Source organism: Protomyctophum parallelum (genome assembly GCF_964188405.1).
Source record: "Protomyctophum parallelum genome assembly, chromosome: 21".
In the NCBI taxonomy this organism is placed as follows: Eukaryota; Metazoa; Chordata; class Actinopteri; order Myctophiformes; family Myctophidae; genus Protomyctophum; species Protomyctophum parallelum.
The window spans coordinates 18,807,009-18,951,187 of record NC_139713.1 but is presented as its reverse complement, the minus strand read 5'-3'; the positions used below and the strand labels follow the sequence as shown (position 1 = coordinate 18,951,187).

At 42.0% G+C, this 144,179-nt stretch overlaps 1 protein-coding gene across 1 annotated transcript; it reads right to left on the bottom strand.

The window, feature by feature from the left end:
• Positions 1 to 25,656: 25,656 nt before the first annotated feature.
• Positions 25,657 to 95,395, bottom strand: grin3a (glutamate receptor, ionotropic, N-methyl-D-aspartate 3A; the record flags this gene model as incomplete). Its single annotated transcript, XM_083793275.1, has 11 exons — positions 25,657 to 27,756; positions 35,561 to 35,631; positions 35,887 to 36,048; positions 41,057 to 41,208; positions 42,651 to 42,766; positions 53,712 to 53,857; positions 57,000 to 57,383; positions 59,637 to 59,939; positions 60,577 to 60,940; positions 78,510 to 79,240; positions 94,568 to 95,395. The coding sequence occupies 11 exons, from the start codon at positions 95,393 to 95,395 to the stop codon at positions 27,159 to 27,161; spliced, it is 3,855 nt and encodes a 1,284-aa protein (XP_083649401.1). The 3' UTR covers positions 25,657 to 27,158.
• Positions 95,396 to 144,179: the final 48,784 nt, after the last annotated feature.

Here is a 144,179-nt window from a genome sequence, read left to right as displayed (position 1 = left end):
AAAAATGTTAACCTTGTTTTTCATCATTTTCGACCATGGGCTATAGCCCCTACCGTACGGCATACTATAGCACGCCGTTTTTCATCATTTTTGAGGATTTGAAAAAAATGAAAAAAAAACAAAACATGGGTTATAGTCCATCGTTTTTTTAAATTTTGAAAAAAAATGTTAACCTCGTTTTTCATCATTTTCGACCATGGGCTATAGCCCCTACCGTACGGCATACTATAGCACGCCGTTTTTCATCATTTTTGAGGATTTGAAAAAAATGAAAAAAAAAAAAAAACATGGGTTATAGTCCATCGTTTTTTGAAATTTTGAAAAAAAAGTGTTAACCTCGTTTTTCATCATTTTCGACCATGGGCTATAGCCCCTACCGTACGGCATACTATAGCACGCTGTTTTTCATCATTTTTGAGGATTTGAAAAAAATGGGAAAAAAAAAACATGGGTTATAGTCCATCGTTTTTTTAAATTTTGAAAAAAAATGTTAACCTCGTTTTTCATCATTTTCGACCATGGGCTATAGCCCCTACCGTACGGCATACTATAGCACGCCGTTTTTCATCATTTTTGAGGATTTGAAAAAAAAAAAAAAAAAAAAAACATGGGTTATAGTCCATCGTTTTTTGAAAAATTGAAAAAAAATGTTAACCTCGTTTTTCATCATTTTCGACCATGGGCTATAGCCCCTACCGTACGGCATACTATAGCACGCCGTTTTTCATCATCTTTGAGGATTTGAAAAAAAAAAAAAAAAAAAAAACATGGGTTATAGTCCATCGTTTTTTGAAATTTTGAAAAAAAATGTTAACCTTGTTTTTCATCATTTTCGACAATGGGCTATAGCCCCTACCGTACGGCATACTATAGCACGCCGTTTTTCATTATTTTTGAGGATTTAAAAAAAATGAAAAAAAAAAAAAACATGGGTTATAGTCCATCGTTTTTTGAAATTTTGAAAAAAAATGTTAACCTCGTTTTTCATCATTTTCGACCATGGGCTATAGCCCCTACCGTACGGCATACTATAGCACGCCGTTTTTCATTATTTTTGAGGATTTGAAAAAAATGAAAAAAACAAAAAAAACATGGGTTATAGTCCATCGTTTTTTGAAATTTTGAAAAAAAATGTTAACCTCGTTTTTCATCATTTTCGACCATGGGCTATAGCCCCTACCGTACGGCATACTATAGCACGCCGTTTTTCATTATTTTTGAGGATTTGAAAAAAATGAAAAAAAAAAAAAACATGGGTTATAGTCCATCGTTTTTTGAAATTTTGAAAAAAAATGTTAACCTCGTTTTTCATCATTTTCGACCATGGGCTATAGCCCCTACCGTACGGCATACTATAGCACGCCGTTTTTCATCATTTTTGAGGATTTGAAAAAAATGAAAAAAAAACAAAACATGGGTTATAGTCCATCGTTTTTTGAAATTTTGAAAAAAAATGTTAACCTCGTTTTTCATCATTTTCGACCATGGGCTATAGCCCCTACCGTACGGCATACTATAGCACGCCGTTTTTCATCATTTTTGAGGATTTGAAAAAAATGAAAAAAAAACAAAAAACATGGGTTATAGTCCATCGTTTTTTGAAATTTTGAAAAAAAATGTTAACCTCGTTTTTCATCATTTTCGACCATGGGCTATAGCCCCTACCGTACGGCATACTATAGCACGCCGTTTTTCATTATTTTTGAGGATTTGAAAAAAATGAAAAAAAGAAAAAACATGGGTTATAGTCCATCGTTTTTTGAAATTTTGAAAAAAAATGTTAACCTCGTTTTTCATCATTTTTGACCATGGGCTATAGCCCCTACCGTACGGCATACTATAGCACGCCGTTTTTCATCATTTTTGAGGATTTGAAAAAAATGAAAAAAAAAAAAAACATGGGTTATAGTCCATCGTTTTTTGAAAAATTGAAAAAAAATGTTAACCTCGTTTTTCATCATTTTCGACCATGGGCTATAGCCCCTACCGTACGGCATACTATAGCACGCCGTTTTTCATTATTTTTGAGGATTTAAAAAAAATGAAAAAAAAAAAAAACATGGGTTATAGTCCATCGTTTTTTGAAATTTTGAAAAAAAATGTTAACCTCGTTTTTCATCATTTTCGACCATGGGCTATAGCCCCTACCGTACGGCATACTATAGCACGCCGTTTTTCATTATTTTTGAGGATTTGAAAAAAATGAAAAAAAAAAAAAAAACATGGGTTATAGTCCATCGTTTTTTGAAATTTTGAAAAAAAATGTTAACCTCGTTTTTCATCATTTTCGACCATGGGCTATAGCCCCTACCGTACGGCATACAATAGCACGCCGTTTTTCATTATTTTTGAGGATTTGAAAAAAATGAAAAAAAAACAAAAACATGGGTTATAGTCCATCGTTTTTTGAAATTTTGAAAAAAAATGTTAACCTTGTTTTTCATCATTTTCGACCATGGGCTATAGCCCCTACCGTACGGCATACTATAGCACGCCGTTTTTCATCATTTTTGAGGATTTGAAAAAAATGAAAAAAAAACAAAACATGGGTTATAGTCCATCGTTTTTTTAAATTTTGAAAAAAAATGTTAACCTCGTTTTTCATCATTTTCGACCATGGGCTATAGCCCCTACCGTACGGCATACTATAGCACGCCGTTTTTCATTATTTTTGAGGATTTGAAAAAAATGAAAAAAAGAAAAAACATGGGTTATAGTCCATCGTTTTTTGAAATTTTGAAAAAAAATGTTAACCTCGTTTTTCATCATTTTCGACCATGGGCTATAGCCCCTACCGTACGGCATACTATAGCACGCCGTTTTTCATCATTTTTGAGGATTTGAAAAAAATGAAAAAAAAAAAAAACATGGGTTATAATCCATCGTTTTTTGAAAAATTGAAAAAAAGTGTTAACCTCGTTTTTCATCATTTTCGACCATGGGCTATAGCCCCTACCGTACGGCACACTATAGCACGCCGTTTTTCATCATTTTTGAGGATTTGAAAAAAAAGAAAAAAAAAAAAAACATGGGTTATAGTCCATCGTTTTTTGAAATTTTGAAAAAAAATGTTAACCTCGTTTTTCATCATTTTCGACCATGGGCTATAGCCCCTACCGTACGGCATACTATAGCACGCCGTTTTTCATTATTTTTGAGGATTTGAAAAAAATGAAAAAAAAAAAAAACATGGGTTATAGTCCATCGTTTTTTGAAATTTTGAAAAAAAATGTTAACCTCGTTTTTCATCATTTTCGACCATGGGCTATAGCCCCTACCGTACGGCATACTATAGCACGCCGTTTTTCATCATTTTTGAGGATTTGAAAAAAATGAAAAAAAAACAAAACATGGGTTATAGTCCATCGTTTTTTGAAATTTTGAAAAAAAATGTTAACCTCGTTTTTCATCATTTTCGACCATGGGCTATAGCCCCTACCGTACGGCATACTATAGCACGCCGTTTTTCATCATTTTTGAGGATTTGAAAAAAATGAAAAAAAAACAAAAAACATGGGTTATAGTCCATCGTTTTTTGAAATTTTGAAAAAAAATGTTAACCTCGTTTTTCATCATTTTCGACCATGGGCTATAGCCCCTACCGTACGGCATACTATAGCACGCCGTTTTTCATTATTTTTGAGGATTTGAAAAAAATGAAAAAAAGAAAAAACATGGGTTATAGTCCATCGTTTTTTGAAATTTTGAAAAAAAATGTTAACCTCGTTTTTCATCATTTTCGACCATGGGCTATAGCCCCTACCGTACGGCATACTATAGCACGCCGTATTTCATCATTTTTGAGGATTTGAAAAAAATGAAAAAAAAAAAAAACATGGGTTATAGTCCATCGTTTTTTGAAATTTTGAAAAAAAATGTTAACCTCGTTTTTCATCATTTTCGACCATGGGCTATAGCCCCTACCGTACGGCATACTATAGCACGCCGTTTTTCATTATTTTTGAGGATTTGAAAAAAATGAAAAAAACGAAAAAAACATGGGTTATAGTCCATCGTTTTTTGAAATTTTGAAAAAAAATGTTAACCTCGTTTTTCATCATTTTCGACCATGGGCTATAGCCCCTACCGTACGGCATACTATAGCACGCCGTTTTTCATTATTTTTGAGGATTTGAAAAAAATGAAAAAAAAAAAAAACATGGGTTATAGTCCATCGTTTTTTGAAATTTTGAAAAAAAATGTTAACCTCGTTTTTCATCATTTTCGACCATGGGCTATAGCCCCTACCGTACGGCATACTATAGCACGCCGTTTTTCATCATTTTTGAGGATTTGAAAAAAATGAAAAAAAAACAAAACATGGGTTATAGTCCATCGTTTTTTGAAATTTTGAAAAAAAATGTTAACCTCGTTTTTCATCATTTTCGACCATGGGCTATAGCCCCTACCGTACGGCATACTATAGCACGCCGTTTTTCATCATTTTTGAGGATTTGAAAAAAATGAAAAAAAAACAAAAAACATGGGTTATAGTCCATCGTTTTTTGAAATTTTGAAAAAAAATGTTAACCTCGTTTTTCATCATTTTCGACCATGGGCTATAGCCCCTACCGTACGGCATACTATAGCACGCCGTTTTTCATTATTTTTGAGGATTTGAAAAAAATGAAAAAAAGAAAAAACATGGGTTATAGTCCATCGTTTTTTGAAATTTTGAAAAAAAATGTTAACCTCGTTTTTCATCATTTTTGACCATGGGCTATAGCCCCTACCGTACGGCATACTATAGCACGCCGTTTTTCATCATTTTTGAGGATTTGAAAAAAATGAAAAAAAAAAAAAACATGGGTTATAGTCCATCGTTTTTTGAAAAATTGAAAAAAAATGTTAACCTCGTTTTTCATCATTTTCGACCATGGGCTATAGCCCCTACCGTACGGCATACTATAGCACGCCGTTTTTCATTATTTTTGAGGATTTAAAAAAAATGAAAAAAAAAAAAAACATGGGTTATAGTCCATCGTTTTTTGAAATTTTGAAAAAAAATGTTAACCTCGTTTTTCATCATTTTCGACCATGGGCTATAGCCCCTACCGTACGGCATACTATAGCACGCCGTTTTTCATTATTTTTGAGGATTTGAAAAAAATGAAAAAAAAAAAAAAAACATGGGTTATAGTCCATCGTTTTTTGAAATTTTGAAAAAAAATGTTAACCTCGTTTTTCATCATTTTCCACCATGGGCTATAGCCCCTACCGTACGGCATACAATAGCACGCCGTTTTTCATTATTTTTGAGGATTTGAAAAAAATGAAAAAAAAACAAAAACATGGGTTATAGTCCATCGTTTTTTGAAATTTTGAAAAAAAATGTTAACCTTGTTTTTCATCATTTTCGACCATGGGCTATAGCCCCTACCGTACGGCATACTATAGCACGCCGTTTTTCATCATTTTTGAGGATTTGAAAAAAATGAAAAAAAAACAAAACATGGGTTATAGTCCATCGTTTTTTTAAATTTTGAAAAAAAATGTTAACCTCGTTTTTCATCATTTTCGACCATGGGCTATAGCCCCTACCGTACGGCATACTATAGCACGCCGTTTTTCATTATTTTTGAGGATTTGAAAAAAATGAAAAAAAGAAAAAACATGGGTTATAGTCCATCGTTTTTTGAAATTTTGAAAAAAAATGTTAACCTCGTTTTTCATCATTTTCGACCATGGGCTATAGCCCCTACCGTACGGCATACTATAGCACGCCGTTTTTCATCATTTTTGAGGATTTGAAAAAAATGAAAAAAAAAAAAAACATGGGTTATAATCCATCGTTTTTTGAAAAATTGAAAAAAAGTGTTAACCTCGTTTTTCATCATTTTCGACCATGGGCTATAGCCCCTACCGTACGGCACACTATAGCACGCCGTTTTTCATCATTTTTGAGGATTTGAAAAAAAAGAAAAAAAAAAAAAACATGGGTTATAGTCCATCGTTTTTTGAAATTTTGAAAAAAAATGTTAACCTCGTTTTTCATCATTTTCGACCATGGGCTATAGCCCCTACCGTACGGCATACTATAGCACGCCGTTTTTCATTATTTTTGAGGATTTGAAAAAAATGAAAAAAAAAAAAAACATGGGTTATAGTCCATCGTTTTTTGAAATTTTGAAAAAAAATGTTAACCTCGTTTTTCATCATTTTCGACCATGGGCTATAGCCCCTACCGTACGGCATACTATAGCACGCCGTTTTTCATCATTTTTGAGGATTTGAAAAAAATGAAAAAAAAACAAAACATGGGTTATAGTCCATCGTTTTTTGAAATTTTGAAAAAAAATGTTAACCTCGTTTTTCATCATTTTCGACCATGGGCTATAGCCCCTACCGTACGGCATACTATAGCACGCCGTTTTTCATCATTTTTGAGGATTTGAAAAAAATGAAAAAAAAACAAAAAACATGGGTTATAGTCCATCGTTTTTTGAAATTTTGAAAAAAAATGTTAACCTCGTTTTTCATCATTTTCGACCATGGGCTATAGCCCCTACCGTACGGCATACTATAGCACGCCGTTTTTCATTATTTTTGAGGATTTGAAAAAAATGAAAAAAAGAAAAAACATGGGTTATAGTCCATCGTTTTTTGAAATTTTGAAAAAAAATGTTAACCTCGTTTTTCATCATTTTCGACCATGGGCTATAGCCCCTACCGTACGGCATACTATAGCACGCCGTATTTCATCATTTTTGAGGATTTGAAAAAAATGAAAAAAAAAAAAAACATGGGTTATAGTCCATCGTTTTTTGAAAAATTGAAAAAAAATGTTAACCTCGTTTTTCATCATTTTCGACCATGGGCTATAGCCCCTACCGTACGGCATACTATAGCACGCCGTTTTTCATTATTTTTGAGGATTTAAAAAAAATGAAAAAAAAAAAAAACATGGGTTATAGTCCATCGTTTTTTGAAATTTTGAAAAAAAATGTTAACCTCGTTTTTCATCATTTTCGACCATGGGCTATAGCCCCTACCGTACGGCATACTATAGCACGCCGTTTTTCATTATTTTTGAGGATTTGAAAAAAATGAAAAAAAAAAAAAAACATGGGTTATAGTCCATCGTTTTTTGAAATTTTGAAAAAAAATGTTAACCTTGTTTTTCATCATTTTCGACCATGGGCTATAGCCCCTACCGTACGGCATACTATAGCACGCCGTTTTTCATCATTTTTGAGGATTTGAAAAAAATGAAAAAAAAACAAAACATGGGTTATAGTCCATCGTTTTTTGAAATTTTGAAAAAAAATGTTAACCTCGTTTTTCATCATTTTCGACCATGGGCTATAGCCCCTACCGTACGGCATACAATAGCACGCCGTTTTTCATTATTTTTGAGGATTTGAAAAAAATGAAAAAAAAACAAAAACATGGGTTATAGTCCATCGTTTTTTGAAATTTTGAAAAAAAATGTTAACCTTGTTTTTCATCATTTTCGACCATGGGCTATAGCCCCTACCGTACGGCATACTATAGCACGCCGTTTTTCATCATTTTTGAGGATTTGAAAAAAATGAAAAAAAAACAAAACATGGGTTATAGTCCATCGTTTTTTTAAATTTTGAAAAAAAATGTTAACCTCGTTTTTCATCATTTTCGACCATGGGCTATAGCCCCTACCGTACGGCATACTATAGCACGCCGTTTTTCATCATTTTTGAGGATTTGAAAAAAATGAAAAAAAAAAAAAAACATGGGTTATAGTCCATCGTTTTTTGAAATTTTGAAAAAAAATGTTAACCTCGTTTTTCATCATTTTCGACCATGGGCTATAGCCCCTACCGTACGGCATACTATAGCACGCCGTTTTTCATTATTTTTGAGGATTTGAAAAAAATGAAAAAAAGAAAAAACATGGGTTATAGTCCATCGTTTTTTGAAATTTTGAAAAAAAATGTTAACCTCGTTTTTCATCATTTTCGACCATGGGCTATAGCCCCTACCGTACGGCATACTATAGCACGCCGTTTTTCATCATTTTTGAGGATTTAAAAAAAAAAAAAAAAAAAAAACATGGGTTATAGTCCATCGTTTTTTGAAATTTTGAAAAAAAATGTTAACCTCGTTTTTCATCATTTTCTACCATGGGCTATAGCCCCTACCGTACGGCATACTATAGCACGCCGTTTTTCATCATTTTTGAGGATTAAAAAAAAAAAAACAAAAAAAAAACATGGGTTATAGTCCATCGTTTTTTGAAATTTTGAAAAAAAATGTTAACCTCGTTTTTCATCATTTTCGACAATGGGCTATAGCCCCTACCGTACGGCATACTATAGCACGCCGTTTTTCATTATTTTTGAGGATTTGAAAAAAATGAAAAAAAAAAAAAAACATGGGTTATAGTCCATCGTTTTTTGAAATTTTGAAAAAAAATGTTAACCTCGTTTTTCATCATTTTCGACCATGGGCTATAGCCCCTACCGTACGGCATACTATAGCACGCTGTTTTTCATCATTTTTGAGGATTTGAAAAAAATGAAAAAAAAAAAAAACATGGGTTATAGTCCATCGTTTTTTGAAAAATTGAAAAAAAATGTTAACCTCGTTTTTCATCATTTTCGACCATGGGCTATAGCCCCTACCGTACGGCACACTATAGCACGCCGTTTTTCATCATTTTTGAGGATTTGAAAAAAAAAAGAAAAAAAAAAAACATGGGTTATAGTCCATCGTTTTTTGAAATTTTGGGAAAAAAAAAAAGAACTCGTTTTTCATCATTTTTGAACATGGGCTATAGCCCATACCATACGGCATACTATAGCACGCCGTTTTTCATAGTTTTTGAGGATTTGAAAAAAAAAACAAAAAAAAACATGGGTTATAGCCCATCGTTTTTTGAAATTTTGAAAAAAAAAATAACCTCGTTTTTCATCATTTTTGAACATGGGCTATAGCCCATACCGTACGGCATACTATAGCACGCCGTTTTTCATCATTTTTGAGGATTTGAAAAAAATGAAAAAAAAAAAAACATGGGTTATAGCCCATCGTTTTTTTAAAATTTGAAAAAAATTCCTCCGCAACACTCCGCAATTCCTCCGCATCCTACGCAACACTCCGCAATTCCTCCGCAACACTGCTTTGAATGCCAGCATCAGAGTTTTGTATTCTGTGACTACCGGCCGTTAGCAAATTGCGGAGTGTTGCGGAGGAATTGCAATTAACCTCGTTTTTCATCATTTTTGAACATGGGCTATATAGCCCATACCGTATGGCATACTATAGCACGCCGTTTTTCATCCTTTTTGAGGATTTGAAAAAAATGAAGAAAAAAAAACAAAACATGGGTTATAGCCCATCGTTTTTTTATTTTTTTTATTGTATAGCAGTGGCTCACAGCCTCAGCCTGATGACCTCAAAAGTCTCATATCTCCCCTGAGCCATAGGCAGTTGCTTTGGCTTAGTGGTTAAGATGTTGTCCTTCAGTGCAGGTGACCTGTGTTCGATTCCTGGGTGTTACACTCTGATGAACGTGATTCTATGTTCAACTCTTGATTCTTTCAACTTTACTATCTGAAGGCTAACATACAAAAGATCGCTTCAACAGTACAAAGAGGCAGATGTTACTGAGTGATGGTGTAGTAGGGGTTATTCCGCACAGAGAGTTCATTTTCAAATCCCACTCTTCCTAAAGTTTAATGCTAGTTATTGAGCTTCATTTACTGCTATTCTAGCAGTGGCTCACAGCCTCAGCCTGATTACCTCAAAACTCTAATTGTCGTATTGGTTAAGATGTTGGCTTTCCACGTGGGAGACCAGGGTTCGATTCCCGGCTGTTACACTATCATATAAAAGAAGACCTCAACAGCGCTAAGAAACATCTGATTAATATGATTCTGTGTTATTTAAACTTTACTAACTGAAGGCTAACGAACAAAAGATCACTTCAAAATGACCAGGAGACTTTGCCTGAGAGTGTCTGACTGATGGTGCAATGGTCTAATCATCAGGCTTTCAGTACAGACATTCCATGTTCAAGTCCTGTTCCTCCTACAGCTCAATGCTGCAGTAATTTGAACTTTTCAAGGCTTGAATGAAAAATAAAAAACTCAAAAGCACCAGGAGACATCTGCTGAATGCCCAAAGGTGCCTTGGCGTAATGGTGTGGAGCGCTTGACCCGTTGCCTCTGCTACAGGCAGTTGGCAGGTTCAAGTCCCATGTCATGACATCAAGGTGCTGGAGGACCATCGGGAGAGGGTGCTCTCTCCCCCTGTTTCCTGAGATGTAACGGTTGGGGCTTATGTCTGAAAGAACCCTGTCCAGCTAAGCTTTTACCATGAAAATGTCCAATTTAACATACTCTTACCACCTCTCAGTTTGCCCTTTTCCAACTGGCCTGGAAGCCAGACATAAAAGAGGGACTTTCCAACCAAGTTTTGGCCCAGTATGCAAATACACAGACTATTCTTTCTGTCAGATGATGGGCCAAATTGCTATTTTATTTTTAAACGGTTTGACCTAATTCTTATCTGTAAAATTTTAGGTGGACAGGGTTCTTTCAAACTTTGATTTGAAAAAAAAAAAAAAAAACAAAAAAAACATGGGTTATAGCCCATCGTTTTTTGAAAAATTTGGGGAAAAAAAATTAACCTTGTTTTCTTCATTTTTGAACATGGGCTATAGCCCATACCGTATGGCATACTATAGCACGCCATTTTTCATCATTTTTGAGGATTTGAAAAAAATGAAAAAAAAAAAAACATGGGTTATAGCCCATCGTTTTTTGAAATTTTGAAAAAAAAAATTAACCTTGTTTTTCTTCATTTTTGAACATGGGCTATAGCCCATACCGTATGGCATACTATAGCACGCCATTTTTCATCATTTTTGAGGATTTGAAAAAAATGAAAAAAAAAAAAAACATGGGTTATAGCCCATCGTTTTTTGAAATTTTGAAAAAAAAATTAACCTTGTTTTTCTTCATTTTTGAACATGGGCTATAGCCCATACCGTATGGCATACTATAGCACGCCGTTTTTCATCATTTTTGAGGATTTAAAAAAAATGAAAAAAAAAAAAAAAACATGGGTTATAGCCCATCGTTTTTTGAAATTTTGAAGAAAAAAAAAGAACTCGTTTTTCATCATTTTTGAACATGGGCTATAGCCCATACCATACGGCATACTATAGCACGCCGTTTTTCATCGTTTTTGAGGATTTGAAAAAAAAAAAAAAAAAAAAACATGGGTTATAGCCCATCGTTTTTTTAAATTTTGAAAAAAAAAATAACCTCGTTTTTCATCATTTTTGAACATGGGCTATATAGCCCATACCGTATGGCATACTATAGCACGCCGTTTTTCATCCTTTTTGAGGATTTGAAAAAAATGAAGAAAAAAAAACAAAACATGGGTTATAGCCCATCGTTTTTTGATTTTTTTAATTGTATAGCAGTGGCTCACAGCCTCAGCCTGATGACCTCAAAAGTCTCATATCTCCCCTGAGCCATAGGCAGTTGCTTTGGCTTAGTGGTTAAGATGTTGTCCTTCAGTACAGGTGACCTGTGTTCGATTCCTGGGTGTTACACTCTGATGAACGTGATTCTATGTTCAACTCTTGATTCTTTCAACTTTACTATCTGAAGGCTAACATACAAAAGATCGCTTCAACAGTACAAAGAGGCAGATGTTACTGAGTGATGGTGTAGTAGGGGTTATAAAAAAAACATGGGTTATAGCCCATCGTTTTTTGAAATTTTGAAAAAAAAGATTAACCTTGTTTTTCTTCATTTTTGAACATGGGCTATAGCCCATACCGTATGGCATACTATAGCACGCCGTTTTTCATCATTTTACTCTCCTCCTACCTGACCCCCCACGTACCTGACCCCTACTATCCTCCTACCTGAACTTGACTGTCTTCCTACTGGACCCCTACTCTCCTCCTACCTGAACCCGACTCTGCTCATACCTGACACCTACTCTCCACCTACCTGACCCCCCACCTACCTGACCCCTACTCTCCTCCTACCTGACCCCACTAATCTCCTCCTACCTGCCCACCCTACTCTCCTCCTACCTGAACCCCGCACCTTGTACTAGGTATTCTATGGATATCATCTGATTTATCCACTGGGCCACTCCTACTCTAGGTGTCAGTGATTTGAACCATCACCGCCTACTAGAAGTATGTCGGGTTTGAACCGGCACAATTCTACTAGGTATACTACGGATATCATTTGACTTATCCGCTGGGCCACTGAGGCACACAATCATGGTGAATTTCTGGGCTGCTTTAAAGTTGTCCTTCTGGAAATCAGTGTGCAAAGCAAAGTGTCACAGTTATGACTAATGTGGGATTTGAACCATGGACCTGTGGCTCCCAAGGACAGCCTCTCATCAGACTGAGCTAACTGCTGGATACTACTACACAGCTTTTTTGTTTGTTTTCTTCTTCTGAAATCGGTCTTGATAGTAAAGGCTTGAGTCGAACCCCGCACCTTGTAATTGGTATTCTATAGAAATTAAAAATAAAAAAAACGATGGGTTATAGCCCATCGTTTTTTGATTTTTTGAAAAAAAAGCTATCCTAGTTTTTCATCATTTTGGACCAGGGGCTATAGCCCATATCGTACGGCATACTATAGCACGCCGTTTTTCATAATTTTTGAGGATTTAATTTTTTTTTTTTTTTTTTTTAAACATGGGTTATAGCCCATCGTTTTATTATTATTATTATTTTTTTTTTAACCTCGTTTTTCATCATTTTGGACCATGGGCTATAGCCCATATCGTACGGCATACTATAGCACGCCGTTTTTCATCATTTTTGAGGATTTGAAAAAAAACAAAAAAACATGGGTTATAGCCCATCGTTTTTTTAATTTTATTTTTTTTTACCTCGTTTTTCATCATTTTGGACCATGGGCTATAGCCCATATCGTACGGCATACTATAGCATGCCATTTTTCATCATTTTTGAGGATTTGAAAAAAATGAAAAAATGAAAAAAACGATGTGTTATAGCCCATCGTTTTTTTGAATTTTTTATTTTTATTTTTATCCTGGTTTTTCATATTTTTTACCATGGGCTATAGCCCATATCGTACGGCATACTATAGCACGCCGTTTTTCATCATTTTTGAGGATTTGAAAAAAATGAAAAAATGAAAAATCGATGGGTTATAGCCCATCGTTTTTTTAATTAAAAAAAATGTATCCTTGTTTTTCATCATTTTGTATGTAGGAGTAGCATGCCAAAGTTTGTACTATTGCCATAGAGAATGCATTGGGCGTTTAAGTTAAATAACTCAGAAACTAGGAGCAAACTTACGAATAATGCATCAACATCAAACACAGGATAGCTGTGGTGTCCCCCAGCACCTCTCCAGTGAGAAAAGCAAATGTTTGTGTGGCACCCCAGGTGTGCCAAATTAGTATTAGCTCCACCCACCACCAAACAAGGCAAACAAGGCAATCTGCTCTCTCAGACTCACACCACCACTCTCAGCTAAAGAGTGGTGGGGTTCTCTACAGCCGTCCCATCAAATATCTACTGTATTTGCTAACAAGACACAGAAAAGAAACCAAAAACAAATTGCCACTGTCCCAGGTCGATATACCTAGGGATGGCAATGTCTATCCTTAGCCGCTAAGCCGCCCCATGAGAGCTCACAACCCTGGTCTGGTGGCAGAGCCACCTCGGATGAAGGTCTGGGGGCCGACCAGGGGGTTGGATCCAGTCAGGGAACCGGTGTTGGAGGGGAGTTAAGGACCACGGCTGCTGCAGAGGAGTTGCTGAGTGTAGCTGGATGTGCAGCAGCCATGGGTGCGTCTGGACGTGCAGCAGCGATGGAGATGGTGCCGGGTGCACTCTGTCTGGGGAGGTCTCTGGAGGCACCACTAAGAGGGGAGGCGTGGTGGGAGCCTGGAAAGGAGCTGGTGCTGGACAGGGCTTGGGTTGAGCAGGCACTACTTGGAGGGGATCAGGCATAGGGGGCATGTGGAGTGGAGCCATGGGAATGCCTGGAGACTAACCGCTGGGTAGAGAGGTGATGGAGGATGCACTGGGTACGGCTTGGCTTTAAGTCGGGCTGGGGGCTGGGTCGGGTAGCGCTGAACTGGAGGCCGGCTGCTGGGGCGAGGTGTAGGAGGAGGAGGCCGGCGGCTGCTGGGAGAAGGAGGAGGAGGAGACCGGCGGGTTAGGGTTAGGGTTAGGGTTGCTGGGAGGTGTAGGAGGAGGAGGCTGGCGGCTGCTGGGAGGTGTAGGAGGAGGAGGAAGAGACCGGCGGCTGCTGGGAGGTGTAGGAGGAGGAGGAGGAGACCGGCGGCTGCTGGGAAGCGTAGGAGGAGGAGGCCGGCGGGTTAGGGTTAGGGTTAGGGTTAGGGTGCTGCTGGGAGGTGTAGGAGGAGGAGGAGGAGACCGGCGGCTGCTGGGAAGCGTAGGAGGAGGAGGCCGGCGGGTTAGGGTTAGGGTTAGGGTTAGGGTTAGGGTGCTGCTGGGAGGTGTAGGAGGAGGAGGAGACCGGCGGCTGCTGGAAGGCGTAGGAGGAGGAGGCCGGCGGGTTAGCGTTAGGGTTAGGGTTAGGGTGCTGCTGGGAGGTGTAGGAGGAGGAGGAGGCCGGCGGGTTAGGGTTAGGGTTAGGGTGCTGCTGGGAGGTGTAGGAGGAGGAGGAGACCGGCAGCTGCTGGAAGGTGTAGGAGGAGGAGGCCGGCGGGTTAGGGTTAGGGTTAGGGTTAGGGTTAGGGTGCTGCTGGGAGGTGTAGGAGGAGGAGGAGGAGACCGGCGGCTGCTGAAGCAAAGCGTAGGAGGCCGGCTGCTGGGGTGAGGCATAGGAGGAGGAGACTGGCTGGGGTGATGTATACTGCTGGGGGGCCGGAGGCTTATAAGCAAAACGAAGGTACAGACTAATTTAGGCATAACAATTCAAACTATAAACAAACTTAAACATGAACAAATCTAATACTAAAAAGGACATTCTGGTAAACAAGGAGCAAACTTAAGAATAATGCATTCATTTTCATTAATCTATCATGTATAAAGTACACTTGTGACTTTGTGAGATGCATAAAAACACTGGCCTGTTGCGTTTTAGACGAATGATTCCCAACCCTGGTGCAGTTGGTAATGGTAGCATTGTCGCCTCACAGCTGGACGGTCCCAGGTTCGATTCCCGCCGGGGATGCTGGGGGCACACACACAGGTATGAGGGGTACTGGGGGCACCGTCCCTTAGACCATTATTGATAATGATGTGATATTTTCTTTACCCTAACCCGAGCCATCCCAAACAAGCAAAATATCATATCGACAAGGTTGTCAATCGGCTATTTTCAGCAGAAAAGGCTTTCTGCACAACAGAAAACGAGAAATACACTAGAATAAAGTACTGAGAGGGTTTGCGAAGAAGCACCTGCATGTGTCAGTGATCCGTTCCAGTTAAACTTGGTATATTTTAACATGCATTTTGTAAATGCAGGCAACTTATTTGACACCAACTATTCGGGGCCCCATATTGATGGAAATCATCAGGTACAGGCGGAAAGACATGATTTTGATTTCCACTTTCAACCTGATGTTCTTTGTGCACTACAAGCTATTGACACCAAAGAAGCTCTGAGAAGGAAGAGAAGTGGTCACGTGACTGGGCTGTGCCATGACACTTTCATGGACACTTTCATGGGAGCCAAACTCACACCGGAAGTGCAATTAATACATGGCAGTGAATGGAGCCGGCTGGACCAGCTCATAACAAACATTTATGAACAATTGAGACCTTTTGTAAAGTAATCACTTCTGGAAAATAACAGAAGACATATCACAGGTTGTTTTCTAATCACTTACTTTTTGATGTGCACAGAATTCACAGTAGGCCTATATAATTTTATCTGAGGATCTAAACAGCAGCAGGTATCGTTTCTGGCTCCGAAGTATCGCGAGATTTGGCGATACTTGGTGCGTTCAGAAAGGTACTTTGTGTTCTTTAGATGCCATACCTCTATAAGAAATTACAGTGTACACATCGAATAGCAACACAGCAGACAATAATGTGTTACTTGTCTTCTGTTATTTTCCAGAAGTGTCATTAGCACAAAGAGGGTAGTTGAGGCAGTGTTCCTGTCCGTCTTGGATTATGGAGACATAATCTATAGACATGTAGTAGCATCCACTCTTAAATCCCTAGACTCTGTTTACCACTCATCGATTTGATTTATTATGGGTGATAGCTATGGTATACTCACCATTGTGTCTTATATAAGGTCAAGGTCAAGGTAAACTTTGTCCACAAGGGAAATTTGTCTTGGGCTTTCACCCCAGCTACAGCCACACATAAAGCATCAATGACAACAAAAAATACATTACAGAGGAAGACACAACATTACACAAATTGCACACATGTGGATCATCTAGCCTCACACAGTTACTGCTGTTTCAGAAGTACAAACTCGCCATTTAAAACATGGGTAACAAGGTTGGATGGTCCTTCCTGACAGAGACGAGAACTACATTGGAACTTGTTCTTGTATAAAGCCATGCTTGGAGATTGTCCTAAATACATCTCATCTTTCCTGAAAAGGGACTCTGAACTGAACCCTACCACACCCGGTCAAGTAATTTCCCCAAATTCAAGGTACCAAAAGTTAACTCTGAACTTGGTAGATCTGCTTTTAGCTTCTTTGGCCCTAATAAATGGAATGACCTGCAAACGACATTAAAATTGACCACATTGGTACCCTTGAGTCGTTTTGAAACCTTGGTGAGCATACAAACCCCCAAAATATGCAACGGTTTTAGATGTAATACACATGTATGCCTTTTGTTTTTTCTACACGATATTGTATTTCTCGACAACACTTAAAATGAGTTTACTTACTCCCAAAATATTTATTCATTCATTCAAGTTTTATTTATTCTCGAAATTTCACTGATTGGTTACCTGAATGATTATGTGATTAATGCTTGTTTTTTGTGTGATTTTGATATGTAGAATATAGTGTTAACATATTTTAGAAAAGTCTCCTGTGGACAGGTGCTTACACTGTAAGCAAAACATCTACAAATTGTGCAATGTGAGTGTGATATCTGGGGTGCATACATTTGTTAGACATACTATCAGTCCGACAAGCATTAGTCCGACAACACCGTCGCTCCCGACATGCATATACAGTATGGAGGCGTGGGTGACTAACTAACGGACGGACGGACGGACGGACGGACGGACGGACGCGAGATGCAGGTTTTCATAGTAAATGCGACCTATGGTCGCAACAATATCTCACCCTTATATAGCGCCTTTCTGAGTACCCAAAGATGCTTTACATGAGGCAAGAGGAAGCAACAAAAATAAAAACAACTTTATTATCCCATGCCACCAAAACCTCAAATGTCCTTTTGAACATAGTCCAATCCCCTCACACAATAGTCCACATTTCACATATAAAAACCTGTATTCCAATACCTCAAAATCTCTGCCACTCACACTCGGTCACACAGCATGGTGGTGTTACGATGAAATTGGTGACCTGCTGAAATATGTGATAATCGTGTAGACAATCACAATGTCAATGTCTGCTGATAAATGAAACGTAACAATTTACATTCAGAGTAAAAAAAAAACTAGTGGTATTTAGGCCTTGTATTTAAAGATCTCCATAAAGTTGTGTGAAGTCCACAAGATCGATGGTCACATATTTCAGCAGGTCACCAATATGACACCACCATGCTGGACTGACCGAGTGCGAGTGAGCAAGTGGCCGAGATTTGGGGTATTGGAATTTAGAAGAAACATCAAGCAGAACCCGACTATGTCGGGGGAGAGAAAGAGAGACAGAGGAAATACAGGCAATAGTAGTAGCAATATAAATAAACGTAATAGTGTAAGATGATATATAGTAGGATAACAATGTCAGATAATACAGTATATAGTGGAATAAGAATGTTAAGATAAAATACAGTGCAGTGGTGTAATATAACATGGTAGCAGTGCATGGTTGTGATCTGTGAGGAGGCAGAGTCCATAGTCACTCGTAATAGGCTCTGTGAAGAGCGTTACAGCAAAACATCAAATGTGATGGTTCTAATTTTACCATTATGATGACAATGTTTTTATTTTATATTTATAAGTGAATAATGTAAGTCTGAACCAGGACCTTAAATTAAAATATGTCCAGACCACCAGAAAAATGTAATGGAAAAACTCCAAAGAAATTATCCTAATAGTTATAGAAATATAGGACTGTCAGTTTAAGACCGTAAGAAACATTTTCAAAAGCAGTAGACCTAGTTGTCAAATATAGTATAATATATATAGTATATAGTCCATTTAAGATAGCACAATGGATAAACCTTTGAGAGAACTTTGAATGGAACCAAATGAAACAACTATATACATTACCTTTCACAAATTACTGACTAAAGGATTTTATTTAAATGGTATTTCACATACCCTTTAAATAAAATCCTTTAGTCACCTTAGCCAATCCTAGAAAAACCCTTTGAACACAATCCAGGCAATGGATAAAACACCTTGGTAAGACCCATAAAAAGTAATTGGAAGACGAAGGAATTTAGACCACAACGAATAACAAAGTTTAGGGGAATTTATATGAATTGATTCTCAGTGAGAAGTTGTTACAGATCCAGGCTTGACATAGGGTTATTCCATGACTGAATCACATTATTCCACAGTTTTACAACAGACAGAGGCCAGGGGGTTAATCTGGCGACATAAATATCATAAGTGATAGGACCTGAAATATTTGTTATGCATAACAAATGGGGACAATACAAACGGGGCTTCTTTATCCGAGTCCACTTTTGTGGCACTTGAAGCAGAGAGAGGTACTCACCCATCTCTTCCAAAACAAGTCAACGAGATACTGCACTTTTTCACCCTTCAGCATGTATACAAGTCTTTTGTGAACAGTTCAAGTGGCATGACTGAGGTACCGATGCATTTCCATTGCTGACACACGGCAAAGGCCAGGTCTGGGTTGGTACCAGTGGGAGTGAGTGAATTGACATCGTCATATCATATATCTTCTGCAGATCAGCTTCCACCAACATGGTGACGGTGTTAGGAGGACGTGTTAGAAGGAGGTGGTGTTAGAAGAAGGGGGTGTTAGAAGTTGGTGGAAGCTGATCTGCTGATCTACTTGCACCTGCCTTATCTACAGGGGACTTCAATTCCCAACACAAGGTTTGGGGTTACAGCCAAAAATCATCAAATGACGAGACAGAGCCAATGGGCCTCTAGCACCAACCCAAAAGAGACCCCAAGCTTCTTCTCTGCACGGTGGAACACCCATACCAACCCAGACCTGGCCTTTGCCACGGGTCAGCAATGGAAATATATCAGCACCTCAGTTATACCACAATGATGTCAGATTGTATGAAGTGGTATAATAATGTTAAGATAAAATACAGTGTTGTGGTGTACTATATGGTAGCAGTCCATGCTCTGTGACGAGGCCGGGTCCACAGTCACACTCTTGATAGGCTCCGTGAAGAAGCCTGGTCCATGGTCACACTCTTGATAGGCAGCTGGGGGTCCATAGTAGAAGTCCATGGACTGGGAGTGGGAGACATAAAAAAACTCCGGGGAGTGTCTCCCCGGACGATGAGTTAGTGGCAGGCCTTACTGGACCGTGAGTCTGTACAGTGTTAATAACAACCACACTGATGGGAAACACACAACCAGGAAGAGGGGGAAGGAGAGGAGAAAAGGGGGGGGGGGGGGGGGAATATGCCCCCCTATTCCTCACCCCCAGGTTAAAAAAACGTATTAACCTCCTCCCTTTTCTGCATCATACCAATCAGTCCCCAAAACACTTTACATGTAGAGCAAAGGACCGACTAGCCAGAGCAAGCAATTTTACAGGCAAATACATTACAATATAATGACATAATTGTGAATACAATAAATATATATTTTCTGACATTGATATAGCATAACAAAAGGTTTTGATGATAAAGTTTATTTGACACTTATGTAGTAAAACAGACACATTCAACGTTAACCATATATTACATACATACATATTTATTTTTACATATATTATTTTCTAAATTTCACATGTCTTCTGCAGATCAGCTCCCACCACATAATGGAAGGAGGTGGTGTTAGGAGGTGGTGTTAGAAGGAGGTGGTGTTAGTAGGTGGTGGTGTTAGGAGGTGGTGGTAGAAGGAGGTGGTGTTAGGAGGTGGTGTTAGGTGGTGGTAGAAGGAGGTGGTGTTAGTAGGTGGTGGTAGAAGGAGGTGGTGTTAGAAGGAAATGGTAGAGAAGGTGGTGGAAGCTGATCTGCAGAAGACACTACCGCTTTTACCTGCACGTGCTATCTATACAAGGGACTATCATTCCCAACACAAGGATTAGGGTTACAGCTAAACATCAAATGGAGAGACAACGATCCAATAAATAAACTTTTTCATGAAAACATTAAGTTAGTTTCCGTCTCACAGATGAGGCATAACTTGTCCACAGGTCTTTCCAGTGTGCTCGTCTTGGCCTGCACACAAATGACCAGCCCCTTTCCTCAGGTATCATCTGTGTGACTCTAGACATACTGTAGCACTATAGTATCTATGCATAGTTTCATTATATAGACATTTTAACGGTTAGGTTCTTAGCTTACATAATGATACTTGATGACTATTTCCAGGCAGGCACTCTGTTGCTGGCTCCATGAAGAGGCATGGTCCACGGTCACACTCTTGAGGCAGCTGGGGGTCCATAATAGAAGTCCATCGACCTGCAGAGTGGGAGACATAAGAAACTCCGGGGAGTGTCTCCCCAGACGATGAGTTAGTGGCAGGCCTTACTGGACCGTGAGTCTGTACAGTGTTAATAACAACCACACTGATGGGAAACACAACCAGGAAGGGGGGAGGAGAGGAGAAAAGGGGGGGGGGGGGGGGGGGGAATATGCCCCCCTATTCCTCACCCCCAGGTTAAAAAAACGTATTAACCTCCTCCCTTTTCTGCATCATACCAATCAGTCCCCAAAACACTTTACATGTAGAGCAAAGGACCGACTAGCCAGAGCAAGCAATTTTACAGGCAAATACATTACAATATAATGTCATAATTGTGAATACAATAAATATATATTTTCTGACATTGATATAGCATAACAAAAGGTTTTGCTGATAAAGTTTATTTGACACTTATGTAGTAAAACAGACACATTCAACGTTAACCATACATTACATACATACATATTTATTTTTACATATATTTTCTAAATTTCACATGTCTTCTGCAGATCAGCTCCCACCACATAATGGAAGGAGGTGGTGTTAGGAGGTGGTGTTAGGAGGTGGTGTTAGGTGGTGGTAGAAGGAGGTGGTGTTAGTAGGTGGTGGTAGAAGGAGGTGGTGTTAGAAGGAAATGGTAGAGAAGGTGGTGGAAGCTGATCTCCAGAAGACACTACCGCTTTTACCTGCACGTGCTATCTATACAAGGGACTATCATTCCCAACACAAGGATTAGGGTTACAGCTAAACATCAAATGGAGAGACACCGATCCAATAAATAAACTTTTTCATGAAAACATTAAACGTTAGTTTCCATCTCACAGATGAGGCATAACTTGTCCACAGGTCTTTCCAGTGTGCTCGTCTTGGCCTGCACACAAATGACCAGCCCCTTTCCTCAGGTATCATCTGTGTGACTCTAGACATACAGTAGCACTATAGTATCTATGCATAGTTTTTAACAGTTAGGTTCTTAGCTTACATACTTGATGACTATTTCCAGGCAGGCAGGCAGGCACTCTGTTGCTGGCTCCATGAAGAGGCCTGGTCCACAGTCACTCTTGAGGCAGCTGGGGGTCCATAATAGAAGTCCATGGACCTGCAGAGTGGGAGACATAAGCTCCGGGGAGTGTCTCCCCAGACGATGAGTTAGTGGCAGGCCTTACTGGACCGTGAGTCTGTACAGTGTTAATAACAACCACACTGATGGGAAACACAACCAGCATCATACCCCAAGACACTTTACAGACAGATATTAACCAGAGCAAGCAATTTTACAGGCAAATACATTACAATATAATGATATAATTGTGAATACAATTATATATGATCTGACATAATTTATATACCATGACAAAAGGTTGTCATGGTAAAGTTTATTTGACACTTATGTAGTAAAGCAGACACGTTCATAGTTAACCATACCCTGTCTTTTTCATTGTTATACATATTTTCTAAATTTCACAGATCAGCTACCACCACATAATGGAAGGAGGTGGTGTTAGGAGGTGGTCCAGCCTTACTGGACTGTGAATCTGTACAGAAGAGAGGAGAAAAGGGAGGAGGGGATGGGGAAATAAAAAATGCTACAATATTAAATATAAAAGTATTTGAGTTAAATCTGACTTGCCTAAGCCTGCAGTGCAGTTACCCCGTTACATGTATTTCTCAGAATGGACAAAATTATTATAATTTTTCAATACAGAATGAGATCATATCGACATCGGTAATATCGGTTATCGGCCATAACAGCAATTAATTATATCGGATCTCGATATCGGCCAAAATGTCTCATCCCTATAATTTCTAAATGTCACATGTCTTCTGCAGATCAGCTTCCACCACATCATGGAAGGAGGTGGTGTTAGGAGGTGGTGGTAGAAGGAGGTGGTATTAGGAGGTGGTGTTAGGAGGTGGTGGTAGAAGGAAATGGTAGAGGAGGTGGTGGAAGCTGATCCGCAGAAGACGGAAATGTGAATTGACAATAAATAAAATGTATCATGAAAACAATAAATGCAAGTGTCAGCCTAGCCCTCCAAGCAGAACCCAAATGCTACTGAAGTTTCTGACATTTGTTCGACCCAGTGCATTGGGTCCTGTTCCACGTCGTCCATGCCACCTGTTTAAAACATTTACTCCATGTTTCGCTGCTCCCCGCGCTCTATGACGATATTATTCAGTGTGAGGCTTTCTGAATATGTAAAGTATAAGTACACATACATGCCGCTGCGAATATCTCCTGTGGCGCGGAAGCCGTTAAGTATTTTTAATATATGTTTGCCCGATTTGGAAGCTTGGATTCTTCTTTTCCTTCCTTGTTTATTGACACCTCATTGTACCGCCTATCTGGCTAGCTAGTGGCGCTATAGCTATGACACAGCAGATCAGAGGCAGGGACGTAGCCGCACAAGCCAACCGCACACCGGGAGGCGGTACAATAAACGGTAAACAAACAAGAAGAAATAAAGCGACCAAATCGGTCAAACAAAGATTAAAAATACTTAACGGCTTCCGCGCCACAGGAGATATTCGCAGCTGGATGTATAGCTACTTAAAGTTACCGAATTCAGAATAACTCAAGGAAAATAATGGCGTCACATGCCGCGGGTCCTATTTTAGAGAGAATCTCCACTTCCGCGTATAGGAATTTCCATACGAAAATACAGTAGTGAGCAGGGACCCAACGTAAAACTCAACAAAATATCAGAAAAGTTTTACGTAGGGTCCCGAGAGGGGCTAGTGTCAGCCAGGTCTCACAGATGAGGCATAGCTTGTCCACAGGTCTTTCCAGAATCCAGTGTGTGCGCACGCGCCTACTGTGGCCTCTAAACTAACCGTACACAGCAGATTAAACATCAAAATAGCAGCAATTCTAAACCACATCAATCAATATTAATAATGGCCCAGTATGCACCCATGTCCTCAGCCCAATCATTGCACATTAGGCCATGGGACAACGGCTTCTAAAAGCTTTAGTTTTGAGATAGTTTGCCCCCAGCCAGCACACAGCAAATAAACAAATCAAAATAAGATAAATATGCCAAACCAAATTCACATAGTAAAGTAAATATATTGTAAATATATATTTTATAAATAAAACATTAGGGCAATAATCAGTGAGGCAAGATACTAAGATAATAAAGTGACAAGTTTATAATTAGCTCTCCTAGGGAACATTTGATTATTAAGGTCAAACAAGACAACATGAAAACAGACTAAAGTGCACAAATGAACAATATGGCCAACAGTGGCATGTGCTCAACCAAACAAAAGCCATTAGCAACATTGGCTGCAACAAACAAGGCCTACCATGTGCTTTCTCCTTCACCCTGCATGAGAGGAGAGGGAGCCCCATTTCCTGCAGCAGAGGCAAAATGGCTCTCAACTAGGAGGAACAAGACTTTTGTGCTTCCTGCTGGTCATGTGACTAGGTCAGGTGCAGTAGGTGCACCCATTCACCTGGATTCCCACATACATTTTGACCATAATTGAAAATAGCCGATCTACAAGCTCGCAATGCGGCGCATTGTTTGAGCTTGTACAGCTGCTATTTTCTAAAAGGTTTTTATACATTTGAAAACTTGAAATGGGACATTCTGCACAATGAGCATAGGCGGATCTAGAGATAAAGGGCCCCTGGGCCACAGACCCCCCGAACCCCCGAACGTTTTTTTGTTTGTTTTTTACACCGAGCACATGACAGAAGTATAGGCTATACAGCAAGCAATTGCAAAAAAAATACTACATAATGTCCTGATAAAATACCACAATGTTTTTCTACTCAGTCTGTGTCTCATAGGAGGGCTGTGGGCAGTTCAGAAACCAGTCTGTGTCTCATAGGAGGGCTGTGGGCAGTTCAGAAACCAGTCTGTGTCTCATAGGAGGGCTGTGGGCAGTTCAGAAACCAGTCTGTGTCTCATAGGAGGGCTGTGGGCAATTAAAACACCCGACCTCTAAATAGCAACTTAAAAACTGTCTGAGGTGTTTTAAGCATGGTTTTACTTTAGATGTTGAAAAATAGCAGATCTACAAGCTCATAGCGTAGCACCAAGTGTAGCTAAAAGCTTGTAGATCTGCTACTATATTTTAACTATATTTAGAAAGGGCTTTTGGGGGTGAAATTCATGTGCGTGTGTTTTGACACTCAATAATTATATCAAATTGAACCTTTGTTCTATTGAAAAAGTTACACAGTGTAGCTTTAACACCAGTTTTGGTCCTGCCTATAAATTCACTGCACAGTCCATTTGGGACCAAATTATTGTTTTATGTGGATCCCCATTAGCTGATGCCTTAGTGACTGGAAATTTACCCATTTGTAAAAAGAAAAAATCACACCCGTGTGAACAGAGTCCACACCTTTCTCCCCATACTGTAAAGTTTATCCCCCCCTTTCTTTCTTACTTCTTTATATGATGATTTCCTGTTTTTATTTTTATGTAAGTGTTTATTTGTATGTAATGTCTTTAAATTGAAAACGGTGGACCCTGATGTAATTAGGTGTTAGTGCTTCATCATGGTTCGTCCACAAAGTAACAGTTTTTGTATCTACTTGTGCTTTCGTTTGAAATGTACCCATTCTGCATACTGTAAAATAAAATAAAATCAATTAATCACTTTGTAGCTACTAGTAGACTGGTTGTGTTCTTGCTGCACAAGTATTCACAGAATCTTGTGCAGCATGATACAATCTAAACCTATGTGGTTTGTTTCATATTCGAGGAATTACCATTACTCATTACTGTATGAAAATCAGCTTGCAACATTCTTGAGCATGTTCTGTATACAAGAATCACATGTTTTGGTTGAAGAGGATTTAAGGATGGCTAAATAACACAAAGTTCAAACAAGAAAGGTAATTTTCTTTTTCTTTTTTAATAACAGAAATCATCCCATGAACAGAATTGATGCAAGAAAGAAACACAATAGGTTTTGTTCATGATAGCAGGTCCAGTTCTAGTTTTTGTGACATCTCAGAAAGGTCTTTGAACCCATTCACAATATATAAGTATCATTATGGATCCCTTTGCAGCTATATCGTGTGCATTTTCCAGCATGTACGTTTTTCAGCGGGTACTCAAAATGATTTGTGGACATACTTACTGTGGGGTCCCCCTTGTGACCAGAGTCACCGACATCAATTTAATGCAAGAGGCTGAACCCCAAGGAAAGAGCCTGTACTGTAGCTTTCTCGTGTGGGTCCTGGGTTGAAAAGGTTGAAGGCCTGTGGTTTAATCTTCATTTCATGTGTATCTTGCATCGTGTATTTCAGTTGAAGAGGTATATGTTAAACATTGAACCGTCAGTCATTATGAACAGAAGAATACAAAACAGGGATTATACATGAGTCGTACCCTGATACATCATATTATGAATAGGTTTCAGTACAAAACCTGTGCAGGATTGAAGTGCAGGAGAAAAGTAGTACAGACTGAGGTCCATATAAACAGTGTTTTTGGCAATCCACCATGAGATGCCAATGAGCCATTCTTGCGGAATAAATTGTCTTGCTAAAGCATAACCGATTAAACCCGCTGGTAATCATTGTATTGTAACGGCCAACATCACAACTCCCATAGAAAAATAAATAAGACCGTAAGACCAAGCCCAAACCATTGATAATGCACTGTCAAATATCCCCCCAAAAATACTGTGGCATCAGTGGTGAAATTAACCAGCAATGTATTTTTATTTTGTCTTTTCTTTTCTTTTCCTTTCCTTTTTTATTGTTTTATTTTTTCTCACGGTGCTGACACCGTTTCATCAGTACACAAACAACCGGTGTAGCTGGCTGGGTTTATACACTGAGAATACATGGAAGTCATACTCGAGTGAGTTAGCCCATCAAGCTTAAATGCTAAGGTGCCTTTATTTCTATGTGTCTTTGTGTTCATGGAAAGATAAAGGGGGAAACGTGTGGAGGACATTGCAGGGAGAGGACACAGGACCAACGGATAAGAACGGGAGGACTTCAAAACAAAAAGAAAGCAAAACATGGAGAGATGGAATGAGGAGAAGTATAAAGATGGAGTAGAAGGAGAAGAATGTTGAGATGATGAAGGGACGTAGAGGAGAGAATGCACGGCTCTTCCACAGGAGGAAGTGCATGACCAGCTCAATGCGGGTCTCGGAAGGGTCTGAGTTCATGTTCCCTGGCTTGCTCTTTTCCAAACATGGAGAAACCCTCCGACGGTCTAGTACATGCTTAGTTCCAGACGCATGGGAGTGTTTGACTGGAAATCCTTGTGTCTGAGAGAACTGTATTCCCTGGGGAACATTTCATTCCAACATTCAGTCAGGAGCATTCTAAGTTCCAGAGCCCTGAGGAGATTCTGATTCTAAAAACTCTGGGGAGAATCTCACATCAGCACTCCTTTTTTTTAGGACCTTGCTGCGGTCTGTAGTGAACCAAGCTCCTCTAGAACAGAGGAGTTTTTCCAACTCAAGGGGTGTTGCTGTGTGGGTTTGTCTGCTGGTGGGGTTGGCTATACTGAGCAAACTGGTTAGCTTGGTTGGACTGGTGCGCTGTGGGCTGGCCGGCCTGGTTCGTTGGCTGGTTCGCCGACTGATATTGTTCCATCTCTAGTTCCCTCTTCCTCCTCATGGCTGACTGCAGCTGCTGCTTGATCATGAGGATCTGTCCTTCCAGTTCCGACAGCTCCTGGACGAGTGGGTTACGGCCCACGGTGACCCCGAGGCCAGGGCCACAGTCTCCAACACCCAGTCCCAGACATTGTCCTGGGGCTTGGCCCGGTCCAACTCCCAGTCCGGGACAAGAGCCCAGTCCCTGCCCCAAACCCAGCCCCAGCCCCAGCAGGTCAGAGCGACCATTAGGAGTGGTCACCAGGGGCAGGTGCTTGTCCAGCTTGGTTAGGGAGCGGGAGTGAGACAGGGGAGAAGGAGGAGGAGGAGGAGGGAGGTCCTGGGAAGGAAGACGCTCCAGGTCATTCTGCTGCTCCTGTGGGAGGATCCTACGCCTGTTGCAGTGAGAGGACTCCGAGCGGTTCCAGGACGCTGATTGGTTGTTACCTTCGTTGCACCTGGAGATCAGACAGACAGAATAACATATTCATATATATGTACTGTAAGTCCAGTACTTCTCTACTGGACTCGACTGATGGAACAAGATTTCTTCAAGCAGAATTCCAAGAAACCCATTTGGTGCATCCCAGTCTTTCCGTTGAAGAAATCATGTCGATGATCTATAGCAGTGGTTCCCAAACCTTTTCATGTCAAGGACCCCCAAATCAACATGTATTAGGCCACGGACCCCCCATTTGAAAACATGTGCCAGTGACCTCGATAAGGGAAGATTTGTACGGCTCTAGCAGCGATTTAATGGCATTTCTACCTCTGGTACCCCAATTTATATAGTAAAACTACTGTTAATTTAACTCTCAACATTAACACTCTCAGAGTTACAGACCCATAAGGGTGCATTTGAGTTCCAAACTATCATTTAGCTGGGGACCCCTGGGGGTCCCCAGACCCCACTTCGGGAACTGCTGATCTATAGACCTGGTGTTCAAACAACTTGTACATGCTTTTATTTTATAGGTTCTGTAGTTTGGGTATGAGAGCAGACCTCTAAACCCAGCCAGAGAGGGGAATAGGCCCTAATTTCACTACCGTCACATCTGGGAAAGAGCCAAGAAAACCTGTTAAGGAAACACCCAATGGCCTTGGAGATTGTAAAAGCACTATGTACTGCAGACTTGGCACAACAGAAATGCTCATAAGAACCACACACCTCATTTACACAGGGTGGAATCCACTGACCGACTTACATTTTGCTGAGCATGAAAACCTGTTCTTTTTTTTTTATAAATTAATGACCTACTTCATCATAAAAGTGTGCTACACAAAAGTAGGGAAAATAGCAAATCTACAGGCTAACAAACCGTCGCAATGTGACACATTGTGAGCTTGTACGTTCTCTATTTTCACTATTTTGTGTGTGTGTGTGTGTGTGTGTGTGTGAGAGAGAGATTTGTTTTTTTTACGAATACACTTTTTTTACGAATGCAAACTCTTTTTACGGATACACATTTCTTTTTACGAATACACATTTTTTTATGAATACAAAATATTTTTCCGAATGCACACTTAATTTTTTACGAATACAAATAATACTGGCATGAAAATGACCCCATATCAAACGCATAATATTTGGGTGGGGCATGCATTTCCAACTTGCATCGTTCCAAGTAGGCCAGTGCCCAACGGGCACCGCTGTAGAGGCGCCATGGATGGACACTGCTCTAGTATCTAAAATTATAGCAATGGTCACCGAATGCTGGTTAATAAGACATACCGAGGTCTCGTGCATTCAGCCACTCATTACAGAGTTCTCAGAGTCAAATTCACTTGGTTGAAATTAATGCTGTTTGTTTGCGCCAACCACCCTGGCATCACAATTTTGGAATTCCATTATGTTGTGCCAATACTGTACATGCATTATATTGATTATGCATTGTGCCATTATAGTTGCATCACAACATTTTGAGAGCTTCTAGATCGGTTATTTTCAAAAATACTTTTGATTTATTTGTGCTTAAATCTTTAAATCAAATTGAGCGCTCCAGTGCCTTTGTGTTCAGAAGTGTCCCATAGTACTATTTTTCATATTTCAAGCTTATCTACTGTATCATACTCTACTCTCAACAAGGCCTCTCAACATGGGAAAATAATTAGGCAGTAGCAATCATCGTAAAAGCATGCTCATTGATGGGGAAAATAAATTAAATCAATAATGTGCCTGCTGGGAACCCTCCTTAACCATGCTTAGAGCAGGTGAACAGACTGTGGTGAAAAGCCAAACGTATAATTTGACAGCCTAATTTGGAATACTATAATGTCTCCTGCTTATATTCTTGTTATGTGAATCTATGACTGTTCTGTTCATTGTCTTCTGGCTTATGAATAAATTCACATTTGTACAAGTAACTTTAAGGCTATTAACATTTTAGACATTGTACTAGATTAGATTTGAGCTGGTAAAAAAATATACTTTCCAATATTACTAAGGGCATTGAGAGATTTAGAGGTTTATCAGTTAAAAAGAAGTGAATTCACAACATTCACAAATTAGACATGGTGAGAAACATGAGATGCGACCATCAGCATATTCAACATAATGGATCATTCTGAAATGAGTTACCAAGAATACAAATGTAATGTTTGTTCCTGTCCTTATACAGCTATTGCTAAGACAACCATGTTATGAATACCAGCTGTCAAAAGACCCGATGATGCCAGGTTCTTGCAGGACAGCAGGACAATATGACAATAATCATTTCCGACTCTCTGACCGAGTGTGAGGAAGGATTCTGCAGAGTTCAACTGACCGGGCATAATTATACCAGAGTAGGTAATCTATCCTCGTTACCACAGGCATCTCTCGCATGGCTCTGCCTTCCTAATTATAACATATATTTGACTAATTCCAATTCCGGCCCGAGTGCAAAAGCATAAATTCAGTGGTGTTTCGTATGGCAGTGATGTAGCATATGCAATGGATTAGAAGGGAATGCAATTCATTCAAATAAAGTAAAGGAGTTACTTTGCTTAACAAAGGCTAACACAGGCTAATACACTCAGCAGTCAACTCACTTGGGTCAGTAATTTCCCTTCAGGCACATAACTGACAGTTAAGATTCTTCAGTCCTACTTTGTCAGTCCTACTTCTGGCATCAGTTAAACTAATTTCAAAACTGATAGGAACCTTGCACTTGATGCTGTATTAAACACTTTCTTTGCCCAGGAATCTTTCAGAATAAAGGCTCTAGAGTGCCCAGCAGATGAGGCAGATCTCTGAAAAGCCCTGCCTTCCATTTCCCCAAAAAACAGGGAGACATAATCTTAGGTGCTATTTACACGAGGATGGTGTTCATAGAAAACGGCAAAATAAAGTATCGTTTGCTGCTGTCATTTAGACGAGAACCGTGTTCTCAGGAGGTGAAAACGCAACTAAGTGAAACAACCTTCCAGAGTGGAAATCTTTGAGAACGCCGTTTTATCCCTCCTCCGTGTAAACAGGCAAAACGGTGAATCCGCAAAACTTATGACATCATGGCTCACGTTGGCTCGCATATGTTTATTACATTGATGCAGAGCCATATATTGATATAATGGAGTTCCTGAACAAGCCTCCCTCCTCGCCTACAAAGTGCTGCTCATCAGCGATGGTGAATGTAAAACCATGATGTAAATAAAAAGCCTTGTGATAGGCGGCAGCAGCGTTTATGTAGCCTAATGCATTATAAAATATATAACCATCCCGTGGCGCGCTTTGCCTGCATGTGCCTGCAGTGTTGTGCGGCACTGTTTTTTTGGCAAATCTAAGCCAGCAAATTTAAGACGATCTCTTCAAAATAAGAGTATCCTCTAGACTAGAGTATTTAAAAAAAGTTATTTGCACATTAAAACTACAAATTAAGCATTTCAATTATGCTATAAGACACACATTATGTTTCTGTTTTATTTAATTATTTATTTTTACACAAAAACATAATGTGTGTCTTTACAATAACTGTAATGTAATAATAATACTAATAATGTAATGTAATAATTATTTAATTAACGACACTTTTATTCTGAAAGCAACCGAATGTCTTAAATTTGCTCGCTCTCAAACAGGAAGTTCTAGATTTGCCAAAAAGACGGAGCCGTGTTGCGCAGGCTTGCGTGAAGGGGTTCTTCTTCTTGTACGTGGGTGACTGGTCTATTTGGCAGCCTGTTATTGCCACCTAGCAACATTATAGCATAATAGCACATTATAGCATAACGTGTGTGTTCTTGTGTAAAAAAAAAAAGAGAACGCAACGGGACTTTGCCGTTTTATCTGGAGATGGTCCTCGTGTAAATAGCACCTCAGATGAGGCAACGCATATTGGGCTTAAAGTCCCATATGGTTCTGAAACACTATTTCACTCAATGCAGTTCTTGGAAAAACACTCAACGCAAATAAGAATAAAGCTCTTAGACATTACTAATAGAAATATATCTCTGTGTCACACACACACACACACACACACACACACACACACACACACTCCCTTTCTCTGTTTAAACAGTTTGAGGTTATGTCAATGTGCGATTATTCATCCAATTTTTTGAGCTGATAATTGCTATCCAACAGACTCTGACCATTTAATTTAGCTCCAGATTAACTGCTACTTATTTGGATGTTAATTGATGTCACTAACTCCCAACCGCTAATTTTCACAAGTGCTCCAAAAATATGCAGCCATACCCAATGTTAGAGAGCATTTTAAGCTAAGCTGCGTGTGTGTGTGTGTGCGTGCGTGTGCTCGTGCATGCGTACATGCATTTTGGTTTGGTTTCACCCAGTAATTTCCTTGAGTGTTTTGCGTGTAATTGAAGCTAAAAGCATGTGCGTGCCGTGCGTACATATGTTCATATCTTGTGTGCGTGTGTGCGTGCTTGCATAATAATTATGCATGTGTGGGCCTGTGGGGTGCAACATACAGAGCACAAGGTCCTACATCTTCTGATGATAATGCAATACAAATGAGGAGGCAACTTCATCTCCTGGGCGGGAACCCCTTTTGGTGTTAGCATTATGTTATGCTTTAGCTATTGAAAAATAGCAGATCTACAAGCTCATAGCGCGCCACCGAGCTCAGGTGGGGCGAAATCCATTCGGGGCGGAGACGTAGGTCCCAGCGTATTATCTTCCGTCGTGGCTTATTATTCAATAGGTCGCTGTTTAAATATTAATTCGTCCCGACGGTTTAATAATTCGACCCAACGGTTAATTTTCGTCGGGGCTATTTATGAATCCGTCGGCGTTCGCGACGTATTTTATAATAGGTCGCGGCGGTTTGATAATAATTCGCCTCGACAGTTTATTTTTCGTCGGCGTATTACAACTCGTCGTGCCGTATTAATTAATACGTCGAAAGGGTGCATGCTGCCTTTCCCCGTGGAGAACCTGTAGGGCAGCAGGCCTTTTTACTCACGCATCGTGCCCGGGGATCGGCGCACCACCGCATGCGCCTCGCCGGTCCGGTTCCATGGAGGGATGGCCCGACCCTCGTCCGTGAACCCCTGGCCAACACAATAGATAACCTACAAGGACATATGAATTTATATACAAGGCTATATTAATTTAGCCGATCATCAAAGCTCACCGCGCATTGACAGGTCTGTCTGTCTGTCTGTCTATGTCTCAATGACTCGCCTTAGGCGGATAATATAGGCTACAAGTACAACCTTTATTAAAGTAATCGCACTCAGAGTATAGGCCTAAAAGAGTGAGTTCTTGCATTGCGTTCTGTGCGTCGTAGCGCATGCAGATAGACAGATAGGGGGGGCAGTTTGACAACAGCGGCTGACACATGTTCATTGATGATGATTAATAGGCCTACTGTATGCTACTGTGCTGCTGGATCGTCGATAAATGGACTATAGGCCTACTGGACTTTGATGTTTTACTGCACGGATGTGTGGCATATAAGAGAACCAGTTTATCAATGTTGGATACCTGCGCTCTTTGCATGTGCACGGCAGATGGGGGGAGAGAGAGAGAGAGAGCGCAGATAGCAAGAGAGAGCGCAGAGAGCTATCTGCGCTCTCTCTCTCTCTCTGCGCTCTCTCTCTCTCTCTCTGCTCTCTCTCTCGCTATCTGCGCTCTCTCTCTCTCTCTCTCTCTCCCCCCATCTGCCGCGCAGGTATCCAACATTGATAAACTGGTTCTCTTATATGCCACACATCCGTGCAGTAAAACATCAAAGTCCAGTAGGCCTATAGTCCATTTATCGACGATCCAGCAGCACAGTAGCATACAGTAGGCCTATTAATCATCATCAATGAACATGTGTCAGCCGCTGTTGTCAAACTGCCCCCCCCCCCCCCTATCTGTCTATCTGCATGCGCTACGACGCACAGAACGCAATGCGAGAACTCACTCTTTTAGGCCTATACTCTGTCTGAGTGCGATTACTTTAATAAAGGTTGTACTTGTAGCCTATATTATCCGCCTAAGGCGAGTCATTGAGACACAGACAGACAGACAGACAGACAGACAGACAGACAGACAGACAGACAGACAGACAGACAGACCGACCTGTCAATGCGCTATACGAGTGCGGTGAGCTTTGATGATCGGCTAAATTAATATAGCCTTGTATATAAATTCATATGTCCTTGTAGGTTATCTATTGTGTTGGCCAGGGACCCCGGGACCCCCCCCCCAGAAGGACGATCGTAATCACATTGCCTGCTGCCCTGCAGGTTCTCCACGGGGAAAGGCAGCATGCACCCTTTCGACGTATTAATTAATACGGCACGACGAGTTGTAATACGCCGACGAAAAATAAACCGTCGAGGCGAATTATTATCAAACCGTCGCGACCTATTATAAAATACGTCGCGAACGCCGACGGATTCATAAATAGCCCCGACGAAAATTAACCGTTGGGGCGAATTATTAAACCGTCGGGACGAATTAATAAATTAATATTTAAACAGCGACCTATTGAATAATAAGCCACGACGGAAGATAATACGCTGGGACCTACGTCTCCGCCCCGAATGGATTTCGCTGTCTCTCACCGAGCTTGTAGGTCTGCTATTTTTGAAAATTCGAAGAACGACTGACATAGAAACATAGCTTTTTCAGAAAACTGTCAGGATGCAGAAGACATTTTTAGAATCTGATCTCAGGTCAGAATGGGTTAAGGGATCACTGCTGACTTGTGCTGCTGCCTGTGACCCCGGCTGTTGTCCACCAACAGCCGGCCTGGTCATTGTTGGCTTAACTATTTGGCGTCCACATTTTTGTTTTAAAGCACATAATGGTTAAGGGAGACTCTTGGCATGTACTGTACTCACAGTAATGGTGAAATCAAGGTAGGCCTACTAAGGTAATGCCTTTCATGGTTTTTTGAGTGGTGCAATCACTCCTATAGACAGCTATGTGTGTCCCTTGGTCTGTCCGAGCACGAAAATAGCGTTTGTTCACCACCAATTGTCACTGTTGCACAGCCTAACACACAGGCCAGGGAGGAGGGCTTGTACAGTACAGTACAGTACAGTACAGTACAGTACAGTACAGTACAGTACAGTACAGTACAGTACAGTACAGTACAGTACAGTACAGTACAGTACAGTACAGTACAGTACAGTACAGTACAGTACAGCACAGCACCACTCACTTCAGACAGGTCTGATTGGTCTCATTGTAATTTCAAACGCACCAGATTCCACTTACAATAAAGAAATGCACAATGGTGGAGTGATCACAAGCAACAGATTAACAGTGGATGGACTTAGAGGATTTTTTTAAAACTTTCCATAACAATAGCTACAGTAAATTAGAATGAAACGAGGTTGGATCCAGAATCCCTAAATTGGGCAACAAAATGATACATTTTTACTAATGTATTGTTAACTCTTCACATGGTACTAATAAAGGGCATGAATGTATACGGGAGCACCCACTGATTTTAGAATGACTACATTCAGGATGCAGGATCTGCATGTGGCACTAACTATACCCCCAACGAGTTTAATTACACTGCTGTCGGTTTAGTCAATTGAGCGAGTAGATTTTCTCCAATGTTAGATTATCCATTAAAGTACTGAAAGCCTAATATATATGTGAAGCAAGAGAGAATAGAATGAGAAAAGAAAAGAAGAGAGAGAAAAGAGAGAGAGAGAGAGAGACAGAGAGATAGAGATACACAAACAGAGTCCCCAGGGGCTCAACAACAGCTTGTTTAACTACATATTTCTAAATAACTAATAGTGAATGCTCTGCCATTAATTGAATGAATTTGCATGTCATATCTAATCGACTGAATTGGAGGTAGAGGATACCTTTTCTCTGGCTTGGTTATGGTTGGTAGCTTATCATCGGTGAAGACAGAATTGAGGGCTCGGTGTAACCTCTGGAAAACAAGCCACACATCATTACATAAACAAAGAAACAGAACAGAATAAAAATGTATTTTTTTTATTTTTATTATTAATGCGAGTTAAACATGTATGGGCGGAGGTAAGAGAAGAGTTCAGCTGAGGTCCCCAGTTTCAATCTCTACCATGATGCAATTGGTGCATTGATCCGTCCTTGCTCAAAACAATCAGAGACAGTGCAGACATCGTCTTGCGCGCGTGCATGTGTGTGCGTTGGTGCATATACATACCTGGCTGGTGTGCAGCCAGTATCTGAAGCGCGGTTCCTTGACCCTTGGGATGACGAATCTATAGACGATGTGTTCGGCCACGGTGGTCACCAGTGACAAGGCTACGCCCACACACAGCATCACAAACAGGCCGGAAAAGTGCTTTATACCCATCTGTAATGTCTGTAGAGAGAAACAGAGAGAGGGAGGAGGAGGAGGATTGAGGGTGAAGGAGAGAAAGAGATAGGTGGAAGATAGCGAAGAGGCAGAGTGAGAGATTGAGACAAGGGGAAAGACACGAGAGAGATGGGGTCAGAAAGAGGGAACGGAGGGATACAGATGAGGAGATGCAGTATATGGAGGGAGAGAGAGAGATGGGGGGATAGAAAGCATCATAGATAGACATGGAGAGAGCAGATGCAGGAGTCAGACAAAATGACAGAGATAGAGGGAGAGTGATGGTAGAAGGGCAGTGGGGTAGAGGGCAATTATGAAAGAGATGAAGGGTGAGATTGTAGGGACAGAGGTAAAAAATAAAATAATGATTACCACTTCAAATAAAACATTCTAGTTCACAATGCATTCTATACATGCCTAACAGAGGTTGTCCTCATCAAAACTCTAATCAATAATCACAAGCGACAATTAACATTATGCTTTTCTGAGTGTGATACACCACATCAAGAACACAGTAACAACCTTGGACTAGGCTACTTTTTCTACTACTACTACTACTGATTTTGTCCAAACCTCACACATATTTCTGGGGTCATACTGTATGAGATCAAGATGTAAAAGACTAATCTACTGGTGATTATCGGTTGATAACATTCGAGGCGGGTGGTCCAGGTGGACATTCGAACCCATGTTTCCCCATATAACTGGCAGCTGCACTAACGCACCATGCAGCTACAATACTTGGTCAGACATATGTTACATTTATACGAAGCTCATGGACACAATGTCAATGGGCACCTCGGCGTCAGTCTTTCAACTCTAGTCAAGCTAGAAGGTTCTGAGAGGGGGTGGGACTTAAACAAAGCGGACGGGAGACTGTCTGAGAGATGAAAGAAACAGGTGAAAATAGAGGTGTGCGGACCCCCATTCTGAAATTTTATGTGTGCCAGGGAGTCAGGAACCCCCTAGAAGAGAAGATTTATGTTTAAAACAAAACAAAAATCCAAATTATTCATCATTATTCACAAAACATTTCCAAAATCTTCAAAAATAGCAGATGCCGAAGCTCGCAGCAAAAGCAACGGACATCAATAGGCTAACTACAAGGTGGGCTGTGGCTGGTCAACTAACACGCCTGGAGGAGAAGAGTGTGTGTGAGACAGTTCAACCAGATAATGTGTGGACGCTACCTGAGAACTGCAATGACATGGACATTAATAGTTGAAGGATAGGACGCTTAAGGTGTTTTGGACAGTGTTGCTTTAGGGCCTATATCTGCTACCAGAGCTGTTGCAGTAGAAGTGATCCAGGTGCACACGTATGATAAGATGTTAGCACTGTCATGTATTTTATTTTATTTTGTATTATTCATGTTTGGCCCAAGCATCTGGTGCCCCCCCAGAGCTTGATGATCAGGGCTTCAGCCCCTGGAGACATTATGTTGGGGGTGCCTGAGCACTGTAATAACTATTATGTTCAATAAAAAATAAAAAAGCACAAACACAGTTTGGCTTTACTGCATCACTAATTTACTATTATGAGCACGTCATGGGTTCTACACCTTTCCTTTTTCAAACACTGAGTTCTCTGTTGCTGTGGGGTGGTCACGTGATAACTCCAGAAAGGCAGTTCCAATTAGCTCAAAATAAAAACGTGTGCAGTTCAGAAGTTTGGGGCTCAGCCTAATTGATCATTATACTTTGATCTTCTTGGTGCCATGAGTGTACAGCGGTAACTTATCAACAACTTCATGTCTTTTTTGCCAAAAAAGTCCTGAAGCCACATCCTGATTTTCAAACATGCACCGCAACCATCACGCCACAACTCTCAAGCGTGGAGATGGGGGGGGGGGGGGGGCATGAACCCCTCATACAGACTGGGTCCATTTTTACTAAAAGCTTTTTCCGGGCATGGCCTATTGTGGGGAGTCACGGTTTGATCCAAGGAATGCAGGGGAAAACATTTGATTGTACGACCTATGGTTCAAGAGTTACTGGATGAAAGAGAACATGAAAAGGATAAAAGATAGAAGGGTGTAGTGTGTGTATAGGTACACACACACACACACACACACACACACACACACACACACACACACACACACACACACACACACACACACACACACACACACACACACACACACACACACACACACACACACACACACACACACACACACACACACACACACACACACACACACACACACACACCAAGAAAAACATTCAAGTCTCAATTGATATTCTAGTGCCATGTCGAAAAAAACAAAAAAAAAAAAACATAAAAGAAACAAAAGCCTGATTTAAAGTTAGTTGCATGTCGTGCCGTACATAGCAGATCTACAAGCCCACAACACGCCGTGAGCTTTAGACTTCCGTGTGGCCAACACACCATGCACAGCTACAGTAAGTAAAAATAAATCAGGCTTAGCAGCACTGCAGTTGCTGTCTCATGGCGGGCTGACAACAGCTTTCACTCTTCACTCCCAGAGAATGGAAACCTGTCGCCCTCCCGCTGCGAACACACAGAACCAACGCTTAGCCATAACGGAAGCCGAGGACACAAGACATTTATATCGTTTGTATAATGCCCAAGTGCCTGACACCAAAAACCAAAGAAGCTAGGTCAGCCTTTTTCTGTGTCCAAAAACTCCCCACCATGGGGTTTCCTCCGTGGATCAGCAGATTAAAGCAATGTGCACCGTGACTGTACGCACAGCATATTTGGTTCATGCCCGGCTCATGACCTGTGTTTCTTTGTGTAATATTGAAACGGCCACACATGCGCACGCACATTATGTACTGTATGACGTACAGTAATAAGACAATTACATAAATCTTCTTTTTGGTCTCTCTCGGCCTCTCTCGCTTGATGGTAACCAAATCAATACGGTATGGTTTATTCTGCATGTCATCACATACTACTACTACTACTACTAATAATAATAATAATAATAATAATAATAATAATACATAAATAAACCACTCCCCATGATCCCATAAAGTATGGTTGAATGTGTAAGAGAACGTATAAAAATATGAATGGAGTAATGAATAATTTATCTGCACTAGTTTTATTAGAGGCATTAGCTAAGAAAACGCCTGCGGCTTCCGAGACCTGCTACTAGTTGGCTAAACTGCTACAAAACACTGCAGCATCACTATGCGACTGGTGCCTGTCCTCTCAGCACTGAAGTCTATGCCAAGAAGTGGTCTTGATTAAATTAATGAGGGAAAGTGCCATTCATGCGTCATGGCCCCTTGGCCTGGCCTGTGTATATGGTGTACTGCCCTGTGTGTGTTTCTCCCACAGATCATGTGGGTATCGGCCCACTTGAGACCCCTCATTAGGTGCATTAGGAGCACGTGATCAGTGCTCCTGAAACCCTACAAAAGAGGGCTTGCCAGCCATTCTCGGTGTCCCTCTCCAGATGACAGCACCCTTCTGTTTGTTTCCCTTTGCCGTTTGATTTGCACACTACAACACACCTTCACCATATTAACCACACACCCACACTGACACCACTGATCTTACTGACTTCCACATCTCATACATTCTGCAAGCATCCTTTATATTAAGTTAATATTACGTATCTCTTGTAAATAAATTATTGTTATTGTTATTGTCAATTTGTCATGGCCCAATGGGCCGGGTTATGACACATGCCGTAAGATAGGTTACAGTATATTTGACAGTCGTCATGACAGGTGACGGGTGGGGTGGTGGCGGTGGGGGCTATTCCATCAAACAGAAGGGAGAAGAACTATAAAGCCAGGTGAAGTGTCAGCCACTTTGCCATGGAGAAAGACAACCGTAGTGTAGACCACAGTGAAGTGCACAGAGATATAGGTTAGAGTGCGAGGTTGGAGCCAGGCCTGGAGCTATTTGCCATGCAGTTTCCTTGTAGCCATGTTTGTTCACCAGTGAGTGGGTTTTCAATTCCATATGAGCAGCTAGATTGAGCGGGTGCAGTGATAGATAGGAAGACGAATGGCATGGAATAATTTAGACAGGTTGGAAACTCAGGGGACAGGCTGCAGCATTCTCTCTCTCTCTCTCTCTCTTTTTTTAAAGATTATGTTATGTTTAAGGAATGAACATTTTATTGGCCGGCACAGGAGAGACATGAGATATGACGGAGAGAGCGAGGATGTCATGTCATGTCAGGTGACATAGAGGTAGAATCAGATTTGCAGGATATCATGATAATATCGAGAGGTGAAGGCTGAAAAATAAGGTGTACTGTATAGTGCTGAAGAGAGTTGAACAGCGAGGAGAGAGTTGGCTGGGCGACTTGACTTTCATTTTGTGGATTTCCACACATTTTGTTGAAAGAAACATTGTTATATATATTGTGTGTGTGTGTGTGTGTGTGTGTGTGTGTGTGTGTGTGTGCACACGCACGCGTTGCTTCATGCGGCATACACCTTTCACTCCCAGAGAATGGAAACAGAATGATAACACAAGACATTTATATAATTCGTACGACATCAAAAACCAAAGAAGCTACAGTAGGTCCGCCTTTTTCTCTGTCCAAAAAATCCCCACAATGGGGTTTCCTCCGTGGATCAGCAGATTAACCCTGCTGATCCAAAAAATAGCAGATATATTGTAGGTTGCAGCAAGCTTTTACGTCTGGTATTTTAAAAAAATCTTATAATCTTGAAAAGTTTAGATATTTATTTATTTATCGTTTACAAATCTCTTGGTCCCAGTCTACTAGGAGCATAGGGTCTGTTCACAAACTGGCTCCTATACTATTCCTGACCTGAAATGCAAATGAGTGCTCATTAAGTGAAGCTTGTTTATCGTTATGAAACATTTTAAGTTTTACTTTTTTGTGAACATAATTCTCATTAAGTTCCATGTCCCTCCAGGGTTGGAGATAGCCCCTCTGTTGTAAAATGATATGATGAGTTGAATAGGAAATGCAGGACACACACACATGCACACACGCACACACACACAGCATTTGTGATATTTTTATATGCGTGTATACTGCGTTAATTACCTCAGTTACGGCGAAGCTGCGTTTTCCACAGGGTACCACCTTGTACCACTTATCATGCAGCGTGTCCATGAAGCCGTCCGACTTGTACTGACTGACCAGCTCTGAGATGTTGGAGGTGAAAGGAGAGTTCTGGCGGAGGCCGATGCCATAGCCTGGGCGAAAGGACACACACACACACAGACAGTAATGGTTTAAAGTGACGAAGTGCATACACTTAAGTACAATTTTGAGGTGTTTGTAGGCCTACTTTACTTTCCAATTTCCAATACTTTTACTTCTACTCCGCTACATCTCGGAATCCAAATATTGTACTTTTACTCCACTACATTTATTTGAAAACTTTAGTTTTAAAAAAAACCTAGTTTGTACATTTTATTTGATTATTACAAAGCATACATTAACCACTTTATACCTTTATATAAAATAGCAGATCTACAAGCTCACAACGTGTCGCAACGCGATGCATTGTGAGCTTGTAGATCTGCAATTTTCCAAAGATTTTAATACGTTTTGAACACTTGTGAAATAGGACATTCTGCATAATGACTACTTTTACTTTTGGTACTTTAAGTAGGCCTACATTTTGATGCCATGACCTCAAGTCAATTTTGAATACCAGACTTTTACGTAACTGAGTATTTCTACATTTCAGTATTGATACTTTTACTTACCGGTAAGTAAAACATTTGAGTACTTTTTTTCACCATTGACAGACAGACAGACATTATGTAGACACAAGACACACAGTTGTACAGTATTGTTATGTTTAGCAATCATTCTTTGGCATAAATAACAAGCGTATTTTCTACAGACCCACATAAGACATGATGTAATAAGACATGACATAATGTAATGACATTGCCATATATCAAGAGTTAAGTGTCCATTTCAATATCCCAGCCTCGTACGGTGTCCGTCTTTTAATGGGTCTTAGCTGTTGTGTGGTAGGAGTAAAGAGAATCATTGTCAGGAGCAGGGTGACCATTAGTGAGGATGTCGATGCTAATAACCAAACATCACGGTTAGGAATGACACTGCATTTAATTAGAAATGTCAGAGGGTATCTCAGGACCTGTTAGCATGTTCGCCAAGTGTGACAGATTTAACAAATCCTTCGCTGTTTGCTAATGGGACGGAACCACTCACAGATGCTCTCCGTTCTGTCCCAAAGATTCCATCTGCACTAAAGGTTGTGTTGTCTTGGCTAAATCTTTCTTTCTTTCTCTCTTTCTTTCAAATGTTTCCCTCAACTTAGTAATACAGTATTTGCTAATGTTAAAGTCAGTAGTAATACAAATTACATTTTATTTCTAACCTTTTTGTGCTACAGGGTTAAAAAAGGCAAGACAAAAGCTAAACATATTTGGCAACAAGACTAAGAAGATAGAGTAACAGACCTTAGAAAAGAAAAGCCTAAGCAAATCCTTGGTTAAATGGATTTGAGTCCATGTATTTCTTTTTTTATTATTATTTAAAAGTAATGTGTGTTTGTGATATTGTTCAATGGCAAAGGTTCCCCGCAACAACTGTCCTGTTGTATGGCAAAGGCTTCCATAGACTCAGCAATGTGTGGTAATCTCCCGTGTTGATTTACCTTCAATAGCAAAGGGCTTTCCAACGGTGAGTGTCTTACAGTCTGCGTCAATGGAGACCTCGTAGTCCAGCAGAGCTTTATCCATGATGAAAGCGTCCAGTTTCTGAGGATCTTCTCTGGAAATGAGACAAGAACTCACACTAAGTATTTTGTTGGCATGTCCACCATATTAGGTCAACAATGGCAGAGAGAGGAGGGATAACAGCCAACACAAGGATGTTGTTATTATAGTATATGGTATAAATCTAACTTTCAGTACTGCATGTACCCAAATTTGGATTGGAATTAGGGTTAGGTTTCCGTCTGCCTGTACAGTGTGTCTCTAAGCACAATAACTTATGAAGGGAAGGACATCAAATAGTGTCCATGAAACTTGGTTAGATTCTGATTCTGATTGGAAACTTGGATTTATCAGTCAGAACAGAAGAGATAACATTGGTGTTGAAAAGGTAAAGGTCACGATCAACGTTATAATCAAGAGAACATGGTCACATTATTGTCATTACTGTCAAAAAATATTTAAAGTGGAGGACCAACAATATGCAATAAACTGTCCTCGGTGAACAGCCAAAAATGCTGATGTTCAAAGCATTAGTCAAAGGTCAGGCCCAGACTACAGTCTGCATTTTCTAAATGTATTCCTAATGAGTCTTTATTGGTTTTGACTTTTTTAATGAATCACAATTATCATTGGGCAGCCCTATCTAACCCCAATGGTTACTTATTATCTTTTTTCTCCCCTGTTTTTTAATTGCCAGTTCTCCCTCTGTGTACTGTGATCTTTGTTGCGTCACATGACTCCACTAATACACATTGTGTCACTAGGGGTGCCGCAGTTAATTTATAAATACAGTAGAGTAGGAAAAAAAAAAAAAGAAGTCGATATGTGTCGATATGTGACGCATCGGCTGATTATAAAACTATCACATTTTTCGCATCATTTTGTTGATAGTGAGAATATATACGCTTCTCAGAACTAAAATAACATCGCCTGGATGCAACTGGGACGTATCCTCAGTGATGTATCCCGAGGTCATCGGGGTTTCGGGTCTCTCGAACATCATACCCCTCACTCGGGTGACCCAGCCGGGGTGATCAAGTCCCGACTTACGTCCCAGTAGCTACCCTCGATCAGACCACTAGGGAAAGACAGGGCAGCACAATCCATTGGGACCACTCCGGAACTACTATGCCGGGACTGAGAGGTACAATTCTGGTATGTGGAGGGACTAGGCTCTGTGGGTTGCCTCCTGTCCGGGCCCTTCCTACGTCTCACCAGGTCCACTCCTGATCTCAATTAATTGTAACAGTAATCAATATAATAATTGTTAAGAAAACAATTGATATAGTTGCAGGAAGGTCTTTTGGGTCTACCAGCCTCTTCTTCTCACCTGACAGACTTTCACCATTGGGGTGTTATATGTGTTACGGGTGCAACAGAAATTAACTAATCACTTCAATTGATTATAAAATATATAATTGATCATTTAATAAATAGTAAATACATTTTTGACAATTATAGGTGAAAGTAAACACTGTTACCACGACAACGGACAGCATGGATAGTGATGCCACACTGACGTCGCCAGAGTGACGGACAGTGCGGGCAGTGACATCAGGTCACATGTATATAACACCGGGGGTATACCGGGCGTGTCAGCGTCGCAGCTCCGTCAGGGAATGTTCCCTTTTTAATCAATGAAGGGTGGCTCCACTGCCCGCGTTGCGTCATTAAAATTGCCCCGGGTTTGTTTTTTGACGCACGCGACGGAGACGCAACACACCCGGTGGAGCCCCGCCGTAAGGCCGTGGGTGAGGCAACAGAGCTCAGTGTGTATGTGGAATAAAGTTAGCGACAGAAGAGGACCGAGCACCAGAACGGAGGCCAGAATAGAAGCCTCAGTCAGATCAAATAGCCCAACACTCTGAGAAGTACACGTTTGAGCCCTGGTGTATTTCTAGCCCTTTCCCGCAGGATAATTCAGTCCTCCCCGAGAAGCCATAGAAGGTGCTCAAGTGATAGCTGAGCTCTACCAAAGAGAGCCTGCCGTTACACACACATTGGCCCCTTTTCCACCGGTTGGTTCCCAGTGGGAACCAGTTCAGATCTTTTTGGTTCTTAGTCCATGAGCCAGAGCTCCAAAATTGAAACATGAATTATGAATTGAGTGGGAAAAACCATACCTATATTAGATTGTTATCACCATTAAACTTCCCAATTGAGTACTTACACGAAGACAATGATTTATTGTATTACAAATTTTACATTTTTAAATATGCAAATGAGGCATTATGTAGGAAAATATGCAAAATAATCAAAAATATGATAAAGCTACTACTGTGGAAGTGTTATGTATTAATTTACCTGTATTGATCCTATAAACACATGAATTATGAATTGAGTGGGAAAAACCATACCTATATTAGATTGTTATCACCATTAAACTTCCCAATTGAGTACTTACACGAAGACAATGATTTATTGTATTACAAATTTTACATTTTTAAATATGCAAATGAGGCATTATGTAGGAAAATATGCAAAATAATCAAAAATATGATAAAGCTACTACTGTGGAAGTGTTATCATGTATTAATTTACCTGTATTGATCCTATAAACAATTTAATATAGGTCTAGTTTGCCCACCAATTTTGGAGCTCATGGACTAAAAACCAAAAAGAACTGAACCGGTTCCCATCGGGAACCAACCAGTGGAAAAGGTACTATTATTATTCAATGAATCTAAAAATAGAATAATAGCTAAGAAGATAATCAATACTTGCAGCACTAACCATCTTCCCCAGATCCCCTCTCTAGACCAGGCATCACAATGGCCAAGAGCAAAGACAAGGACACAATCCCCTTCCAACTTCTTTAACACACACTGCCAATTATGTTTGTTGGATGATTAAAATAAAATCAAGGTGCATAAGTATGAATAGGGAAAGTCTATAATGGCTATCCCTTTTCAGCACTGCCAGAAGCTTCCATAAGTAGTCAGTAGCAGAGGTTCACAAACATTTTCAGCTCTAGACCCGAAAGAGACATTTGGTGTGTTAGATACATTATGAATGAAACACTTAAGCCCTTGTTACAATGTTGTGTTGAAGAAGGGTACAAAATATTTACCCATAACAATGTGTCGGTGACCTAAAACAGGTCGCTACCCTATATTTGGGAAACAGTCGTAGTGTAGTATGACTTTTGATGAATTGAACATGGTGGACCCTCTTGTAAACAAGTGTAATGCTTAATTGGGTCGTCCACTCACAGTTAACAGTCTTTGTATTGAGTTTGTGCTTGAAATGTACTATAATTCTGCAGACTTGAAATGTACTATAATTCTGCAGACTGTTAATAAATATTTCAATCAATCAATGAGGGCAGAATATATTGTTTACAGTCACATCATAGCCTGGCCCCAGATGTATATAACTCCCATAGCATCAGACACTTGTAGCCGTTTTGAATTTGATATCAGCATCCACAGCCCGGCAAACAATGTCTGTTTATCTCTGTCTCCACAAGCTTGAATAATGATGCAAGCTGCAACAGAACTGCTTCTGCTGTGCAACCGCAAACTAGACTCAAGAGTGACCTTACTGAGGATGCTATGCTGACTAAATAAAAAACAGATTTTAAATGATTCCTAACTCAATGCTTTGATGTAATGATGTTTTGTTGCCATACATACACCTACTGTAACATAACAGCAATTTAAATGCATGTTTTAGTTCCTTTTAATCATGTCAAGTAAAGAGATACAGTTAGTAGTTTAAAAGTAACTTGAAATAAAATGTATTATCAAAATAACCAATCTACAAGCTTATACTAGACTACATGCGCCCTCCTCGTGAACAGATCCTTCGCTGCCATGGCCTCCACTTCCACTGCTATGCCAACATCACACAACACTGCCTCTCCTCAATAATCACTGCTACCATCCTCACCACCTGCCTGCCTGACATACAACAAAATCGATGCAAATAAAGGTCCTGAAAACTCAATTGCAATAACCGATGGAAGTCCCCATCATTGGTCCAGACACCCTCAGACACTCCACTCAAAACTTCTCCCTCGACATTGATGGGTCCATCGCCACCCGCTCCTCCCAAGTCCGTGACTTTGGAGCAATCCTCGACCCCACATCACACTATGCTGCTGTAACGCGTCAATTTCCCTTCGGGGATTGATAAAGTATATCTTATCTCACCCTCTCCTTCCAGCCCCATAGTACATGTATCAAACAGATCACCAAAACAGACCTTTTCCACCTCTGCAACATTGCGTGCCTTCGACCCAAACTGTCACACACTGCTGCAGAAACACTCATTCACGTACACCTTCATCACAACCAGACTTGAACACTGAAATAGCCTCAGGGCCTCAGTGACAGGGCCTTCTCAGTTGCCTCTCTCTATGGACCTCACTCCCAACTCACATCAAAGCTGCAAAACACCATCTACTCTTTTTAAAACCACCCTCAAAACCCACCTCGTCAGACTTGCCTTCCCAACCGAATCTACATTATTGTCATACTAATGTTTCTGTAATGTTTTGACAGCAACAAGGGCAAAATGACATTTGAGGAATGTACATTGTGCTTGTCCGTTGTCCCGTCATGACGTGATGCGTTGAATTTGTAAAACAAAATGCATTAAAACAATTCTCCAAAATCTTTGAAAACCTTTGAAGGTTTTTGCCTATGAACAAAACAGCGATTTAATGTGTGTACGGACACAGGAAAGATTAGATTTCCTATGACTCCTCTAGTCTAGTCAGTTAAATAAGAATTCCTGTCAGACTCCATGCTCTCCAGCTCTAAGCCTACCTCACCCCCGGCCCGTCCTGTATCCACACATTCTGCTGTGCTCCAACAGGATGTGAGGTGAATGCGGAAGGTTTAGATGACAGCATGCACAGGGGGAAAAGAATCATGGTGCCATTATGGGATGGGAACAGTTGACAATGGGGGGGGGGGGGGGGGGGGGACATATTTATTTATTTACCAATACTTGTTTTGGGACAAATGTCTTAGTTTGAACTATAGTTATGGTTTTCTTTTTTAATAGAAGTCACTCAGCTGAGTATTGCGTGAACCTTGGTTCTAGAATAGACAGCTGCTGGGTGTTTTTTGAGAGAGAGAGAGAGAGAGAGAGAGAGAGAGAGAGAGAGACACTGTCTCACTAAGACAACATGCATGTCCATACTACAGGACATGTATAGAAGTTGTAAGAGTGGTGAGGTGTGCTATGGGTGTGACAGAGGAGTTCAAGGTGGAAGTGGGTCTGCATCAAGGATCAGCACTGAGCCCCTTCTTTGTTCGCAATGGTGATGGACAGACTGACAGACGAGGTTAGACAGGAATCCCCATGGACAATGGTGTTTGCAGATGACATTGTGAGGTGGTGAGAGAGAGGTGGAGATATCCCCGGGAAAGGAGAGGAATGAAGGTTAGGCCACAGCAAAACAAAATACATGTAGGAAGCCAAGTGGAACGGTGAGGTTACAGGGAGTAAACATGAAGAAGGTGGAAGACTTTAAGGTCAACATTTCAGAGCAATGGAGAGTGTGGAAAAGAGGTGAAGAAACGAGTGCAAGCAGTTTGGAATGGGTGGAGAAAAGTGTCAGGTGTGATGTGTGATAGGAAAGCATCAGAAATAATGAAAGGGAAGGTGTACCAGACAAGTACAAGTGGTGAGACCAGCTATGTTGTATGGTTTAGACAATCGCACTGAGGAAAAGACAGGAAGCAGAGCTGGAGGTAGCAGAGACTAAAATATTGAGTTTCTCTCTGGGAGTAACAAGGATGGATCGGATCAGGAACAGGTCAGATGTTTTGGAGATAGAACCAGAGAGGCCAGACTGAGATGGTTTGGACACGTACAGAGGAGGGATCGTGAGTATATCGATAGAAGGATGTTGAGGTTGGAACTGGCCTAGAGGAAGACCAAAGAGAAGATTTAAGGATGTAGTGAAAGAGGACATGAAGTTAGTTGGTGTGAGAGAAGAGGAGGCAGAGGACGGGGTGAGATGGAGACAGATAATTCGCTGTGGCGACCCCTGAAGGGAAAAGCAGAAAGGAAAAGAAGATAGTGATTTACTTTTCAATTAAGTTAATCAAATATTTGTAATTACTTTTTATACTGTATATATGATATGCCCAGAATAGGGATAAATTATAACATGTGTCTACCGACGTAGACACATATTTAATAAAATGTCCTACTAATGTGTATTTAACAATTTAATCTGTCTAATATACTCTCTTTGTATTATTTGAAGAATCATTATAGAAATTAAGATCAGAATATGATACTGTTCTCAAATCTAGAGAATACCAGGAGTGGCAGCTAGCCCTGGTCTCTGATTTATACATTGCTTATTCCCTTTAATCCCACATTCTAAATGAAAGTGAAAAGGTAGCGCTGTCCACTGCCTCCATGCCTAAAAGTCTTGATAATTAATTAACTTGTTATATTATTTACATAAGCGTCTGTGCAAATGTAAGTCTGATACTGAACACGGTATCCCACGGTATGCGTTCCCTCAGATTCACTTTGCTACAAGATACTTTAATTAGCGAGCTACCCTCGACAGTGAAATTGGAATAAACCAGTTGAAATGTCAAAACTACATTTTCAAATGCAAAAGGAACGTTTTTGGAGACGGGGAGATAAGGATTTTGCAGAAATCGTGAAAAGAATAAGAATATCTGCACACCGTCCATGCTGCTCCCAAAGTTATCAATCCTCCACGTCCTGATCATTTATGTACGCCTAACCCCGCATGTTCACATTTATGATAACCCGTTAAAACCGAGAAAGCATCTGGGTCACTTTAGATTTTAGCTATAAAAAAGACCAGATATAGAAGCTCATAGCACGTCACTTGAGCAGCGAGAACGGGTGTGCAGATCTTCTATTCTGTTCCTGAACTCAATTCTTTGATCCTGCACCCTTTGAAATCATTCATTTGGACGTGACTGTGCTCCTGGACCTGGACTGCATCTGTCACAGTAATTGTACCACCGCAAAGTTGCAGCAGTGTCATAAAACCTGTGAGGAATGGAAAACAGCTGACACAACCGCTGCCGCATGCCATCGTGACATTTTCATTATCATCCTACATGTACATTGTATATATGTTATAGGTACTTTAGCTACTTTAGGAATGTTCAAGGGACAGAGTCTTTTCATTTCCAGTTAATGGTGTGTTGCCAAAAACTTTGTAAAACAGTTCATGATCATTTGGATACTGTTATTATTAATGCCGTTTTCAGTGTGTAGGCTACACCCTGATGATTTATAAACATCATTTGTTCTTGATCTTGTTCTGCGTAGCATTTAATCGTTAATGTTGTGCTCAGTGTGTAACCAGAAATCATAAAGTTAATCTTTCTGCATTGCATTTAGTCATAAACATAATTTACTTCGTTGACCGGGGTCCCCCAGGGGTTTATAGTTTGTCCCCCGCATGTTTTTCCTCAACAACAAATCTCTCTTGACACGTTGTGAGCTTGTGGATTATGTTCTACAAATTCATTGCACAGTGATTCATGTTAATACATGACATCCCTCTTCATGCCCCGATTCCATCCATCTTGTCCACAATAGGGGAAACCATAAGGCACTAGAACAAACGGTGCTCTTAACGCAATGATGACAGTTCAAGGAGGTTTTGTGATGGAGAATAGAAGTCACTTTCATATTTATAGGCCGGGGCAGAAAGGTTGCTGTGCAAGTTTTGTAGAGAAAAATCATGCCACAGTATTCAGTAATAAGTGATGATGTAGCCATGGATTAAAATAGTGTTATCTAGTGTGACACAGGAGTAACGTTGCTGCCCACCGCCATCGGACTGAGCCAGAGACACGATATGAACTATATATTGTTTTAATCTAAAATGGGACAGATGCCTTCCCAGCATTAATGGGTCAATGAACCAAAGAGTAGAGGTCAGCAGCAACAAGGGACTACGGTACAGTAGGGGAAGAAGGAATAGGCAGGGGTGGCTAAATTAGGAGAGGACGAGGGAAAAGATGAAAAAGAATTGAGAAAATAAAACGTTATCTAATCCCGACACCACAGCCAAGTAAAAATATATATATATCCTGCGGAGGTCCATGGTGCTGAGATAAGGCCAGACCTGCAGGCACAGCACCAAGACACGCGTCGTTCACACACTGCACAGCTAGTAACTTGCTCCATAGTCACCGATTGCACAGGGAAGCCACGCTGTTATTAGACCCCGTCTTGTTTGTTTTTTTATCGCCTTGGCATGGTCATGCACCGTAAATTGACAACAATGGGAACTGTCAGAGTGAGGAGCGCAGAGGACAAACGCAAAGAGTGCTGTGAGACTGCTTCAATGCATGACCCACTTCCACAACCATTCTATTCTTTTTTAAAGATTTGTTTTCTGCCTTTATTGACAGTATCAAGTGAAGATAGACAGGAGAGGGAGAGAGAGAAGGGGAGAGACATGCAGCAAAGGTCGTCATGAACGGGACTCGAACACGCGACGTGCTGTCAGGCCAAAGCCTATATGTGGCTATGCGCCTGGACCACTTGGCCAGCGGGTGCCCCTCCACAACCATTGTTAACCACAAGTGCTATGGAGACCCACTCCAATGTTAGCAAAGGAAGGGTTGGAAAATTGTTTGAAAAGTTCAGAAAGACAACTGTTATGTCTCGCTCCCCATCGATTCCACATCTATGTGCTGTGAGTGTTCTGTGCCCGTCAGCGCCACCTAAGGGACGCAGAGCACTCCACAGCATACCTCAGCACAGGTGTTTCTTAGCTCCAATCTCCACTCCTGTTCGGCGTCAGCAATCAGCTCCAGAGGCAACAAAGGCCATGCCTGCCTGCTGCTCGGCGCCAGTTCTTCTCCGGTCTCCGGTTGGTAAAGTTAGACAGCCAGACTCGGGCCCTCAGTGTTTAGAGTTAGACAGTTAAACGTCCCCGAGTTTGTGAATACAAATCCGCCCGGGTGGGCTTTACTCTACTTTGCCTCTCTTTGTTGTGCATTTGGGTCACACCACACTCGAGTCATAACAACAACTTTATTATTCAACCTCCTCTGCCAACATTTTCTTAACCACAGAAGCCCTGTATACTTCTGTGTCCAACAAATAGTAATCAAAATGATCTGCACGGTCACACAGTGTAGCACCGCAACGCGTTGTGAGTGTGAGCTTACACCAGTCACCATGCATTGCTTTGTGTGGCCATTCTATCTCTTCACTGTACAGACAGAACGGGTGCACTGACCCTCACCATCCACACTGCCCTCTCCCACCTGGAGCTGAGGAACACATTTAGAATGCTGTTCATTGACCACAGTTCAGCATTCAACACCACGCCTCTCAGCTTATCGACAAGCTCAGAGATCTAGGACTCGACACCCTGTGTAGCTGGAGCTCAGATATCTAGGACTCAACACCACCCTCTGTAGCTGAATTCTGGACTTCCTGACAGACAGACAAGCCCAGCCCGGGGGGGGGAGGCGCTCCTGTACTCCCTGTTCACTCACGACTGTGTGGCCACACACAGCTCAAAATCCATCATACGTTTTGCCGAACACGCCACCATCATGGGACGGCGGTACGTGGCTCAGGAGGTAAAGAGTGCCACTTTGATAAATAAATCCTCCATTCACCATCCATCATCGGCCTGGTTAAAAAACAACAATGAGAAAAAAGTGAGGTGGTGAGCAGTGAGCAGCTTTCTGGTTCCTTGGAGTTCAGGAACTGGACCTGGGCTTGTCGTGTCACGTGACGTGGGTACTGCTGTCGAGGCGGCGTTACGAGAGCTTATCTTCCTCTGCAGGCTGAAGAGGTTTGGAATGGACTACAGGATACTGTTCAACTTCTAACCGGAGTACCACAGAGTTTAATACTGATTTCCTGCATCACTGCCTGGTACAGGTAAGATGCTTCAACACGCGTTCACAAGGCTCTACGGAGGGTGGTTTGAAACAGCACAGCCCAACACAGCACTTTACCCAAACAGAGTTGCCAGCAATGCAATAGCTACACTCAGAGGAGTACGGTTGAAAGACGCAGAGGATCAAGCTTCTTGCTGCCCCTCAAATGGACTGTTCACTTTCATATCGTTTGACAAGCTCAGGGGTTGCCTCTATCCCCAGGCCATAAGACTGAGTACATAAACTGTGAGTACATAATAAATTGTATGGTGTCGTCTGCCGTGTTTATATAGTCTGGATTATTTTATATTCAGGCATTTATTTATTTTATCATATTTTACTCATTTTTTTTATTCTATTGCCCTTGAGTACTCTGAGTTAAACTGCCAGAATGTCCCTACCTGCAATGTTGATGAGTACTGCTGTAATGTTGTGCATGTGACAATAAAACACCCTGAAAAGGACTGCTTGTGCGGCTGCTTTTGCAGTAGCAGGCTTTTATGCTATCCGGGCCTACTTCTTTTCCACCAACGACAGCATGATCCACATGCTGGATACGGCAACCTCTTTATAGTAAGCCCATTGCAATATCCTGGCCTTTTTATTAGCATTATGTTGGTGTTATATTGGCCTGTGACTTAATTGTCTGTGTGACACAGAACCAAGTCCTGTTAAAAACACTGGAGACATTTAACATTATTTGGCTCAGGTTTTTACCTCTCGTGTTCGTTCCGATAAGACTTGCAAGACTTGACCCAACCTGGTGTTTAGTATCTGTATCATGGAGCAATCTAGCAATAGTAGCAATCTCCTACTTTGATTATTTATCCCACAGGTTGAAAGATTGTTGACAAAGTATGTGATACTGTAGTTAAGTGGGCTAGGTGCTGGTCATTATCCGGTCGGAGAAGAAGAAGAAGTTGGAATTGCATGTGGATTTAATGATGTTAAAATTCCATAAACGTAGCTGACTTTGTTTGCAAGGTTTATTATGAGTAAATATGGCTTTCATAACGGCCAGTGGTATACACAGAGCAAGCATAATACAAGCATAATATGCTTGTGTAGGGCCTACATGTGTCCACGATGTGGTGCATGCTGTATATCTCTGCATGCACAGTGATGTCTTACTTAAGCAGATCTATCCCGTCTGGCGTGGCGGGAACATTGTAGCGCCTCATGTACTCGTGCATCTCGGGGAAGCTCTTTTTGAGGTAGTCCTCTGCGCTGCTCTCCTTCACGGTGGCAAAGCGGAAACCCTGTGAGGGGTGGTGAAGCTGCAACAGAAACACAAACAAACCAACAAACAAACAAAAGATGTGGTGTTCATTATGCTTTGAGTGCATCGCTACATTTTTGTATGCATTCATTTGCCTGAATGTAATGCGTTGTATAGGTGAACGTCTGCTGCAACAGCACATGATGAATGGAATGGATGCAAAGGCTGTAGTTGAAGCATTAGCGTTTTGATTTCAAGCCTTCAAATCAAATCATGTTTTGCAGCCAAGCTCTTGCTGCTGCATTAGGAGTTTCTAGAACACTTATTTAGCTGACTCAGCTATTTAGAGTTTTTTCCTTTTTTATATATTGACTAATTACATTTCCTTCCAGCAGCATGCATTTATCTTAACAACAAATAAGCCTAATATCAAAATGGTAAGGAAAAACTTTGTTATCTCCGGCGCAAGTAGTTTTACAGCAGCACTAAAAACAGCAACAAACAGTGAAGAAACAACATACAACATTAGAAATACAGTAAATGTCCATATTATTGTTAGTACTACACAATGTTAGTACACTAGGGCAGTGGTTCGCAACCTGTGGGTTCCCAAATACGGTGGGTGAATAAAGTTAAACAAAGCTATGAAAAGGCACAGTTTAATTAATACCGTACAAAATTTGAATGCATCAACTGCTACATTCCATGTGCTTATCGGGGTGTGGGGTCCCAAGTTCAAATATCATTATTTGACTAATATCATTATGTCCGTGTCCCTTTTATGCCCATATATGGAGTTATTTGTCAGGCATGCCCAAATATGGAGTCTATGCAGATGTCTTCTGGTTCTGGACAACCGGCTATCTGACAGACTCAAGACTGGGCCCGTTGGGCACTGGCCTACTTGGAACGATGCAAGTTGGAAATGAATGCCCGACGTCAGAATGATGTCAGATTTCTTGTATGTGTCTCTCTGTGTCCCTTTATTCCTATATATGGAGTTCTGTGTCAGCCATGCCCAAATATGGAGTGTTGTGAGGTCAGAACAGGCCAGCTCCATATATGGACCCTGGGCAGGGGCACGGTCCAGAGCCCGGGCAGAGGCCTTTTTAGGGCGGTTCTGGTCCAACCGTGGGTCCGACAGACTGACGCCATTATGAAAACTTGATAACAAACTGATTTGGATGTGATCTGACACAGTCGTCCGCATACAAGGTAAACAGAAAAGAGGAACTGACTGTTCCTTGGGGCACCACGGTATCAATCTTGAGATATGGTATGTCCAGCTGGTATGGCAATCTGACTGTGAAATCTCAAATAAATAGGCTAGCAAATATATCAAGGAAGATCATGGGCATGTCCACCCCCCCATCACTCCCCAGGCCATTTTTGAACAAGCAGTGATAAGACAAGCTCGGAATATTGTATCTGACCCTTTGCATGTATTGAAGCGAGAGTACGAGCTAATGCCATCCGGCATTCATTCGTTCCCCTGTCAATCAAAATGCTCAATGAGAGATTGTCGAATGGCAGCAACTAGTTATCAAGGGAATGTGTGCAATATCTCAGACTCAGTTTTTTATGTTGGTGTGCTTCATGGTGTTTTTTTCTTTTCCTTCTGTGAATGTGTATAATATGTTATTTGTATGGAGCTGTGACTCCAAGACAAATTTCTCCTTAGGGAGACAAATTAAGACAACCTTGACCTTGACACCGGGCACTGCACTCCCTGTGGTGGTGTGGAACGCGTGTGTCGAATTTGAAGACTGAAGACTTGGTGCATTCATAGTTCATAGTTATAGATGAAAAAGGGATGCTTTTGGACAGCAACAATATCTTGTATAATATAGCATAACAGACATTCTGATGCAGGAATTTCTGCTACAAGTCAGTGCAGCGTTTTCAAAGAATTCCACTCAGTAGAGCGTTTCCAAAAGGTTTACATTTGAAAGTGTGGTTTCATATCGTTACGATGCCCCTTTCATAACATCCAAGAAGATACATGTCTATCCATCTTTCTCCCCCTTTTCTATCTCTCTACACCGTCCCGTCAAATTCGTAGTAAACAAAAATGTCTTTAAATAGGTCACCAACTCTCTGAACACTTAAGAGTATTAATCCCCTCACACCAACCACAAGCTGAAAAACGGTGGCATAATTAAAGATCGAATCTAAATAGTTTAAAATATTATAGAATTATTACATTTTCAGCAGACCGAGCTTGTTCAGCTAAATATTATCAGATCGATAGACATATACAGATCTCAGACACACAGCCAAAATGATCGTGACCTACTGACAGTCTACAACAGGTTCATTTGACCCTGGTGCTTTCCCACCTACACATAGGCCTACAGTACAGCTTACTGTTGTATTTCTAGTCTAGTCCGATCGTTAGACACAATGCATTATGTTTTGGTTTGTTATTTGTGTACTAAATGATTAAAATAGAACTTGAGATTAGCACTGGAGAACACTTTTGTTGTTATTGTTTACGATGACATTGTGGTTCATGACGGCCTCGTCCCCAACCTCAGCCCATGGTTCTGTACACTGTGTGTCACAGTGTGTGCAGCATGCTTTGTTTTTTTTGTCTGTTGGGCAGTGCCAAAAAGGGTGGGGAAAAAAAAGAGGGTGCCTTGGGAATTGAATGTTTAACAATCCAGTAGTTAAAATGTTTGCACTGTGCACAAAATACACAGAATAAGAAAGAAAGAAAAACAAACTTAATGAACCTCATGGTGGAGAAAATATATATATATATAATTTTTATCCCACGATTTTGCAACCCAGTTTTTTCACCCAGTGCCAATTAACTAATGTAATCATGGGCGCTACACTTCCTCTGCCAACCTGGGGGGGGGGGGGGGGCAGCGGACTGACCTCATGCCTCCTTCCATGCATGAGGAGTCCAAGCTGCTTCTTTTCACCTGACAGTGCGTGGAAGGAACACGTTATTCCGACCAGTTCCTTTCCCCTCCATCAGGCGCCCCGGCTGGCCAGGGGGAGGTAGTTTAGAGACCAGGATAACTGCATGTTTTTGTGAGGGTACCTACCCTAGGGGACACAGGGAGAACATGCAAAGGCCCTTTCGCCAACCCCACCTCGGGTATGGGCACTGTGCCACCGTGCCACTTGCGCGGTGGAGCTTTTTTGGTGGCTATAGCCTATAGCTACATCTAGACAGTCCCGTTTCTTACCTTGGGATCATGTATCCCCGACAGCTCCTCGAAGGTCTTCTCCCCGACCATAACAGCAGCCAGGTTAGCGGTGTAGGTCGACAGACAGAACAGGCAGAAAATGGCCCAGAGGTTCATCAGCAGGCGCCCCGTCCAGCACTTGGGGGGCTTGATGGCCACGGTGCGCCCAAATAGGATGGCGTAGCACACGTTGAGCGCCGAGGAGAAGGAGAACACGCGGCTCCGGTTGCGCCCGCGGGGCGTCATGCCAAAGGGGCTGGTCCACTCGTACAGGGTGAGGAAGACGGCGGTGACATGGAGGGCGACGAAGATGCCAAGCCACATGGACCAGTGGAGAGGCCACATGAAGGCCCCGATGGGTGCTGCGGTGTCACGGGTACGCACCTGGAAAATATAATAAACAGGATGGGACAACCTTTATGTTGGTTATTGATCGTTTCAACAGTCTAAAAAGGTCAGCGGTGTGTTCACCACCAGGCAAAGGGTAGACTCAATCTGTTCAGGTAATAAAGAATACAAATATGGATAGTTTTTGACCCTCACCCTTTTGGACAGCCGTTTCTGTGATTGATGTATTTTCGAGGGGTTCACAACGGTTGCAATGTTCAGGGCAGCTTGTGTTATTGTTTACAGCCTTAACACACAGGGCTCAACTAGACTCAGTAATGTGTCACTTTTCCTGCAACCTAATCTTTCTTCTCTCCCACTTCTGTTTCTTGACCCCACCATATCACCTCTAGACCAAGGGTGCGGATCCCATTACAACAAACATGGAATTTTCAAAAACAACCAAAGAAAGAGTTTGCTGCATTTTGCACAAAGTAGCAGCCTCTGCCATTTGGAGGCCCATTTCAGAAGCCAAAGCACACTGCAGTCTTGCGACATAATGTACACTATAATCACAGTATATAGCTCCTAGAATACCCCTATGGACCCGTCCCTTACGCACCGTGGACAGCAACGCTGCCACAAAACGCACGTCATCCAAGTTTAAACTATATTTCTACTCAAATACATAGGCACTGACTTTTTAATACAATGGGCAATAATAATAAATGACCTCAAATCGCCTAATCTCTCTTTCTCCGTCTCTCTCTCTCTCACTCTTGTGCGGTGTAAGCAGCTAAAGTCATAACCTTTGATTGACTGGTGATACAAACATAATTGAAACAAGGTGATTTTTATTAACAATTACACTTGGTAGATGACAGAGAGACTTGAAATCTGTTAAAAATGATGTGACAATTATATGACAAGAATGGGGATCTGTCATGTAATTATGAATGATTTCAATAAATAGTGGAGTTGGTTTCTGTTAGTTATATTTCTAATTGCATCATTTACTTGAATTATTTTTTTGGGAATGACTCTCTCCTACACACCTGCACAAACCCCCCAGTGTCCCCCACCAGGCTGTAGTAGGCATTCTCTACTTTGATGTAGGGCTTTAAGCAACTAGTCGACTAGTCACCAATTTACACAGTTTTTAAATGTACAAAAAAAGAAAAACCTTTTACGTATTATTTTTTACATAATAGGTAGGCCTTGTTAAACTACTAGTAAACTAGGCAACTAGTAAAAATCACTAGAAGTGAAAGCCCTACTTTGATGTGAGCTGCCATTAACCTGAGACCCAGTGTTGCTTTTTAGCAACAATTTTATTTGAATTAATTACATTTTTTTTTTCTGTTATTTTTTCACCTAAACGTCAGTGATGTTCATTGCAATTCCATTTCAATGCCATTGGTCATGATATTTGCATATAAATACCCCCAACAGAGGCTGAAATTCACACAAATAAAAAATGTCTGGACTTAACCTTAAGACTTTTGACCTTTACCCTAATAAAAGTAGGTAAAATAATTGTAATATATGTTTTTTTGTGATCATTAGAATGTCTAGAACATGTTTTATTCATTATTGTGAAAGATATCCCCCAAATGTAAATTATGAATTTATATAATTATTATATAATTATTATAAATATTTCATCAAACTAAATTTTTTTTAACATATTTTTTAGTCTTAGTCCTAGTAGTACAAAGTAGTAGTGAGGTTGAAATCTATGTTTTGCAAGTAGAAATTAATGCGGGTCTTAGAGGGTTAACCCCAGCCCCTGCACCCCATTCTTCCTCGTCTTCCACATACTTCTGATATAGACAAACTCCCTCATGAGAAATCAATGGTGTGAACCAGTTAATAAGTTCACGCAGGGAAAGCCGCATGCTCTCAATTCCGTTCTCATTAAGATAAAAATGTGCATTGGAATCCAATAATGCGCGGCTTGCTGAACCCGAACAGCCGGACCACATGAGTCCGGACCACAGCGCCATGGAAAAGAAGGTGATGTGATGTCATTGAGGCAGCCGAGAGGAATAAAAAAAATAACAGAAGTCGGACCCACACAAAAGAGAATGCAAAGGTAAGAGAAAGATAACGAGAGGGTACAAAGAAAGACTGGCGGTGTCTGAAAGGGGAAGAGAGAGAGAGAGAAAGAGAGGAACAGACAGCAACACCGAAAGAAGGGGAGGAAAGCAAAGGAGATGGGGATAAGAGAGAGAGACAGAGAGAGAGAGAGAGAGAGAGAACGTGTTTGTGTGTGTGTGTGTGTGTGTGTGTGGCAGAGAGGCACTGTACCAGAATGCCCAAGCTGGTGGAGAAGAACGGCGAGGTGAAGTCGATGACCTGGCTCCTGGCAGAGTTGATGCTGAAGGACGTCAGGGCCAGGTGCGCGGCGCCGCTGAGCAGGTCGCCCACCAGCCCCGTCCAGCGGCCGTTCTTGTAGCCGCCGTACTTGCCGTCGCCGACGATGTAGAGGTCGTAGGTGAAGCCCATGTCCTCGGCCAGCTTCTCCAGCAGGTCGATGCAGTAGCCGTAGCAGCACTTCTTGAGCTCCGTCGGCACGGTGGAGTTGGGCCCCCTGAGGTTCTTGAAGTAGTCCTGAAGGGGTAGAAGGGTTCATTGTTGTCACAATGAATTATGACGTGCTGTAATTGCCTAGAAACGCAATTATTTGAGGTAATGGCGATTAATCATCATAATCCTGTCCATGTGTTGAAACATTTTCATACATACAGAAATAGCAGATCTACAAGCTTACCACGCATTACTTTGTGACGCGTTGTAAGCTTGTAATATATGGGTATATTTCAGTTATTTGTCATATCTGCTCTGTCCACTTTTTGAGTGGTGCAACCACTCCTACAACCAGCAATGTCCGTGTACACCTATGTGTTGTTCACCTATGTATGTGACATGTATGTGACATGTATGTGACGTTAATGAGCACCAGTATATGACTATTAGTACCAGTAGGGGGCGCCAGAAACAGAGAGGGATAGTGCTGCAGTGTTGCCTGCTAATATGAGAGAGAGAGAGAGAGAGAGAGGGGGGGGGGGGGGGGGGAGTTGCACCACATAGTTCATTTTTTATTACGAAGCCTAAAAGGCAAACGGAATTGTAATTTCTATTCAATAATGTTCCAATTTCCAATGCCCCAAAAAACACATTTAAATCGTTAATCGCAAATTACTTGTGGGACAATTAATTGTCCACACATTGTGACCGGCCCCCATACCTGCAGGACCGACGTCTCGTTGGTGAGCGGGTCCAGGCACAGGTTGCCCGCCGGGCACAGCCCGTCGGCGTCCACGTCCCGCGTGAAGACGAAAGGGTGCTCGACCAGCGTGACGACCCGCATGTGGAGCCGGGCCCGGCGCCAGTCCCCTCCGCCGCCGGAGCCCTGGTGGCTGGGCCAGACCCCGTGGTCCATCAGGACCTTGCCCTGCCGCCAGCGGCCGAGCCGGGTCCAGGTGGGCTGGCCCAGCGGGTCCAGCTGCAAGGACCAGATAAAGTGGTGGGCCTCCGACATGACGTTCTGGCTCCCCTCGTCCCTGGACACGAAGCCACTCTGGCCCTCGAACGACGTGTTGGATAGGAACCTGAGAGAGAGGGTTGGACGGAGAAGAATGATTCGAAAATGAATTACAATAAGGGCCAATGCCTTATTCATTTAAAGAAAATGAGCACATTGGAGGATCATTAATTCAATTCTTAAATTGTGCACGTTTACTTTTTTTCCATCTCCAAGCATACATTCTGCTGAAGTGGCAAGAGTTCAATCAGAAAGAGAGAGGGGGGGCCTGGGCCAAGGCTCAATGGTCCAGGCACCTTGGCTGGTAATCCAGTCTGGCAGTGTGCCGTGGGTTCGACTCCCGATCCCGACGGCCTTTACTGCATGTCATCCCCCCATCTCTCTCCCCATTTCCTGTCAGCCTACTGTCTGTCCCTCCATAAAATATATAAAATTAAGGCGAAAGCCACAAAAAAAAAGAAAGAAAGAGAGAGAGGGGGCTAAACTAATAGGTGTGGTTTGAACTAACTTTCCTGCTCTTGTTGGGCTAAAGAAGAACAAGAAGAAATTAGATACTAAAAGTGCAAGTAGAGATTTTGACCTACGGGTGGTGCCAGAGGAAAGGTCACATGGCCGTTCAAAATCATAAAAATGCATCAATTAGTATCACCCTAAATCAAGTTTTGGGCATATGACGGCATATCTGATCCATGCCACTAGAAGGCAGAAAAATGACCCAATTCGATGCATTTGTGTGGAAATGTGGAAATGGCTGTAAGTCTCCTAGCAGACTTCTGTAGTTTGGTTTTTAAGTGGTGCAACCACTTCTACATCCAGCTTCTACATCCGTGTAGCTGTTTGTTTGTGTGTGTACCTGTGTGAGCACGAGTGGTGTGCGCATGCGTGAAATTGGAACGAGATTAGTATGTGACATGGCTGCCACCTGCTGGACGCAAACGATACAGAGAAGAAATTGGAACGATACAGAGAAGAAATTGGAATGATACAAATTGGAACGATACAGAGAACCAATAGACGGGAGTTGCACCACTTGGTTCACACTGGTGTGATTTTTAGTAAGTTCGTAGCTCCTGACATTACAGCACCTCAACAGGACAACAAATAAGTCATTCAAAGGTGAGGGATTGCAGCGTGAAGAGAATGTAAAACTAAATGAAAGACTTCGGGTGGGGGGGGACAACTGGAAGGAACTGGAAGACGGATAGAGAGAGGACTCAGACGAGAGAAGGGGAACACGGCAGGTAGGGGAGGGTGGTTAACTTCGGGGAGATAAATTGAGTCATCCGTGGATTCACTGGGGCCATCTGGGTATTTGCAGGGTACAGATAGCACGCTAGCAATACTATCAATCTCTCTTTATACCCGTTAGCATTACAGATTCATCAAGTCCTGCCATTTTGCTGACTAAGTGTACAGCAGGCGATATCAAGGCTGAACCAGCCAACATGAGGCTAGGCTACGAAATAGATGTTTTGGTTTGTATTGCCAATAATCCCGTTTTGTCACTTAAATGGGAGTTTACGGCTGGGGAGTTATTATACGCCACTAGAGTGTCCTTTCTTGTATTCACCGAGACCAATCTGTCTCAAACTCCTTATCTCTTACGGGCTGTCACGCATACATTGCGCACGCACACGCACACGCACACGCACACACACACACACACACACACACACACACACACACACACACACACACACACACACACACACACACACACACACACACACACACACACACACACACACACACACACACACACACACACACACACACACACACACACACACACACGTCATAAATATTATGCGAAACCTGAGATAAAAAATACATGATTTAGTCAAGTTATCTGCAAACTGCACAGGTTTTTACATGAGGGATTCAGCTATCATGCATTTTTCATTCATGTGCTGTGAAAAACACATTACTTTTCCCATGTTTATTGTTGTTGTTATTAACAGTAGCAGTGTAGCATAAAAGAAGGTGTTATATTAGTGGTCTTAGTGTCAGAGGGAGGTGTGTGTGTGTGTGTGTGTGTGTGTGTGTGTGTGTGTGTGTGTGTGAGAGAGAGACAGCGTCAGACAGCCCATGGTTCAGTGATCACGCCATCTCTCTCACTGAGCCATGCTACTGGCTGTCTGAAGGTGTCAGATTCCAGAGTGTGCGCTCGCACGCACGCACGCACGCACGCACGCGAGTGTGCACGCATGTTACTAAGATCAGCAAAACGATGCGGCATTTGAAAAGGACATTTTCCGATTCATAGGAAATGTGGACATCACTTTATCACGAGCAGATTCACACCATTTTAATACCGGTATACCTGCAGGTAGTGATGTGACCTTTGTGAAATTTCTATTTCGCGTGTCACCTCGCTCTCGGAATGCTTTCCGCCAACGCCACATCTACAAGACTATCCCTTTAGCGGTCTGCAACGCAAGCAGACAGGCTGGCCAACCTGTTTTAAATCAGCCTACGGCGGAGAAGCTGTGAGAAGTTATGCTAAAAAACCCGGCAGTGAAACGAAGCTTGTTATCAATTCCAAGTGTTAAGAGTGCAGACGTCGTCCTATCAGTCCTGCTTCAGCCTGAAGGGGTTTATTGGAAAATAATCGCTCACGCACTGTACATAAGGCCACGTACACAGCTACTTATAGTATGAACAAAATCAATCATTTGACACATTTGATTTATGTGCTAATGTACTTCCTGATTGACTGAACTGATCAGAATCAAGTGTTCAATCAAGTCATGATGTAATAAAGATGCTTATACAGTACATCACCTGTACTCTACTCACACAATAACCTCACTTTGAAATGTTAAGTGCCAACTCCATGTTCTTGAAATGGTTTCATCTCAAGAAGAAAGTTCCGGAAAAAAGTTGCCCTGAACATTTATGAACATCCAGTTTGTAACCGATACCCTTGGAAATGACATCATGCTATCAGAGAGCCCATGCAACAGCCACCTTTTGAACAGCCAAGTGATTAATTTACTCCTTAGACGTTTCCGGTGAAAATAATCTGCCCTCAACGGCTTCTGACAGAAATATGGGGAGGAAAGCCTCACCCTCCCCCTCCCTACTGGGCGGGGCTTATTCTTTTTTCATGAGTTGGACGTTCTACTACAACCCATTCTGGCAGCTAGCTCGTAGCATGGCTCGTTAGTCAATCCAGACCTCCTGGAGTTTTAGGGCGTGGCCGGTTAAGACTGAGGTTATAGGGTTAGGGTTTGGGGTATAGGGTTAGTAATGTCCGACATACACTATCTGCTTTCACCCGTGGCTTTGTCCGATGCCACTCAAAGTGACCACTGGGTTGGGCTGCTGGATGCAAGGGCCAACCCCTACTATGTATCAGAAGCCTTTGAGCTGCTGATGCGAACTCCACCATTTTGACCACATTAGGATTGTGGGTATTGTAGTATTTATCCATGACATGATTTCACATGGAATGTGGCTTCTACAGCAACATATGGCCTCATCTTGGGATGGATGGTCACGACGGTATGGCTAATGATAGAGAATGTCGACGGGATATTTACTTCCAGAGAGTGAGGTGCTGAGCTGTATTATCAGCTTCAAATTTGTACGGTTGTGTTTGCGCAGCATCCTCTGTAAATTCCTCTTCTATATTATCCCCAAGGCCCCTGCTGTGACACATTACATAACAGTAACTGTATGACATCTACCTTTGGCTCACTGGAAAAAAATAGTTACCAAAATGATCTGTCTTTGAAGCTGAGGAGCAGGAATGGCATTTTAACAAGACTAGTAGGGCGAAGCCTAGAACATGGCCGGACCACCCTAGAGTCGGGTTCTGCTTGACGTTTCTTCCTAAGGGGGAGTTTTTTGTTACCACTGTCACAAGATTGCTTGCTGTGGGTGGGATCTCTGTCGGTCCTTATTGCTCTACATGTAAAGTGTCTTGAGACAACTTGTTGTGATTTGACACTTTAATAAAAATTGAATTGAATTGACCATGTATGAAATGCTGGAGGGCTTGTCGTAGGCTTCCCGTAGATGGGGCAAAAAAACAATAGTATTTCTTGTTTTTTGTCACCCTTTCTAAACCACATGAACCACAATATTTCATGAAGCATTTTTCTTACATGTCACAGTGCAGTTAACAGTGAGTGACTCATTTCTCGCTCTTCCAGACACCTGAGGTTTATTGGCTTTAACCAGCGCGTCACATTCCTGGGGCAACTTGTAATTTCCATGTAATTTAGATATCTATGTGCCAACTGCCGAGTGCAGGGCGGATTTGTTCATGTTCATTATGTAGAAAGCCTGCTCGTAGAGATTTTGTGCTGAACATGCAAAGGATCTTTCTCGGGGCACACCAGCTCAGCCACCACCGCCATGCATGCATTGATGATTTCCCCCTCAGCAGTGTGATTTTGACACAGCAGTTATTATGGGCAATAATATTGCTGGCATTGACAGGAGTCTCCGGCTTTTGGGGAATATATGAGATATACTCTCTCTCTCTCTTTCATAGTCATTCTGTGTCACCCTGCCAACTTGTTTGTTTTTGTCATTTCTCATATTTGTCATTTGGTGCTGTATTCTTTTGGCATAGTCACTTGTTGCGGGCAATGAATATTTGACTCAAAACAAAACAAAAAAAATAATCACCCACTTCATTACAGCTGTAAACCCTTGACGTGACAACAACTTTTGTAACTTTTTCAACTTTAGTTTTCCTGGACAGCATTTTGTTTAGTTACCCGAGTACCCTAGTGGTCTTTGTGCAAAGCAGGTCAAATCATCTATCATTACACTAGGTGAGGTCTTTCTAGGCCAAGGACCCCACAGCTGAGAAAGAGATGAAACAGGGACATGACATTGTGTTGCAGATTAAACTTATTTCATATCGCTTCTTGCTTCTTATTTTCGGTTACCCCCCCCCCCCAGAATAACGATGATACGGTCAATGTAAATAAAACAAAAAGTTCCTTTCATACAATGATAAGAAAAGGTCAGTTATTGGAACTGTGTGCATGTGCGTGCGTGTGCATGTGCGTGCGTGTGCATGTGCTCGTGCGTGCGTGTGCTCGTGCGTGCTCGTGCGTCTGACTGTCAGTGCTGACTTGATAAACGATTGCATGTGTATGGGGTTGTGTTGATAAATGATAGTGTGTACTGTGTATGTGTGTGTGTGTGTGTGTGCATGCGTGCGTGCGTGCCTGTGGTGGATAAATGAATGCACACAATAACAAATGACCCCACACTCTCCATCACGCGTGGTTAACTTCCACACAGTGTTGTGGAAGGCAACTAATGATGATCACTATAAGGTCTCATACCTACCGTAACTTCTAATCTAAAACGTTGGAGGTTACGCCAAAGCTGTCTCATCTATTACCTAATACACCGATTCTCAACCTTTTTAATTTCAAGGACCTGAATTTTGATTAGTGGCATTAGTCCACATGACACCCCATTTCTCTGTCTTTTCATTACTGTATGTTCCATCTGTGTCAACCCCAATCACTGTGGAATCTCACTTTGAATTGACACTTTGAATAAACTTCCCTTGCCTTGCAAAGACATGTCAAATAAAATGACAGAAATCTTTCAAAACAAGATCTTACCAATTTGGGGACACACATGCACATACACACGCGCACGCACTACCTGATTAGAGTTTTGAGCTTTGATCGTGTCTTTTGAGCAGTGAGCTTGTTAGTGCAGGCATAGCCGTCTAGTTTTTAACACAACTACTACAGCTCCTATAGTCAGTATTAGTTGTGCTTATCTCCTTACCTTATAAGAAGTATATAAGTAGGATACTTACAATGTACTTCTTAGTCAAAGTAATGATATTTTGTCTGCATTGTTAATCTATCTTCCCAAACTGGACAAACTGTTTCAGAATTGAAAGAATAACTTCATCCATGGTGTTCTTCCTTGATAAATCAATGCCCACTTCTACCAAGCAGGGAACATTAACTTTTAATGCGGCAGTGAATATTTAAAGACCTCTGCCGAGTCATTCATTACATAGCCTTATTATTAGTCTTTAGAAGTCTGTGGGCCAAAAGATTATGTGTAAAAACTAGATTCCTGTCAAGGATTGTCAATGGTGGAAACAAAATATGATTAAGATAAGCCAAATTAGATGTTCCCTGGCAGTATCTTATCTTTATGGCCCCTAGCTACCCCCTGTAGGTCATCTGAGCGTCTCCAGGACAGGTGTTGCCACTATACGATTAAGAGAAACTATCTTCCTCTCCCCCAATCTGTCTGCTTCTTTCAGTCCAAGATGTCTGTCTGTCTGTCTGTCTTCCCTCCCAGCCATGCACTCTCCATCAGCTTTCTCAGTCTGGTGGGCAAGCTTATCAGCCCTTCTCCCTGGCTTAATGGCATAATGTCTGGGCAGAAGTGTACATACTGTGCGCACGCACGCACACACACACCATGTAAACAGACAGGTTGAAGTTATGCAGGTGTTGTTCGAATTATAGATACAATCTGTAATGTATACTGTACATTTTGAAATATATCAATAGGTTTGGTGAAATCGAATAGATTAAGTGTCTGACCTGTAAGTGAAAGGTTGTGTCAATGGTTTTATGAAGTACCTGTTGCAATTTCAATCCATACAGGTCTGTTTTACACTAGACTTTGTTACAGCCTTGGTTCACAACTTCACATACAGTTTTCATGTCAAGTTTAGCTACCAAAAACCTTCAAGACACTCAACAACGCACATTATGCAGCTGAAATAAGCCATGTTATTGATAACATTGTATTAAATTATTCCACGTTCCCAAAAGCGTTCAGCACCAGTCTACTGCTGTGTGTATGCATTTACAACTTGTTGTATTTCCACAGTATACTAAAACTAATAACTAAAGTTGGATTACAGCTATTTCATAATCTATAACAGTGCTGGTAACGTTTTGTTTTTAAGGATAGCACCATGCCACTTTATTTATTTATAGTTGTGCGTGGTGTTGGTAACTTTGTCCATATGAATTGCACGTCATCATACATACTGGGGCTCTTTTTAAATGTTTGTCCATGTTTGGTTTTAGTTTTTAGCTTGTGTTTTTAAATAGGCTCTATGTTTTATGTTGCACTGCCAATAACTGAGGGGAAACGATATTTCATGTTCTTTTGTATGCAAGTACATAGGAAAATGACAAATAAAATGATTCCGATTCTGATTCTATATAACGTTTTTACTTCTCTCCAAGTTACACCAACACAGCACTGCTCTGATGACAATTATAGGCTCTGTGCATAACTGTAGTCCCATGTTTCCAGAAGGTTGTATAACCATTTACAGTGGTGTAAAGTAACTACTTACAGTATTACATAACATGCAAGAACGACTTCAGCCCTATGTTGTCTATTTGAAAATAGATCTGCTATTTTCACAACATTGTGTACGTGAAATGGGGACATTCTGAACCGTACTTTATGTATATTGTGATGCTGATTTGTTGTTGCAATGGCTCGGCAGCAGATTAGAACTGGAGACACATTATGACACCTTCATACAGCATGTACTGTATGTTAATGACAACCTAAGGAGCCCTTATGGCCAAGATCATTTAAGTGCTATTGCATAATTCCAATGCACTCTCTTCACCTTTATTATGAAACACCCAACTACTCTACAAGCAAACACACATAGGCTTCTAATGGTCTTTGAACATTAGGCCCTCAAGAGACTCAAGGTCACACAATTATTATTGGGGTAGCACACACACAGAGCACTGAATCCCTCCACAAAAATGCATTGTGCTTGCTGTGGCTGTGGAAGGAAAGAAATGGTGTCTGTCATTCTAGGGCTAGGTTATTGCGACCATAGGTCACAATTTACTATTGAAAACCTGCATTTCATGTCAGTCAGTTAGTCGGTCACGCCTCGTGACACGCTCCATATATGGCCGCCTCCATATATGAAGATCGCGACACTGACCTCATCAAACCCTGGATAGCCATACGTGGAGAATACTGGATCATCACCTAGATCTGCATAATGGAGCCAGCCAGCAACTCTACATCTGGCCTCACGAACACCATGTTGATCTGACCTCAAACCCTTAGATCTCCATATATGGAGCTGACCTGTTCTGATATTCCATATGTTGATCCCTCCCCACCCGTCCTTCCTCGTCGATGTCTCCCTTTTGACTGATACCTGTCCATTCAAACTCTAGACGGGCCCGCCCCAAAGTCATTAGCGCAGCCGCGGCCAGCAGCCGTTCTCAACAGGCCCGAAAATGAAGGCCTGGCCCTACCTGGGCCATAACTGGGCTGGCCCGAGGCCCCGCCTGGCCTTACTAATTAGCACACATTTTACGCCCTGCCCGGTCCGTAAACGTAAAAAAAAATAAAAAGAGAAAAAAAGGGTCCAAATATGGGCATTCCCAGACCTGTTGTTTTAGCGCGTCCTCGCCCTCAGGGCGCCTTACTGGTATAAGTAAATAGGATATATCTGTGCTTGTTAATTCCAACAATTAAACAATTTGAGCGTATTATCATGGATTGTATTTGCACATGCACGTGCATGCCACAAGAGGCTTTGTGTTATGTCACCCCCTTTGGTTTTCCAAAAGCCCCCTCTCTGATGCTCTACTGGCACCGGGCCTGGACTCCAGACCGCAGGAGGACTACTGTACATAGCTGGTGGCATTGGCAGCAGCTTAGATGGGAACCCTTTTTAATAAACAAATAAACAAACCGCATTTTCAAGTACATGGAGCAGACAGTAAACACACGACAGATTAAACGGTCAACGTTCGCTCACAGGCAGCGAGAGCACTTTACTGATGCTTTGAGGGGGATCATGTAAGTATATGTAGCCTACACTGACAATAACAAATACAAAAGTCACACATGTGTGAAGTGAGGGGCGCCTGGTAGGCCTAATGTCTGTTTAAGCCGTGCTGTGCTGTAAACAAACATTAACAGTCCATAGACCTTGCTGCCATATAACTAGCACCACCCTTAGGCTAAAACATTCTACTTGCAGAGACGAGAGGTGGTTTTCTGTAAATCTAAAGGGCAGATTGCCCTGACACTTGCTGAGTGCATACGTGCTCCCTGGAAGATGAACCCTAACCCATGACATTTCCTACAGCACCGCCCTGGGGCCAAAAATGTCATCTCCGCACACACACACACCTCATGTCATAATATACCGACTAGCAAGATGAACCCCTAATGTTTTTTGTGCCTCATGGCCTTTCCTCTAGCACCACTACTCTTCGGCAATTTACAGTTGAGTGTAAGGAATGGCACAGTCCCTAAAACCCTGCTAGCAGGGCTTTTATTGGACTCTTTTTCAGGCCGAACTTGTCACAGCTCTACTAGACTTTTTTTTTCTTTTCCATTAGGCAAAAAGTATCTGGCACCTGGTACTTTTTATCACCTCGGTCAAGGTTCCAAATGAGTCCATATACGATACCGAAAGGTAACACATTAAACATGGCAGACCACAGATTGGCCAGAAAGAATTGTCCCTGCCATGAATGTGTCTACACTATACTACTCCTGAACACTGTTAAGAAAACTTTAGTCATTGTAAATAAAATGTGACATGAATCGATATTGAGCAATTGTGTCTGGCCTATTTCTCGCCTAAAATGTTAACAGAAACAAGTTTATTGTGGACTGGTGAAACAGATATCGTTTCCAGGCAATATTAAACCAGACAGAGAGGACAAGTGAGAGGGGGGGGGGGGGGCAGAGGGAGATAGAGAAAGAGAGGCAGAGGGGAGGGGGAGAGAGAGAGAGAGCCTATAACCATCATGATGCTGGGTACCAAAACCTGAAATGTTGATAGGCTTGTTAGCAAGCCTAACGGCAGGCAAGCTGCTTGTGGTAATATAATTGCCAATCCCCCTCCCCCCCCCCCCCCACCTCTTTAAAGTGTCACCTAGATTGTGTTGATTTACTTTAAAATGGCGCCCGCCTATTATATTTGCACAGGGGACAGCCACTTTTCTTTCTGCATATTGGTAAGTGTAAACTACATTTACATTGCAGTCACGTATAGTTCAAGCTGCCTCCTATCCAGACCGACGTGCATTCCGTGTCTTGATCAAGGACACAAGGCAGGGATTAAACCCGGGACCTTTTAATGAATGGGACAGTGGCTCTAATGACACCCTTGACACCCTGTTTTCCAATATTCCACTTGCCCCTGCGACCTCCGTTCCGGTTTGATCACAGGCTATGGCAGAACATCCGACAAGATCCGTTTTGGCCAGACATTCTACCTGCCACCGCAGCTGCCATACTGTCAATTCCTGGTGAGTGACAACACCCGCTTCCTGCTGCACAGTCTCTCACGCTGGACGAGTTCAAACGGCCAGCCAGCATTTCCTACAACATCCCCCCCCCCTCCCCTCTACCTTTTCCTCCTGCCAGTGTTATCATTTTCTGATGCCAACAAATATCTCTGTATCTTGTATCGTCAGTTATCCCAGCTATCTTGCTGGAGTTAATGTCAGGGCAGGAATTTATCCAACCACAACTCCCCTACTTGTCATTCACCTGCCATTTACTGTCTATTTTCATCACTTTGTCCACTGATGGCACCTTAAAATAATTTCTGTCACTTTCTCCACCCTCCGTATAGTTTGTACAAGGAGGGGGGGAGATCGTTGGCAAAAATGGTTTTGGCATAAAACAAAAGGGTATCTGGCTCCAAGTAATGCACTTGGATCTTGGCACATACAGAAAGTGGAGAAACCTGAATGTAGGTCTGCAACAAATGACTTTTCCTCATTACATTTCAGTCTGGTCCATATAAATCCTGCAGAAAAAAGGGAAAGCCCAAGAGATTTTTTGTCACTTCATTAAGTCTGCATTCTTATCTTGCTCAAGGACACAATGCCAGGAGGAGACGTGGATCAAACCTAAATTATTCAGATTCATGAAGAAATGCTGACCATTTTAAGTGATCTTAAAATCCATTGACTAGATAGATTACCATAAATAATTGTGCCCCTTCATGTTCCCTGGAAAGATTGTGGTGATGCCTTGGCCTTTCCTCTAGCCATAGCAGTGCACCACGGCCACATTTTCAACTTGCACACAATTATATAAACATTGACAGTGGATTAGCGTGAAACCTAGCCTAGCTTCAGACTGAAGCTGCGTCCTGCGTGAGCAAGAGATGCAGTCCACTCAGAGTGAGCAGGGTCTATGGGCCGGATCCAGGCTACGTGAAACCAGTATATTCATGCTCCCTGAAGAATGAAGAACCCCAGTGATTTTGGTGACCTCACAGCGTCTCCTCAAGTACCACCTGTATGCCAACATTTCCACTTTCCAAATAATATTTCTCAAAATCTAATCAGATTGCTCAGATTTTTTCCTATTTGGCCTTTTAGACTCATTAGTCTTGTTGATAGTCAAAATGCCTGGAAATAATACGCCCTTGAATGTTACCAGTCAACTGATACTCGTTTCTGCCTCCTCCTCAACACCTTTGTGGGTCTATGGCAAACCTAGCTCTAAATGTACCAGCATTCTAACCACCTGTTTTGTATTGTGTATTGTATATTTTGTGTTTTCTCGAGGGACATTGTAGAGGTTTTATAGAGAACCACTTGTTTTCATAACATCTCCAGTACACACACACTGCTTATCTTCCAGCATGAAAGCGCTCTTTCAACACTGCAGCATCTGTTGTGATTTTAGATAGTTTTTCTTATCACAAGATCAGAGGTATGCAATATTCTCAGACAGTACAAGCTCCAAATGTGTTGTCATAAGAACAGAGAAAAGAAACAAAATGAGGAAAAAAGTCACAAAAGGAAATATCAAAGATGCAGAATATCAGTCTCTTGTGTGAGTAAGAGACGTCACTTGGGTCACAGCAGATACAGTATGTACAGTAGCAGATCCAGAATTCCAGTCACTTGCATGTTTGTAGCAGTTTTTACATTCCCTCTTTCACTCGCCTCTGTATTCTCTCTATGTTTTCATGCGACAGGAGAGCCTATTGCATGTCTATTTTGCCAAACGTATGACACATTTCCAGCGTATGATACAGTTGCAGCACAGTCATTGTTGTAGACATTGTTTGAGAAGTATATACAAATAATTCTTGTCCTCAAGTAGCCAGTGTTGAAAACGTGGTGCCCAGGAATTCTCTGGGTGGGGGTGCACCGGATTTAATGGCTAGTCTCGCTCAGCGAGCCTCATTACATTACGCAATCTACAGTACTGCCATTTTGGCACTTTGGCACTTGTCCATGTATGGGGAGGGTAAGAAATTCAAAAATGAAATTCAGCAGTTTGACTTTGACACAAATCAAAATATGACAACGTGGAACAACATACTGCACAGACTGGCGACAAAGTAAAGGAAAAGCCTGACTAAATCAGTGAGGAAAAATAATGAACACAGATGCTTACATACAGGTGTAATGCATGCATCCTGCAACTAATAAACCCTATAAGTCCTATCCTGGGTTTAGAATGCAGCAAAAAAATAGCCCAAAATAGCAAAAGTAGCAAGATTGACTATTTTCTGCAAATATATTTAGTGAAGAGTGAAAACAGGAAGGGACCTTGTATTATTAGGCCCTTGAGAATGTGGTAAATAGGGTTTATGTGGGTTTTATACATCATGCTCTCATGCATGTAATAAAAATGCTGATGTTCAGGTGACAGAATGTCAATGGGGAGACCCATGATCATACTGTGTCAGCAAGGACAGTGCATCGACGCCTAGAGAGGGATGTTACGGTACGGCAGGATTGCGGTGCATAAAGCCCTCGTTAGAAAGACAAAATTCACATCAGAGACTTCGGCGGCGCAAAAAGCCAAAAGTGATGTTGTCTGATGAGTCATCTTTCACCATATTATGCACAAGTGTGTGCGAGTGAGTGCATCATGATGATGTGTGGCATACTCTAAGAAAGCGGTACGCGCCACGATGATGCCTGGCACTTAATCCATTCACGGCGGGAACCCCTTTTGGTGTTTACGAGCTTGAAGATCTGCTATTTTTTTTAAACCGTGAAAATGTGTCACAAATCTTTTAATATTTATTTCGCAGCGAACTTTTTTAACTCAAATCTTTGCTTCTGGGAGGTCCCTGGAACAACATATTTTCCGATGTGGGACGGTGGCCAAATACATATAATATAATTAGTGGTCTCTGTCCTGATGGGAGTGGTCTCTTCCATGATGACAAAGCTCCCTCAGGGCACGACGAGGGAGGGTCACGGATAGTTTGATGACGAGTATGAACATTATATGAGTCATAATGCTATATGGCCTTCACGATTTCAACACAATCAAACACCTACAGGAGATACCTGCGTGTTAGACAGTGCTCTCTACCATCATTAGAAAAAAAACACCATGCACGCGTGCACACGCGCACAGCTGGACTAAATACAAAGCAGAATACAACAAGACAAACACCACCTATAGGCAAAACATACTGTACACGGACTCAGAGTAATGAAAACAAATATGAAAATGAACGCTGACGAGACCGGTTGCTTTCTTTTTTGCCTCACGGGAGAAAATATGGTAATCTGTACAGGTTTTCAGATTATTCCATTATTTAATGGCTTTAAAGAGAAAAGGCTCAGTGTGCAAGACAAGAAGCTCTACCTACCCATTTCGTTGCCGTCGGGTGGAAACTGTTACTTTTAACAATTGCAATTCAAAAATACAAGCTCAAAACGCATAGCAATACTCTGCCTTTTAAGCCTGTACATCACCTATTTTTGCTACTATAAAAAAAATAAAGAAGAATAATAAGAGTGTTGCTGAACAACAACGCTCACATTTTATATTTGTCAAGATTATTACAATGATGATACTGTAATAATTCCCTGTCTAGAACTTTCACAGCTTATTAGCTGGAGACCAACATGATATGCATTAATGAAAATAATTATAAGAAAGAAAAAATGAAAAATCATAGCATTATGATGCTGTCTTTGACTTACTGTAAGAGGCTTCAGCTACTGCTAATGAATCCCTATAATATGTTTAAAGTTAGCTGTTAAATTTCAAAGCAAAGCACATAGGTTCTATTTTTTGTTACGATCCCGTTATGCAAGGACCTTTACAGATTACAGTATGTCCCACTGCAAGCAAATTGACCAAGTAAGTAAGACCAATTTAGCACATCAACAGAGATTTTCAATTTCGACACATTTGGAGGAGCATTGAGCTGACCATACATATCCAGAAATGCACAACCCTGGCCTACACCCACAACACACTCCTTTTGCCCAGAGGCAAAACTATTTGCTCACAACTGGTTTGAATAAAACATTTAATTTGACTTGCATGAACTTGTGGTGAAGAGCTGAAGAGCAACTTGTTTTGAGTTCAGCACCATGGTGACCTCTGAAACTTTGACATAAGTTGCTTTTTGTGCAATCTCTTATGTCCCCTGTGTCTGACATGGCTAAACCAAAGAAGAAACTGCACACTTGTCTAATATGTCTATGGCTTCGTGAATAACCTTTTTCTTGTTATATTGATCTCTTTCTACTGCTATTTTGCTATTGATGCACCACTTCAGTCAGATATTTCTGTGAGATGAATGTTATCTCATAATGAAAACAATTATAAACAAGATAATGAATCACTGCCCTCCACACCAGGGTCTTGAGCTCTACAGCGCTGCGCAGTGTAGATGCGACATAAAGTAGGATTAGAGTAATGTAGCTCAAACAAGACCACTAGGCAAGCCTAGTTCAGTCACAAATTCACCTCTGTCTCATTCTATCAGATTTCAAATGTTACCTTCTCTCATGATTATGAACGTGTTTATATTGAACTGTCAACTAACGCAATAACGTACAGTATTTACACATTTATATTTGTGTTTACAGGCGTAATAAACAGAGAGAGAGAGAGGAGTGTGATGCTCTAGTTAAATTAAATGGAGGCAGAAGCACTTATAAAGTGCTTTTACAAAAAGGACCAAGTGGCCACATTCCTGAGCCATGTTAGTCCCTAATAAAAGCTTGGCTACACTGTCCAGTTAGTGGCCATCACCAGTTTGAACTGAAGAAAACACGAGACGACCTGGACATCAGGATCACAAAACCGTTTCTGTGTCGACAACTTGAGTTGGAAAAGCACAATACTGGCGTGTCTGCACATACCAGTTTGTACAGTAGGCTATACACGAGGGAGACGTTTGTCACCCGTGTGTTTCAACAATGTCAACAGTCAATCACTCAGTCAGTAATGGACCAGGGTTTGGCAAAATGGGGTCCATACGCTTTTCCGATCAGTCATTGGTCCGACATGCGAAAAACGAACATGCGTTAAAACGCAGCGGTAAAGTTCTGACAACATAATAATGATACTGTGTTTTCTATAACACCAGGGTTTGTCCTGCATGGATAAATGTTTGCCACCTCCCAATAGGGTTTTAGCCACGCTGAAAGGAAAATCCCACGCACCAAAATTATAATCAATTGAGAGTAAAATATATATCCTGGGTGCTCAAGTAAGACAAGCTGTTATTAAGCTATCAACAAATCAATCACTAAGACTGTAGCAAAGCACCTGTCCCTTTGAATGGTTACTTTTATGGCATTCCACTCCCCACTCCCTGTCTCCCTCAAACTCACTCTCTCTCCCCCCCCCCCCCCATATCAGATCTTCACAACTAACAGGACAGGGCACAGCCGTCTTCCAGGTGTGACTGGCGCCTATAGATTTCGGTTAAATAACGGAACGCAGGCCTTGTTGTGCATATAGTCGCAACACAGACAGGCATGCTTTTGAATGCCATCGTAGTGATGCAGGAGAGAACAAGTTGTGGCGAGAGACGCGTGGTGAATTAGTGCCAGCTCGTTTGCATGTGGTATGAGCAACAATAGGCTTATAGCCAAAGCTGGACTCCATCCTGTCCTTATAGCCCTTATGAAGCCAGACACATATTGACTTAAACATTGATCATTTACAGCAGAATCTGGGGGACATCAATGTATTGGGAGTAAGGGTCACATACACACACACGCACACAGTCACACACAGACACACAGTCACACACACACAAATGCCTTGCTCGAGACCATCCATGTTGACAGGAGCCACTGAGGGTGAAGGGGGTAACAGCATTTCTAATTAATTTAGTCTCAAGATCAATTAGTTCTGCATGGGATTTGAATCAGCAACATTCTTGTAATGAGCTTACTCCTCCCGATCCTTGAGTCTTCTGCTGCCAGCGCGCTCACACAGATCGACAGACACCGTGCCCATCCATTCCTATCGCACGTTTTATTTACTTCATGCTCATATGGCTGGTGTTTTTATCCGATATTACTGAAACAGCAGACAGAAGAATAAGTCAACATGATCTAAATGCATACCTCTGAATGTAATCGGCCCCACTTTTAAAGAAGTGCAAAGGACAGCAGTACTTTTCGCATCTCCTATACTAAACAGGCCTGAGGCTTGACAAAGAAATTATAACATTCCAGGCAGAGAATAATACTGTGTGCGATACGCGTTCACTGCCAACTGTCCTATTCCCCAGCATGGCCCTGATATATTTATCAATGTTATTATCTCATACCTATATGTACTCTCCTAAGGCTGCCTGTGGCTGGCAAACAATTCCCACAGCATGCATGTACGTGTGACAGTTTGAAGTTGGACACTGGACTCATACGCAGGAAGATAGACATAATTATATTGTTTCCGTTTGCTGGCGCTTTGACACAAAGCACCTTAGACTAGTATTACTACAAATACTGGAGTTCTTTTTATGACTTTGGTGGAATTACACCTCCCTAAACTTAACAGTGTTGGTATTCTGTTCTATAGTCAGTCACCAAGATTAATCTGTTCAAAGTATTACCTCTCTCGTGTTATATTCTGATTTACCAGATAACAGGCCCAGGGCTATTCTAGGATGACAATAGCTAAAGATAGATATAATGGCCATAGAATAGTAGAATATATATATATATATATATATATATATGATCCACACACTCAACAATTCAGCACAAACTTTAATCTGAAAATCTTGAATAGCTGTGTGCAGACTGCAGAACAAAAGGTCTTGCTTCTTCACAATCTTGAGTTCTTCAGTCCATAAAGATTCTTACAGATCAATCAAAGCAACCCTTTATATAAGCAGCTTATACTAAACAGAGCATAAACACCTGACAGTGTTCTATGTAAGCCCTCCAACCTACACCTTTCCAAATAAATTCTGTTCCTGGAGGGGAAGGTACTTCTGGGACGTTTGTTCTGCTGATTCCAGTGTTTTTTGGGGAGAGGATCACAGTATGAAAGGTCAGACTCTAATTGTAATGCAGTGGTGTGTGATCGGCGCTGATCGTAGCTCATATCTCCCCGCTGTGTCAAAGGGGAATGCAGCGGCTACACACTTCACAGTGCTGCTGCTAAATGCAATTCAACACATTATTCTGCCATCACACCGCTACAGTCAGAAAGCTGTGTGCATGTGTGTGTGTGCATGTGAGTGCTTTGGGGAGGTCTACCAACCTCAGGTGGTAGACAATGTATGCAGTTTAGAGTCAGAGAGGAGGAGACAGAGGAGAGAGAGAGAGAGAGAGAGAGAGAGAGAGAGAGAGAGCTAACATCATCTATCCAAGCACATGCAAGCATTTTACGATCTTGTTGATTGAACTTCTTACCTGGCCAGGTATGTCCCTGAGTTGCTTTTGCTCTCCTGTACATCCATACAGTTGGTAGTCCCGGGTATGAGCGCCAGGGCCGGGTTCTCTCGAGCCGCGGTTCCCACCGCCCGCGCCACCAGCTCCAGGGAGTCCTGCACGTAATGGTCAAACGTCGGGGAGCCCATCAGCCCGTGTGCGACCAGCCCCAGGGGCAGCCCCTCTGTCCTCAGCTCCACCACGTTCTGGCTGTCCCCGAGGACCCAGTGGAAGTCCGGGAGCGACATCCTGGTGGATGCCAGCGTCCAGAGACGTCGCACCTCGCGGATCTCGCACCCAAACGTAATCACGGCTCTGGTGGATGTATCCCGCAGGGCCTCCAGGTGCTTCATGAGGACCTGCTGCTGGTCCGACTTAGACGAGGAGGCAGAGGATGAGGAAGAGGAGGATGTGGCAGAAGAAGAGGACGAGAAGTAGGGGAAAGAGGCAGATGACGACGACGACGACAATGACGTATCTGATCCTGTCGCTGCCGATGATGACGAAGGAGAGGAGATGGCGGTCAGGTTGATCTGGGCACCCAGGTGAAAACGAGTGTTGTTCTTGATGAGGAAAAGGAACTCTGCCACATTCCACTCCTGGCAGAGAAGAACGCTGAGGTCCCACCAGCCATTCATCATCAGCAGGGTGTACAGGAGACGCGCCGCTGGAGCCTCTGCTGTCCGCATGGCCAACTGGAAATGGAGGGGGTTCTGGCAGGATGAAAGAGAAAGGTAGTGGACCGAGTGAGTTTGGGAGAGAGGAAATGGAAGAAATGGACACGGGGAACATGAAAAGGATAGGGTTTGGGCATACCATAAACCGTAGAGGAAAGAGGGATGATAGGGTGTGTTAGTGTGTGGTGTGGGTGAGTGGAGGGGGGCGGGCAGGTGACATGAATTTGGGGGAAATGGAAGTGAAAAGAGGAGAGGAGGGTAAGATGAAGGGGGTGAAGTGGAAAGATGGTGTAGGTGGTTTCAGGAGGATGAAAGGGAGAGGGAAAAGGAATATATTTGTGTTTTGGATAAGGGATGGGAGAGGTGGAGTGTGGGGAGGAGAAGAGAGAAGGTGAGGCAGATTTGTGAGAGGAGAGAGAGATTGAGAGAACAATGGATGAAGAGATCGGGACAAATGGGGGACGGATTTGGGAAAGGATAGAGATAAAATAGAGGCGGTGGGAGAATGGAGTAGGGGGGGATTAGATAGGAAGAAGAGAAGAGAAGAGAAGAGAAGAGAAGAGAAGAGAAGAGAAGAGAAGAGAAGATAGAAGAAGTGATAGAAGTGTGAAGAAGAGGTCGGATGTTGGAGCATAGTGGGTAAACAAAATAGAGATAGATAGAAAATGGGAAAGAAAGAAAGAAAGGAGGAAGGAAAGAAGTAAAGAAAGAAAGAAAGAAAGAAAGAAAGAAAGAAAGAAATTCTGTATCAGATTTCACCTTCTTTGCATTAAAAGTGAAGAACACACACAGTTCGCTGCATATAATAGATTTCAAACTCGACTGGCTTACCTGCACCTATGAATATCATTATACACATCAAGAACAGTGTTACCTTTATCTGCATGGAAATTGATATCACGTACACACTGTATGGATCGGCCGGCCCTTATAGAAAACACTGCCTCTTCACATTCAAAAGGTTCTCTCGAACATATTTTTTGCTCTGTCAACAAAACTTGTGATTTATGAAGAATTGATTTTGGTGTCAAGAATGAGTGCTTCGTATTCCCCCCCCCCCCCCTTGCCAAACTGATACATTGATAGCAAAAGCTTATTTCTGCGAGACAAATTCCCTGATATAATGATTTTGTTTAGATTTAACGAAGGCTTATTACTACTGCCATCTCCGTAAGATTGTTAGTTGCGTTTAGTTTTTTTGTTTAATTTTAGTTTTTATTCTATTCTGTCCTTGTTGGTACCCTGACAACAAATCTTTTGTATGTACTTTATTGCAGTCAGTCAACCTGTGGTGGGTCGTGACCCTCAGGGGGTCCTCATCACATGATTTTCTTTTCTTTTCTTTTTCTTTTTTTCCCTCCGGTATATAGTAAATTAGTATATATTTAAAAAAGAACACGCCCGTGTGAGGGGCGCTCTTATCATTACTGAATGCCTATTGCCTGTGATTGGTAAGCTAATTTGCTCGTTTACATATGACGTAAATTTTCCCTTCAATGTCAATGGCGTTTAATGTTTTGATGTTTAATTTACGTCATATTTAGCGGAATTTTGACCTAATTTCTCCATTCATTGTCAATGGCAAATCTTGAGACGTGTGGGGACAAGATTTAGTGGACATTTGACCTGAATTCCCCTTTCATTGTCACTGGCAAATGTTGAGACGTGTGGGGACAAAAGCTGTATATAGGAGGGGCTAGCGCCCCTCAAAAATGAAATACTCCAGTAAAGTAAAAGTACCTAAAATCTGTACATAAGTAAATGTACTGACGTATGTTACTTTCCACCAGTGGTTCTAATCACACAATAGGTGCCTCTGCAAAGCTCAGAGGCTAAAGAATGTCTGTCATTGTTTAGTGATGTTCCAGTTGGTATGGGCCAGTTCTGATCTCGCCTCTGTAAGGGGCTATACTTGACATACAAAATGTGCACAGTCACCCTGGGAATCAGCTACCGGAGCAGGGGGTAGGGCTTAACCCTGTCTCTTTAGAATAAATGGTAAATGGTGCATTTATATAGCGCCTTTATCCAAGGCGCTTTACAGAGATTGTGCATTACATTCACCCATTCACACACACATTCATACACCGATGGCAGCGGAAACCATGCAAGGCACCAACTAGCACATCGGGAGCAATTAGGGGTTCAGTGTCTTGCTCAAGGACACTTCGACAGTAACTCTGGGGGAGCCCGGGTTCGAACTGGCAACCTTACGGTTACCATCCAGGCACTCTACCCCTGAGCCACCGCCGTCTCATAGAGTCTCACGCTCATAGAATAAAACATATCTATTCACGCTATGATTGTCTAGTGATTCTGTCAGACTTTATCCACATAATATGCATAAATTATTTATTCCTCTTTATGCACCGACAAGTGGAGAATCACAATATCGTAGTTATACCAATATTACTTGGAGAGTAAAGTACAGTGGAGAACAACATTGATGTTACGATTTTAAAATGGATATCTCTTACTAGTTACTACTTAGTTAAAGATTAAGCCACCGATTAATCCAATGACAATATCAGGACTCATGTCATCTTGGCCAAAACACGCAAGACTCAGTCAGTCAGTTTCCAACATTGAACATCACTTGAAATCTCAGCTAGCTGCACAAGAGTTTTCACAAAGCCGTGTGGGGACCTCTGCATTGTGCGAGACAGTTTTGACATGACACTAATGAAGGCCTAGGGCTGACATTTTTGTCTGTTCTCTCCGTGAATGACTTAAAGTATATATATTCTATGAGTGTGTATCCTGATTTGATGTCCACATTCTTGTGAAACACAGAGTTGTTTAATTATTTCAAGGACAAGACAGAAATCACGAAAGCATGAAAATGGAGATTTTTTCTGCAGAATTGATGTCTGAAATCTGTTGACCAACCACTAGTACTCAGCCACCCTCTAGAGTCCATCATTGTCTTGTTATACTGTACCTCGACTCCTCGCGCTACAAGACTAGGCTGCAATGTGTAGTCTGTGATATTCTGTTCTATACGATTGTATTTTATTGTTTTCTTGTGCACATTCTGCACTTTTTGTATTCTCTTGGAAACTGTAACACTTGAATTCCCCCTTGGAGATCAATACATTTAATCTAATTTAATTAGACAGGCATTTACTAAGTCTTCAGTGTTTATGGCAGGCCGCTATAGTCTAATTTGTCCCACCACAGTTTCATAATGCACATAAAATATCTTCACACTTCTTCTAATAATAGGGCTGGGTGATATAATTTACAGAAATATAATGATTTACATAACATGGATTGGCGTGTCACAAGTTACAATATGGCTGTGTCCCGTCAAAGCATGATTCCCCTAGAGAATAAGCCGCAGCAGAAAAAACTAAAAATAAACAAAAACCTTGAAAACTGTGGGAGTATTTTAGACAGTGACCCAACAATGTGATGCTCTGTAAACTCTGAGCTTGGAAAAAGCTTATCACAGCTATACAACATGCTTCGTCAAGAGACAGCAGCAAGAGAGCACCATACAGGAAGTCCTGTTCATGTTTGTTCCGACCCAAGCATGATATATTTATATTAGCATTACAAACGCATTGTGTTTCTGTTAGCAGTACTCACTCAGAATTGATTTTCAAAAGGCTTCTTCATCGCAGTCATGTCAAAACAAATTTCTGCAGCCATTCATGAATGAATGAATAAATTGTATTTATATAGCATCTTTCCAAACATATAGTTATACAAAGTGCTTGCAATGCACATGCGATGCACATGCTCAGGGCCAATCAAACGCATACATTCAAGCAATCTCACTGGGATAGTAACCTCATTTCCAGGCTTTTCTCATCTCACAAGGAGAAAAGCCTGGTAACGACCTAAGGCAAAACGTATAGGGCGGGACTTTCATTGTATGCCTAATCTATATACTTCCCCTGGAAGCTGTCTTTTCTTTTTCTTTTTTCTTTTTACCAATCACAACACACATTTAATGCCTGGGGAATGCAAACATTTCCTTGGACTTCCACTAATGGCACTTACAGCTCCAGCCAATGAGAAACATGCATCTAGAAACAGTCAAGTGTACAAATTAAAAACGATGCAAAAATAAGTAGCTTTTAAAAGCGGTAAGCTTTTTCTTTTCTTTTTTATAATTAAAATATAATTGTGTCTGTCTGTATGGTAGTGTATGTTAATACAACATAACTTATACAATTGGGGTGGTTGTATTTTGTCTCCAGGGCTGCTCTTTTATTGAGACATTTAGATCATGTCAAAAGTCATGTCTCATAGACACAGGCTCTGACACCATGTTTGACCTGAAGGTCAAGATTGAATGATGTGTCCCCTGAGCAAGCAGGCAGGCTCTATTAGCGCCATTGTAGAAAAGAAAATCTGCAGTAGACATTGTGGGTTAAAATAATAAGCGAATTGTGGCAACGTCATAAGCTTAGAGGGAGTCACGTGCCAAAAAAAAGAACAGCTCTACAAGATAACTCTTTACGATTCGAAACGTTAGCATGTAGATCTGTTTATTGATCTACATTCGAAAGCAGCACTAACTGACAACACTGTTTACAAAGGGGCTGCGCGCACACACACACACACACACACACACACACACACACACAGAGAGAGAGAGAGAGAGAGAGAGAGAGAGAGAGAGAAAAACTACAAAGATGTAGGATAGTTGGGGAAGACAAGTGAAGTCAAGTTTATCCACACTTTTCCTGGGCTGTGTGTGCTCCAGTTACTGTTGATTTCATTGGATATCATTGGTCATCTGACCAGTTTCATTGGCTTTCATTGGATCAAATCGACAGGAACTGGAGCACACACAGCCCAGGAAAAGTGTGGATAGAGTAGATGTCTTAGAATGCAGAGCCTTTGGGGCAGTAGTAAATTAGCATTGCCTCTTTGCCCAGTATTACCCTATAAGTACTAAAAGACACTTTTAGTACTTTTAGGGCTAGGAGAGAGAACATACAAAAAAAAGAACAACTTCATTAGGGAAAATAACTAATAAAAGGTAAGAATTAAAAGCAATAAAACAGTACATGTAACAAGTTCAAATTAAGTCAACTTGGAAAGGCTAGTCTAAACAGGTGGGTTTTCAGTGCGGTTTTGAAGGTAGGGATATAATTATACAACATGTATAATATGCCTAATACACAAATAAACATGTGCACAAACACTTTTGTTTCAATTGATTCCACAACTTTTACACAAGCTATGCACAAAAATCGTCTATTGGTTAATTGCATGTATCTCATTAATCACGTTGCTCATTAAGCATGCAAATTGGACAATAATCCTTATTCCTCTCCATAATCTGCTGATTGTCTACAATGGGAAGCATTTATACCGTTGCAGCAGAAAACAGAAACACCATCAGAACCAATTATATGCCAGAATTCATTTCAGATCTGGAACTATGTTCTTTGGTGAAAAAAAGGACTCACTACTCTCTCTACCCCAGGGTCATGGATTTATTCTTGGCTGTGATCCCGCGGTACTGTGATCCAGCTAAATCTGCAACCCTCTCTTTGTTCAGCTCTCTAACGAGGGGGAAGATTTTTTTCACAATGAGGCAAGACAGCCCCAACTCTGTTCTAGTGTTCTACATCAAGGGTTCCCAAAATGTTCAGGCTGCAACCCCCCAAAACAATCATATCTGAACTGGGGACCCCCCACCCTGACAAGCACTTGAAATTGTAGGCATTACCTTTAGTATGACAAGGTTCCACAGATAAATAGCATCTCGCACAGAGAGGCGTTTTGAGCGCGTGTGTTTACGTATGTGGCATAAAAGCTGGAAAGTCTAACAAAGGCTGATATGTTACGATGTCCTTGTGTATTGTTCATGTTCACAAATGACAACTTCTATGTCATGAAGGTCAAGGTGATGAAGGGACTAGAACGAGCAGCTGCATGTTGGTCTTGCTTTGATTCAATCATTAAAGGGACACTTCACCCTTTTTGCAAAATAATATATGTTAATGACGTTTAGAAGATTTAGAACACTTTCCTGGGGGTCTTTGTGTCCAATATGTGTCAAGGACACTGGGCTCACTTCCTTCCTGGACTACAATTCCCATAATGCTTCTCCTTGTGGATAGGGGGAAGGCTGTCTTACTGAGACAAGTCCATGTAGTCCAGGAAGTATGATTAATAAGTGTTAATTATTAATCAAGCACAGCTGTCATATAGTCACTATATGATATATATGTATGACTATATATATGACTATATTATAGTGTACCTGAAATAAAGTGGGTTCTGATAATCCATGAACTTTTCACTAGTAATAATATAATGGTGACCTTGTTGATTTAATGTATAACTACAAACATGAGTGTCATCTATAAGCTTGTTACCTAATGATACAACATTCCACTGAAACAACAATATTTTGCAAAATTACAGATTCCCCAGAGCAACTGACTATTGTGTTTTCATCAGCAGTAAATCCTATACGAAGCATACGGGTAGCCCCCAATTCACTATTCTGCTGCACAGTAAAAAAAATAAATAAAAAATCCTTAGTGCAGAGTTCAATTAACCCTGAGGATGTTACTGTGTGAACTCGTATCAACCATAGATGGTTGATGAATACACAAAGAGTGTGATGGTTATCTCACCCTCTTTGTGTATTCATTTCCTTGGTCAACCCTGGACAGCTGCATCTAATGATGCCTGAAGACAGTACAGTATTGAGATCACTCTACTCTCCATCTATGCTTTTGAGTTCCTGTGCGATGTGCGATATGCAAAGTGCAGGCTGTTCCGCAACTTGACCGCAAGTGTATATACAACAGTGGTTGGGGGTGATCCAAAAGTGGGTCCCACCAATTGTTTGGGACACTGGTATACAATGTAATAATGAATTGCATTTTTATAGCGCTTTTCAATGGTTCATTCATTCATACATTGGGAGGTGAAGCGGCGAACAGTCGACGCCAGTGTCCTCACTTCCCACATTTACACACCAATGTAGGGTTCAGTGTCTTGCCCAAGGACACTTCGTGGACAGGAAGAGCCGGGATTCGAATCGTGTACATTGTACATTCCAGCTGGCTGGAAATAGTAGCCAGCCAGGGACTGTGGACCTGGGGGGCTATGAAGGGCTGGCAGATGTACCAAGGGTCTGAAATGGTTTATCACACAGGGCTCAGGGCTGAATTCTTGATATTTGCAGCTGCCCTATCATCATGCTATATGTGTAGTTGGAAGGAAAATAGCAATGGTGTGGTGGCTGAAAATTCTACTTTACTTGAAAAATCACACCCGTGTGAAGTAAGTGGTGCAACTCCGTGTGGTCGTCCCCGGGGAGCCCCCCCCCCCCCTCCAATGACAAAGTAACAGGCTGGAAATGTTTAAATGCAAAGCGTGAAATACCCATGAAGTGGAATAATTGATACATTAAAACACATGAGCAGTGGTGAGAAAGGCAGGTGTGTGTGTGTGTGTGTGTGTGTGTGTGTGTGTGTGTGTGTGTGTGTGTGTGTGTGTGTGTGTGTGTAAACAGCACCATCAGCAGCCTGTTTGTACTCATGGCAAACATTTTGAGTCTGAAAAAACATGAAAGGGGTCTTTGTTCTCTGGGCTAAATGATTTATTGCCGTTCTTCCCTGATCTTTTGTTCAGAACCCGCACATTATAGTGAAATGAGGACAAATGAAAATCAATGCAACATAATTGCTTATGATTCTACAGTTTAAACACCTGCTGATTCATCAATAGCTCTCTTTATCACTTCATTTTGTGAGACATACTGTATCGTGTGTATAAAATAACTATCAAATATGAGTGATTGACTATCGTAAACGATACAGAGCCACCTCCCTGACAATAGCGACATATAGGGATAAGTTGTTTATTTTTGGACCACATTTCTGATATGAGACGATTCTAAGATGACAAAATAGTATTAACTTGTGTGACCCAAGGGGTGAACAAGTGATGAGCTATACTAACAGGTGTTGAGCTACACCAACATGTGATATTAAGAATGTGATATAGTCATCTTTCTAAACTTACTCCCATTATGTGATGAAGTTAGGTTGCTTTTGAACTTTGGTAGCGAGCTTATAGGGTCTAAACCATGTGATATTAAAACAAAATCCCTCTAAACTTACTCCCAATATACACACACCAGAGAGAGCCCAGCTGGAGAGCTGGGCTTATTTATCTGGGTCAGAGCACTGGAGTAACCGACAGTGGGTGCTTGGACACTGGCAGGCACTTTGTGTTCAACATTTCACTGCGTGCCAGGCTGGAACTGTGACGGCTCACCATGAACCACATGACCATGCAAGTTGAACACCATCGCTGTCGGGGCGGAAACCTGGTACGTCCAATACCATTACTTTTCAGGAAAACGTATCACTTTCCAAATTTCCGAATTGATCAAAAATAGCATCTTGCAACTTAAAGCTTTATACACTGGCCATTGTCTCTACTTTTGAGAGACACTCTTGTACGACAAAGTATGGCATATTCATTTACAAAATAAATAAATAAGATACAAGGTTTCTTCTGCTGCCTTAAAGCAATGATATGCTCTCCTTGCTTTGTCACAGCCTGCCACCTGAGCGAGTATAAATTGAGTGAGTTAAAACAAATGGGGTAACGGCATTGAGACGATAATGGCTCGCTTATCTGTATTTGCGGAAAAAATAGCGTAGTTGAAATTATTGGGAGTATTTGGGCTTTTGGCAAAGATTTCCCAAGTAAAACTAGTAGAACTTGAAGTGAACAATTCGGCATAATCTACAGTCTTGTGTATTTAATCTATTGCAGTGATCTTGTGTGTGAGCATACAGACATACTGCATGAAAGTGTGGCATGACAGTGAACACGTGCATCATCGGGACCTATCTGGTACTCAAACTACACCTCAGAGTGCCTGTGGCACCTTGCAGCAGTCTCACATCATTAAAGATCCATCCCACCCCAGCCATCACTTGTTCAACCTCCTGCCGTCTGGAAGGAGATGCAGGATTCAAAACAGCAGCTACTGTAGGACTTCTAAGAAGAAAAACAACGTACCCTGGGCTCTGGTGCAATTAAAGCAATGCTGCTTTCACCACGATCCCCTCCAACCCAGTGTACAGTAACTGGAGAAGCGTCCTTTTTAAACATCAAATGTACCTATTTTTGCGGCATGTGCTCTTGTGCTGTGTTAGATCTAGCACATGACATATGCAAATTTGACTTAACCCTGATCCAATTTACCGTACAGCATTGCACAAAATCTGCATCCCATTTCTAACCATCATTTAACAGTAATTGGAACATCAAGTGCTGAAAAATAAACAATATTGTTACAGTTCTGTAAAGATGGGCCACAGATCAAATAAAAGAAACCTTCTGTATAGCTACAATAGAGTCTAACTAAAACAATGAAGGTAAACATTTAAGCCGATTGTTTGTCATCTGAAGAATAGTGAAATGTACAAGCTCTCAACCTTCCGCGATAAGACGGGTCGGTCAGCAATTCTTTTTAAATGTCTGAATAATTTCGTCTCTAGAATGAAAATATTTCCTGCTGTTGAAAGTGGTTAAGTGCAAGTATTGTGCATCCTCATGAGTGCCAGCCAGATGTATGATAATCATTATACAGTATTTGTACGATCATTTTACCCTAATTTTAATATACGATCAACAATGCCAAATAATGCCCACATGTATGATAATTGTGCCATTATAAAAGAAGGTGCATGTATTTGCTAAATTCCCCGACTACTGATTCACAATCTACGTTTACATACACATAATGGATTAAGATAAGGAAATCTAATCCTAGATTTGTACTTAGAGGCAAAGTCTGTCTTTCTAGTCAATCCTTGCCTTGATGCATGACGTGCATCAAGCTCCCCCACCGGAGCCAGCATGGCTGTAGCTCTCCATCAGTGTGTGAAGAAGATAGCGGGGGGGATACATTTAAAATGGACACAATGTACAGTAAGCGTTATGCAACTCTTTGACCACAACACACTTGTATCAGAAACTGACTGCCCCAGCACATTAAACCTCTGATAGGTTGAAGTCCTAATATGAGGGACTTTTTGGATGATTTTGAAAAGAGATACTTTCACCGGTACAAAATACAGCAAGCATATTAAAATAAATGCATAGACAGCATTACATCATAAATACTGTATATACCCATGACTTATACAACAGTTTCAATGTTTTAATTTCAGCAGATGATGGATGGAGCCCGCAGCTCACCACAGGTACAAAGAAAGACGTTCTTTATTGAGAATTCTGACGTTTCGATCCATTTGATCTTCATCAGACTGATGAAGATCTTCATCAGTCTTCTGATCTTCATCAGATCTTCATCTTCATCAGTCTGATGAAGATCAAATAGATCGAAACGTTGTCAGAATTCTCAATAAAGAACGTCTTTTTTGTACCTGTGGTGTGCGGGCTCCATCCATCATCCTCTGAAGTGTCTTTAGCCCAGCACCCAGCCTGTCGATGTGCGTGTTCTACGTCCACTCTCAATGTTTTCATTTCTACATTTTTATCCCATCTCATTTCCCCCCCTGTGTCAATTATCTAATGTGATCCTGGGCACTACACGCCCTCCGCCAACCAACGCTGGGCAAGACCTAAGCTGTAGAGGCTATCATTTGTTTTGGGGTGGAAGTTGCGGGATTTGGGCGGAAGTACCGCTCAAGGAAATGCCGTTGATGCTTTACAAATCAGTTTACATTCTCCATAAATGAAAGTGTTGTGATTGGTCGGAATAATATCGTATCTGGGGGAAATACATTTGTCGGATCTTCCGGACGGACACATCCGCCGATAGCGTCTCTGCCGTAGGTTGTGACCAGGCTTTTCGCTCTACTTTTTCGCTCGCAGATGAGTAAGCCTGGGGCCGAGGCTACCGCCAATCTGGGGAGAGCAACGGACTTGAACTCATGCTTCCTTCATGCATGAGTGTCCAAGTTGCTCCTTTACACCTGCCAGCGGGGAGTTTCCCCGGTTGGACGTAGCGTCGAAGGAACACGTTATTCCAACCAGTTCCTTTCCCCTCCATCAGGCGCCCCAGCTGGCCAGCATTTTTTGTGAAGGTACCTACCCTAGGGGACATGGGGAGAACATGCAAACTCCATGCAAACTCCAGCGGGAATTTAACCCAGGACCTTCTAGCTGTGAGGCGACAGCACTACTGACTGTTTCACAATTAATTTGTTTTTGTGAAGAAAGTACACTGCAATTTCACTTATTTTGGCTGTATACGATAATCTTCTTTAGGATTTGAAGCCTCTGGTACAATAGTTTAACATTTCCCATCTGACAACACTGTAAGTGTTCCTACTTTTGCTTCCCTCCCTCAACTTTAACTCGTCTCCAGATCCTAGCCTCTTACCTGCTAAACTATTCACCCCTCGCTGCCTCCAAACTTCTCAACTCTGTTTACACACACACACACACACACACACACACACACACACACACACACACACACACACACACACACGTTACTGTAGCTCAGTCGGTGGCAAGTATCCCAGAAGCCTTCAGGATAACTAATGGTGGGGTGAGTGTGTATGTGTGACTGTGTGCGTGCGTTCGTTCGTGTGTGAGACTGAGTGATAGTGTGTATAGCAAATGTACAATGTGGTTGACCGTTACCAAGGAGGTCTCTGCCTCAAGTATTGACACACACGCGAGCACACATACACAGTACTTGCTTCAAAGCTAGGGGGCTCTAGCCACAGGCATGAATATAGCCTGCGAACCAGTCAAATTAAACTGAGAGAGAAGCAGTGATTTGATTGGACGGACACTCACTCGCCTAATGGTGTACCTGCCTTGTTGTCAAATCCTTTAAAAAGTCATGCATTGTTCTAAAACCTTGAACTTATGTTAACTCACAGAACATTGATTGAACCCTAGCATCAGTACCCAAACAAGCACTCTCAAGCTTAACTGTGGCGGGAATTGCTTTAATACACTACATAGACAATACTAGTAATAAATCACAATTATGGATGAACTTATGTCTGTATCAAGATCATGAAATAACCAGCGCAGCCCTCATCTCACACCTGCATGCACACGCACCCACATACTTGAACAATAGTGTGTGTGTGTGTGTGTGTGTGTGTGTGTGTGTGTGTGTGTGTGTGCGTGTGTGTGTCAAAGTAACACTTTTTCTGCAAGCCTTGAATTTGAGAGTGGATTAGCATAAAAGAATGTCTAATTATCCTAATGTCATTGTTTGGCATTCCAGTGGTGAATTCAACAGATCATCTTAAATTGGCATATTTGGCACATACTGGTTTGCATTGGGGATTGGAGATGGGATTACAGGAACAGAATGATTGAGTGTGTTCTGTGTTGCAGTTATATTTGTATATATTTTTTCATATTCACTCTGCCATTCTTGTTTGTATTCCTTCTTTCCCCTATGATTTATTATCTGGGTGGGTGCCGGGCTACTGTTGTGAAAAGTCCAATATAGCATCAGTATATCATCAAAATGAAAAAACAAAGCCAATTACAACATATTTCCCATAATTGCCTTCCGTCAGCCTGCTGCCTACTAGTCAAATACCACATCTGGAATGTTGCACTAATGCGAATCCTATTGTTCATGTATTTTTTAGTGGTGCAACCACCCCAAGGAACAGCAATGTCCGTGTTCGTTCACCTATGTATGTGACATTAATGAGCACGAGTATGACTATTAGTACCAGTAGGGGCGCTGTTGTGCCAGAAACAGAGAGAGATAGTGCTGTAGGCTACTATTGCCTGCTAATGAGAGAGAGAGAGGAGGGGGGGAGAGAGAGGGGACACTCAGTGCACACGGGTGTGATTTTTCTAGTAATGCTGTCAAGCCTGCTATGCTAAAAAAAATTACATCTTCGTGTCACCAGACTTTCCACCTCGGAGGTACACCTGGTCAGTGTTCCAAAATCGCTGTCGCTTTGTTTTGGTCCCCCCTGTTGATTTTTACTTAGTCTCGCCAGCCGCTACGAGTTGGAATAAAAGATGGATAAGCCAAAATAACTATTCAAAGACGTACTTGAAGAAACTTGACGGATTCATACACCACATCAAGGCTTTTATTGGGTAGGCCCTAAAATTATTATGCCCTTGATTGCGGGAAATTCTTTTTTTGGGTAATTCTGGTTCCGAAAGGTGGTTTCCGACCTGATGACTACAAACCAGTACTTTGTACTACAACATCCCCTCCCGGCCGGATCAGAAACCCAAAAATGCCTCCCAGTAGGCTAGTTGGGGCTACCGCAGGAGCAAAAGTGAATTATATTTGTAACACAGAGTTAGCAATAGAGATTTCCAATCCTCAAGGCACTTTAACAAAAGTTTCTGTTTCGTATTCTGATCCCCGTGACCACATGTGACATTTTACACTATCATATTCAACAACATAATCCATATGGATGGGAGTCTTTGAGGTTCGACATCAGGATCTTGGAATATGTTTTTCAGCCCTATTCGTGAAATATATTGTCCCAGGGAGAATACACTTCATATTCTGGGCCCCATGAGCCATGGCATACTCTGAATGTTTCATAATATTGAAATAAATAATACAATCTATTACCATTCATCTACTATATCTTATCTTCTCTGGTCTTTGACTTATGTTGCCAACTTGCCATCTCTTCTCTGCACAGTCAAATCCTCAGTGTTCAACTTAGAGTGTACAAATGAGGCAAATAAACCCTTATGGTTATATTTTGGCACACTCCGTGTGGTCTATCTGGTCTTGGTTTGTTAAAAATTGAGATATCAGGTCTCTGCAGCATCGCATCAGTGTGATAAGCAGACCTTTTACATTGAAGAGAAGAGCTCCATCAATTTTACTCCCCAAAAATGAGACACCTACATTCATCTACACAATGATTGATGACGTTAAATTAGCTTATATCACACTATGGCTCCTTTTACGACAATAGTTAAAACAACCTGAGCAGCATATTGATCATGATAATGCTTTCACAATAGACCAGCCAAAAGAGTAATTGGGTGTTTTAAGGAGATGGGTTTATACTTTATAGGGAAGATAGCTATTTGTGGCAGAATGTAAAAGAAAATCAATCTATCAAAAAAAATAAAAAGGAAAAACTAAATAGATACCACACAAGTTTAGTTACACATAGCTGTGTATTTGGAAACATTATCCTCCAACAACTCCGCTATTTTCTAGACTGCAATATAGAGGGTATGCGCGTGACATCATCATAACCGGAAGCAAAAAAACTACTTTCTGGTCTTGACAGAACATACATCCAAACAGAAAAGTCCTATTTAATTTAATTTAGCTACGTTAAACATACTTTGCCACTCACTTTATGCATGCACATACCCTCTGTTTTGAACTGGCAACAGGAATCTGAATGCAGAGTTTGTACAGTGGACTCTCCATGGTCTTGAATTTCCACATGGGAATTAATCAATCTCAAATTAGTATAGACACACACCCTCTGTGTAATATTGATTTTAATTAGCTCATCCTTTCAACTCTTGGGGACAGCAGGTCTACTTATAGACAAACACAATGTAGGCCTATATTGTTTACAGCATCTTGTGTGGGGTGTGCACACACACGCACACGCACACACACACACACACACACACACACACACACACACACACACACACACACACACACACACACACACACACACACACACACACACACACACACACACACACACACACACACACAGTGACCAGATGTCCCCCTTTGTGTGGGACAGTCCTTCATTTCAAAGACCGTGCAGGTGTCCCACAAATTGAGACCCTGGCTGTCCCACATTGTGAATGGCAGGCATCAGTGTTCAAATGCCATAATAGTTAGTCCCCAAATTGTTGGCTCTCTGATGTAAAGCTCTCCCATTGTCTCTTTTCCTGCAAGATGCCTTTTTAAGCCTGTTAAAATAACATGAGAAATATCCCTATTTCCTAGGCAGGCTGCACTATACAAAGTCGGCCAAAACAACCTTATGACCAGAATTAGCATTTTAAATAAAAATTTGAGACTTGAGTCCAGATCATGGGTTTATATAGGGCAATATTAGGCCTGACATAAGCATTTTTAATAGTAACTACAGTGATGAGTTGCTAACCCCGTCCTGTCTCACACAAGCACTTCTGTCCCTCAAATGAACAGTTTGGATCTGGTCACCATACACACACAATCAGAGGACAGGTGTGAAACTGGATCCACTGGACTCACTGAAACTTAATTAATTAATAATTAACCACAGAGACGCGCGCGCGCATGTGTTGCAAACAAAATAGCCATAGTTGTGAGCATGCTTGCATTTCTACTCTAATATCTGGTAATTGCTATTATGGTATCAATGAGCATGTGAACCCAGCCATATTAACCTACATACATACCAAACTGTGGCGCGTGAACTCCTTATGCACCACGCTGATGACGGGCACCTGGATCGCCTTGGAGATGAACTCCAACTTCACCAGCTCGTCGCGGTTCCGCGGGAAGGCGAGCATGGCGGAGACCCCCTGCACCACCACGGTGTGACACACGCTCTCCAAGAACGACAGCGGGTCCTCCACCTCGGCCTCCGCGTCGGCGCCGCCCGGGGTCAAGGAGGAGGAGGAGGCGGAGAGGAAGGGGAACTGCGCGGGCAGCTCGCCCAGCCCGGACCCCACGGCCATGACGAGCTCCAGGGACAGGTTGTAGGGCAGTATGGCGGCGCGGTTGAGCGCCTCGGCGGCCAGCAGCACCGAGTCCCGCGGCGCGAACACGCGGCTCTCCCTCGAGGCGCTCTCCTCGCGCAGCCGCGCCAGGTTCTTACTCCTGCTGGCGCCCCGCTGGCCGTTACCCCCCGAGCCTCTAGTCCTGAGACTCCCCAAACCCACCGGACTTCCTCCTCCGACACTTGTTGTCTGCCCGCTCTTCTCCTCCTCCTCGTCCAACAACAAAAACTCCCGCAGGGCGCGCGTCACCCTCGAAGACGAAGACCCACCGCCAGCTGTTGCCGCTTCCCGGTCCCCCTCCTCCCCGTCGTCGTACGACTCGCCGCCGGCGGAGGAGGACAAGGGGACCAACCGGGGCTGGACGTGCAGAGCCCCGACTCGGACCGTGTGGCCGATGCGTCTCAGCACCTGGCAGGGCTGCGGGTGGGACAGGGCGCCCCGCGGGAGCAGCACCACCACCAGAGCGCACAGCAGCAGTGATGGAGGCGCCCACCTCGGACCCATGGCTCCCTGCAGGCTGCGGACACCCCGCCGTCCTCCACCCGCGCTGCCCGTCATCATTATCATAATCATCATCAGCGTTCCCCGGGAACCGGTGTCCTCCTCCTGCGATAACAACAACGTGCCCCCCGGTGTGCTCCACCGCGTGCACCGCGTGCGCCCCGCCGCGCCTCAACAGACCGGCTCCGGCTGCTCCGCGGCAAAACTTGTGCGTTATCCCCCGCCGACAACAGGCTGCGCGAGACCGGGCACGAGCCGCGCACATGCAAAAGATGAATCCAAAGTCGTGCCGTCGTTTTTCATCTCAAAGGATTTTCATCGGCAAGACCTTTTTGAACAAAATACAGATTAAGATTCCCACAGAGAGAGAAATAAAACAAAATAGAAAACTGGAAAAACCCCTCTGGGGAAAAAGCAAGCACAAGAAACTATTGTACTTTAGAAAAAACACAAAAACACATTCCAGATACTGAAATCCATCACCCATGAAGGGAAATACCTATAGGAAGATTTTGTTTTTGCGATATAGGATCCTATTTCGGGGGGGAAAAATCAAAAAATATATTCCATTATTTCCATATACCATCCGGGTGCAGCAGGCGCACGGGTAACTGTTTGGTTTCCTCAGTTAAAACATGATGAAGCAGGAGTTTTTTCTTCTTTCCTCCACACACACGCACGCGCTGTGGCTCTGATCAGCTCCTCCTCACCCCGATGACACTTGTTCTGCTGCCTGTGATGTGAGACCCTCCAGCACGAGACCGCGGTCTGCGCCCCGCACCCTATGGTATCTTTTAACCCCGTCACCACCACACGGCATTATAGTGTCACAGCTAGAGGATCGATCGAATTGGCTAACTGAAAGAAGGTATAGCCTATTGTATCACTACACAGATGAAAAACAAACTAACTAACCTATACAAAAATAAATGTTTTATTTTTGCATCTTATGTCTAATTATTATGCACCTTTGCTATATGTGATATCTGCTGATTTTGTATAGGCTTATTATATAGGCTTAGATATCTTAATTTTTGTATGTTCTGTTTGACAAGCTTTTATATAGGCCTATTTAATATACTATTCTCCCTGGCTGCTCTCCCGCCCTCCCTCCCTCTCCCTGCATGCAACCCTCCTTTTTCTTCTTCCCCCTTCTGGAAAACACAAGTGATGGCGCTTATGCAAAAAAAAGAATTCCACCCACTTCTTTACACCTGTAAACAAGTGATGGTGCTTATGCAAAGAAAAAGGGGGGGGGGGGGGGGGGGGGGGAATTAATTACACCCACTTCTTTTACACCTGTAAACAAGTGATGTGAGAATAAAGACGATTGCCATTCTGATTCTTAACATTAATGCAGTGCCACATTGACAGAAAGGATAAGGGAAAAGTAGGCTACAGGCTACAGCCTATACAATTACACAAGACAATGACAGACAGATTATACAAACTAGATAAAGTGCCCCGACACAGGTCTTCATCAGGGCAGGTCAGGTTGTGGCCTCCTGGTGGTGCTATAATAGGCCAATGTGAAAAGGGTGCCATTTCTTCTTATGCCTTGGATGGCAATTGGATGATTTGAGGCATTTTGTTCCAAAAATGTGTTTTGCAAAAATCCACCTGTTGGTGGCGCTATAACAGGCCAATGTGAAAAGGGTGGGATATATTCCTCAGCCTAGTAGGAGAGTCAGTGAAAGATTTCACGTAGATTGCACGCTGTGTTCATGATTTGAGGCTTTTTGTTCAAAACAGGCCAATCCTGCAAACTTTAAATGTTGGCCAATTAGAATATGAAATATTTGACAGATCCGCCTTGAACACATGCCTAGAGATAGTGTGTATAATGATTTGTGGGATTTTTGGAAAGAATCGTTGGCATCCAGGGAGTGTATGTGCAAAATGTGGCATCAACCGGGTTATTAATGGTGCCCGAGATTAACTGGTAACAGACGGATGCACACACATACACACACACACACACGGACGGACTCTCTCACACACACAGAGTGCAAAACATACTCTCTCCCCATGCCTTCGGCCTGGTGGAGACAATAAATAGCCTATCAGACGAGACGAGGGAAATAAAAACATAACCCAGTGCAAAAACATCTGTGAGTGACAAATCCGATTCACCCGTTTGTCAGTGAAATTCACAGTGCCAACAGCTTTGAGACAGCAGCACATTTGGCTCACAATGTCACCTAACACTGTCTAAGCCATAGGGCATAGGCCTTTGTACCAAAAGAAAACAAAGGTTACTGTGTAGGGTATAGGCACTGTGTTTTACGTAGATATAAAGCATACAGTACTATATAGGGCAAATCCCTAACTGTTCTTATGCAGCTAAACCAAGTTCTGCCTGTACTGTAAGTGTAAATTGTGTAAAGGTGACTCCAGACCGAGCAAACTTGTCCAGAGACTACAGACTAGTCAAAACTAGTTAAAACTGTCAAGACTGCAAACAGACTGCAGCAGACTATCATCCGACCGCTGATGATGATAAACTGTGTGTGTGTGTGTGTGTGTGTGTGTGTGTGTGTGTGTGTGCAAGAGACAGCGATAGAGAGAAATACAGTACAGTATAAAATGTGCTAGCCTGCAGGTAAGTATGCAGACATGAGGTCCATAGTACAAAATAAAAAGCAGGATTTTTCTTCTCTTTAAAAAAAAGAAGTATAATAATAATTATTATTATACAGCATAGGCTATTTCTATCCCCGCCACCCATATTCCAGGGTCTAGTTCTGGCCAGATAAATCTGAAATGAAGAAGATACGAATAATTAACCAATCCTCATGGTAATAGTCTTTATTTAACAACTCCTCATAGCAGCCAATTAGCTGTTAAACAGCAGCTGACAGACGGAATGTAGTGTGACTAATGCAATTCCTGTTGCTGCGGCAACCAACAGGTCAAAGGTTACTGCTGACCCAATCATCAGGCTCGGCGACACAGATTAATGATTCACTAATGGTCTGATCTAGATTAATGATGGAGTAATAGTCTGGCTTAATAATGAGGGACACGCCCACTAAACTACAGAAAGATCAATGACCCCTGATTGATCCGATACAGTATGACATCAGAGGATTGGATTGGCAGAGGCTGAGGACGGAGAGAAGAGGCAGAGCAGATGTAGTAGAGGACTGAGTGGGGAGGCAGAAGAGAATGCAGAGCGTTGGCGAGGGAAGCAAGGGGCGGGTGAGAGAAAGCCAAAAAGACAAGAAAGAAAAGGGAGACAGGCAGAGGAAAGGAAAGACGAGATAGGGCGGAGAGAGGAGAAGACACAGGAGGGGGGAAAAGGAGATGGATTGACGAGGAGAGGCGAAGGGAGGTGAAAATAGGAGATGTCCAGAGGGGAGGGAGAGAAACCAATGGTTGGGAGGCAGGGTTCACTGTAAAATCCCCACTGTTCATATCATTTGTAAATTGTGACCCTTAAGAGCAGACAAAAAAAAAATCACATGGATTGGGAACAGTATGCCTCCAATGTGGATGTCGGACTTCACGTAGTCAGCCTGTGACGTTGTCAGTCATACAGTATATCATGATCTTACTGCAACCTTAACGGAGGAATGCCAAAACTTCATTTGTGCCCTTTAAAATAATAATAGTGTTTTTGGAGCGTGGGTGTGAGCTGTGTGACCACTGCGACTTCTATTCTTTTAAACATTGTGGTCGTCACCTCATCAATTGACGTCAGGATCAGGATTTCAGCCTGATCAGAGCATCTTCTTAAAACTCATCCAGTGCCACAGGTGGATACCAGTTTTGGCCCTCGTTGCCACCGAAGCCCATTGTAAATAAAAGAAAGAATTTGTAATTCTATTGTGCATGTAATGTGCATATCATCACCTAAACACAGATTAGAGGAATTTTCAAAATCTGGATAAAGTATATATATTTTTCTTTTCAAAAAGGCGTCCAAAGAGCTGGGATACAGTGTGGTCTAATGTTGTCCTGTCTTCTAGGAATCCTGATCATCAACAAATTCATTTAAATTTTGTTCATAGGACATACTTAACCCCCCGTAGATTGTGTGCTATGTGTTTGTTTTTGTGTTCCTTGCTTTTGCTGTTATGTGTTGTTTTATATGTGTTTTGTTTTCTTTAAGTCATTCATGTTGTTAACGTGTCTTATCAAATGTTTTTTATTTTAAGACAAAAATCACAATAACAAAAAAAAGGCGTCCAAAGGCGCCCATGGCAATCTATGGCGGCCCCTGGAGGCGTCCAAAGGCGTCATGTGGCACTGGATGAGTTTTAAAAACTCAGTAAGATATTTTAAAAAGTATACAACATGTGGAAAACAAATATTGGAAGTATACTTCTGTGACAGTGTGCACAATACATTAGGCTCTGTGATTGATCCAGCAAGATTAGCGCCTGGCACTCCATGCACTCAGTGCTCATAATGGAGGTTGCAGGGGCACCGCCTGGTGGACAAAAGTAGGGGGATCATTTTGGGGGCATGGTTATATCGTGACGTCATGGTGGGCACGGTCATGTGTTGAAGTCAGGTCCATTTCGGTGTCCACAGAGAGAAATTATTATGTAACCAATGGACTCCTCGGATTTTAGTTAGCATAACTAACTATAAGCACTTTAATGTGTAGATGACAATTGTATAGCTCTGGATAAAGAATATGATTTAACAATTATAAATGTTTTCACAATACATACATTGTTTCATCCTGCTGTTCTTATTTCAATGATATTAGCCTAGGCTACACTTGTATTATGCCTTCTGAGAAACTCGATCCGCTCAGCTGTAGCCTAATTGAGCTGCATGGTAACGAAAAACAGGTCAAGCCTATAGGAGTCTTAATAAAGTGTATACGGTTTTAAATTAGGACACAGTATATATTTGTCTCAAAGAAAAATCATAATAAGCCTAATGGTTTGAGGATAAAAAGGTTAAGCCTACAATTTAATTGTGTATAATAAACACATAGCAATAGTGTTATCCAAACGTCTTATGACATGCATAATAATACAATTACTTATACGTCCGCAGCTGGACAAACTACAAATCTGCAATAAATTAATGTTTTGTATGGGGCGCAGCAGTGAGCGAGACAGAGACAGAGAGAGAGAGAAAGAGAGAGAAGCAGCGAGCCTGTTTGTGAAGTTTGTGAACATGATGCAGGACTCAGGAGACAGTCACACAGCTTACACGCTACACAGGCCTTCATTTTGAACAAGGGGCGGATAAAGATCACGCATGTCTGGCCAGTTGATTACGGCAAGCTCCAGAACAACAAGCAGCTATTTGGCCGATAGGCAGTGCATGACAATGGGAGTGGCGGGTGGGCGGTGCTACTGCAAACACTACACAACATTTTGACAGTTCTGACCCCTCCCTCCGGCGCCTATGGGTTAGACTCAGCTGCACACACCGTAAAAACTATAGAAAGATAACGTGTCAGTTAAGGAAGAAAATAAAGTGCTGGAATAAAAAGAAAACTGTACGAGAAAATAACAGGCAGGAAGGGGATAGAGAGGGGATGCAAAGTGAGATAAGAGACTGCATCTTTCAAACAGCCACTGTCATTGCTGTTGCTGGGCCAAAAAGCAATGCCATACATAACATACAGTGTGTGTGTGTGTGTGTGTGTGTGTGTGTGTGTGTGTGTGTGTGTGTGTGTCTGTATGTTATGCCATACATAACATACAGTGTGTGTGTGTGTGTGTGTGTGTGTGTGTGTGTGTGTTATGCCATACATAACATACAGTGTGTGTGTGTGTGTGTGTGTGTGTGTGTGTGTGTGCGTGCGTGCGTGCGTGCGTGCGTGCGTGCGTGCGTGCGTGCGTGCGTGCGTGCGTGCGTGCGTGCGTGCGTGCGTGCGTGCGTGCGTGCGTCTGTGTGGTGAAAATGCATTGTAATTGTGCCAAATTATCCCTGCTACAGTAAGTGAAAAATAAGCTCTTTGAGGAATGACCCCCGGACACATTTTGAGTGTATAGTACCGCAAAATCGGGGAAATTAACACTGTATAGAAGGACTACCATAATCACATTCTTAATTATTTCCACCGGGTCAAAAGCAAAGGGGGAGGGTGTTTTCATCCCTTTCCATGTGTTTGTTTGTCAGGTGCGAAACCTGCAAACCACTGGACCAATTTGTCTTTTTAATTACTTAATTTAATAATGGATGGAAGTCAATAGATAATGGACCTGCAGGCTGAAACATTTCCCAAATATAGAGTCATATGTCATACTGTAGATACGTCCTAGACTGACCACACCTCGTGGTGGAAATATGCACTCAAGTCCATTAAAAATAAGGTTTCATATACCATCATTGCCTCTGTCCATCTGTCAACCTAGCAGCAACTTCCCTGATATCTTCATGCCCTAATTATCTCCTTGGTTTGTTGTTCCTTTATATCAATCTAATTTCCTATTTCTCTCTTTGTTGTCCACCCACTTATGCATCCAAGTCCTGCGGCTGTCCTGTGCCTCCCTGTCTATCTGCTTGACCGATTTCATGATTTCATTGTTTGGGTGCACACCCCCTTGTTTGTCTCTGTGGTTGTCTGCACTCCTGTCCCATTTGTTTCTCCTCTAGTTTTGTCTGCCCTCCTCCTCTTCCTGCTCCTTACTCATCTGCTAATCTTTCTATCGAGCTATCTGATTTGAGGTTTGCCAAATACATTCTCTGAGTTACAACTCAATATTAAAGTGAACATTGAGGACTTTACTGTGTCTGTAATCTGTATGTCTGTCCCTCATTGACTGTGTACTTAAATTCTATTGTGTGTCCCTTTGCCTGTCTCTCTTTGTCTGTCAGTGAAGCTGTAGATTTAACTGACCCTTTGACCTTCCAGCTAGGATCCTCCATGGTTCAATTCCCCCTCCAGTGACACACAGGACTTTGGAGCAGATAAAACCTGAAGGCATAAACCAAGGTTATACCAATAGCAGTTATCAGACAGAACACGCACGCACACGCGCGCGCACGCACGCACGCGCACACACGCACAGTCGCACACACGCACACACACACACACACACACACACACACACACACACACACACACACACACACACGCACACGTCGCTAACGACTTGATACAGTATACCTGAAGTGATGATTATTATTATTTTGTTTTACTAACAAATCAAAGCATATTTTTTTTATAATTACAAAGTCTACATCTTCCAATATGAACTACGGTCTGCGACGCAGAGCGTTGATGCAGCAAGATTGTGCATTTAGAGAATCAATGTGGTTCCCAATTTCCCACAATTCCAGAGGTTAATTGGCTCACAGCATGCTCCACTATTTCCAATGCTCCCACAGGTTACATGGTGGAAAGCGATGTTGTGACTAGTGTCACATGGCGCATGTGGTGACACCGCATGGAGCAACACTGTGGAAAATATTCAGCAGGGATAGAAATTGGCCCCCAAACCAAGTTTGTGTGATAGAATTCATGGCTTAGGAGACAGGACTTTATCCAGGCTTTGATTTGTTTAAAAATCAAACCCATAACTAAGATAAAACATCTTAACCCTATACTTCTTCATACTACAAATAGCATTAATAGCCAATGTATAATCTCACGATGAAATGTGATCTTGCAGATCTGCTGTTTTTGATACTTTTGATATTCGGCACATTTATGACAAATACTGAAAATGTGTACAAAATACTATGGACAGAAGGGCTAAAAGATGTCAAACCCATCAGACTATTCCCCAAATGAAATGTAATTACGTTCTTGCCGGAAACAGGCATAAAACATATCCTCACAGTCACCGGAGATTAAAAAAAAAAGAGAATGACCAGAGGGGTGATAGGAGGGGCATGGATGTCCCCTCATATTCCCCAGCAAATCAAACCATGAGTTTATACTGTACAAAGGAACCAATCCACAGAGTGGAAAACAGGTAGTGAACCATTGCGGTTCACAGCATGGTTGCATTTCAACAAGCCTCCTACAAGTAGCACCTGCCATGTTCTCGTCTAACTCCCTCTTCACACTCTCAAAGGTAGCATCGAAGGGTCCTTGAGCAAGATGCTGAACCCCTAATTGCTCCCAAATGTGCAGGTGGGTGCCTTGCATAGTCTCCTCCACCATCGGTGTACAGTATGTATGCAATGCATGGGTGAATGTAATCCACAATCTATGTAAAGCGCTTTGGATAAAAGAAAATAAGTATTAAACTACTTCCCAGGTGACTATAGGAAGGAGAAGTCATTGGGCTTACTTTAGGCACACTAATATTCACACTGTCTGGACATTCCAGTGGGACTACAGCACCTTTCTGTTCGCCAGCACAGTTTGCTCACAGTGGTACGTGGAATCATGGATGACCTGACAGAACAGACAACCAATGACGAATGCCGCCTAACAAGCTGATTGCCTTCTCGCTCTAACATAAAACACACTCTGCAGGGCATCTTCTTTGCAGACAGTTACTGTGGTTCCATTGCATGCTCTATAGGACAGAAGATGGAATATACGACAGTCACATTGCAACAATGGCATCACCCTGTGGTGCTTCAGCGTCCTGTGCATCTGCCCATGTCAATACTCAATACACTCTCCCCACCACTGAGCGTCTGTGACAAAGCTGCTCCTACCGTCCGAGCTTGAAGCAGCAGTCCTCCGGGCTGCCTTCTCTCATATATTCAACACCTGTCTCCACTGCCTCAGATTCAATGCCTTTCCAACAACTTTGCTATAGCCATAACCCCAGTCTCCATATTAACATGGCCTGTCACAGCCTCAGCCTCATTGGTGGCCACCCCAGCAACATCAGTTGTTGTCATCATATCATCATACAGTTAATATATGTGTGTGTGTGTGCGTGCGTTGTGTGCATTAGGCTGCACAACAGTGACACTTGGTGATGAAAACCAACCAAACGCTATTTTCTTGCTCGGACACAGGGACACAGCCAGAGACACACAAAGCTCCGTATAGGAGTGGTTGCACCACTCAAAAAGAAGAAGAAAATCCTAGGCAATCTGTATGGAATATGAAATGTCTGGCAATCAGTATGGAATATGAAATGACTTAAAGATCTATTTCGTTGAATGACTTTGGAGATACCGTGTACCGATTTGCGTGATTTATGCACAAAATCTGTAGGGGTAACGTCCAAATTATTTACAAATTTGCCTCCTGGTGGCGTAACAGGCCAGATTTGTGCAGAGACAGGGAGAGTGTGTGTGTGTGTGTGCACAGTTTCGCTGCCATCAAGCCACCAACGGTGCCGGAGATTAGCTGTTCACATACATATGGTAACTTCCTACTCCTCTGCTAGACAGCAGCCGAGACCTTTTCAAATGGTTAAACGAAGCTAAGAAACAATTTGGCCAAACAATTTATAGCAGAATTTTAGCCGCCCATTTATGTCATAGCAAAATCCCCAAGCTACTCATTGTTAACATAATAAATAACATTAACATCTGTAACAGTCAGTGCTTGTGTCTAGGAATGATACACTGTGATATATACTTTTCATGCTCATTATTGGTCTCAGCTCTGTTCCTGCAGCTGTCTGTTATAAAATTCCAGACCCCAGCCTCCTTCTGTGGTGTGACATCTGAGTTAAATGTATGATTCTGTAGGTTGTATGATGTTGTATCTTATGCTGGAAGGGCTCGATATTTAAATGTTTGTTCTGTGGATTGTATGTTAATCTGTATAGGCTATTAATTTATGCCCTAAGGTTCATGCTATGCTATAACTGTATCTTATGCTCGGGGGTTGTGATCTTAGATATTATGCTTGCACAGATAATCTGTAGTATCACAGGAGCAGAGTCACACAGCCAAACCACATGCAACAGCATTTCAACAAATGAGTGTCAAACTGAAATCAGTTACAATAGCACGTCAGAAAGCAGGCTTAATCTTGAGGGCATGATTGTGGACATGATGTCGCAAGAAAACATGCAGTCTTGTGTATCTAGGATTGTTACCGTCGGCAATTTTTGCTTCTTAGAAAAGGTCTTTGGTTCACAGGTAATCACACCAGTGGTGTTTTCTACCGTGTTATGCTATACAGTATAATTATGTAGTATGCAATGCAGAAATGTTTGTGTAGAAGTGTATACTGTCTGCTAACCATTTCATCCATTGACCACGCATGAGCGTGTAGCCTATACCTGCACATGTCTTGCAGGGAATGATTATCGTATGCTCTGAAAAAACCTAGAACACACCACTGAATCACACATATAAAACAGGAGAACGCGCTAATCAGATCACCGTACAGTGATAGTCACACACATCAAAAGTGGAAAGCGAAATCTGAACATCACTGTAATATGTTCAAAGATCTTGTGGGCAAGATGTTGACATGACAGACATGTCAGCATGAGAAGCTGTTTCCCATTTCCCATCAGGCTCTTGGCTGAAGTCAGTCAGGCAACCTAGGTAACCCACACACAACTCTGGTCTGATGTACTAACGAGTTCCACCGAAGGAAACTCCCCATATTCATGAACAAGACAGCAAGATACTTGAATCCTTTACTTCGGGTAATGACTCATTTCCTACCCGGAGTGGACAATCCTTCTGAGAATCAATTTCCTGCTGAGAAGAATCATTATGGCCTCAGATTTGGAGATGCTGATCCCCATCTCAGCCGCTTCACACTTGACTGCAAAACGATCCATTGAGAGCTGGGACTGAGGTCAGAGACCAATGAAGCCATTAGGACCACATCGTCTGCAAAAAGCAGTGAGCTCACCAAACTGTACACCCTCCACGAATACACCTCAAGATTCTGTCCATGAATATCTCAAACAGGATAGGTGAAAATGCACAGCCCTGATGAAAGCAAACTGCGACCATCGAGACCAACGAGTCTGACTTACTGCCAAGGACACATGACACAGCTTTCACATGTAGCCCGGATGGGGATCAGGATCCTTGCAAGAGTAAAGAGTTGGTCTGTTCTACGACCAGGACAGAATACACATTGTTCCTCCTGGATCTGATGTTTGCCTGCCTCCCTTTCCAGTTTCCAGCATAGACTTTCCCAGTGTGTGAAAGGCTGACAATGCATCTAAGAACACAAGCCATTCTTTATATCACATTCAAAATGAAAGCTAATGGCTTACTTTATAATTAGAGTTAGACAATGTCCGTCTCCAAAATATATTGTGCAGTTTAAGTTTATATTCATGATTCCAGGAGCATACGCGGATATGTAGACCGTTATTACTCAAATAAGAAGCAACCTCACTCACAATCGCAACATCATGAAAAATCAATGATTATTATATTTCTTCTCCCTCAGCTGTGTTCAAGGCTAAGATTATGTATAATGTCTCCAGTGAGGCTTCAGTTTGATTGAGTTCATCCAGTGAGTCTTTGAGCTTTTTTAGTAGCTCTGCAGGGACCTTGATGAAGGACATTCGTGGGCTGTGTAATGAATCAGCCATTTGGTTGTTTGCCTTAATAAATGCTGAGCAAAAGTATGTTGGTATTCATGGTATTTAATCAATTTCATACTTCTTACTATAACCTACCTACAGTAGGATATGTTGAGATAAGTAAAACCATTTTTTTAACAATATAAAAAACATTTACTAACTATCATTAAAAATATAATAATTACAATACAATTCATATAAATATCGAATGTATCGAGAATACCATTATCATACAACCTTGTTCACCAAGCCGCAGCAGTACTGTATGATATAGTATCAGACTATCAGTATGATTCATGTTGTATTATGAGACATTTCTGTGGCTCACTTGACCGCTCTATATATGTATTGCCACAGGCCAATTCACTATTCAAAATGACCCTGCATTATACTGGGCATTTGATCCCTTTGATAGGGGGACAAAATATATAATTGTATTAATTTAATATACTAAGAAGTAAAAAATATGGACAGAAAGAACTGGCTCGTCAGAGCCAAAGGAAGAAACAAACACACAAACCAACTAACTAACTAAGACAGAAACAAAGACAGATAGAACAACAAATTAAGTAGAAGGCAAAAACAAAAGCACCCTTCTGATCAATCAATCCACTGCTATGCAACTTTGGCAATGCAACTCCTGCCAAGGTCGGGCTCTGAAATACTGGAGTGGTTTCCAATAGCTTTATTCATGCCCCTTCATTATGCACTTCAGTTGCCAACAACTCCCAACAACTCACATCAGGTATTCAAACACTAAGCTGTTTTACTGGACCTGCTTAGTATTTTTCTTTTCTTTTCTCTCTTTTTTTTAGTCCAGATTGCAAACATATTAATACTATAGCGTGCTGGATTTGCTGATGCAGGACTTGTGTTGGCCGCCTGACACAATGACAAGGCTGGTTCTTCAGTTGGTTTATGTACATTTTGTGTGAATTAACCTCTCTGGATTGAGTTATTATTCAAAACCTAACTAATAAATTATAACTCATACACTTTATACTGTAGGTGGCTGAATAGAAAAGAGACATACCTTGGTGATAAAAGTAATTAGTACTCACCCTTGTGCAGTTCTAGGTCTAAAAACAGAGAAAAACTAGAAAAAGTGCCCTTCTGGGCACAGGTCTCCACCAGGTTATCCACAGATCCGTGCAGTTAGAGGTAAAAACACTTTTCGGCCAGTTATAGCGCCACCTTGAGGCTGAGTTGAAATTGTTCATGTGGCATTTTGTCCTGGGCCTAGTGGGAATGTGGGTGCACAATCTGACGGAAATCACGCGATGTGTTCATGATTTGCAGCATTTTGTTTGAAACTGAGCACTCCTGTGAACTTTGGAAGCCAATCTTAACCAATCAGGATGGAGTCTGAGAAATCTGAAAGACCGGTTTGGTTGAATGGCTCTAGAGAGACTGTGTACCAATTTGCGTGATGTTTGGACAAAATCTGTAGGTGTACTGTGCAAAAACTTGTTTTGCACAAAGCGGCCTCCTGGTGGCGCTATAACAGGCCGTTCTGGAAAGTTTGGGGCAGAGGTTCATCGTTGGCATCCAGGGAGTGTGTGTACCAATTTGCGTGATGTTTGGACAAAATCTGTAGGTGTACTGTGCAAAAACTTGTTTTGCACAAAGCGGCCTCCTGGTGGCGCTATAACAGGCCGTTCTGGAAAGTTTGGGGCAGAGATTCATCGTTGGCATCCAGGGAGTGTGTGTGCAAAATTTGCCATCGACCGGGTTAACGGTGGCCGAGATTAGCTGTTCACGGACACACGGACGGACGGACGGACGGACGGACGGACGGACGGACACACAAACGGACGGACGGAGTGCAAAACATACTCTCCCCACATGCCTTCGGCCTGGTGGAGACAACTAAGAATTAAACACTGCAAGTCTGCAAGACAAAAACATAAAGGATTCAATCCATCTCCACACACACACACACACACACACGAGATAAAGCAATCGAAACAAGTGCACTCAATTACACATTGGTTATCATTCATTATTCTCTTTCCACCTCCCCAGCTTTGATTCCTTGATGTTGGCTGAACAAGCCAGAATTCCCCGGAGGTTATAGGTTTACAATGTACGAGCTGTGATATGTTTCAAAATACTAAGAGATGTGTCCGTTTGGCAAACACAATCTCTGGAGGGGCCCGGACAGGAGTTAACACTAGTCCCTCCACATGCCAGAATTGTGTCTCCCAGTCCCGGCAGAGTAGTTCCGGAGTGGTTCTAACGGCTTGTGTGGCCCTGGCCTTTCCCTAGTGGGTCTGATCGAGGGTAGCTACTGGGACGTAAGTCGGGACTTGATCACCTCAGCTGGGTCACCCGAGTGAGGGCCCCTCACTCGGGTGACCCAGCTGGGGTGATCAACTGAGGGGTATGATTAGCCCCTCTCGGACCCCCCAGTTGAGCTCTTTTCATCGCTACCCGTGGGGTCCCTGTTCATCAGTTGAAATCCTTATGGAAATGATGGAATACGGACGGACTTAGCGTCGAAAACGCCTGTGCTGCGCTGTGTGAGAACTCATAAGAAGCATATAATAGCTATAGGAGACAACGGAAACGGTTGAGAATTTTCCTTTGGTGCAGAAGCCGTTAAGTATTTTTTATCTGTGTTTGACCGTTTTGGTAGCTCTGACATTCTCTCTTCCTTCCTTCCTTGACTTCCTTATTGACATCCCATTGTACCGCCTCCAGCCCAGTGGCTAGCAGATCAGAGGCAGGAACGTAGGTACGCCAGCTAGCCATGTGTCTGTCGGGGCTGGAAGTGGTACAATGGGATGTCAATAAGGAAGGAAGGAAGAGAGAATGTCAGAGCTACCAAAGCGGTCAAACACAGATTAAAAATACTTAACGGCTTCTGCGCCAAAGGAAAATTTGCAACCGTTTCCGTTGTCTCCTATAGCTCTTATATGCTTCTTATGAAACTTATCACGAGTTTTCACACAGCGCAGCACGGGCGTTTGACGCTAAGTCCGTCCGTATTCCATAATTTCCATAAGGATTTCAACTGATGAACAGGGACCCCACGGGTAGCGATGAAAAGAGCTCAACCGGGGGGGGTCCAAGAGGGGCTAGCCGCTAGGGTATGATGTTCACGAGACCCGAAACCCCGATGACCTTGGGATACAACACTGGGGGGCGGAGACCGTCCTAAAGTCGGCTCTTCGGTGCTACTTAAAATTTCTGACGAGCCGAATATGAATGTATGAATCGGCCCTTAAGTTGGCATCAATAATTCCCTTCACTATGGACAGTTTCAAACTGCCAATATAAACAAACTGTTATAACAATCAGAACCATAAAGTTATGTCTGAGTTATATTAAATAAATAAAGTAATAAAGGTCCTGTACCTGCGACAGTATACGTCTTTACACTGGAAACTAACTGTATTGTAGAGCAAAGAAAACACAAACTATTTATTTTTAACCTAACCCTTAAAGGTGTCCCAGAGTAAAGTATCCCAAAGTAATCCCCAAACAGTAATCTGAGTATTCCGAACGTTGTAGATCCTCTCTTTTGTTAAATAAAGTAGTCCAAAAAGTTATAAAACAAAAAGGCAATGCATTGCTCACTGGAAAAAAGAAAAGTATATCCTTCTCACCCAACCTTTAAGTCAGGAGTCCTCCGCTGGTTCCTTTGTTCACAAGCTCTGATTTGTTTGTTCAGCGCACCAAGCCTCAGAAATGTCTCACCAAACTTTTCTGCTTCCCCTATCCAAAGTTGTTCGGTCAAACTATGTATCGGTTTGAGTTAAGTTGTGATATTTGCTTAGTATTGGCTTGAAAAGAGTGTGTTTGACAAACAAGACAATGGCAAACACTCTTCTAACTGCCCAAAATGGAACCCAGGCTCGGCGCCTCACTTCCTGTTCCTTTATAGCTTCCTGGCAGTTCACTTCCTGGAATTGGAACTATTCCTGGTACAATTGCTCACACATTTCCCCACAGCTCCCCCTATGACCAAACTTTGTCATTTTGTCAACAGAAAATGTATGAGCATGGTTCAACTACACAAAACACAATATATTGTATTCTCTGTACACTACATTTCAGTGTTAAATATTCAACCATAGTTGAACCAATATATTCCCTTGTTATTCCCCAGTATGTTTCATTTTCTCTCAATACAAGGCCAGGAAATACATTATTTCACACATTTCTTGCGGCAGTGTCAAACTGTGGTGCTCTGTAGGACCAGTGTGTTTTATTATGCTTTATGTGTATATCCAGTATGTCCATGATCACGTCAAGGTTGCTCTATTATCATATAGCATCGTTCATGTGTTTTTGTTCTCGTCAAGATGATACAATTAAGATTAATTGATTGTATGTGAGTGAGCTAAACCTATGCTTACACTTCCAAATAAACAGCTGACTACCCCCCTTGTCAGTAAATGGAGCAACAGACAAATGTATAGATTTAGCCATGGATGAGTAGATCAATGGACTAATGGACTTCCCTCTTTGCCAAGACAGCTTTGCGTGATACTGCGAGGAACTAAGTTTGGACATTACCCATCCCTTCAATTTGCTGAATGAATAATGAGTTCTCCCACTCCCACAATTATTATTGAGGGGCGCCAGAGAGAGAGAGAGAGAGAGAGAGAGAGAGAGAGAGAGAGAGAGAGAGAGAGAGACTCATAGAGGCCTAGTTACGTGTATCAGAATCTGTATTGGGTTTTGTGTTGTATCGGAAAAGTATCGAACTGTTACACCAAAATATCGTACTGAGCCATACAAACCCAAACTGAGGACAGGAAAACCCATTTCAAATGTCAGTATTCTATGCCCAATGCCCATCTCGGTGTGTGTGCTAATCTGCCACCCAGCCGGATATGCAAACAGATAGACCTGATTTCAGACAAAACTTCAGGAGTCAACTTTGACTCTGTTGCCAGTCTTTGTGTGGTGAGATTGCAGCGTGCCTGAGAATACGGGATGACAGACAGATGAAGGAAGTAGCAGGGGATACACAGAGAATGAGAGAACAGAAGAAATGGGGAGGGCATGCAAGGAGAGAGACGGAGTCAAAGAATTACCATGTAATCAAAGATTCCACCAAAAGAGAAGCCAAGTGACAGTGGGTTTTCGTTTAAATCAGCCGCCTGATCAGCATTTAAAGTACGATAGAGTCCCCTACTTCATTGCTTTAATGTCATCTCAGAGACGGGCCGTCTGTCTGTGTCAAGCCCCCATTGGACCACTGCCCCAGATAACAGAGACCAGATTCTGGAGAACAATGCAGCTGTTTGCAGCCGGACTGCCCAGAGGAAAGCAGCGGCACACAATGCACTTATTTCTCCTTTTATTCTTCATTCCCTTTTTGTCACTTTCTGGTCTTATACTTCTTCACTCGTCTTCTCTCTGGTAGCTTCTGTATACCTTCCCTTGTTTATTTTCCTGTTCTCTTCTGTCCCGTTCCTCTTTTTATTCCCCAGCTCTCCTCTGCCCCTCCTCTCGTCTTGTTTCCTGTAGCCTCCTTTGCTGCTGTGTTTCTCCTAGAGTCCGTCATTTAGTCACGGCCAAGGCACACAGCCTTGTGGGGCATGGAAATACATGCAGCATAGTAAACAGTTGAGTCAAACTATATGAAACGAACACCATCAACATCATGCATTAGCATTATGCATATACCAGGGCTGTCCTAAATGCATTCTTAGTTGCTCAATAGCCATGGGAATTGGTTGACTAATTGATTAGTTGATTTGTGTGCGTCTTCTGTACAATTTTTCAGGTTGGCAAACTTGAAATCGGTGCATTCTAATGTTGATTTCACAATTGTTACTGGCTATTGAAAGTTATAGACTGGCAGAATTAAAGGGATATAGAGTTAAAATATGTGGGGGTGGGGGGGGTACTAAGACATACATCTCCATCAAGTTTACTGTAGTCCTCTGAAGGCAATACGAGAGATCTTCACGCATGGTGATAGGATGATGTGGACAGTCTCGGCTCTGACTTTCCTGAATTTACTTCTGGAAATAAAAAAGGACTATATTTACCAATATGATATTGAAAAGACTTGAAAGTGCACTAAGTAAGCAGGTGAATAAATAATCAATTATACATTGTACAAGCTAGCAGCAGCAGATGCGAAAAGGAGACTAAATAGAGCATGCAGGAGGCATTTTGAATCTCTTTGATAATTAGGGTGTCTTCAGAAGTTCAGATATCTGTGAATAGAGGCCGAGGGAGGGAGGGACAGAGAAAAATGAGATCAGTGACCCACTTCTTAGTTCCATTCACATTGGAAGGGTCGTTAGAGTGGTCTTCCGAATGCAAAGCTGAAGTCATGCAGGAGCCACTGTCAAGTCAGGTTCTCCATAATGTCATTAATACATGCAGGAAGGCATTATGTCTGCCACAGGAACGAACCACAAATCAGACTGCTCAGAAGCTATACAGCCACTAGTCATTTTGAGTTCAAATGACCGTGGCATAATAATTCACAATGATGTTACAAAATATTGAGCAGCAGTTTCTTTCTCCCATTTAGGATTTGTGTGTGCGTGCCTGCGAGTGTGTGTCCCGATAACAAATGCCACGGTTTAAATCAAGTGCGCATTAGGTTACATATTATTAATTGTCCTATGTGTATTATCAGGCCATTTTCCTTTCAAGTCTTGGCACATTTAAATGGGAATTATAGAGCATGGAACTGATTCATAGAGATTGGCTGTGAAGGGGTAAAAAAAAACGGCTGATGTAAGATTACATTTCTACTGCCAAAAGCAGAGCCTAATAGGAGTACTTGAAATGAGGTGCATGACTGATATCACTAAAGGTGTATGCATGATGAAAGCCCTGGCCGTTAAGTCGCGTCGGTGCAGTGAAGAGAAGTTTGAGTTTGTTCAGGGTGCTGACAAAATGGTGTGTGTGTGTGTGTGTGCGTGCGTGCTTTGTAACTTTTTTATTTTGGAAAATGAAGAGCAGAGAAAAATATAAATCTTTTCATTTCATTAAAACTTTCCATTTAATTTTGTATTGCACAAACATTCTGTGTCAAATGAACCAAGCATCAAATAAATAAGCATATACAGCACACCCTTTGATTTGGCTCATGGCTGATGATCCTGGAATTTGGCAGCCATGGCCATATTCACGAGCTTGCTCACAAACTTGTTGGAGGTTTACAGATGCCAACTACCAATATTCTGTTTATCTCTGCTGTAATACGAAGCCATACCACTGCACTTTTTGTATCATATGTCCTTACTTGTTGTTAAACCTGATTGCATCTTATATTATGCAATTTAGGAATTCGATTTTGTGAACTCATACTCGTACAAGATAATGTTCAGCTGTTGTCACAGGCAGATTTTCTTTTCCTGCTCGGGGTGAACAAAAATTGAAATGCATGAAAAAGATGTCCCACTGTGGCCAGGTTTGACGAGAACAGCCACGCGCAAACCTGCACGCACAGTCGCACAATAATGCATGTGAGCAACTCTTTTTTTGTATAATAGAATGTCTCCAAGACTAATACTGTAGCCTATGTATCCTTTTTTTTTTTATATAATTTATATTTTTTGTCCCACGATTTTGTAACCCATTTTTCACCCCTGTGTCAATCATCCTGTGATGTGATCCTGGGCTCTACACACCCTCCGCCAACCTAGGGAGAGCAACGGACTTAACTCATGCTTCCCTCATGCTTGAGTGTCCAAGTTGCTCCTTTACACCTGACAGGGGGGAGTTTCCCTGGTTGGACGTAGCGCGTGGAAGGAACACGTTATTCCAACCAGTTCTTTTCCTCTCCATCAGGCGTCCCGGCTGGCCAGGGGGAGGCAGTTTAGAGACCAGGATTACTGCATGTTTTTGTGAGGGTACCTACCCTAGGGGACACGGGGAGAACATGCAAACTCCACACAGAAAGGCCCTTTCGCCAACCCCGCCTTCGGGTATGGGCACTGATGACGCGGAGGAGGAAACACGCCGCCAGCACCCACAGCGCCCCGAGCGGGAATCGAACCCAGGACCTTCTAGCTGTGAGGCGACAGCACTACCAATTGTGCCACCGTGCCCCGATAGCCTATGTATCCTATGTGATTTACATATAATGAATCTCATGTAAATCACAATTACATTTTGTGGATGACGTAGACTCTTATGCAAAAACGCAGCATGCAAAAACCCCAAGATACTGGGTGGTGCATGGTCCATTCTGTTCTAAACATCAACGAAACTTTAATCAATACCTCTCACTCATACCAAGCAGATTCTCATTACACCAGCTAATGTGCATTTTCATCTATCCCACAGATGCCACTGGCAGGAGCAGGACAATGTTAATATTGATGCAGACCAGGAACCCATAGTCCCTGAAATGCTAATCTAACGCTGACGTTAGCTTCATGCTAATCGCTAAGCTGTCATGAGCCACAGAAGAGGGTAACAGGGATATGATCAGAATGCTAATATCGAAACTGGGAACCATATGAGTATGCTAATCGGAAGTTATTGACTAATATGGTATTGGTATGGTGCCAAGGAACCAAAATGCTAATGTTATACTGCTGTAATAGTACAGCCATAGTGTCATGAGCATAGAACATTTCTCACATTTCCACCAACAAATTCATCTAAAAGAGAGTTTGGTGTTTATTGTGTCACTTATACTCACCATCTAACTCCTTTTCGAATGTAGGCTATAATAGTTTTTTGCCATTTGTTTCTTTGTGATTACGAAGAAAGTGCAGTGAATGTTTTGCTGACGTAGCAGTAAAAATGTGGCACAATGCGTTGGAAGCACTCCTCAACACTCTGCAAAGCAAACATTTTCCACACCCACCCACCATTTCCATGGATTATGTCACAACTACCCATGTCCATTTCTGCCTAAAGACATTTTCCACACACTCCAGATTTTCTCCAAAACTCACACAAATCGCTACATACTATCTCTCGAGTCAGGAGATATAGGCCTAACTCGTGTCATCATTTATTTTTTATATATTCATGTTTGTGGAAGGGGCCTTTAACAAAACTATGTCATAAACAACTATAGTTATTTGCTAAATAACCTTATGTTGAGCTGACCCCCCCCCCCATGCCAAAACGCCAGCGCTCGCACAGCAGTCTGCTGTCACCCAGGCGGATATGTTGATCTGACCCCCCATTCCAAAGCGCCAGTGCTCACCCAGCAGTCTGCTGTCACCCAGGCGAATGCCTGCACACGACCTCGCCCTCAGGCGTCTTACTGGTATTACTTAGGAGCATTAGAGCAGGTATTGTTCATCAGGAACAATAATAATAACTGAATAAAAAGTTGGGTTAACTGAATCAATGCCTACTGCCTCTGCCTGGTCTCAGAGAGACTAAGCAATCCAAATTGTATAACCACATGCTAATGCACTTGGTCGAACATAAACTCTCTTTCATCTTCAGGGAACTGTCTCTACTGGAATTGTCTGATCACATCCGTTCAGCCCTGTCAACACAGCCATTACACTTTGCCATGTTGACGTGGCTATAAAAGCGCACGCACGCACGCACGCACGCACGCAATGTTCTTGTCCAGAGACAGAGAGAAAGAGAGAGAGTTTTGTACAAGCCCATGTCTGATTATATCTTTGTGTGACAACATGCCAAAACCCTCGTATTACTGTGCAAGCCTTAATGCCCACACTTATTCAACTCAGTGTGAGCTGTCGTAATTCAGAGAGAACGATGAAGAGAGCTTGACAATGAACGTGTATGAAGACGGCAGAGACCAGAGTTTAGCCTGTCAATTTAGACCTCACAATGGTTTGGTGAGGTCAGATCAACATATGGAATGTCAGAACGGGTCAGCTCCATATATGGAGATCTAAGGGTGGCAGCGGGGGCAGTGTCCTCAGTGTACAGGGTTTGATGAGGTCTGGCCATATATGGAGCGTGTCTTGAGTGTACAGGGTTTGACGAGGTCAGATCAACATATGGAATGTCAGAACAGGTCAGCTCCATATATGGAGCGGGGCAGTGTCTTGATTGTACAGGGTTTGATAAGGGGGGCCGGGCCATTGGCCAATGAGAAATCAATAACAAATACCTTAGCTATGAAGGAATTAGTCAGAAGACTGATATTGTAGATATATCTTTATATAGGCCTAACCTTTTTTTGTTTCAGTCATAACAAACATGGAGCCACACTCACTGCACAGCCTCACTCATAGTCAGCTATTCAAACCAAATATGCCTGCCACCTGCGCTTACAAAAGGGAGCTTTTTTTCCTCATCTTGAGCTCCAGGTATTCGAGAGACAGCGAGATGCGCTATTCAGTGAATTATGGGATAGGGGTCTGGCTGGCCAGAGATTAGGCAAAACTTATTTTGTTAAAATCGCATTAGCCTTGTACTAGAACAATAGGGAGAGCAGCTGTTTAAAAGGTTTCAGACTGAAGCAACGCGATACAAAAACTCACCATCACGGTTAGCCGATAAACATAAGTAAATATTCCGCCAAATGCCAAGTTAAGCTGATGCTGAGCTAAAACATGTTTGTTGTTAACCATCATCCATTGACGCCAATATTAACGTCACGTTGCGCTATAGTGGCATTACTTGGTGTGGATCTGTTATGTTTCATTTTATTCCACACACTTTACATTTAGCTATTCCATTATGGCCTTGTTGTGTGAAGTTTGTATAATTAAGCGTTAGGATGAAAGGCACCGGCGCACTGCATGCAGCTGCAGCTTTTGTTGTGCTCGACATGATTGTTCCATTGCAGAGGCTTAGGCCGGTTGGATGCATGTACTGTACCACGGCTTCCTGCCATTGTGCCCATTGTGCAAGGGAGCGACAATGTCAAAACATTTCACTCATGCACAAAAAAAAAAAACATAAGGTAAAGATCATTCACAAGTCTTTGAGCTCAATTCAGAGTCAAGTCTGAAGTCTTTGTGTGAGACTTGTCACTTGACACACAATTAAAATGCCCTTGTCCAGAGAGAGACACGAGCGTGATATAGGTTTGGATGAAGCCCCACTGCCGTCAAATTAAGCTCTGCAGCATTTCATTCACATTCCATACTTGGTTTTGACTCGTCTTGTTCCAACAGAATTGTTTGCGAAAGCTGTGAATTCGAAAGCTGTGAATTTGCTTTGTTAACCGATAACAACAAGCAAGGGGCTAATGTTATGAATAGTTAACAATGACTTCTGAAAGAACGTGTTAAATTATTTAGCTTAGCTCTTGCACTTCCTCTTCGATTGCTTAATATCTGAACACAAACGTATCATTTTCCCAGTATCAGCTAATGCTGATGTTGATCAGCGTTAGCACATCATACCAGTACAAAAGCAGGATTATGCCACGTGCCAGATCTCACCGCCTGTTTAGCATGCCATGCACCAAACAGACTATTATAAAGCAGCCATGGTTCTGTGTGTTGGATCTTTGGGAAGAGCCTGAGGTTTTAGGGGGAGCTTAGACTGACACCATGCTGTAGAAGGCAGAGCAAAGAAAATACGGTTGGCTTGTGCACATATGAGCATTGCCTCAATTAAATATTTTTCCTTAGCATATATATATATATACAGTATATATATTTGACCATGTGATTATAAATTGCAGCGTCAAAATGTATCTCATTCTTTAAAACAACTCTATTAGGAACAACATTTTGCTCACGTGCTTCTATGTTCCAACTACCCTAATTAAATGCAGATGTCACTTGTGATTAACTCATTGCCATCCAAGATAGCATGAGTCCGACTGTTGAGATAGAGATACGCATATGCGCAGTGAGCCAAAACGAGACTAGGCACTTGGAGCATACCGGTATTTGTTTATAAGCCTATGTGTGCGTGCGTGCGCCCGCACGGGAGAGAGGGAGAGAGAGAGAGAGAGAGAGAGATACTTTCATATGTTTACTTCTCTGTTGCCTCTCGTCATTAATTCATGGCCTGTAGTTTAAGATTAAAGAGATCACTTGGGAAGCCTGAAGTGAAACTGTGGACTGCTGTGTGATTCGCCTGAATCATCCCTGTGTCAGTGAGGTCTGTCACGTCTGTGTCATCCCAGAATCATTCCTGACTACCTGCAGCCCAATTTGATCAAAGTACTTCAACAGAGGCGACAGAAACTTACAATTTGGACACCACTTGAAGAAAAAACAGCCAGCAAGTCATTCAGATCACCAAGTTAAAATTACCGGTAATTCATCTTTTGGAAAAAGTCCTCTTCACCTTTATTGAAATATTTTTCATTCTGAAATACAAGAAGCAATCACTGTCAAACACGAGGTCTAAACGACTCTTTTTTTAACGCTCCAAAGTCAAGAACTACAGTAATGGTATCACTCCTTTGCTTTCTTTCCAAACCCCTTTAACCACTTGTTTCTGACCAGATCTCAACCAGTCAGGATTCAAGCCAGCCCATTTGCACTGAAACAACACTTATCGCAGTCAATGCTGCCCAGGCTGCCTCCCATTCCTCTTCACCCTTTCTGACCTTGGCATCACTGAGGCAGCACTCAAGTGTTTCTCCTCCTACCTTACTGGTCGGACTTACTTCATGGAAAGGTTTGCTTTCATTCCGCCATACCCTCTTGACCGGAATCCCCCAGGGGGACTTACTTGGCTATACCTCCTTTTTGCCGCATGGCTCTGCAGGAGTCTAGCCATCTAGAAGAGGGTTTGTCTGTGTGTGTCTGGAGCCAATTTCATTTCCGTTTACACCAGATGTGTTGGCTCTGTCATCTCAGCTTAAAAGATCTCTAGGTTATAGCCTTCCCTCCGTCCGTTACACATCGCTGCCTTCCTGGCTGACATCTCACAGTGAATGTCTCCCAACCATCACCTCAAGCTCAACAGAGACAAAATAGCTCTTCTTCCATGGAAACTGAAAGTCTCTGCTGGGTCTTCCCACATCTGTTAACAATACCTCTGGTGACTCCTGCTCAAACAGCCAAGAATACAAGCTGTCCTTCAAGGCACACATTCATTCTGCACTTTACCATATCCGTAGGATCAGACCCCAAGGAATCTACCAAGCTCCAATGGACCGATTCCGTAACAGGTCTCATGTACTTTATACCTCATACTAAGCATTAAAGTATGAGGTATAAAGTAAAGCAGCTTTGTGTTCCTAAAACAGAAAGATTGGGTAAGACTGATGTTATGTATCTTTCACGACCTTTCACTGCTTTGTCTCAACCATTACTCAATGGCTCTGGTCTCAGCCACCGCGGTAGATATTTTGACATTCCTTCCTTTTTTTATTATGTTGCCACTACTGTTGGAGCAGCCATAAACTACACAGGTTCATCCCGTTGTTCTGGGCATCTTTGTAATGTTAGTGTTAGTAAAAAAGCAGGTAAAAGAGTAAAGTTTGAGGCAGACTAACATCAGTCACTTTTCCATTCACTATAGTAGAAGCTTGGTGCGGAGAAAGCACAGATGTGTCGTCTCCGCCTACAGGAAATACGTAGGCTGCGACCATGAGACCCGTTACGGAATCGGTCTATAGCCAAGCCTCAGTCAACTCCAGGCTTGACTAGTTTCACGCCCTACAAACCCTTCAACAAATCCAGAATGCTACAGCATACCTGGTCTTCAACCTCCCAAATGTATCTCATCTCCCCGTTTGCTGTCCCTTCATTGGCTTCCAGTTGCTGCTCGCATCCAGTTCAAACCACTGGTGATGACCTACAAGTCAATCAAGGGCATGGCACACCCTTATACTGTGTGTGTGTGTGTGTGTGTGTGTGTGTGTGTGTGTGTGTGTGTGTGTGTGTGTGTGTGTGTGTGTGTGTGTGTGTGTGTGTGTGTGTGTGTGTGTGTGTGTGTGTGTGTGTGTGTGTGTGTGTGTGTGTGCAATGACGCCTGAACATTTTTGTACTGTACATGCAACACGATGGAAAGTCCAACTACGATGTTAGTAGCTTAACTCCTTTCAGTACATTGTATGCGTATAGGGAGTGGATAAGAGAGAGAGCGAGAGAGAGAGAGAGATGAGAGAGAGATGTGGAACAGAACAGATAGTTAAATTTAATTAATTAAATTAGTTAGTAAAGTGGTTTCTGTTATTATTTTATCATCGCCAAAAACCTAGTCTCATGTGCGCATGAGCATCAGTGCGTACTATACACGTTATATGCATTTTTGTACACTTTGGATCAGCAAACACAGTATGTCTGTCCCTCTCTTCCCTTCCCTGCGCCACCCTGGCCAACGCTCCATCCAAGTGATTCTCCCTCCTGGCTGCCAAGCCGTAGAATGACCTCCCCGCCTCGTTCAGGATTTACTCTTTTTGGATGATTTGATGGCGATGATTTCTTCCTTGGTTCCTCAGTGCTGAATGTCGAGGTCTATTGAAGCAGCTTCTGCATTAGTTTAAGGGCCCCAGAGGGAGATGTCCGTCCTGTTAATTAGTAGGCCCTGATTCCCAAAGACAGAGATCCATTAACAAGACAAATAAAATAGATAAAATTATATAAAAACTAGGGCCGGGACTAATTGCGATTAATTTAGATTAATTAACTACAGAAAAATTAATCGCGATTAACTAGTAAGTACAGCTTTGTGATGTCACTGAGATGTACTAGTTACTGTTACTAATTTTTTTTCAGACCTCCAGTTCTAGGCAACACAGAATGGGGTGACTTTTTATTATTATTTCCACAACAGGTATATTAATGACAGTAAAATGTTGAAAATTAGTGGTATCCTGTAGTCACTATTCGTTGATTCACTGGGATACCAAAAAACATAAAAAAAAAAGGTTCTCGCTGTTCTCGGGTTGAATATTGATATGCGTTTAAATGCGATTAATCTAGATTAATTAATCGCAAAGCCTCTGATTAATTAGATTAATTTTTTTAATCAAGTCCCAGCTCTAATAAAAACCAGTCGCGTCGCTCCACAGCCTAGGAGCGCCTGTTGCGCAATCCTCGATGTTGCACAGCAGTGAGACGTCATCAAAACAAATAAAGTTCCCCCGTTTAGCCACCGAGAACGAATATCTTAAAACGCTAATAACTCGCGATTTAAATCATTCCGTCTAATTCTAAGAAAAGATTATGTGTTGCCAGGAGGAACAATGTCAAAGGAAAGTTCCATGAAATATGGGACTACTTTTATTTGTATATTAAAGGAAGGTTGCATTAATAATTTGTAATTGGTAATACATTACAGATGATATAATCACTATTGTCAACAACAGAATGTGGAGGGGTGTTGTCCATTGGGGGGGGGGGGGGGGGGGGTTTACTGGTAGTTGTATTTTGTTTGTTTTTTCTTGTCTTTTTCTTTTGTGTAAGTCATGTGAATTTTGTATGCTTTATTGTAAAATCATACAAAAGAAAAGATTATGTGTTAGACGGCCACTGTCCAGTCGCTAGTCGTGTTACAGTAGATTTAATCATACCTCCCGTTGTTGTCGATCGCCGTTAAGAGTGTTTTGGCTACATTTAGCTGCTACATTCACATCCGGGATAACATCCCATCCGTCGGTAAAAGTGCTCCGCTGCTATAAATCAGATTAAATAACTGTTTTTTCGGTACTCACTAGACTAGATGGCCACCTTCGATGGATTCTAGCAGAACATTCAGGGATGGGATATCATTTTGTTGAGTTTAGGCATGGGTTTGGTGTGATTTCATTCATTAAATCTGTCCTGGAATGCCATCAGTGGTCATTTCAAATAAGACTTTTTTTATGCAAGAACAAAGGCTTCTATTTGACGTGCTAACTTTCCAGGTCGATAAAGGCTGTAGTTTCAATTAGCCTATCAATTGGCACTGAACTGGTCTCTGAACTGTCCAGTGCCCACCACAGAGAGAGTCAGTAGATAGAAATGGTGCAATCTTATCTTATAATGAGAATTAGTGAGAAGTAATTATATGAAGATAAGGTTGAAAATGGTTGAAGTGACGTTTAGGCATGCGTTTGGAGTGATATAACGTAATATATATCTGGCACTCTTAGATTGGCTACGTTTAGCTATGGGATTAGTATATATAACACTTTTATAGATTAGCCTTCACTGCCAATCTAATACCGTAGTATTTTTTCTTCTCCCCTGCTGCTTATTATATTTTATTGTCTATTGAAATCTGCTGACCCACAAATGGGTCCTGATTGTTTGAAACAGTGCTTTAACTTGTGATAAAGTTGTATGTATAAACTTCATATTGTATTGTATGTATATTATATACACATTTCATGTGTTGTTTACCTTTTGAAAAAGCTGGTGCACTTAATGTTGTACGTCAACTCTGCTGCAAAGGTTGATCACATTGTTTATCATCAGAGGGCTAACCAATCATTGTTAGACGTGCTATGAATGCAAACAAAGTTATGTGGAAACAAGAATCTCAGGCTTGTCCAAATTTCCAATAAAGATGAATCGCCGAAATGCTAAGCGAATACACTTGATTACACTTCATCTTGTTGCGGTGATTACTTTCTAGATTAAGCCTGAGCGCATGGAAATAAAATCAAGATACAGGCCTCCTATATACGCAGATCTTCAATGGCACTCATCTAAGCCAGTGGTTGGAAAATCGATGTACAAGGAAATCCTCCTCACAGGAAGATCTAAAAGCACAGAATGTAGTCATAGTCACTGTTGTAGGGTGACATTAAGGTGACCAGTGTTGTAAAAGAAATGATTGGTCTCATCCGCTGTCAAGTATTATAGGATAGATGTCTAAATCTCCATAGGGTCCTCTGATGGTGGATTATGTGGTGGCTTATCCACTCGACAGCAAGGAGCTGTCCTTCACACGTGCAGTGGCACACGCGCACACACACACACAGCTGTCCTTCATACTTCATATACTCATACTGTGCGTTCGCACGCTTGCATGCGCACACAAAGCTGTCCTTCAAATACTCGCGCACACGCACATACACACACAGTATAGCAGCCTTGCAAAATATGTGCACGCACACTTCAACCTAATCCCTACAGTATATTAAAATTGCCTAATGGGTGGGTGGGACTGTCGGTCGGTCATCAACGCGGCCCCCAGGAGCCCCTCCGTCAAATGCACATACTGTATATGGGGTCAAATGCACTTGTATGGAGTCAAATGCACAGGCAGTATATGGAGATCAACATGCACTGATCTCAGATACAACATAAACCCAAATGCACATAATATAGAGATTAGACCTTTCAACATGCACCGATGTCAGACAACAGAACGTGTCAAATGAACATACGGTGTGGAGATTTTAAACATGAACTACTGTCAGACACGACAGAAACCATGGAGATGTTCAACACACAACAGAAGGGGCCCTGTGGATTGGCGAGAAGCCCAAACCTCTAGTATAAAATAATTACCATGGACGTATAGAGATCTGGGAATGCTGTGTCTAACATATCCCTATTCTTCCATTATCCTGAGCTATTTGTTTCTACTGCGAGCGTGTGTGCGCCTGTCTGCAGGGACTCTCGTAAACTACAACACTGATCAGAATCAACTTCCTTGTCCGTGCTGCCATCAGGCCAAGGAACTGAATCCTTGAATATATATATATATATATATATATATATATATATATATATATATTTTTTACTTCTGTTACTGACAACTATATTATTTTTGTGAATAACCTCAAACCCATTGTCCACAGACATCACATCACACAAAAGCTGCCATCATACTCCCCGCACTGACACACGCATGCATGCACACGCAGAGAGAGAGAGAGAGAGATAGAGAGGGAGAGAGAGTAAAAGATGAGTGTTAATTTATTTTCATTTGCTACTTTCTTTTGTTTTAGCGATTTTATGGCAGAGATTTGCCCTCCACTGATTGCACTGTTCTAGTATGGTATTTTCAGGACGAGACAAGGGTGGAGTGCTTGCTGTGAAGAAGTGGAGATGCGTTTGCTTATGCTGAATATATCAGTGGGTGTGTTGCAGGTGAATTAAATCATGACCGACCAAATTATCTTGTTTCATTACCTGCTACGGGCAGTGCACAGTGCTCAGCTCAACAGTGTACTATAGTCATTGCTACAGTGTCATGGATGAAATTGATCTGAAACGTAATTTCTTCCAAGAGCAAAATTATGTTGCATGGGAGGTATGGTACTACGGTCGTCATCCGACAATAACACATCTACAGAACCTCAAACCCATGCTAAGAGCAGCTGAAGTGGAGGAAATAATAGATAACGTTTATACGTCTGGATTGGTCCAGTGAGAAACATTTATTGGTGTAAAAAGATAGTTCAATTATATCTGCCAATGAGGCAAACAACATGGCAGGATATTTCCGCCTTTTATTGATCGATTAATATATTAAATGGGGAGAGAGATGGGGGGGGTGACACGCAGCACAGGTCGTCGGAATCGGGAGTCTATAGGGGTTTACAAAGCTATAGGTGCCCAGACAGCTACCTCAGCCACCAGGGCCTGAGAGCCTTATATTAAGGAGATTGGATACAAGCATTCATCCATTGTGACTGAACCACAGCTTGATGGATTCACATCAATGTGAAGCAGAAAGGCATGACAAAAAGCAGGTTTGACTGATTTTGTTGAGGTCTATATCAGAACGCCGACTCGAAAATAGCACAGACACGACTTCGTCCAAGCAGATGATGCAAAATGTGACCCTGGTTGACACTAGAATTGCTGAATTGCAAATGACCCCCCCCCCCCCCCATCCCATCCCTGCATCGACAAGTCTCCAAAATACCAAGTGGCATCTGGCTGAGCAGCAGCACGGGAAGCACTCAACTAGTGGTAAATATGGCTCACAGCTACTTTAGGCTTTCCCCAGAGTACATCTAGGACCATGGTCCATCCAGAAGCATAGCAACTTATACATAGATGTACTGTAAATTACATGCCCTGCCATGTGATATATCACTGTTGAAGATGAAACAGTGAAACCCTGTGTTAGTGTACTGTACATGAACTGTACTCAGAGTTGAAATAAAGGTTATGATGATGATCCATATTCTTGGGATTTGCACATTCAAATGCCATTTGACATCACTGCATGTGGCTTGAAATATGGGAAATTGGGAATGAGAGGTGAACAGTTGTTTGACAGAACTTTCTGTATGTTGATCGACCACAATTTCCTGGTGTACAGGCACTTGGCATTTATCAGGTTTTATTTTGATTAAATGCCAGTTAGTGGGGCACACAGCATGTCATTGTCCATTGAACGGGTCCCTTTAATCTCCGCCAGCCGCTCCGTGAAATCAGCTCAATAATATAGAACCCCTCTCAGCTCGCAGAGGCATGCGGAGTCAGCACTTTGTTCAATTTCCAAAACTTTTGTCTATTTCATATTTTTGCAGAGGCATGGGGTTACTGAGCACTGTGAGCACACACACACAAGAGGGGCTCCCTGGCTGGCGAGCTGTTACACTTCAGATCCCATCTCTCTCTCTCTCTCTCTCTCCCCCCTCTCGGTCTAACCCCATCTCTCTCTTTCTTCCTCCAAGCAACCTTTCTTCAATCCTATAATATCCTCCTTCGCCGGTTGTCTTTTTCTCCGTCCGTTTGTCCGTCTCTCTCTTTGTTTAGTCTTCCGCTGCTCCCTTGCCGTCTATCCGTCTCTCCCTTTCTTTGGCTTTCTGCCCCTGTCTGTCTGTCTCTATGCAATCTTACCAGCCCGCCGTGTGCCGTGTGCACCCATTTCTATTTCACTATACCTATTACCATCTCCCATCATAAATCCCCGGCCACCCCAGTTCCTCGTCCCATTCACACACGCACCTCCCTCTATTGCCTCTCTCTCTTTTCCCTCCGATTCATTTTGTCTGGCCATCCTTTCCATTTATGTTCCCTCGCCGCACACGGCACCGTGGAGGTCATGGTTCCGGTACCCTTTATTCCTTCATTGCCCTCATGTGCCCAGAACTTTAAAGGAACTTAATGAGGCCACAATTAACCACAAACCGTGTGTGTGTGTGTGTGTGTGTGTGTGTGTGTGTGTGTGTGTGTGTGTGTGTGTGTGTGTGTGTGTGTCAGTAGGCTGCACTGTGAATGTCTCCAGATAGTCTCATCCATCATCTCACATAGAGTTTAAGACATGAAGACACTTGGCTGGAGAAAACCATTAGGGGTTCTCAAATGATATGTGTTCATTTGAAAGGAATGTAAGTAAACTCAAAATGCACAAATCCGATAAATGCCACTTGTTTTCGACTCAATGCTCTGTATAATGTGCAGTTACCCCCCCCCCCCCCCCCATCCAGTTGAAACTCAGAGAGGGTACAAATACAATGCCATGCTATACTCACAGTCACATGCAGATACAGTACGTATGTTTGTGCAAATGTTGTGCATTTCACTGCGATATCGAATGAATAGTCATAGTCTATAGAAGTATAAAGCACAGCAAGGATGGGCCGGTGAGGTGTAGGGGGGACATTCTGTCATCTATATAGGTCTGTTTGTCAGTGGTGACAACTAGACAGCTGCGTGATACACATACAGGGTAGCGCGCTACACATAAATTCATGACAGGTACTGTAGATACAGCATATATTTTTGGGGGTGGGAGGGACAGACATGCAGAATGTAACTTTCCTGGCATTGTTTGGACTATGTTGTTGATAAAAAAAAAAGGTTGAATTAATGAAATGTTACCTGCCCGACATTTTACGTTTTGTACATACAAAGAAGGGTTAAAGGTTTGCCTCATGCATACCCCTCCAAAAGCAAAAAGAACTAGGTGATGAGACCAAAGACAAAAGAAGTAAAAAGATTCTCACTGACCAGAATTCAAATTCGTCTTCAAAGAGAGAAGAACTTTACATTGCTGTGGTGATCAATTGTTCGTGAAGTGTTTCACTATGCAGGCAGCATACCAACCCGTTAAGATCATAGCTAGACTGTCAAATATTGTGTATGAAAAAGAGGACATTCTCTCTGTCTCCATCTGTCTCGCTCTCTCATCCCTATAGTCTATATGAATCGCTCTTTCACCCTCCAGGCATACAGTAGCTTAACTTGGCGGTTTTTCCCATCATAATTTATCAAACCGTTTCAGGTTATAGACAGATTTGCTGTCTGTCTGTCTTGTCACACACCACACACACACTAGTCAAAGCCGTTATACCACCCATACCAATTTTAGAAATATCACTATCATACATATGCCTCTTTGACATTATCTTTCATGACGTCTTATAAAAGTTTGAGCATTGGTGTGGGTCTTATAAAGACAATATGCCCTTTCATATTTTATCCATGTCTTTAATATGTCCAACACATCATTTGTCATCTTCCCGTAATCTTCAACATATTCCTGTATAGCCATTGTGACACACGTACAGTAGAGTGCACCTCAACACTAACTCTGGGGGAGCCCGGTATATCGGAACCTTCCGGTTCCCAGAAGCCGCTCTACTAGGGTTACCATATTCTGAATGACCAAAAAGAGGACACATGTGCGCGTGCATGTGTGCGTGCACGTTGTGCGTGTGTCGTGCGTGGTTCTGTTTTAATTAAATTCAGATTGCAAAATAATCTATGACAAAAAAAATTATGCTCCTAAATTTCATCAAATATGCTGTATATTAGTTATGTATTTATTTAAAGCAGTGGCTCTCAAAGGTGTGATCCAGGGACCCTCATGGTTCCTCCAAATGGACCTGTCACGGGGCAGCCCATGCCCTATACACACACACACACACACTGATTAAGGACATTGCACGCACGCACACACCACACAGACTGTGGGTAGGTCCTATTATATAATGTCAATACTGTTGATGTATGCATTTAGTGACGTACAAATGAAATGAAACACACAGGGAAAACATTCAGTTTATTAACCTGTGTGTTTATTGTAACCTCAGTGGTTGTATGGCCTCTCCAGTGCTGGCACTCTTCTATCTGAATCTGAGCTGCTGAACCAGAGCAGGGCTCAGCCATTCAGTTTAAGAAGGGGGAGAAGGTGCCAAGTACTGTTGAGGAGTAGGGGGTGTTTCACAATGCCAAGTATCAAAGTATTTCTATTATATGGGGAAATGAATGTAACCCCATATGATGATTAATCTAAAATAAAACATCTAGGTATGGGGTTACTTATTCAGGTTCAGCTGATATCTGTGAGCTTGTAGACAAGCGGTGTATGTTTAATTGCTTCTCGTTAGTGGTAGGATCCTCCCCTATAAAGGGGAGACTAGTCAGTGATGCTCGGGCAGGCATCATGCTGACAGCCCAGTGAGAGAGCTGCTAGGGCCCATGTCATGGGCATAGCCTAGTGCAGTTTGGTTATTTTTCCTTTGTCCTACGTTGTGCGTTAAGTATATTTTTGAGTTCTTTATTTTGTATTTTGGCCAGTATTATTTTTGCAGTTTGATATGTTTCCATTGTGAATATCTGCACTGGAGCTGGAGTTTTGGAGAAATAAAATCCACCAAAAAGCAGCGCTGACTGTTTTTGGGAGCCTTGGCCCTCGGGTAACTTCACAGGACCCATTATAGGTCTGTAACTGAGAGTAACACATGGACCCAAATGGACCCTTACAGGTCTGTAACTCTGAGAGTGTAACACACACATGGACCCAAATGGACCCTTACTGGTCTGTAACTCTGAGAGTGTACAAATGGAACCAAATGGGTCAATTTGGTTTTACTCTCAAGAGTTATGGGGTCCTTGAAATTAAAATGTTTGAGAACCTGTATGCAATGGCTTATCTCTTATAAAAAGAGAGACCAGCCTATTCTCCAAACCATCATATCTTATGCTTTGCTTGGTTGTACAAAATAATATTCGGTCAATTTAATTTGCAGAAGGACTCGCCTCGCGCACAGCTGCCTTGTCTGTGTTGTTGACATGGGCTTTCAAGACAGAACTTTTATTTGTGACAGACACATATAGTTCCTTTGCAGACAATACAATCTGCATCTCATTGGTCAGTCACAAAGCTAAGAAAACAGTAGCCTACTTTTTCTGCATGTCAATGATGAGATAGTTCTTTTGCAATTCAAGCTTTCCTCACGGAGAGCAGACAACACAACAGTCTATCCGCAGACAGCGGAGCAGCAGCGAACCTTTCTCTGACCTGCTGTCGGGACCAGTGCTGTCAGCGTGCATGCAGTTATGAATAATACGCAGTTATGAATAATACACAGCCCATTTCGGGCTGAAAGTCCGCCTCCCACAGTGTTTTTCCACTACGAACCATTGAACGTGCATTGTAATACACATTGGTCTGAATGGTCTGTGAGCATACAGATATGTGTAAAACCCCGGACGTTTGAAGGAATTTATTAAAAAAACGAGAGGACTTGTCCGGGCAAAAGAGGACGTATGGTAAGCCTAGCTCTACCTCCTGAGCCAGTGCCGCCCCACTATGAAGCGGGGAGCACAATAGACAATTGGAAACACCTATCAATCAATTAAACCCAGCACTTTTCCCATGAATCACTCCCCCGTCTTAATTGAGTGAGAGTTCACAGAAAGGCTAAAAAAAAACAACGTAAGGCCTATTCATACTGGTGATTGGTGATAAGGTGATTGGTAAAAACAGAGAGTTGTGTTCGGGTGAGGGGTGAGTCGCTTATCACCAGTGATAAAGTGACACACTTTTTTTTGTCAGTGATAAAGTGACACACTTTATCACCTAAAACTGGAGTATAATTAGGCCTCAACAGTCCATTTGGGAAAAGTGAAGAATCTTCCCCACTCACTGCATATCTGCAAGTTCAGATCGACTGTTGCACCCACTGAGGAGGAAAGTAGAAGAGGGCAATTCCACCCACAGGAGTCTTAACTGAGTGAGTACACACACAAAAGCTAATAAACAGTTTAGATTTGGGTAAAGTGGAAGTATCCGCTTCCTCCACCAAAAGTCAATGCACACGATTCCCTGAAGGAGCGAGTGGATTTTAGAGTTAAGGGCCTTTTCAAACGAGAATGGAGGAATTGTTGCCTGGATCAACACAGGTCTCCTCCAGGTCTGCTCAAGAGGGGCGCAAACAATGCAGCGTAAAAAAAAAAAGCTAAACAGAATCCAGGTCTGGTGAGTCGCGGGCGTGTGCATGTAACAAGCACGTGCGCAACAAATTCACAGGACCACGCTCACGTAAATACGCTTGCGTTGTCGCACCGCGACTGCTCCCCAGTGCCCCACGCAAAAAACATAGGTCTCATTGAAAATGAACTATAGGCGCGTTATATCGCTTCACGTTTGAAAGGCCCTTTTTTCTCTCTCTCTCTGCTGCCGCTGCCGGAGCCACCAGGAGCTGGCGGTGCCGGGTTTAAAAATCTTTGATCTGCAGAGTTTATGGTTGATCGTCAACGACCTAGCTGGGTACTGAGAAGTTCCTCTCACTGATACTGACAACAGGTTGTCAGGCCCACACTGCAGGAGTGACAAGTGGGGACAATTGCAACCAGGGAGAAAAAGGGGGGGGGGGGGGGAGGTGATGAAAGGGACAGCAAGCCCATGGACAAGGTGAAACTGGCAGGAGTGGAGTACTTGCCGATGATGGCATGGATTGTGGTCTGCTCCGCAAGCAGGGGGTGAAACAGGGGAGAAGACGACAGGTTCTAGAAGCTCAGCCAGAGGAGAGGGGTTAGTGAGTGGGATGTCGACACTGAAAGGGGAAGGGAGGGTCTTGTGTGACCCTTAACTAAGGTGAAGTCAGGCCAGGGACATCAAAAAGGTGTAACCGCCGTTGTCATGTTTTGCCCACGATGCATCGCGATGAGCCAATTCACAGCGCACACGCACACATACATACATGCGCACCCACACACTTTGACCCTTAAAAGCTGATTGTAGTAACCCTGACAATTAGTGCTCAAGCCGTGACAAAACAACTGATGAATGTATATTATTTTATTAATTTACATTCATCATTGGACATATTCCGCATTCAACTCTGAACTGATTGGTTCCGACTACAGATCAAGTTTAATACATGTCTTTTCCATTTTCTGTTCTATTTAATACTCATAGACCATATGGGACCAATCAATCAAACTGATTAGCCCCATCATTCAAATTATACTCTTTAGGTAATGCATTTCCACTGCAAACAGAAGATTAATACGACTCAATAATCTTCACTATATGAATGCACTCGCCCAACACAGCTTCATCAGCATACGAGTGGTTAATCCATGCAGTTCATTCAGTTCAGCTAACTATACAGTGTGCCTGGGAGAAGCACATCTCTTGATACTTCAAACACATCCGACAGCAGTTACTGGTGTCAGATGTGTCAGACTGAGTCAGACTGTTTACTGACAGCCAAGCTACACCAGGCTTTTTAGTACGTGAATACGCACGCGCAAATTTAGGTCAAGTCCTATTTTAAGTGTTAAGGGTTCGCATTTTAGGGTAAAAGCGCACAAAACGCGCACGAAAAGCCTAGTGTAGCCCGGCCATATGTCACTGTTTACCGACAGTAAACATGTATAGAATATATCATTTTTTTCCCTTTTCTTTTCTTTTGAAAGTATTGTTTTGTTGTTATGTATTATTATTATAATCAGTGGCATTACGCTTAGTGTTATTTGTCAAAATAGTACCAACAATACAGTCCAGCAAAATTAAACACGGATATCAATACTGCAACACAACAATGCAGAATAAAGCCTAATTCGTGTGGCCATGCTGTGGTCATCGGCATCAACGCAAAAAAAAAGCAGCAACTAAAAGCTCACAATGTGCTACATTTCCGTTGTGAGGTTTTGGCGCTTGACGCCGTCACCCCAAAAAGTATGAATCGGGCTCGACACATGTTCCGATTCACTGCTCACTTCCCGACCCTACACCGTCTACACCCCTCTCTTGTCTCTGTACTCTTCATTAATTCATTCCTTGATCTCATCTCCCATGACGAAAGGAGTCTAACCATTTTTATAGTAGACCCCATTACTCTTTTATGATTATATGCAAGTGGACGTGATTTGGTTTCCTTAGCAAAGGCAATTGCTTCAAACTGTAACCATACATTTGCGTTGAGAAGTCTAGTTGTAAATAAAATATTTCTCTATTACTATTACTCTACTATTCTCTTAATCCCTTCCCTGCTGTTTCTCTGTATTGATCTCTGTCTCTCTCTCTCCCCCCAACAAGTCTGTCCTGAGACTGGGCTGACAATTGATGGATTGAAGAAACTACAATTTATTGGTGGTCGTTCTTTTTGTTCAAAAGCAGAGATAATGTAACATTTTTGGTTCACAACTTCCCACATTTTTAGCTTCAGAGTGCAGGTGCTATTCTAACAAAACGAATCTAACTAGAAATCAAAAGTTTACCCCTACCTAAAGGCCCTAACAGAATGTTAAACAAAATTACAATTCTAAATCCCTAACTACCCTAACTAACCAAAATTACAATAAGTTAACAAAAGAAAGACCTGGCACCCCTACATGGTGGAGGTAGGAACCAGGCTTCTTATTTAACAAGGACAAATAATAGTTTACAGACTCACAGGCAACTTGAAGATTACTTCAAACAAAACTGGGCTAAACAAAGCAAATCATAACTTACGGCATAACGAACCAGAAACAAAACAAACTAGAAAAAGTGCCCTTCTGGGCACAGGTCTCCACCAGGATTTCTTCCTCAACCTAGTGTGAATATGCGTGCACAGTTTCATCGCAATGGGGCGCTGCGTTGAGGAGTTGTGGCGATTTGTACAAAGCGGGCTACTCCTGAAAACTGTAGGAGCCAATCGTGGCAAATCAGGATGGAATATGATAAATCAAACAAACCTGTCTTGATCACATGACTATGGAGATCATGTGTAGCGATTCGCGTGAAATTTGGATAAAATCTGAAGGAGTAATAATAGAAAATGTGTTTTACATATGTCGGCCTCCTGGTGGCGCTATAAAGAGATAAATCTGAAAGACCCGTTTCGTTGAATGGCTGTAGAGAGACTGTGTACCAATTTGCGTGATGTTTGGACAAAATCTGTAGGTGTACTGTGCAAAAACTTGTTTTGCACAAAGCGGCCTCCTGGTGGCGCTATAACAGGCTGTTCTGGAAAGTTTGGGGCAGAGGTTCATCGTTGGCATCCAGGGAGTGTGTGTGAAAAATATGGCATCGACCGGGTTAACGGTGGCCGAGATTAGCTGTTCACGGACACACGGACACACGGACGGACGGACGGACGGACACACGGACGGACGGAGTGCAAAACATACTCTCCCCACATGCCTTCGGCCTGGTGGAGACAACAAACTAATAAGGCAGGCACAAGATAGGACAAGAGGGATCGATTCTCTGCTGCTGAATGCTGTCGTCCCCTCCAGAGCAAAAGTTCAACTGAGCCTTTATACAGAGACAGGAAGAGTGCCCAGCCAACAGGAAACTGGTGTTGTCAGGGAGAACCAATAAGGAACAGAGGGGGCAGGTCCAATCAGGGACCTGTCACTCAGAGCCATGTCTGTCAATTCACTTGAGTACTGTAGTAAAAGAAAGACAACTTGTCAGATGCCATAATAACAAATACCAAACTTATAATTATTATCCTAATTTAATAGCCACCATAAATAATAATTATACTTAAACAAATAACAAATAATCAAAAGGACCATGGTCCGTAACACTTGTATACACACACATTTACGGGGTGTGTGTGTGTTGCGCATATATATATATATATATATATATATATTAGGGATGCACCGAAAATTCGGCCACCGAAAATATTCGGCCGAAAATGGCTAAAAATTTATTTTCGTTCAAATAGGCCGAAAATATATCACCGAATAGTCAAAATACTGGGTCGGTATAAACACAACACGCGATTGTCTTGAACGTAACCAGAGCGCTCCGCATCTACCCCTCTCTCTCTCCCAACTTCAGTCTCCCCCACACACACACACATACACACACACACACACACAGAGCGTCAAGTTGCTCTGTGCTGTGGCTGCGATGCGCTCCGCGAAAACTGCGAGCTCATCAACAGGTTGCAAAATGCCCAAAACAGGTCCCAAAACATGGTATTTGTGAGCACCGCCACTGTCTATTCTTTAGTCGTATGACAAAAAATGCTCCCCAATGTCTGAATCTGTGAGCTTGACGAACACTAGCAGTGAGCTTGCTCGTTAGCTCCTCAAATTTGTTCCACCTGTGTGTAATCTCAGCAGCGCATTGAAGTGGAAAGTGAAAGTGAAAAGCATAACGTCCGTGAACGTTTTGCTTAACAATGATCAGTTGTTGTGCTGTTTAACTTTGGCAATATGTGATACTAGAGCCTAGAGAACATGCTAATATGGCTGCTAAATAAGAACGGTTTCCCCTATCAGCTAGCATGCTATTGTGTGTGTGTGTGTGTGTGTGTGTGTGTGTGTGTGTGTGTGTGTGTGTGTGTGTGTGTGTGTGTGTGTGTGTGTGTGTGTGTGTGTGTGTGTGTGTGTGTTTGTGTGTTTGTGTGTTTGTGCGCGCGCACGCGTGTGTGTGCGTGCCCACACAGACTGTGTAGGACAGTGGTTCTCATAGTGGGAGTTCCAGCTACATTATAGATAGTTAGGAAGTAAACCAAGTGGACCCTAAAGGGTCTGTAACAGAGTGCAAAAATGGAACCAAATAGACTCTCAAAATTTACATTGATTTTTACAATAGAAATAAAAAATGTATTGGGGTCCCAGAGATATAAATGGGAAGAAAGACAGTCAGCTATACACAGTCAACATTACAGATTACAGTATCATTACAAGTACAAGGAATGGCAATGAAATAAAATTGTATAAAAAAGGGGGTAAAATATTAATTTTGAAGGAGTATTCATTTTTATTGTCTTTGTTAGTTACAACATGCCTACAATAACTTGAAGCATTTTTTTTAAAGGTAATTGCCAAAAGGTGCCATAATCCGATTATGAAAATCCATAATCATGTCTTTTGCCATAATCAGGTAGCTTTACAACAAAGCTGTATTCGGCTATTCGGTATTCGGTTTTCGGCCAACTGTTTCCTATATTCGGTATTTGGTTTCGGCCAAGAATTTCCCTTTCGGTGCATCCCTAATATATATATATATATATATATATATATATATATATATATATATATATATATATATATATATATATATGTGTATGTACTGTACTATGTATGTATGTATGTGTGTGTGTCGAGATACTGCTAAATCTCCTACAGTACTTTATGTAAGCTTGTTTCGCAAGTCCAGTCAAATGCATGTGCACGCAAGTACATGCACGCACACCGATATACAGGAACAGAGAGAAGGGGGCTAAAGAGGTATAGTACAGAGAAACTGCAAGAGATAAGAAGAACAGAAGGCATTTCTGCCAGAAAATGAGATCGCAGACAAGAGACATTTTCTTTTTATTCCCTCTGTGCAACGTTCATACAAAAACAGGTAAAAGGAGAGACACAGACACATATATTAGGGTGGGGAGAGGACATGAGGGGATATTAGGGTGGGGAGAGGACATGAGGGGAAAGAGGGACAGACAGGTGGAAAAGGGAAAGCTTCCTGTTGCTTATTCTCATCTCGGATGCACTACAGCTCTTGGCTACGTACCGACTCATTGAATGCAAATGGGGTTCCCTGTACAGACTTTTACTGTACTTTGTACTGATATATCAAATTGCCAGGGCTGTGGTGACCTGATAACTGCTCTTTTCCCCTGCCTCTCCTTCTCATCTCTTATTAATTTTAATCACTCCACTTTCTTCGTTTTCCTCGTGTTTCTCACTTTATCTCGGTTGTACGCAAATGAGTAAGCTTGACTCTCTTCTCTTAAAATAAAGAGTGCCCTCAAAGCACAACAAAGCATTTTCATCTCATGTTGAGTTTGTCAGATTATTTGAATCAGACAAGAAAAGAAGCCCTTTGGACAGGCAGTGGTAGGGGATGGCGCTCATTAGGACAGCAAGGCACACCTTAGCAATTTAACCTCTTTGAGGCTGTCAAATCTCTGGCCTGTATGCATACTTTTGAAAACTCTGTGGTTGGCTGCCGTTTCCAAGTTCTGGAAGTTTTTCGGACTTGAAAACAACAGCAGGATGAAGTCAAATAAAAACTATAAGAAGGAATCCGCCAGGTCTGGATACTATAAATGTTGGAAGCAAATATGACCCACTCTTATACTTTAAAAACTTGATATGATGATGGGACAATAAAGTTTGAATCCTCCAAAGAAACATTGGGCTTGAACAATCTATAGGTGTCGACGTGAAATCGAAAAGCAAAAGTTGGAAACAATGTCTTATATGTAATGTGTATTAGTATTATTGTATGCTTTAGAAGATAATTAGCTAGGTATGCAGCCATACTGTGAGCCATCGAAGGTCTCCATTTTGGTTAATTTGCAGCTAGATTTGCTCATGTCTTTTCAGCCATGATTCTACCAAACGATCTGCAGCAAGTCTGGTGTGGTGACTGGGTTGTCCATGTTTGACATTGCAAGTTCCTTAAGCAGGGAGATCACTCATGGTGCCAGCGTGGGCTATTGATCAACTGTTGTATCAGCCCCAGGGGAGATATGGCTTTAGCATGTGCTGATTTGTCAGCTGCCATACAACCCCTAGGAAAGAAAAGTATCACCCTCACATTCCTTTTTTCACTGCCCTCAAATGTGGCAAATAAAGACTGGATATGTGATTAAAGCAGATGATTATATCAGCAGTTGCCCAGTTGTATCAAGGCTTTTGGCTTGTTTAATATAATATTAATGTGTTTGGATCTTAATTGGTCTTTTGTCCCTTTAGCTTGTCACTGAGGTCCCTCCCAGAACACGACAAGGGCAAGTAGGGTCTCTGTACTATTGATTAAACTACAGTACACATCAGTTAAACACTATATGACACCTAAGAAGGACACAGGCCGACACACACACACACACACACACACACACACACACACACACACACACACACACACACACACACACACACACACACACACACACACACACACACACACACACACACACACACACACGTACGTTTGAGAAGGTGGGGAGTGAGAGGGAAGTCAAAGGTTTTGTTCACTTGTTCAAATAAATCAAACTTTTAAAGAATTGCCATTCAGCTCATATGCTATTCATTGGGTTGCTTCACAGATTTCCATTTGGGTAGTTGAAGGACAAATATAATAACCTGAATTTAATTTGAATGTTCCACCATGAAAACAGATAAATAAATATAATAGCCCTACACATGGTTCAAACGGTGGTGTAGCAGGCAGAAGTCAAACACTGCTATGGAGGGGCAGATACTTTGTTCTGGTATATTTATATTCAGGCCTGACGTCGAAATAAAAAAAAAAGTTTTCTAAATCATGACAATTTTCGGAAAAAGTCTAAGCACATTTTAACGATTTTTCAAAAATAGTAGACCTGCTACGAGCTTGTAGATCCTTTGTCTATGTTTTTACATGCATACCTGTATATAATGCAGTAGCAACTATAGGCCCAATTTTAGATGCAAGGGCAGAGTGTTCATGTCGAGAGGTTGCTCCGTTTTGTGACGTCTTGCACCTACAGTAGCTAACCTCGCGTCACCAGGCTTTCCACCTGCCTATTTAAAAAATGTCTGTGTAAGTCCAAGGTTAACTGAATAGATTAGAAAGCAGATGTCTCTTACAGCAGGGCTGAAAGGTATAATATTAATGTCCTACTGAAATCACAGACTCTTCTTCTTTGTAGAGAAATCATTGATCAATTCATCAAGGTCCAACTCCCGGACCAGTACTGATTGGCAGCATGAGCATGTCCAGGACAGGTGTATCTGTGTCATTCTCATTCACAGCTCATTTTTGTCAAAAGGAGAGAGCACGAGAGAGAGCGAGAGAGTGTAACTTGTTTGTACTATGGTTAATTGTAAACGTAACACAGTCCATATATATATATATATATAAAAAGATGCAGTTAGAAAGCACTCTCTTGATCACAACACACACACACACACACACACACCTAGGCTAGATTATCCACATCATGTGTGCAATTGTGTAATGTTGTGTCTTCCTCTGTAATGTATATGTTTATGTGTGGCTGTAGCTGGGGTGAAAGCCCAAGACAAATTGCCCTTGCCAATAAAGTTTACCTTGACCTTGACACACTTTTCAGGCTATCCAGTTCAAACTCAAAGAGTGTACAAATACACTGCCATGCTACACACAGTCACATGCAGATACGTATGTTTGTGCGAACGTTGTGCATTTCACTGTGATATCGAATGAACAGCCATAGTCTATAGAAGTATAAAGCACAGCAAGGATGGGCCGGTGAGGTGTAGGGGGGACATTCTGTCATCTATATAGGTCTGTTTGTCGGTGGTGACAGCTAGACAGCTGCGTGATATGCATACAGGGTAGCGCACTACACATAAATGCATGACAGGTACTGTAGATACAGCATGACTGCCGTCTCGTGTGTGTGTGTGTGTGTGCGTGTGTGTGTGTGTGTGTGTGCGTGTGTGTGCGCGCTGCGTGGAGCTGTGAGTAACCTATTTAAATTAGACAGCTAAGAGACATTTACAAGATGAATGTCCACTGTGTGGGTGAGTCCGCGTAGGAAGTCAGTCACCAATCACAGGATCAAGATCAAGGGTCAGTTTGATCGTGACACATCAGGCATACTATGTAGGCGAATGAGGTCCATCACATAATGGTCATGTAGCTGGTTATAGCTGAATTTCAGGATTATTTTTGTTCACTTTTATGCAATGATTAGACGAGTAGTCTAATCTAATCATTTTGTAACAAGGAAATAGTATTTAGTATCAAGTACCAGTATTTAAGGTAATGTAAGCAACATCTTAACAAAACCTCTTGAGTGATATTAAAAAACAATATCACTAACCCTACCTTTAACCTACATGTACCATGGCTGTATAAACGGCGCCCACTGCAGCATACTGTTGGCAGAGGACACGTTTGTTATGTGCAAAATTTACAGTGGCAAAAAATACCCCAAAGGAGGACTAAATTGTTGTTCGTTGTTAAAATTATATTTTGAGGGCATGTGAAAATGTTACATAACATGGGCACCGGTTAATCGGTGCCAGCCTAGTGCCTACGTACAATTCATTGTGGTGTTGTTTATGGGTTGGTGGTGTTTTGCAGTGCAAGCTCTTGACACACAAAACACACTGTGAAATTATTTTCCGGATTTTGACATAATGCGCTCAGCTCACAATAGAACAATACCATTCACATAAAGAAATGGGCCAAGTATCCCCATTAACTGTAATATGAATGCAGTTTGTCTAATTACAGCCCGTAGCATATCTGCCAGCGTTGTTTGCACTAATAAATATTGTTAAATTGGCTGTGTAGTGTAGTATTGTACTCTTCTCTTTGCCAGATATTTCTCCCTATTCTGAGAGACCGTGGATCTGCAAAGTCCATCAGCTACTCCCTCCTTTTTTACAATTTGTTTAGTGTCCTTATAACTATGCGATAGAAATGTAAAAAAATATATCTTAATTCCAAAGTCTACTGTGTCTACTGTGATGGATGCAACCTGGAAGTGGAAGTGAGTGCACACCATTTTAATTCTAGCTTTCATTGTATCTGCGTCTTTGCTTTGCTTTTGCATGTAATTGTGGCTCATATCGGTTCGCACTCAAAACTGCACTCCCTTTGGGGTATCATTCAGCAATACACTCGCCAAATGTGGAGGCAATTGGTTGGACGATTGTCACAACTCTCAATTATGCGACAGTATGTGTCCTCACATGCATACAGATGTGGAATATACAGAGATTTGTGAAATGTATAGACAGCTTAGTAGTATTATGTTGTGTAAGGAAGAGATAGATGAGAAGTGTGAGAAAGTCCAGAATCCAAATTTCCCCATGTATTTATCCCAACTCTTTGAGTGATACATTTCCTAGCTTCAAAAGTGAGCAAATAAATCAGGAAGACCAAAAGTCACCTTACTAAAACAAACCAAAAGCTCTGAAAATACACTCTTGTACTTCATTGCAGTCTTGATTATGATTGCTCTGCGCATGAGACAAAAGGCCACGAGGCTATGTCATTGAATTTTAAATTATGATGGCAGGAGCTGCGTTCGTTCATAGCTCAGTTTTGTAAAAAAAAAACTGCGAGAGAGAGCGTGTAACTTGATAGAGAAACGTATGTGGACACTCAAAAAGGAGGCTCTGGCATTGAAAAGCCCTCATTGACTCATTCATATTCAGAATCAGGATGGGTGATTAAAGCTTCTTTCTAAAGGTCATGTCCTGGAATGTACAGTATATGTACATAGTATGTACAGTACAGTGCCGCATTTTCACGATTTTTCAAAAATAGCAGACCTACAAGCTCATAGCGCGCCACTCGGTGGCGCGCTATGAGCTTGTAGATCTGCTATTTTTCAATAGCTAAATAATGCTTAGGTATAACACCAAAACGGGTTCCCGTCCAGAATGGGTTAAGGGAGACTGCATGGAAGTGGCAACAGTTTGTATCCCATGCAGTGTTGACAAAGTTTTGACTTATGTTATGGCTATTTTAACACGCAGTTAGTTCCTTGTTGTTCCCTTTTTGTTAAAAGGAAATGTGAAGTATGATTTTGTTCATATGGGTTCCATTGCTTCATTTCAGTTGCATCTTCTGCAATTGTTATTTTTTTATTAAGTATTCTATGCATTTGAAATGCTGTGATCGCAGAAGTGTAAATTAAAATGCATGAAGCGAAAAGCCACAAGGTAATGTTTCTACACATCGCTTGACTGAATTTCTTCGGTTGAAAATGACCAAATAGTAAGGCTTTCTGATGATATTGCACTGAAATTCTTTGAATGCTATTGATGAATTGAAAGAACATTGCCATTTATGCACTTTTATCAAGATGTGCCTAGACAGTGACGTGTTGAGAGATGAGCCCTAATTACTAAAGGTAGACAGAGAAGATCTTAAACACGAAACATGAGAATTAGAATAATTAAAAAAACTTTTTAATTATGTTATAATTATATTACATAATATTATATATTTAGTTTCTAATTATAAAAATGGGAGGTCTTTGTATAAGCCTACATGAGATTCATACCTATCCTGTACATTTCAAATACCTTTTTGCAATTATATTGGTCTGTATACATTCATCATTGTGTTCAAATAAGCAAACAAACATGACGTTTACCAATGGTTTTCGTGTAGCTCTGAACATGGTAAAAAGATGGATGAGTCCTCCTTGGAATTTAATGAATTAAGACAATTCCTGACTTTCTATTTAGTGGACATTCAAGTTCTTAGGCCTACTCGTGAAAGTTAGAACTACAATAAAAAATGGATTGCATAAACATCACTTAGTAATAAGGAATTCATAATAAAAAACATACATATTAACATATTAGATATAATATAGACTCTTAATGACGGACTCAAACCCGAATGGACCCCTGGAATTGGTTGAGATTCGAGGCGAGCCAACATAAAAAAAAGAACGCACCCGTGGCATCACATTGGAATGGAATGACATTAAATCCCATGTTTTCACCTTGATGAATAAGTAAAAGTAATCCATGATCACACCACTGATTCCAGAGGTTTGATGCATTAGCTTAATTGTCTGACACCTTGATAGAGTTGAGACTCATTGCAGCGAGAGGCAAGCACATGCAGCCAATACACAACGACGATTGCGCAACAAAATGGGAATGGTGCTAGACCAGCACAGTTGTATCTTTGGTTGAAGATTGGTTTATTTGACTAGAGAGATCATTGCCATGACAGCGACATACTACATTTACTAGTGCAAACTGCAGATTTAAGAGAAAAAAGAAAGAAAGAAAAAGTACGATGTAGTATGATGCAGCTCTTAGCCATGAAGTATGCAGTAAATAAATTAAGTTGAAATGAAGACCAGGTCATTACAATACAGAAGAAAAGTGTTATGTTTACATGCAAAGGAGGAGAGCGTCATTACAAAAATGCCCTTACCAGCTGTTATAATTAGTCCATGTACAGTACATCTTAGTCTGTGTACTGGAACCTGAGATACAGTGGAGTTTGATATGTATTGTGTACTGCCTGTACTGTAGCATACTTTATGGATAGGCTATGAGAGACATCTCAGCGTCAGCAAGGTCAGCCTTGCTGCATTAGTCATTATCGTGTCACGTTTCTATGTCTCATATCTTATTGTCATGTCATTATAATCCAGCACTATATATGTTTCCTGTTGTGTAATAAACTTTGTGAACCTTTAGCGTGATACTGTCTCGTGTTGCGTTGTTCTCCCGGGCCCGCCGCCGCAGTCGCCGTACCGAAGGAATACCTCAACCGGATTATCACACACCACCCAGCCTGCACACACTACCTGTGTGCAGGTAGTGTGTGCCTGTCTGTCAGAACCAGACGAGGGTCCAGTAATTAGAGAACACAACACCAGCCAGCATGCATCTCTTGACCAGCAGTTAATTAGTCCAGCTCGTCTCTGTCCATGGTAATAAAATGGTCAAAGCCTCTCTCTTTCTCCATCTGTTGATCTCTCACTGTTTCTCGCCATCTTATTCAGGTTCTTTTTTGTTAAAGACATGGAGACATGTCTCCATAAAGCCTGTCTCTCTAGTTGCACTGATCATCTTTTATTATATGCCTTTGTCCCATAGCCCTGCCTTTTCATACATAGCGGTGGCTCAGGGGTAGAGTGCCTGGATGGTAACCGTAAGGTTGCCAGTTCGAACCCGGGCTCCCCCAGAGTTACTGTCGAAGTGTCCTTGAGCAAGACACTGAACCCCTAATTGCTCCCGATGTGCTAGTTGGTGCCTTGCATGGTTTCCGCTGCCATCGGTGTATGAATGTGTGTGTGAATGGGTAAATGTAATGCACAATCTCTGTAAAGCGCCTTGGATAAAGGCGCTATATAAATGCACCATTTACCATTTACCATTTTACATAACATAAAACATGGCATAATAAAACATTGTCACCAGATGCCCCAGACACACAGAAAGATGAAGGGAGGTACGGTTACGGTATCCTGGCGGAGATTCTTCCAGAATATAGAGAATTCTGCTGAATGTATACAGAAAAACTGCTGGTGAAAGCTGTGGAACACATGGCCTGAGGAAGCTGCCAACATTTAGACTTAAACTGACCATCACACCGCACACACACACACACACACACACACACACACACACACACACACACACACACACACACACACACACACACACACACACACACACACACACACACACACACACACACACACACACACACACACACACACACACACACACACACACACACACACACACACACACACACACACACACTCGTATTCACTGCTGCAGGCTACCAAAGCATGTGGCTAATTATGGGACGAAATGAGAATAGGAGATATTCTCATTTCGGAATCTGCTTCCCATAATTAGCCACATGCTTCCATTCTGCATAACTCAATGGGCAGATGATGTGGCAGCATCGTGTGTGTGTCCTGTTTATCCTAAGGTCCGGTGGCAAATACATACAGAGATTACCCACTACCCCAAAGCTTGCAT